General features: G+C 49.0%; 2 protein-coding genes across 4 annotated transcripts; both read right to left on the reverse strand.

Moving 5' to 3' along the window:
* Positions 1-6,356: 6,356 nt before the first annotated feature.
* On the reverse strand, positions 6,357-11,369 carry EPHX3 (epoxide hydrolase 3). Its single transcript, XM_049875833.1, has 7 exons — positions 10,080-11,369; positions 9,885-9,970; positions 9,311-9,468; positions 9,062-9,190; positions 7,909-8,012; positions 7,685-7,821; positions 6,357-7,592 (listed from the first exon to the last, which is right to left on the reverse strand). The coding sequence occupies exons 1-7, from the start codon at positions 10,320-10,322 to the stop codon at positions 7,367-7,369; spliced, it is 1,083 nt and encodes a 360-aa protein (XP_049731790.1). The 5' UTR covers positions 10,323-11,369; the 3' UTR covers positions 6,357-7,366.
* A 6,571-nt stretch (positions 11,370-17,940) lies between these two features.
* On the reverse strand, positions 17,941-113,982 carry BRD4 (bromodomain containing 4). Of its 3 annotated transcripts, XM_049877213.1 has the most exons (21): positions 113,737-113,982; positions 67,599-67,690; positions 49,939-50,257; positions 46,616-46,753; positions 45,247-45,382; positions 42,794-43,083; positions 41,983-42,345; positions 41,127-41,255; positions 35,757-35,966; positions 35,115-35,314; positions 34,420-34,715; positions 33,599-33,709; positions 25,701-25,753; positions 25,254-25,614; positions 24,105-24,698; positions 21,902-22,014; positions 21,653-21,815; positions 21,444-21,574; positions 21,127-21,332; positions 20,780-21,008; positions 17,941-20,542 (listed from the first exon to the last, which is right to left on the reverse strand). In XM_049877213.1, the coding sequence occupies exons 3-21, from the start codon at positions 50,221-50,223 to the stop codon at positions 20,474-20,476; spliced, it is 4,077 nt and encodes a 1,358-aa protein (XP_049733170.1). In that variant the 5' UTR covers positions 50,224-50,257; positions 67,599-67,690; positions 113,737-113,982; the 3' UTR covers positions 17,941-20,473. The 3 variants fall into 3 exon arrangements, with proteins under 3 accessions (XP_049733170.1, XP_049733171.1, XP_049733172.1); XM_049877214.1 differs by lacking the exons at positions 17,941-20,542; positions 20,780-21,008; positions 21,127-21,332; positions 21,444-21,574 and having other exon boundaries at positions 21,731-21,815; positions 25,109-25,614; XM_049877215.1 differs by lacking the exons at positions 17,941-20,542; positions 20,780-21,008; positions 21,127-21,332; ... (4 more) ...; positions 25,254-25,614; positions 25,701-25,753 and adding an exon at positions 27,254-29,913.
* Positions 113,983-144,179: the final 30,197 nt, after the last annotated feature.

Here is a 144,179-nt window from a genome sequence, read left to right on the forward strand (position 1 = left end):
GAGAGGGCCTCAGACCCTGGATGGCCAGTCGGACCCCAGACGGCCACTTAGGGCTTCTTTCCTGTGCTGACTCTGGAATCCCACATATCCTAAAAGCTGAGAGCTGTTTTCCCGGGAACCTGAGACAGACTGGACCAGGCTGGGGCTAGGGAACTTGACCTTACAACACCTGAAGCTATGACAATGGGGGAGGGTCCTGGAGCTTCCCTAGGTGCCAGAGAGGAGTCTAGACATCCGCCTGCATGCCCACGAGGGTACTCCCTGGGTGAGGTAGTCAGGATCGAGGCAGGAAGGCTGCTGCCCTTAAGCCAGGAATATTGTCTTCAGTGCCCTCTGTGATAGTTAAAATTGTGTGTCAACTTGGTTAGGCCATGATTCTCAGGGGTTTGGCAGTTATGATACAGTCTGGCAGTTGTATGATGATGTGATCACTTCCATGATGGGATCTGGTGTGAGTAGCCAATTAGTTGAAAGTGAGGTTCCTTGGGAGTGTGGCCTGCAACCAGTGTAAGTGAACTTTCTGGCAAGGCTCGTAGGATTTTGCTTGCTCTGGATCCTGCAGCTGGCTCCTGTTCATCTGACCTCTGGTTCTCGGGACTTGAGCTAGCAGCTTACCTGAAGTCTTGCCTGCCGATCTTGGGATTCATGGATTTTCGAAGCCTGTTAGCAAGAGCCCTGATGTCTGACTTGCCGATCTTAGGTTCAACAGCCCCTGTAGCTATAGGAATCAGGAGAAGCCTCTATGCTCAACCACAGACTTGGTTCGTTCCAGCCTCTACAACCCCATGAGCTATTTCCTTGATATAAATATCTGCATATGTATATTTGTATACTTTGCTGGTTTTACTTCTCTAGAGAACCCAGCCTAAGACATTTGGTACCCAGAGTGGCTGTAGAGAAACAAAATTGTAAGAATGAGTTTTCTAAACTGGCTCTCAAATCCGGTTAGTCTTAAAGATATTGATGACTCCGCTTCCAGTAGTAAAGAGGGCACTGCTAATCCGTGGTGTGAGGGGGCAATACAAATATGCAAAATATCACCACCAGTAGATCAGGTATTGATGAGGGGCGAGGCTCTGGGTGATGGCATGTTTGATACCTTTCTACAATTTTGTCATAATGAGAAGTATAAGGAAGCTGGTTGGCGGGTCCTACTTTTGCTAGACAAAGTGGTGAAAGAAAGAGATGAGCTCAGGGCTTCAGAGTCAAAGCTCAAGTGATGCATAAAAGACCTCAAAGTTTCCACTTGTACCTTGAAAGAAAGCCTCATTTCTTGTAGTAACAGAGCTGATATTGCTGGAAATCAAACCCAGAGTTTTATCGTAAGAGTGACCGAATTACAATGCCAGCTAGATTCCCACCCTCAAGTGGTATCTGAAATTAAAGTGAGAGCATTGATTGGGAAGAAATGGGATCCTAAAACTTGGGATGGGGACATGTTTTTGTTGTTAGGTGCCATTGAGTCAATTCCAACTCATAGTGACCCTATGTACAACAGAATGAAACATTGCCCGGTCCTGTGCCATCCTCACAATCATTGTTATGCTCGAGCCCATTGTTGCAGCCACTATGTCAGTCCATCTCATTGAGGGTCTTCCTCTTTTTCCCTGACCCTCTATTTTACCAAGCATGATGTCCTCCTCCAGGGACCGATCCCTGTTGATAACATGTCTAAAGTATGTGAGGCATAATCTCACTCTCCTTGCTTCTAATGAGCATTCTGATTGTACTTCTTCCAAGACAGATTTGTTCGTTCTTTTGGCAGTCCACAGTATATTCAATATTCTTCACCAACACCAAAATTTAAAGGCATCAATTCTTCAGTCTTCCTTATTCATTGTCCAGCTTTGGCATGCATATGAGGCGACTGAAAACACCATGGCTTGGGCCAGGCGCACCTTAGTCTTCAAGGTGACATCTTTGCTTTTTAACACTTTAAAGAGGTCTGTTGCAGCCGATTTGCTCAATGCAATGTGTCTTTTGATTTCTTGACCGCTGCTTCCATGGGCATTGACTGTGGATCCAAGTAAAATAAAATTGTTGACAACTTCAATCTTTTCTGTTTATCATGATGTTGCTCATTGGTCCAGTTGTGAGGATTTTTGTTTTCTTTATGTTGAGGTGTAATCCATACTGAAGGCTGTGGTCTTTGATCTTCATCAGTAAGTGCTTCAAGTCCTCTTCACTCCCAGCAAACAAGGTTGTGTCATCTGCATAATGTAGGCTGTTAATAACTCCAATCCTGATGCCACTTTCCTCTCCAAATAGCCCAGCTTCTTAGATTATTTGCTCAGCATATAGATTGAGTAAGTATGGTGAAAGGATACAATCCTGATGCACACCTTTCCTAACTTTAAACCACACAGTATCCCCTTGCTGTGTTCGAACAACTGCCTCTTGATCTATGTACAGGTTCTGCACGACCACAATTAAGTGTTCTGAAATTCCCATTTTGTGTAGTGTTATCCATAATTTGTTATGATCCACACAGTCGAATGCCTTAGCATAGTGAATAAAACACAGGTAAACATCTTTCTGGTATTCTCTGCTTTCAGCCAAGATCCGTCTGACCTTAGCAATGATATCCCTTGTTCCACATCCTCTTTCTGAATCCAGCTTGAATTTCTGACAGTTCCCTGCCAATATACTGCTGTAGGTGCTTTTTAGTGACATTCAGTTAAATTTTACTCAGGTATGATATTCTTCGATAATTTCTGCATTTGGTTGGATCACCTTTCTTGGAAATAGAAATAAGTATGGATCTCTTCCAGCCAGTTGGCCAGGTAGCTGTAGTCCAAATCTCTTGGCATAGACAAGAGAGCACTTCCAGCACTGCATCTGTGTTTTGAAACATCTCAATTGGTATTCTGTCCATTCCTGGCACCTTGTTTTTTGCCAGTGCCTTCAGTGCAGCTTGGACTTCTCTTCCTTCAGTGACCATCAGTTCTTGATCATATGCTACCTCCTGAAATGGCTGAATGTTGACCAATTCTTTTTGGTATAGTGACTCTGTGTATTCCCTCCATCTTCTTTTGATGCTTCCTGCATCATTTAATATTTTCCCCATAGAATCCTTCAATATTGCAACTTGAGACTTGAAATTTTTCTTCAGTTCTTTCAGCTTGAGGAATGCTGAGCTTGTTGTTCCCTTTTGTTTTTCTAACTCCAGGTCTGAGCACAAGGGATGGGGACATTTAGGCAGATAATCAGGAAGCTGGGGACCTTGAGCCCCTAAATTCCATCAAATCACTCCTGCCAACAGAAGCAGCCCTCTCACTCCCATCTGAAGAGATTACTCCATCCTTGTCTGCTAAACCACCCTCTCCTGTAAAACCATTAGCCCCTCCACCCCCATCTGATGAGATTAACCCAGCTGAGTCTAAAGAGCCTTTGTTGGAGTCATTGCCTGGGGCATCATCTGAGGCAGCTGCCTTACAAGACTATGCTTAATGTTCTCAAAACCTATCCCCACCACCCATTTTGGCTTCTAGACCTATAACTAGACTTAAGTCCCAGCAAGCCCCAAAAGGTGAAGAACAAGGTATGACCCAGGAGGAGGTACACTACACTCCAGGAGAACTGCTTGACTTTTCTAATATGTACAAACAGAAACCTGGGGAATATATGTGAGCATGGCTACTAAGGATGTAGGATAATGGTGAAAGAAACATAAAATTGGATCAGCCTAGTTTATTGATATGGGCCCACTGAGCACACATTCTTCTTTCAGTGTTTCAGCTGGAGAGATAAGGAAAGGATCTAATAGTTTATTTGGGTGGGTCACTGAAGCATGAATTATACGGTGGCCTAGACTAAATCAAATTGAAGTACCAGACTTGTCTTGGTATACTGTAGAAGAAGGTATCTAAAGGTTTAGGGAAACTGGCCTGTTAGAGTGGATTTATCAGGTTAGGCCCACAGACCCACACATGGAATGCCCAGAGGACACACCTTTTGCCACAATGGTGAACAAATTTGTGAAGGGAGCTCCAGCATCCTTGAAGACTGCTGTGATTGCTGTTTTATATAAGTCAGATTTGACAGTGGGAAGTGCCCTAACTGATTTAAGACACCTAACTACAATGGGGCTGATTGAACCCTGTGGTGGTTTTGGCCAAGTAGCGGCATTCCGTTGGCAAAAACAAGGTGGGCATGGTAACCGTAATGGACAATGAGTCAAGACAGTAATCAGAATAGTCTGACTTGTATGGACTTATGGTGTTGTCTACCTAGTCGTCTTGCCCGTAGGAGTGAAAAAGATAGAAAATCTATGAAATTTTTACTTGATCTGTACAAATGGAAGAATGTGAGGTCAAGTGAATAGCAGTCTAACTTGAATTACCAAAATAGAGAGTCACAACCCTCAATTCCCAGACTTTAGTGAGTTTAAAGACCCACAACCCTTTGAATGAAGGGGGGACCAGGTCCCCTTGAAGGACTGTGCTACATTGCCAAAAATTTGTACAGTTAATCTTTCTCCCAGCCTTGCCCTAAGAGATCTATGGGCTTTTATGAGAGTAACCTTTCATTGGAGAAAAGGAAATAACCAGACTTTCCTGGGATTACTGGACAGTGGCTCTGAACTGACACTAATTCCAGGAGACTCAAAATGTCACTGTGGCCTACCAGAGTAGGGGCATATGGAGGTCAGGCTATTAATGGAGTCTTAGCTCATGTCTGTTTCACAGTAGGTTCATTGGGTCCCCGAACTCACTCTGTAGTGATTTACCCAGTTCCAGAATGCATAATTGGGATATATTAGCAACTGGCAGAATGCCCACATTGGATCCCTGACAAGTGGAATAAGGGCTATAATGGTAGGAAAAGCCAAGTGGAAGCCATTAGTACTGCCCCTACCAAGGAAAATAGTAAGCCAAAAGCAATACTGATTTCCTGGAGGGATTGCAGAGATTACTGTCGCCATCAAGGACTTGAAGCATGCAGGGGTGGTGATTCCCACCACATCCCCATTCAACTCGCCTATTTGGCCTATGCCAAAAACAGATGGATCTTGGCGAATGACAGTAGATTATCAAAAACTTAACCAGGTGGTGACTCCAATTGCAGCTGCTGTTCCAGACATGGTTTCATCACTTGAGCAAATTAATCCATCTCCTGGTACCTGACATGCAGCTGTTGACCTGGCTAATGCCCTTTCTCCATAGCTGTTTCGAAGGACCACCTGAAGCAGTTTGCCTTCACCTGGCAAAGCCAATAATACACATTTATTTTCCTACCTCCAGCCTTATACCATAATTTCATCTGCAGGGACTTGATTGCCTTTCCCTTCCACAAGATGTCACACTGGTCCATTACATTGATGACACTATGCTGATTGGACCTAATAAGGAAGAAGTATCATTGACTCTGGACTTATTGGTAAAACACTTGGTTGCCACCTGTTGCCACCAAGTAGATTCCAACTCATAGCAGCCCTACTGGACAGAGTAGAACTGTTCCATAAGGTTTCTAAAGAGCATCTGGTGGATTTGAAATGCCGACCTTTTGGTTAGCAGCCAAGCTCTTAAGCCACTGCACCATTTGTGCACTAGAGGGTGAGAAATTAATTCAACAAAAATTCAGGCCCTCCCGCCTCTGAAATTTCTAGGGCTTCAGTTGTGTGGGGCATGTGGAGATATTCCTACTAAAGTCAAGGATAAGTTACCACATTTCGGCCTGCAACGGAAAAGAAGGCACAATGTCTAGTGGGCCTCTTTGGATTTTGAACACAACATATCCCTCATCTGGGTGTGCTACTCCAGCCTATCTATCTAGTGACTTGAAAAGCTGCTAGTTTTGATTGGGGCCCAGACCAAGAGAAGACTCTGCAACAGGTTCAGGCTGCTGTGCAAGTGGCTCTGCCACTTGGACCATATCATCCAGCTGATGAAATGATGCTTGAAGTGTCCATGGCAGATAGAGGTGCTTTTTGGAGTCTATGGCAGGCCTGTACTGGTGAATCACAAAGCAGAGTCTTAGGATTTTGGAGCAAAGCCCTGCCATCCTCTGCAGATATCTACTCTCCTTTTGAGAAACAGCTTTTGGCTTGTTACTGGGCCTTAGTAGAGACTGAAAGCTTAACCATGGCTACATGAATCAGGAGAAGCCTCTATTTTGATCCACAGACCTGGGATGTTCCAGTCTCTACAACCGTGTGAGTCATTTCCTTGATATAAATCTCTCTCTATATATGTTTATATGCTTTACTGGTTTTGCCTCTCTAGGGGACGCAGCCTAAGACACCATCCAACATAACTTTCTTGCCTGATGGACGTGTGACTATTGAGCACTTGAAATATGGTTGGTGAGACTACAGAACTGAATTTTTAATTTTATTTCATTTTAATTAACTTACATTGAAATTGAAGTAGCCTGATGTGACCAGCAGTTACTGTATTGGAGAGTGCAGCATTCAGCTGCAGACCCAGGAGATGGGAGCCAGGCACAGGAAGGTCCAAGTTTATGGTTTATGAGGCCATGGGGGGCCGACTTTGTCAAGGAGAATGGTAGGGATCCAAGAAGGGAGATGTGGGACATCCAGTTCTGGCATTCAGCTCCATGGAGGAGATGTACCTGATTCCTAGGGTCAAAGTGCTTGCTCACATTTGCTGGTGAGTAAGCATATGGGCAGGTGTGCACGAGTGAGTGCACAGATGCACTTGAGTACAACTCAAGAGCTCCAAGCCTGTGTGTGATCCAGGAGTCCGCTCATTCATGTATGTTGCGTGGACTCCTAGTGTATGCATACACACAGCAGTTGTGTGTTCCTTAGTGTCCACAAGCATGTATGTTGTACAAACTCTCGGGTGCACACATGCACATGGCAGGTGTGTGTTCCTGAGTATCTGTGTGCATGTATGTTCTATAGATTCTAGGGTGCGTATACACACATGCTGCGAGTGTGTGTTCCCGAGTGTCTGTGTGCATGTACATTGAGTGGGGGGACTGCCAGACACATGCACACATGCAGCAGGTGTGTGTTCCTGAGCATTCATGCACATGTACGTGTGTGGACTCCCAGGCACGCTTATACACGAAGCAAGTGTATGCTTCCGAATCTCTGTATGTATGTACATTGTGTGGACTCCCAGGTGCATGCACAAAATGGATGTGTTCTTGGCTATCTACATGCATGCACGCTGTGTGGACTCCCAAGTACACACACAGCACCTGTGCGTTCCTGGGTGTTCGTGTGCATGTATCTTGTGTGGACTCCCAGGCATGTGTATATTGCAGTGTATGTTCCTGTGTGTCTGTGTGCATGAACTCCCAGGCACATGCACACAAGCATGCCACAGGTGTGTACTCCTGAGTGTCTGTGTGCTATGTGTCTAGGCAGGCCAGTGAGTGAGGTGAGCGAGGGCTGCTAGTCCAGCAGGTCTTGTAGGAAGGCCCACATGTACTGGTTCATCTCTTCAGGGTTGCTCTGTGGGACCCAGTGCCCCACACCTGGCAGGATGTGGGCCTCCAGCCGGCCAGGCACAAAACGGCTACCAATGGCGCCCACCAGTCCCGGCTCCAAGTAGGTGTCCTTCTCCCCCCACAGCAGCAGTGTGCGCGTGGACAGCTCCTGGGGCTCCAGGGGGAAGTTTCTGTAGCCAAAACAGACAGACAGGCAGAGGGTGGCTGTCTCCCTATCACACCCCACAAAACTCCTTAACTTCTTCCCTGGGACGGGTCTTACCTGAAGATGTTCCGGTAGTAGTTGAGGGGCCCCACGAGGCCACTGGGCTGCGTGAAGCTGTACAGGAAGGCCTCAAGATCATTGGGGGTCACATGTGGGATGCCCGTCTTGTGGTGGGTGAGCGTAGTCTTCAGGATCTGGGCACACAGCAAGATTGGCTTCAGTTTCCTGCCCACACAGACCCAACTGACTACCCCATCCCCCGGGCCTTCACCCCACAGCACCTGGAAGTCAGACATGGAGAGCAACTTCTCGGGCAGCCAGGGAAGCTGGAATAGGAACACGTAGTGGGAACGGAAGAGCTGGCTGATGTGGCGTAGGGAGTAGTCTGGTGGGGGAGAGGGCAAGGCAGGTGTGAGGCCTGGGCCTGAGGTAGTCCCACACCCCTGCACCCCACACACACCCAGGCCCAGTGCACAGGCATGCCAACACCCAGGGATGCCACTACTGCCTGAGCCTGCAGGGACACTCGACATCCCTCCCCGCCCCCAGCGCAGACCCGTGCACCCCCCTGGCCAAGTGGTACCCACGGAATATGGGGCCTCCCTCTGCAACAGAAGTGCCTCCCAGCCCCCCTCCCACAACCCCAGGGGTCTTCCCCTGCCCAGGCTGGATGTGTTTCCCCTGCTGCATTCACGAACATTTATTGAGCGTCTACTGGGTGCCAGGCCCTGTTACAGACAGGAACACAGCAGAGAAAAGGACAAAACTCCCCACTCTTGGGCAGCTGGAGTCTAGAGGGGGAGAGAGATAAGAAACAACAAGAAGAAACAGAGATGGAGACTAGGGAGGGAGGTGGAGATACAAACAGAGACAGAAGGGGTAACAAAATACACTTAGAAATAAAGAGAGCAGAGAGAGAAAGATACACAGAGAGTAAAAGAAACAGAGACAGAGATAGAAAAAGAGACAGAGACCAAGAGATGGAGACAGATGAACAAAGGGAGTAAGAGAAACATACTTAGAGATACAGATGGCGATGAGGAGAAACAGAGAGAGAGAGATGCACACAGAGACAGAGAGAGGCAAAGAGAGAGAAATAAAATCATGTGATGGGATGGACACTGGGTAGCCAGACATATGCTATTAGAGTGCTCAGTTATCTATGTCATCAGAAGAAAGCCATTTCACCTCTCCGTGCCTCAGTTTGCCCAACACTTTCAACCGCGCAGGAGGCCCTCACCAGAGCAACGGATACCTTTAAGTGTTCAAAAAGTGTGGGTGACTCTGATGGGCTGTCACTGATTTCAGATTGGGAGCACCCAGCTCCTGTGTGCTGACTAGTTGGTGGAGAAGCACAGGCACAGGCACAGACACACACAGACACACACACACCCTTCACATAGGCACATTTGGACACCTGGACTCCCCACACACCTTGGTACACAGACATGGGTGCAGCACTGGCCACCACCAGCCGCTCCACCAGTGCCGGGTAGTAGATGGAGAAATTCCAGGCCAGGATTGCGCCCCAGTCGTGGCCCACGAGCACGCACTTGGAGTAACCTGGGAGCCAGAGGAACTGGTTTAACTGAGGAGCAGGTAGGGCTGGGGCAGGAGCCCTGAGTGCAGGAAGCAGGGGAGTGCGCAGGATGGGGGCGTGTCCGCTGGTCTGTCACCACGCACCCAGACCCAAGATGACATCCTGGATGTCCACCATCAGCAGGTCGGTGGTGTACCAGTCCACATCTTGTGGAGAATCCGAGGGCCAGTAGCCACGCAGGTCCACAGCTACGACATGGAAGCGGCTCTGGAACTCCCGGAGCTGGTAGCGCCAGGAGAACCTGCAGGACGGGTGGGGCAGGGAGGGAGGTTGAGTCAGGGCCTCTGGGGGTGCACCACCGCCCTGGGCCCAGCGGGGGCCTTTGGCAACCCCACCTCCCGGCACTGGACTTCCCAGAAAGAAAGAAAGGGAACCACTGGCAAGGCCGCACCCCGGATGCAGTGTGGCCTCGCCTCGATACTCCTTTGTCTCATCCCCGGGGGCCTTCTGTCCCGGTGTGCCCTGGCTCAGATCCTTGTCCTGTGTGACCCCTTCCCTGTGCGTCCGTCTCAGCAGCTCCCTGTCCCGTGCGCCCCACCAGAGTCCTTTTTGCTGTGCACCCCCTGCCCTTGTGCCCGCCTCCTGGGTACCCTGGAGTCCAAGCTCAATGCCCTGGCACCTCCCTCTCCCCTCCCTCGCCCTCAGCCCCCGACGTACCAGTTTTCTGGGAAGCCGTGCAGGAAGAGCATGAGGGGCCCGTTGCCTCGTCCGGAGGAGACATAGTGCAGGCGCAGGCCCGAGCTCTGCGGGAGGGCACGGGGTGAGCATGAGCCCCTTGCTCTAGGTCGCCAGGGCTTCCCTACACCCACGGCGCGACGTCCCCCACGGCCCGACGGCCCTCTGCGCGCTCACCTTGAGGGTCAGGAAGTCGTGCTCACCCAGCGAAGGGTCGCTCAGGCAGGCGGGAACGACACACCGGGGGCGCCCACGGCAGCCGCGCCGCGGCCGGCACAGCACGTGTGTCAGCGCGATGCAGCCGTACACAGCCGCGGTTACCAACGCAGCGGAGAACACCAGGCACCACATCAAGGCTCGCAGCAACTTCAGCGTGAGGCGCGACGGCGTCAAAAGCGCAGTGACCACCAGCTCGGGCATATCGCCGCGCCCAGGGACCACCGTGGCGCCGCCGTCGGGACTCCCGGCCGCGAGCGGGGAGGCGGGGTCGGGGCTGCGGAACCCCTCGCCCTTGCTCTGGGGCCCCTCCGTGCCGCGAGGCTTGCGGGACGCACCGAGGGACGAGAGGGCGGCTCAGGCCGAACCGCCGGCGCGTGCTTCTTACTTAAGTGCTAGGTACACACCTGGGCGCGACGGGCGCAGGGAACAGGGCTAGGGCGCTGGAGCCCTGCTGGCCCGCCAGGAAAGCGGGATGGGGGCGGGGCCTGCGGGGTGAAGGCGGGCCTAGTGGACCTGGCTGCAGCGGCTGGGGAGGGGCTTCGGAGGGATGAGGGGGCAGGACAGTGGGCGGGCGCAGGAAAGGTGGGCCAGTGCGTACCAGGTAGGGGGCTCGAGCAGTAGTAGAAGGGGCCCAGAAGGCAGGGCGGGTTAGAAAGTGGCGAAGCCTAGAACGGTGAGGCGGGGCCTAGTGAGCTGCTGGACCAAAACAGTAGGTGGGGTCCAACACTGCGGGGCGGGAAATAAGAAAGGGCGGAGCCTAGCAGGGCTTTCTTAGCAGGTGGGTGGCTGGGGGAGGTTCTCGGCCTGGACAAACGGGCACCGGGTGAAATGGGCGGAACCTGATGCGGAGGGCGGGGCCTAGGCCTAGAAAGGTGCGCACAACCTGGCCAAGGAGCATTGCGGAGGTAGTGGCTTAGGCAAGATGGGGGCGGGACTAACGGGACGGGGCGGGGCCCGGCGCCCGCGATGGCGGTAGGGCGGGACCCGGAAGCGGAAGGTCAAGGACAGGTAGAGCCACAGCTGAGGCTAGGAGGGGGGACGGGCGGTCGCCGCGGGCCGGCAGACCTCGGGAAGCCCGGAGACCTACCCTCGGGGGGTGCCCGCCCCGCAGCGCGCGACCCTCCCCTCGGCCCGGCTCCCGAGGGCACCGCAGCACCTTCACCAGCCCTGGTTCCAACGGCTGATACGTCGGCCTCGGCCCGGCGCCCGGCTCTGTATGGCCTGGCTGTCCCGCCGGCCCACCCTTGGACAGCTGTGATTGGGCAGCCGCGGACAGTTCCTGTGCAGGCGACAGGTCCTGACCCAGGACCAATCGGTAGATGCTGGGGGCGGGGCGGCTACAGGGACGGCCAATGGGGGCTGGAATGTGACTGGGGGCGGAGCCTGTGGGGGCGGGGCCCAGGTAACAAGCCCATCCCTGCTACTGGGAGGCAGGGTTTCTCTCGGTTGCAACATTCCATTCCAAGGTCCGTGGTTTAATGAGTGACATCTTCTAATCATTTTGGGGACACCCATCATTTAACCCGCATAGCAACCCTATGAAGTGTAGGTACTATTATTACACCCTGAGACTGGAGATTAAGTCATTTGCGCAAAGGCTTGCTGCTGGATAAACTGCAATTCACAAGGATTTACATCTGCCCGCCTCTCCTCGCCGCCCTGGCAGCGAGGACGCTTTTAGCTGTCTTTTGGTGGTGACTTAACCTATTGCGATTCCGACTCATAGCGACCTATAGGACAGAGTAGAACTGCCCCATAGAGTTTCCAAGGAGCGCCTGGTGGATTCGAACTGACGACCGCTTGGTTAGCAACTGTAGTACTTAACCAATATGCCACCAGGGTTTCCGGTGGTGACCTACCAACCCAGTGCCCTCCAGTCGATTCCGACTCATACACCTACGTGTCTCTAAATGTCCTCCCGCCATTTTTTAACTGTGGTAAATATATAACAAAATATTTGACAATTCAAGAATTTTTACATGTACAATTAAGTGGCATTAATTGCATTCATGCTGTTGTGCAACCATCACCAGTAAACTTTTCCAAATGATTCCACCACCATTAACAGAAATTCATTGACCACTAAGCAATGATGCCCCCTAAACCCCTCCCTCCCACCTGTTGTTAGGTGCCATCAGTTCCAAATTATAGCGACCCCAGGTACAACAGAACAATGCCCTGTCCTGTGCCATCCTCACAATCGTTGCTATGTTTGAACCCATTGTTGCAGCCGCTGTGTCAATCCATCTTATTGAAGGTCTTCCTCTTTTTGCTCATCCTCTATTTTACCAAGCATGATGTCCTTTTCCAGGGACTGGTCCCTCCTGATAACATGTCCAAAGTACATTAGACAAGTGTCGACATACTTGCTTCTAAGGAGCATTCTGGCTGTACTTCTTCCAGGACAGATTCATTAATCCTTCTGGCAGTACATGGTATATATCCAATATTCTTCCCCAACACCGTAATTCAAAGGTGTCAATTTTTCTTTGGTCTTCCATACAAAAGGCTGTGGTCTTTGATCTTGATCAGTAAGTGCTTTAAGTCCTCTTCACTCTCAGCAAGCAAGGTTGTGTTATCTGCATAGTGCAGGTTGTTAATTAATCTTCCTCAAATCCTGATGCTGCATTCTTCTTCATATAGTCCAGCTTCTTAGATTATTTGCTCAGCATACAAATTGAGTAAATACGGTGAAAGGATATAACCCTGATGCACACCTTTCCTGATTTTAAACCATGCAGTTCTGTTTGAATGTCTGCCTCTTGGTCTATGTACAGGTTCTGCATGAGCAAAATTAAGTGTTCTGGAATTTCCATTTTTGCAATGTTATCCATGATTTGTTATGACCCACAGAGCCAAATGTCTTTGCAAAGTCAATAAAACATAGTAAACATCTTTCTGACATTCTCTGCTTTCAGCCAGGATCCATCTGACATCAGCAATCATATTCCTCGTTCCACATTCTCTTCTGAATCCAGCTTGAATTTCTGGCAGTTCCCTGTCAATATACTGGTGCAACCATTTTTTAATGATCTTCAGCAAAATTTTGTTTACATGTGATATTAATGATACTGTTCAATAATTTCCATATCTGTTGGACCACCTTTCTCTGGAATGGGCACAAATATGGATCTCTTCCAGTTGGTTGGCCAGGTAGCTGTCTTCCAAATTTCTAGGCATAGATGAGTGAGCACCTCCAGCGCTGCATCCATTTGTTGAAATGTCTCAATTGATAGTCCGTAAATTTCTGAGCCTTGTTTTTCACCAGTCTTCAATGCAGCTTGGACTTCTTCCTTCAGTACCCTTGGTTCTTGATCATATGTTACCTCCTGAAATGGGTGAACATAGACCAATTCTTTTTGGTACAGTGACTCTGTGTATTCCTTCCATCTTCTTTTGATGCATCCTGCATCATTCAATATTTTGCTCATAGAATCCTTCTCAATTGCAACTCAAGGCTTTAATTTTTTCTTTGGTTCTCTTGGTTTGAGAAATGCCAAGTGTGTTCTTACCTTCTGGTTTTCTAAGTTCAGGTCTTTGCACATTTCATTATAATATTGTACTTTGTCTTCTCAAGCCACCCTTTGAAATCTTCTGCTCAGCTCTTTTAGTTCATCATTTTTCATTTGCTTTAGCTACTGTACATTCAAGAGCAAGTTTCTTAGTCTCTTCTGACATCCATTTTGGTCTTTTCTTACTTTCAAGTCTTTTTAATGATCTTTTTTCTTTCTCAGTGTATGTTGTCCTTGATGTCATCCCACAACTAGTCTGGTTTTCAGTCATTAGTGTTCAATGCATTAAATCTATTCTTGAGATGGACTTGGCTGAAAGTAGAGAATGCCAGAAGGATGTTTACCTGTGTTTTATTGATTACTTAGTCACTTTGAGGGCTAAGGTATGCCTGACCCAAGCCATGGTATTTTCAGTCGTCTCATATGCATGCAAAAGCTGGACAATGAATAAGTAAGATCAAAGAAGAATTGACACCTTTCAATTATGGTGCTGGGGAAGAATATTGGATATACCGTGTACTGCGAGAAGGATGAACAAATCTGTCCTGGAAGAAGTACAGCCAGAATGCTCCTCAGAAGCAAGGATGTCGGCACTTGTCTAATGTATTTTGAACATGTTATCAGGAGGGACCCGTCCCTGGAGAAGGGCATCATGCTTGGTAAAATAGAGGGTGAGCAAAAAAGAGGAAGACCCTGAATGAGATGGACTGACAGAGTGGCTGCAACAATGGACTCAAACATAGCAATGATTGTGAGGATGGCACAGGACAGGGCATTGTTTTGTTCTGTTGTACCTGGGGTGGCTATGAGTTGGAACCAACTAGATGGCACTTAACAAGTCCTGTGTTTCCCATCTAGTGAAGTCCACATGTATAGTTGCCATTTATGTTGTTCAAAAAAGGTATCTGCAATGAATAATTCATTGGTCTTGCAAAATTCTATCATGGGACTTCTGGCATCGTTTCTATCACCAAAGCCGTATCTTCCAACTACGGATCCTTCTTCATTTCCAACTTTCACATTCCAATCAGCAGTAATTATATCTTGATTGAATGTTTGATCAATTTCAGACTGCAGAAGTTAGTATAAATCTTCAGTTTCTTCATCTTTGGCATTAGTGACTGGTGTGTAAATTTGAATAATAGTATTAACTGGTCTTCCTTGTAGGCATATGGATATTATCCTATCACTGACAGCATTGTACTTCAGGATGGATTTCGAAATGTTCTTTTTGACAATGAATGCAATGCCGTTCCTCTTCAATTTGTCATTCCTGGCATAGTAGACCATATGATTGTCCGATTCAAAATGGCCAACACGAATCCATTTCAGCTCACTAATGCCTAGGATATTTATCTTCATGCGTTCCATTTTTGATAACTTCCAATTCTCCTAGATTCATACTTTGTACATTCTGCGTTCCAATTAACAGATGTTTGCAGCTGTTTCTTCTTATTTTGAGTCTTGCCACATCAGCAGATGAAGGTCCTGAAAGCTTTATTCCACCCACGTCATTAAGGTCAGTTGACTCTACGTTGGGGAGGCTTCTCTTCTTCAGTCATATTTTGAGTGCCCTCCAACCTGACGGGCTCATTTTCTGGCACTATTTCAAACAATGTTCCTCTGCTATTCACAAGGTTTTCACTGGCCAGTTGTTTTTAGAAGTACAGCACCAGGTCCTTTTTCCTAGTGTGTCCTAGTCTGGAAGCTCTACCTAAACCTGTCCACATGGGTGACCCTGCTGGTATTTGAAATACCAGTGGCACAGCTTTAGCATCACAGCAACACTTGAGCCACCACAGCATGACAAACTGACAGACGAGTGGTGGCCTCCCACTCTCCCACATAGCGACCCTGTATGACAAAGTAGAACTACCCCATAGAGTTTCCAAGGAGTGCTTGGTGGATTCCAACTGCTAATCTTTTGGTGAGCAGCCGTGGCACTTAACCACTACGCCACCAGCGTTTCCTCCCACTCTTAGTAACCACTAATAAGCTTTTGTCTCTATACATCAGCCTGTTTCATATAAGTGGGATCATACAATATTTGTCCTTTTGTACCTGACTTCTTTCACTCAGCGTAACGTCTTCAAGCTCCATCCATACTGTCCCATGTATCAGGACTTCTTTTGTCCCACGGCTGAGTAGTATTCTATTGTATATATGTACCACATTTTGTTTTTCCATTCATCTGTTGATGGACATTCTGTTGTTTGTGCCTTTTGGCTATTGTGAAAAGTGCCACAATGAATACTGGCATACAAGTTTCTGTTTGTGTTCCTGCTTTTATGCCTTCTCGGTATTCTAGGATTGGAATTGCTAGATCATACAGTAATTCTATGTTTTTCGAGCAACCACCAAATTTTTCCACAGCAGCTGCACCATTTTACAATCCCACCAGCAGTGGATAAGGATTTGAATTTCTTCACATTCTCACCAGTATCCATTATTTTCCCTTTTCTTTTTCATAGCCATTCCAGTGTGTGAAGTGATATCTCATTGTGGCTTTGATATGCATCTCCCAAATGACTTAATTATGTTGAGCATCTTTTCATGTGCTTGTTGGCCATTTGGTGAAATGTCTATTGAAGTCCTTTGGCCATTTTTCAGATCTTTTGTCTTTTTGTTGTTTGGTTGTAGGAGTTCTTTATACATTCTAGATATTAAACCCTTGCCAGATATATGGTTCTCATTTTTTTTCCCGATCTATATATTGTATCCTTTTTGTTGATAAAGCCCTTTGATGCAGTTTTTAATTTTGATGTAGTCTATTTTATCATTTGCTGCTTGTGCTTTTGGTGTCACATCTAAGGTTCCATTGTTGAAAACTAGATCCTGAAACACTACCCGTTTTCTTCCAAGAGTTTCATAGTTTTAGATCTCATGTTTAGGTCCTTGGTCCATTTTGAATGAATTCTTTTATACGGTGTGAGGTAGGGGTCCAGCTTTTTTTTCTTTTACATGTGGAGATCCAGTTGTTCCAGACCATTTGTTGAAAAAACTCTTTTCCCCATTGAATACACTTGTCGAAAATCAATTGACCATAGATGTACGGGTTTCTAAATGTGCTTTTGTGGCTACTTCTTGACTCACCAATTTGGAGCATGATCCATTGACTTCTTGCTGCAATATTATCTTGCCCACATCACCAATACTGGACAACACTGGGCCATTTTTATCTTTTCTGTTGGTTTGCTCTAACTGTGAATACTTCACTCATCACTATTTTTGTCACCTCCCTCCACCACCTGTTGTTATCCACGCTTTTGTCAAGGCTGTGGTAGGATCCTGATGAAGTTCTGTGGATGGCTTCTTAAATGTATGTTGTTCTGCCTCTGTAAACAATGCATATGAGTTAAACTCACTTCCACAATTGCATATATTGTACCTGCTGCCGTGGAGTTGATTCGAACGCCACGTGTGTCAGAGTAAGCCTCTGCTCCATAGGTTTTCAGTGGCTGATTTTTGGGAAGTAGATCATCAGACTTTCTTCCAAGGCACCTCTGGGAGGACAGAACCTCCAACCTTTCAGTGAGAGCAGCTGAGCATGCTCACCGTTTGCACCGAGAGGCTACCCTATACTGCACAAACACTTGTTCTCCCTGGACTTACTATGCACTTTTTAATTGTGGCAAAAATATATGTAACATTCGCCAATTCAACAATTTTTACATATACAATTTGGTGACATTAGTAGTTATGTTCATCAGGTGCAACCATCAACACTATCTTATTCCACCACCATTAATATAAACTCAGTGCCCCCTAAGCAAAGACTCCCTCCTTCCCCTGGCAACCACGAATAAAGTCTCTATGCATTTGCCTATTCTGTGTTTAAGTGGGATCACATAACATTTGTTCTTGTGTGTCTATTTCACTTGGCGTAATGTTTCTAAGACTCATCCATGTTGTACCATGTATCAGGACTTCAATTCACTTTATGGACTAGAAGTATTCCATTATATGTATGTACTACATTTTATTTACCCATTCATCTGTTGATGGGTACTTGTTTCCACCTTTAGGCTTTTGAACTGGTGTTGCAGTGAACATTAGTGTGCACGTATCTGTTTGTGTTCCTGCTTTCTTCTGGGTATATTGCCCACTTGATAATTCAGGGATTCCTCCTAAATCCTCTAATCTGGCTGCCTGCTGGTGGGTGTCTGAGAACCCTTTCTTCTTGCTCTGCTACACAATCCTGGTCCCCCACCCTGTCCCCCTCTCCCAGCTTTACCTTCAAACAAAAAGACAGGAGAAGCCACAGGAGGATAACTTTATATTCAGTACAAATGTTTATTTTTGCAATGAGAACTGCACAAAAAGAAAAAAAAAAGGAAAAAAAGAAAAGAGAACCTTTAGTATATAAGTGAAAAGTCTACGAATCCCCTTCTACAAATGTCTAAAGTGTTTAATACAAGTCTCAGGTTCACGGACATAATTATTGGCCAAGCAATCTGTGCACAGTCAGTACAGTGGGGGTTTGTACACACCTTGTTCTCTTTTGTACAGGACTAAGATTTCTAGTGCTGCAGATGGGACTGGGCAACGGCCGGATAAATTAAATAGGTCTTAGTTCTAATTACAACCCAGTTAGAGAGACACCCACTGGTGGGTGTGGAGACGGCTGTGGCTGAGGGAAACCTTTAGCGAGAAGGAACAGACAAAACCATTTCTCCAGCAAACAGATGGACCCAGCCAGGGGAAGTTTCTAAACAAAACAAGGGACACAAAAGTAGGTGAGATGAGATGGAAGGAACCCCAAAGAAGCAAGACGTAAGTCACACCTGAACCAGCACAGTGGGATATGAGGCGGTGTCGGGTGGGGAAAGGGCCAGGGCAGTGAAGATGTGGGGGGCCCTGGGCTGGAGGCCTCAACTATACCCTTGGCCATGAGGTCTGGCAGGTTAATCAACAGTGCTAGAAACATTCTCCTCCGTACTTGCATTTGACATCCCCGTGGCCAGGGAGGGTATACTTGTGGGCCCAAAGGTGGAACTGGCAGGGGGCCACCTGGTGGCTCTCTGGGGCAGGGGTGTGTGGTGAGTGTGCATGTGGGTGTGGGGCCGAGATCCTGTTGGGGGGGGGCATCTAAAAGTATCTGGTCAACCCTGAGCTTAAATGAAAGAAGTCTGGGGGAGGCGGGCAGGGTAAGGAGGTGGCCCATATCTTCTGGTGAATGGGGGACCAGGATGGAGGAAGGCAGAGGGAAGAATACTGTCTGGGGTTTGGCCAGGATCTGCCAGAGCTTGTCACCTGCCTGGGCCCAGGTCCCTGGAAGACCAGGGTATATGGGCCTGGCCCTGACTTCCTGTCACAGATTCTGTGGGGGTGGTAGGCTGCTCTGAGGCCCTGAGCAGCTCCTGCTGGAGATGCTAGGGACAGAGGTGGTCTGGGACCAGGCCCTGGCCTAGGCAACAGGTGGTTCACAAAGAAACGTCCGGGAGACGCCAACATTAAAAAAGAGAGATGTGTTTATTCCATGATCAGTACAGGCCAGATGCATATTCACTGTATTAAAGTCAGACCAGTCAGGGACTCCAGAGTTTGGCCAACACTGAGGCACCAGCGTCGTGGTGTAGAGTGGGATCTCATGGCACGCAAAATTCGCTGAGGGCTCCAAGTGTAAAATTAAAAAAAAAAAGGGGGGGGGGCAAGGGCAGTCACTGGGGCGGGCGGGGGTTCAGTCTGTGGCTCCAGCCCCACTGCCTATCTTGGCCCCCGGCCCTGCCTTTCCCAATAAAAAACAACGCAAACAGATTTGACTTAAAAAACAAAAGAAGCCAACGAAGGCAGAAGGAAAAGAACAAAACAACAACAAAAAAACCAAAAGGAAAAGAAAATGCAGCTTTCTGGTTTTATAATTAAAAAATAGACTAATAAAAGTTTGAAACTGAGTAAAATATAAGCAATTTTTTTTGTTTTGTGTGTTTTGTTTTTTGTGGAGTTTTTTTTTTTTTTTTTTTACACCAAGTTTGGTGGAGTCACCAACAAACTTCGAACAAATATATGCCAACTATGTTCACTATACAACACGTCCACGGTCACATACTACCCACAATGCGTGGGGCCACTGCGCGGAGGGACGGCCACGCCATTTCAGAGATAAGCAGTGCCATTGTGTCTGGAGGAGGAGAGAATTAAAAATAAAATAGAATCCAACAAAAAATATATATATAGGGGGAAAAAAAAACAGAAACAGAAATACAGGTGGGAAGGAACTGACTTTGGTTGGTGGCCTTGCTCCCCAGGCGGGCAAGCGGCCCCACGCTCCGGTAGCCGTGGACACGCGGCTCCACGGCACGATTCCCTTTTGCACAAGCAAACACTTACAGAGAGCGGCTCTTGGTTAAAGGCTCGTAGGGGAGGGGGGTCTCTGTTCAAGGCAAAGTCAGTGCTGGCAGGGGTGGGCGGCACCCAGTACCCCCAGCTTGCAGGCCTGCCCTGGGCTCCCAGGTAGTGTGGCGGAGTGGGAGGGACTCCTGCAGGCAAGGCGTCCTGGTGTCCCATTCTCGAGGACAGAAGACGGTTGCAGTGGTGGCAACGGTGTCATGTGCACACGATGCGGACGTTTGGCGAGGAGGCTGTGGCCCGGGGTCCAGCAGCTCGTGCTCGTGAGAGGCGTGCTCTGCGTGTGTCCGCGTGTCCGGCAGCGGTAAGGCAGACAGACCCTGTGGCCCTCACTACCCTCAGGCCTGCCCGGGCAAAGCATGCAGGAGGGCCAGGCCAGGAGACGCCCTGCCGCCGCCGCCACCTCGCCACGCTGCTGCTGCCGCCGCCACCCCTAACACTACGAGAGTCGACGTTTTGCCAGAAAATCAGTCAGATGTCACCTAGGTGTTCTCAGAAAAGATTTTCTTCAAATATTGACAATAGATCACTCTGGAAATTCATGTCAATGGTAGCTGCCATCTGTGGGAGAGGAGGAAGGGAGTGAGATGTGGGGTCCTGTTCTTGCAACTGCTCCAAAACTACCTCTTCCCATGGCCCCCGTACCCTGGAATCTCCCTGAGCTGGGGGCCACCTCCACGGGAGCTGCTTGAGCCACCTGAGGACTCAGAGGCTGGCATGATGCAAACACACCTGCAGGGACACCTGCTCACCTGCCCCTCTCTGAAGCCGAGGTCCCCATCTGGGCCTCCCACTCACCGCTTCCCGGCGCCTCCGCTCCTGCTCGCGCTTCCGGGCTAGTTCCCGCTGCTGGTCCAGCATGGACTGGGGCTGGGAGCTCTGGGCCTGGGGGGCAGCGGCGGCCACAGCAGCTGCCTGCTGCTGCTGCTGCTGTTCCTGCCGCTGCTGTTGCTGCTGTTCCTGGCGCCGGCGCGCCTCCTCATGGGCACGTCGGGCCTGCTCCAGTGCGTCTTCATCCTCACGGCTCCTGGGCAAGGAAGTGGGGGGCCTGGTCAGGTGGCCCATGCCACGACCTTGTGCTCTGTGCCCCTGTGCCTGACGACCCAATGATCCCATGACCCCGTGTCCCATGACCCCATCACCACCTCATGCGCTCCTGCCGTAGTCGCTCCTTCTCTTTCTCAGCGTGCTCGGCCTGCGCCTTCAGGGCCTTCTCTCGTTCTTCCTTCTCCCGTGCAGCGCGGCGGAACTGCTCGAAACTGTCGCTCGAAGACTTGGCTGTGGAGGACGGGGTAGTCGGATGCTTCTGTACCAGGCTTGCCCAGGAACCCATGTTCTTAATTTTCAGGTCCTGCGGGCAGAGAGGGCTATGGTCACAGCGGCTGGGTGGCCAGCGAGGCATGAGGGGACTTGCTGTGGGAGGTTCAGGGGCTCAGGGCACATTTATAGCCCCCATACCTACCTTTTTGGGAGCAACTGGCGTCTTGGGCTCCTGTTTCTGCTTGTCCTTGTCAGAGGCCCCCGGCGGGGGTGCATTTTGCTCAGGGGGCCGGGCCACGGGCCTCCCAGTGTCCACGGGCTTCAGCTCTGGCCCTGGAACACAGGGAGCCCATGGGCCAGAGTGTCTTCCTGGGGGGCAGGGCGGGGCGGAAGGCCGGAGTGGACACTCACGCTGGGGCAGGTGGCCAGGTGCCTTGATGTTCTCCGGGTGTTTGGGGGGCTCCGGCCGCAGCGCGGGACTGAAGGGCTCACTGCGGACGATCGGAGAGTGCATCTTCTCCTCCTTCACCACCACCAGGGGCTGGGACTGGACCACAGAGGTGGCGCGCAGCTCCTGGGGGCACGGGCCGGCAGTGAGGTGGGCGGGCAGCCCCGGCCCACAGGCAGCCCCGGATGCAGCAGCCCCGCCCTGCCTGTTACCTGCTTCTTAGGTTGGACGTTCTGCTGGGGCGGGGACTGGTGGGTGAGGGTCTGGAACGGTGGCATCTGGGGGGAATGTATCATAAGCGGGGAGGGGGCTTCGCGGAGGTGACCTAGGAGAGGGCACAGGGAGCAAGTCAGCACAGCAGGTGAGAAGGTACCAGGAGAGAATTGGAACTAGAGAGGACAGATGGTCCCCAAGCTCTGGGGCAGCTATCTGCCTGGCTGGTTCTGACCCAATATTCAGAGGCTCCTGAACCCAGGAAGGGCTGTCGCCCCCACACCGGGAGGGAGCGCCACTCAGAAGGCCTACTGCCCAAGGCCCTGGTCTATGGTGGGGCCTGAGCATAAGCCCTCCGGATGTTTCTATGGTGAGTTAAATACCAGTTGTGCAAATTAGTCCACCAAGGGGTGCAGGAGTCATTGCTGAGGCAGCCTCTGCCTCTGGGTCCTGCTCCCTGACCTGCGTGCCTGTCTGAGAGTGGGCCTGAAACATCTTCGTCACTGCTGGGCTGGTAGAATGAGTCCTGGTGAGCTCATAGCTCTTTTGGGAAGTGGGCACACTTGCCTGCCCACCTGTATCCCCACTGCAACCACCAGAGGCCAGGAGGGCCAGGCCACCCCAGGGCCGAGAATAGTGAGAATCACACCTAACACCTCAGCTCCCTGACAAGGAGCCCAGGCAGGGTTAATAGGGGCTGCATTAGTAGATGCCGCACTAGTGGGTGCCACATCCACCCTCAACCTGGACAAGTTCCCCTCGGCAGCCTGATTGCCACCTATGAGGAGTCCTGTTCTTGCCACCATGCAGAGCTGCTGAATCTGGACTATGTGGTGGCCTCTCTGGTGACCACCCCCCACGACCTAGTCCCTAGCCAGTATGCCAGGACAGATGCCCTGAGTCTCTACAGGCCTGGCGTGGAGCCCGATGGGAGGGTGGCTGGGCCCTGCTTACCCTTCCCTTCCACAGCCAGGACCCCCCGGATACCAGAGGCCTAGCACCTGCTCGCACTAACTTGGTTCAACGGCCCCAGCCCTGTTCCCAGCCGTGAAGCTGGAAGTCTCCTTCTCCAAACTGCCTGGGTCTCAGGTCTGAGGTCTGCAGGATGCACCTGCCTGTTGTCCCTTCCTCGCCAGCACTAAGGAATGAGGCCGGCAACTCAAGAGTGGCCCTGCAAGCCCAGGTACCTGGTCGCTGAGCCTCCTTGGGGCTGGAACACTAGCCTTTGGCCCCAGCCTCCAGTTGGGGTCCACCCTCACTATGGAGGGTCTGTGACCCACGTGAAGCCCAGAGGCTCTGAGGAGGGCTGGGCCAGGGGCACATCTCAGTGCTGATGTTTCCTAAGGACCCCTCACCACTCATGGGCCCCCAAGACACCTGGCCTCGCCTGAGGGTGGCGACAGGGAGCTACACAGCTGCTGTAGTCAATGTCAATGGCATCCTGGAGAGGTCACACAGCTGTTCTCTGCTCTCACATGCAGCGGACCGCCCGGCAGTGGCTGCTCCCTCTGGGGCAGAAGCCATCACAGTCCTACCCCGTGGCTGGCTGACATGCAGGGCGCACAACCCAATGCCCCCATAAGGCAGGCCACACAGACCACCCTGCAGCAGTCTGGAACCTCAGCCTGACCCCTGCCTATCGCCACATCACAAGGTCATGGTGAACCACTTTGGTTACAGCCACTTAAAACAAGCACTGGAAGGGTGAAAAGGCAATGGCCTCCTGACACCCAGGGCAGGAATGGGCCCATCTGGACCCTGAGCTTCACACCTCGTTCTCCTGTAAGGCCCCACTCTATCAGAGGGTCCTCGCCATCTGAGGGTAGCCGCCACGCCAGGTCAGCCTGCTTCCACCTGGACCTCACGCCCTACTGTTTGCCAAACTAGCTCCTGCTGGTCCTTTGGTTGCCTCCTCCAGGAATCTCCTGATGCCCAGAGGTAGACCAGGCGCTATCCCAGTCCCCATCACAGCATGGTCCCACTGGTTGAAGCACTCTGAATGTGAGTTCCACAGGAAAAGCCAGGGGAGCCTCGTTCATGCTCTGCCCGTGGCTCTAAGGCTAACTGAATGCAGGACAGATACCCTGCAGGAGCACCAACACCCACCTCCAGCCACCCAGTGCCTCCAGGTTCAGTTCTGGGTCACCCCAGCCTTAAGTTCTCCCTTGGGGCTCCCAGCCCCTCCAGGGCGGGGCCACTTACCTGTGGAGTAGGGGTCCGATTTGTGGTGCCGGGGCGAGGGGTGGTGCTGGATGACCTGTTGCGGCTTGGCGGGAGGCGGTGGGGGTGGCTGCTGGCCCGGGGCTGGGTGGGGGGGCTGCTGGCCAGGGGGTGGTGGGGGCTGCTGGATGTGGGCAGGGAACTGGAGAGGCTGCAGGTGCACAGGCCGCGGAGGCGGCGGATGCTGCTGCGGCTGGGGGGGTGGCTGCGGCTGGGGTGGCTGTGGTGGGGGTGGTGGCGGGGGCTGCAGCTGCTGCTGCACGGCTGGGTGGGATGGGGGTGGCAGGGGTGGCGGAGGCTGGGACTGCACCTTCACGGAAGGGAGTAGCGGGGTGGATGACTGCACCTTCTGCAGCTGCTGCAGGTACAGCTGCATCTGCATGGAGGTGAGGGGTGGGGTAGGTGGCTCCTCCTCCTCCAGCAGCACCTGGGGGGGCTGGGCCATGGGTGGCTGTGGGAGAATGGCTGGCTGGGCCAGGGTGGGTGCGACAGCTGGGGGCCGGGCCGGCTTGGGGGGCAGGGCAGCGGCACGGTTGCTGGGCCGCGAGGGCTGCTGGGGCAGTGCGTTGTGCAAAGCTGAAGGGAAAGAAGACAGTGGCCTTGAGGCCTGCACCCCTCCCACCTGTTGGGACTCCAGTGGCCTCCCATCGGCTGCCCTCCAGCCCACAAGCACCACCCCCACCCACCCCTACCTAATCACTAAATTCAGAATAAAGACAAGACCCCCTTACCTCCATTCCCCTCCCCCTCAACCTTCAAGCTCACTCAGACAGACCCTCCCCAGCCCCCAGAGAGACTCTATCATGAGCCTCTCAAGCACACATTCTCCCTGCTCAGGGTGAGGGAGTCTACCCCCATGACTGGGAGCTGTAGGAGGCAAAGGGCCATTCCCCATCAAACGCTATGCCTGGTCTGGCAAGAGAACTCAGTAACCACATTCTGCATGACATCAAGTGGCTGCCCAGAGGACTAGAAGCTGTACGCACCAAGCTTCGTAATGAGCATGTTCTGGGGGGTTCTCGTCCAGCATCCAGTTACCCCAAGAAGCCACTAGGCCCATTGTAGAGACAAGGAAACTGAGGCTGGCCACCTGGAGCCCACGGTTGGTGCCCTTCCCAATCCTGGGCTCACCTGGGGGGGAGACCACGGCGTGCTGGTTGAGGTGTGGTGGAGTGCTGTGCTCGGGCGGCGGGGGCAGGTGGGGTGGCAGCTCGGGTGGCGGCAGGTGCAGAATGGGCTGGGTGAAGTGACCGAGGGGGTCAAAGACACTGCCTGGGAGCGGGGGCTCCAGCACGGGCACCTGGGCAGCGATGAAGGGCGGGGTTGAGGCCTTGAGCGCTGGGGCTGCCTGCTGTGGCATGGTGGGTGGGGGCGGCGGGGGCGGCGGCTGCTGTTGAGGCGGAGGCGGCGGTGGAGGCTGCTGGGATGGCGGCGGGGGCTGCTGGGGCACGGGAGCAGGGGCCTGCTGCATCTGGTGGTGGTGGTGGTGGTGCTGCAGACAGACAGACATACAAGGCTGACGTTAGGCAGGCCTGGCCCACCTAGACCATACTTGGGAACCTACAGGAGCCTACATACCTTTTTCTGCTCCCGCCCGGGGTGCCCCTTTTTCTTCAACTTTGGAGCCAACTCTGTGGAGAAAAAGAGAGGGCGTGAGACTTGGGGCGGGAGGGTGTGTGCTGGCTGGTGGGATGTCGGGGGAGGGGGAAAACGTGGGGGTGGGGGGAAGACACAGAGGGCAAGCTCAGGAGCAGGGCCAGAGGCACTGGGAGGGTGGTAGTTGGGCTTGGCCCAGGGTCCCTGGGGAAGACGTGTGGGGTGTCAGCTACCCTTCTACCTGCTGCTTTCCCTGGTGGGGGCCACACCCCTACCAAGCCACACACCATCGGCTCCACTACAAGGGCAGCCCTTGGGACCCCCAGAGGCTGAGATGGGAGACCCTACTGGATCTGCCTAAATCGCTTGTTAGTCAGTAAGGCCTGAGTGCTTTGGTGCCAACGGGTTTTGTTCTGGAACCACCTGGATGCTCAACATGATCACATCTATTTGCATGAGCAAACCAAGGCTCAGGGAAGTTAACGGATCCTCCTGGGGTCACACAGCTCAACAGCAGCAATGCTGGGGCTACCACCTGCACTGTCCCTGGGGCCTACTCCTTCCCATTATTCGAGGAGCAGCAGAGTCAGGCCAGCTGGGGCTGAGGTGCCACGTGGTACCAGCCTAGGGCCCTGGGACAGGGGAGGCCACACTCGCCAGCTGTGCTTACGAGCAGGGGCATCTGAGATGAAGGAAGGAAGGGAACCGCCAGCACCCAGGTCCCTCCCTTGGGATGACTAGAGCTCACAGGGCAGGTGCTCCCAGCCCTGGCGAGCAGAGGAGGTGCTCGTAGCTTCCCTCCTCCAGGGGGCTGGCCCCAGGGAAGGGACCGCCCCAGGACCATGCTGCAGGGACAGGCAGCCTGTGCCCTGGCTCCTGAGGCTGTGATAGTGTGGAAATATCCAGGTGAGCCGCCTATGAGAGGACTGCTCAGATGCCAATGTGCTGATTCTCCCCACACCCCCCGAGGCCTATGCTTAGGAGCTTGGACAGCTGTACCCCTCGCCAAACACCAAAGTAAGGAGAGGCACTCAAAAGTGGCAAGGTCACCAGGCGCACCCATGCCAACCTTGGGCAGCAGGTGGCCTATAGGCCCTCAGGCTTTGTCTTGTTCCCCGAGCTCCCCTCTGGCATACCAGCTCCTCTGCTGGTGGTGGAGGACCCAGGCTTTGCCTGAGGTGAGACGACCCCAGATTGAAGCTGCTGTGGGGCACCCCACCACAAGGCACAGAGTGCCACTAAAGGGACGGCGGCCCTGCGAGAGCTGACCAACCGCACCAGAGATGAGACACCAAAAGATCTCAGCAGCCATGGACACACGTCTTCAAATGAGGAGTGGCAACAAGGACAGAGGGGACTCCGGCTGGAGGCTCAACCCCTGGTGGGACACTGGAGAGGCAGGACCCAGGGCTCAGGGCTTTGGGGAACAGTCAAACATGGGCAAGAGGAGACTCTCGTGGGCAGCATGTGCAGGAGGGGATGGTCTGTGTGGCCCTGCAGGGTCGGGGCAATAATTGGCGGGGGGGGGGGGGCGGTGGCGGGATTGTACGCAGTCCCGGTGCCTCACAGCAGGCAAATGCCGGGCAGGGGGAGGCCAGGGGCAGCTACTAACATGGTGGGCACGGCTTTGGGGGACAGAGGCCGGGCCCATGAGTGAAGTCTGGCCAGGACAAGCCTTAATGGGTGGCCAGACAACCACCATCCGGTGGGAAGGCGGGGGGTAGGGAGACATCTGGAGGGATACCTTAGTAGGGCCGTGAGTGGAGGGCCCATGAAGACTGGGGATGAAGCAAGTGGGGCCTGTGGGGTCCAGGTGCTCATGGGCTCCAGGGCAGGGCCGCGCCTAGTGTCAGGGTTCCCAGTGAGAAGAAAGGACAGGAAGTGCACGGCTCCACAACAGCGTCACGCCATGCCACGCCAACCCCAACCCCCCACAAAACTCTCTAGAACGGGGTACATAAAGATGGCCTCAAGCACGATGTGATCTTTATTCCACGACAATCGCGAACTCAACACAATTTCAGCTTTACATAGGATGGTAATTGTACAAAGATTTAAAAAGTTTCTGTAAAATTTGATTAAAACACTGATTTCCCCCTGTCCCCAGCCCCCCTAAGTGAAAAAGACAGAACAGAGAGATGAAGGCAGGGGGGCAGAGGAGGGGGAAGAGAAGAAGACAGATGGGAGAGCAAAGTAGAAGGGGAAAGCGGGGGAGGATGTAGGGGTGAAGGAAGTGGGGCAGAAGAGGAGGGAGGACAGAGCAGACAGCCCAGAAAGGGAAAGGGGAGGGGGGAGAGGTGAAGGCAGGGGGGCAGAGGGGTGAAAATGGAGGGAGAGGACAGGGGGTGAGGATAGAGGGGTGAGGACAGAGCACGACGAGGGCGTGTGTGTGTTGGGGGAGATGGAGGAGCCAGGGTGGGGCCTGATCTGAACTACCTGGGAGAGTCTTGGTGCCTGGAACCCGAGGATCAGGTGACCTGGTCCCCGGAAGTGGCTGCCCCCTTCCCGCACCTCCTTGGGATTCACAGACCAGCTGGCACGTTGACACCCTCCCCACTGCCCCCCAGAAGAGGTGGCAGGGCCTGTCTCCTCTGCCACTGCTCCGGGAGTACCTGACGCAGGTGCCAGCCCAAGTCTGAAGAGCTTTCAACTTATCAGGCCCACAGCTGTCTGTGGGCAGACGAGGACGGGCCTGAATGGCCAGGGAGAAGAACCTGCAAGGCCCTGCTGGAGTTAGAGCCCGTGTGCTGTGCATGTGTGTGTGGGGGACCAGGACCCAAGCCCAACACTGGGAAAACAGTGGAATATTCCCAGAAAGACAACGCTGGCAGCCTGGACGGCCCTGTGGGAATCTCTGGGCAGCAGCCCCAGTCCTGGCCACACCGTACTGTGAAGAGCCAGGCACAGGCCAAAGGGTACCTCGAAATAGCCTGTCTGGCCAACAAAGCTCGCCTGGGAGCTTGTCCAAGGTCAAGGTGAAGGTCAAGGCAGGGCTAGGCAGTGACAGGCTGGAGGGGAGGCAGGAAGCCTGCCCTCTGGGCAATGCCCTCTTAGCAGCCCTCAGCCCCAGGAGGCGGCAGCCTTTGAGAAGGGCCACGCATGTGCACACAGACCCCACGTAAGAAGGAAACGCCCCCCAACACAGATGTACTCCTCAGGGTATTGTGTGCGTCACGCAGTTTTCTGCCGCGATACTGGATTTGTGACCAAAAATGGGCTGACATTTATTTTTAGAGCAAAATCACCCATTCAAAGCCTCTCGGAAGAAGTGGCCATCTTGCCCTGTCCACCCCGATGTGTGTCACCATTCCAGACCGGTGACGATCCAGCTGGCAACACCCTCAGCCAAGCCTTGGGGCAGATCCCAGGGTGCTGACGCCTGCCCGAAGGTCCAGGGCACAATAGTGGGGGACAGACCCCAAACCCGGCAGTCTGAGGTTTGTCGGCTGCACACTGATGCCCCCAGTGCCCACCCCATGGCCCACCTGGCAGCCCCTGCCCCAATGCCAGGGTAGAGGAGAAATAGACCCCTTCTAAGCCTGGAGACCCCTCCCTATGTGACCTGGGAAGAGGTCAAAGAAGAGGGGCATGCAGCTTAAGTTTCCGGAAATGCACTGGACAAGGAAGACGGGAGAGGCCTCCAGGAGCCGATGGCCGGGGACCCCTGTTGCTGAGTTAGCCCAGCAGGGCATAGAAGGAAGCCCCTGGGGGCCAGCGGGCCTCATCTGGGAAAGCTCTAGAGTGTTCTTCCTTGGGCTGGATGAAAGCTCTCCTTGGCTAATATCACTGCAAGTCCTGGAGGAAGCAGAGGATCCAGAGTCCCAGGAAAGAGAAAAGGTGAAGAGAACACACTTTGCGCCTGGGCAGCACCCCATGTGTGCAGGGGGGACAAGGCCACCCCTGGAAGCTGCCCCCACCCTGAGGCCCCACAGTGGGCCGGGCGCTACAGTCAGCAGTCTTGACCCTGGAGGGCCCAGGGGACCCGTGGCAGCCCTCCCGGAGGGGGACAGGCATGTGCCGCTGGGCGTGACTTAGCCCCCCCCCGGGGACAGGCCCAAGGCTCTGAGGGTGCGTGACTTGGTGGAGTCCTGTCCCTTTCACGGAAGAAAATGGACTTAAGCTATAGCTCGCTGGGAAGGAATCTGGAACTGAAGACCGATTTATTAAGAGTCCGTGTCCAATGATTAGGCAGGACCTACATAGAGGGAGAGAGAAACCAGTGTGAGAGAGATGGTGTGGAATGTTCCGCTCAGTCAGTCACAAGAACCAAGAGCTGCGGCTGGCCGGCCTCCTGTGCCCGTGGGACATGAGAGAACAGGGGGCGGAGCACACCCATTTCCCCCAGAAAGCTTGCCGTGTGTGGACTTCTCTGTAACCGCCCTGTGCCTGTTTGTGATTCCTGACAGAACAACGGCTTCTGTAACGAGTTCCATATGCTCCCTGCACAGCGTAATGCTGGCATTTCCTTTTATCAAAATTCCTCTGAATTCCTAGAGGCACCCCTGCCCCTGCCTCCTCACTCTCCTTCCTGGACAACCAGCTCTGTGTGCACCCTGCTGGGACTTGCCTCCTGCACTCTCTGCAGCCCCGGGGAGGGGGTGCAGGCCCTTCCACTGGGGCCCATGCTGGGTGGAGCAAGCCAAGCCCTGACAGAGAGGAGGCTCTGAGGAAGGGAAAGACCTAGTGGCCCAGTCTCCGCACTCCTCCAGGCCTAAGAATCAAGAACACGAGCTGTAACGGCAGGAGCCAGTCACACGTGCCATTGAGAAGGAAAGGAAGAAGTACAAGTCGAGGAAAACTGCTTTCTGTTTGTGGGCGTCACACAGTGGCCGCCCCTGCAATGAAGCAGACACTTGGTCTAGAGTCACCAACGAGACCACCGCGTTGGCCCTCTTCTGAGGGCAAGGTGCCCCCAGGCCAGTCTCCTCTTCTGGCTACATTCCCAGAAGCTGGCCCTGGCCCCCAAAAGCCCCAGAAACCCATCAGTGTGCGTGTGTGTGTGGACGGTACTCAGTCCCCCAGGTCTCTTCCTCCCCCTCTTCCCCAGGGCCACTCCCCGCCCATGGAGCAGCAAGCAGGGCTGGGAACAGGCTCCTCAGACCCTGGTGGGAGGCTGAGGCGGCCTGTCTGGTGAGAACACCCGTGGCCTCTGTCTGCACTTTCAAGCCCAGATCTTTCCAAAACATCAAGCATTCCTTTTTCCCCTGGAGCTATTAAAAGACACCCACGCACTCCCAGTCCTGGGAAAAGGAAACCAGGAGACGAAAATAGCTAAGTGTGAGCTGCTGCAACAGCACAGCAGGCCAGTCCCAGAACCTCGCAACCTTCTGGATCCACGTTCCTGCCCCAGGTACCTGGAGCTCTCAAGAGGGGCTCAGGCTGTGCCTCCTGCCTAGCATTTCAGCAACAGGATGAGGTCAGAGCTGGAGAGAAGGCTCCTGGGACATCCCTGATCCTAGCCCCAGTGACAGCCACCAGCCTCCATACTGCGGGCCGGCTATCTGACTCCTCCCTCTCCATTCAGATAACGAGCCCTCAAGCTGACCCAGGAATTAGTGGAATCTAAGCTCAGTGGAGGACCACTGCTCAGAGAATGAGGTGGAGCAGGGACAAGGGAAAGAGGGGTGCATGGAGGACCTGCAGCTTCCCTGCCCAGGTCTCCCCTAGTGCCTCTGTTCAGCTCCCTATGGTGATCCACGTCTGGGGCTGAGTCGGCAGAACTGATCCTCATGCAAGTGACAGAAACGGGTGTATCCAGAACTCCCAGCTGTCCAAATGGAAGTGGACGTGTGGGAACAAGGAGAAAGACCAGAGGAGCAACCTTCCACAGTCCCTTGCCCGCCCACTTGCCCAGGCAGGGCTGCCTGTAACTGCCACAGAAACCAAGACTGCTAGCTCCTAGACCCAGCACCCATGTCCGTCCATCTGTCCTCCTCCTGCTTACCCAGGGGAGCAAGTACAGAAGGCCACAGCTGGCTGGCACAGGGCCTAGGCACGTGTGCTGGGATTGCTAGCCATCTGAGTGGCACGGCACAAACACACGTGTGCAGCCCCCCACGAGCACTGGCCACATGGATGCTGAGCTCAACAGAGAATGTGGCTGAGGGAGCGGGAGGACAAAGGAAGCCAGGCCAGTGCTGGGTGGGGAGGGGCCAGTGCTGGATGGGGAGGGGCTGGCTGAGGAGCCCAGCGGTGAGAGCCTGGGAGCTGGCGGCGCAGAGACTGTAAATCCTGCCTCCTTCCCGCCAGGACAGCTGTTCCCAGGACTCTCGGATTACTTGTTGCACAATCTTGTTCCGTTCTTTAAAAGGAAAAAAAAGTGGAAAAAAATGAAGGCAAAAAAAATCTCATCAGCATACTGCTGCTGGCAATATGTCATGGCCACCCCATGGCAGATGGGCAGGTTGGGGGTGGCAGGCCTTGCTCCCGGAATTCTTGCCTGAGCATGTGCACTGCACCTTGGAGGGGCTCAGGGCCCCCGTGATGGGCCGCAGTGCTCGTCATCAGGGCTCTGGGCAGTACCAGCTTTGAGTCCCCAAAGAAAAATGTTTAGGGAACCCTGGCAGAAGCGGTCTATACAAAACACAAGAGGTGCGACCAGAGACAGCCAGCCATGATTGTGCTGGCCCTGACAAGGAGAATGTTAATGGAGCCCAAGAATACAGTCATTCACCTTGGTGAGGGCTGAGGGTGTAGGCCAGCTCCCAAGGAATGAGCGGATGGCACCCCCTGCTGGCCATGGACAGAGCAGCCACACTGGACCCGGTGAGGGTGAGGGTGGCGGTCTGTGGTCCCGAGTGGGCAGTCTCTGCACACAGCAGGTGTTCAACAAATACAGGATAAACACAGTCTCATCAATATCAATTTCCTGGAACCTATCACCCATGAGGTCACCCAGGGAGGGAGACCTTACTGCAGAGGGAGGAGTGGAGAGAGGGCATACCTCCTACATCCCCCCATGCACATGCTTTCCTCCCCACACATACCCTCCCCGTGTACACCACCCCCACCCAGCATCGTGCTGCAGGAAGTGACTCCAACCCCCATGCCACACTCACATTAAGGTATTTACACCAACTGCTGAGGCGGGTTTATCGCTTACTTCCACCGGAATACTGGAATGGGTCCCGTCAGGAGCCCCATCCCCACTCTGGGTCCTCACACCCTACCTGCTTGTGTTGCCTGCTTCCAGGCAGTCTGACCTGAGTGCGCTCATAAGCGGATCAAGCACCCCAAGCACAGACCATCAACTCCCCCTCCAGCCCCCCCCACCCCCACCCCAGGACAGGACAGGTCCCTGGGCTTCTTCTCTACCCTTAATTGGGCAGTTTGAGTGTCTGAGTACCTCCCAAGTGTAACAAGAAAGGTGCGGGTCTGGAGAACAGACCCTTGCGAGGCTTCCAGAATCTCACTCTGCCCATGCCCCCAACCTTAGCTGCTGCTCACGAAAGGGCCACGATGGGGCAGAGGCCATCGGAGGGACTATGAGAGGTGCAGAGCACTAGTGTCCACATGTGCGCAGAGTGAGAAGCAGCTGAGAGTGCAGCACACCTTGGGGTGGATCAGGCCTGCCTGTGTCCACGCCACACAATTGCAGCTTGGGGACACCATAGGAACACTCAACACCCACTGGTGCAAACGGCAGGTGGGGCACACCACAGGCAATGCCAACACCTGGGCCTGCTCACCGGCAGCTCGCCCAGACCCTCACCTTCCCTCCCGTAAGCCCCCTTTGCCCTTTGGGAAGGGTAAGGACAACTGCTGGAGAGGGGGCAAGACTGCCACCGCCCCAGTTAGAAGATTAACACTGTAGGCGGGTGGACACATGGAGGGTATGGCAGGTCAAGGGGAGAAGGTGCTTCACACACGAGCCACCTGACCTGTCTCGGAGTCCTCGCTGTCGGAGGAGCTGGACTCGCTGGTGCTCTCTGACTCTGAGGACGAGAAGCCCTTCATCTTGGAGGAGCCGGCGATCACGTCCACCTTCTCTGCTGCAATTCAAGCACAGGGCTGCTGATGGAGGGCCCTCGGTCACAGCCCACCCCAGCTGTCTGGAGGAAGCTGGCTCCCCGGACCCCATTCAGCCCCACTCTTCCCAGGGGTAAGCTCCTAGATAGCCACACACTACCCCCAAAATGTGGCCTATGGAGAAATTCCAGGCCTGCCAATCTCCCTGGAGGGCATGTCGAGACCCCAGAGACAGGGCAGAGAGACATTTCCTAACACTGGTTCTTCCGTGTGGGGCCTGGGCTCTCAGCAACAATTCTGGCTGTGGGGCAGAGGGCTCACAGGGCGTGAATCTGAGACAATGCAAGGCAGAAAAGTATGGGTGGTCCTCCCAGCGCCATCTGGGCTGCACCATACCCGCCCATACTAGGGTAGGCCCAAGAATAGCAGTCAGCCTGAGTTGGGACAGAAGCCGTGTGCTGGGAACCCTGACAGGGAGCTGAGGCATTTATGACGACAACAGGATGTCTGAAGACCTCTGTCACCAGGGGTGGGGAAGGAAAAGCCACACACAGCCGATCCCACTAGAGCAGGCCAGCAGCCACCCTCAGTGGTAAGGCCTAGAAGACATGGACAGCCCAGGGCTGATGCCACCACCCTCAGGGAGTTTCCAGGTTGAAGGCATGGATAACATCATCTGGAAACACTGGAGGCCCACGGGACCATGCCAGGGAGGGAAACTGGGCCCACGCACCTTGGGGCTTCCTCTTCTTGCGCAGGCAAGAGGTGACATAGCGTTCCAGCTCGCGCAGCGTGGACGGCTTCAGGGTCTCAAAGTCGATCTCGATCTCGTCAGGGTTGGAGTTCTTGAGTGAGGGCTCGCGTGACTGGATGATGTGCACCACGCGGCCCAGCTTCTCACCGGGCAGCTTGTTGATGTCAAGGCTCAGCTGCCGCTTCTCCTCGTATGACATGGGCTTGCAGCGGTCCTCCTCCTCTGATTCATACGCTGGTGGTGGCTTGCTCTTCATGGGCACCAGCTCCTTCTTGCTGCAGGGGAACGACACAGGCATCATCAGGACGAGCCCCAAAGCCCCAGGATGTCTGCATGCCCCCACCAATGTGGCTTCAGAAAACTGGGGCACCAACAGTGGGGGCCCAGGGATCACCTGGTGTAGATGAGCAGGCCACCTGAATGGGGGTGGGGGGAGGGGTGGAGAGGGAATGGCCGACTCCACCGTGGCCCAGGTGGTGGGCTCTGAACCCCTTAGACCACAGGAACCACTTCCCTGGCCCTGGCCATGGGTACCATGCTCCGGTTCTTTGCCAAACACTGTGAACTCCAAAATGCTCCTGGGGGAAGTGGCAGTGAGGGCGACTAGGCCTTCGTGTGACCGAGTGGCCCCCAGGGAGGGAGCCCCTGCCACACCACCAGTGGGAGTCACAGACCTGGTGGTGGTGTTGCTGCTGTTGTTCTTCTTGGTCTTCTTCGGAGGGAGTTCCTTGGCTTTGCTCTTCTTCGTCTCCTCCACTTCCTCTTTCTTTTTGTGCTTCTCTTTCTTCTTTTCCTTCTTATCTTTCTCCTTCTTCTTTGGCTTGTTCTGCTGGGGCTGTGAAAGGGCTGCAAGCTGCTCGTGCACGGCCTTGAGCTGTGGGAAGACCTGCAAGCTCAGCTCCTCTGGCACCCGGCACATGGGTAGGGGGGGCACAGGACATGGCCGGGGGATATAGGGGGGCCCCTGGCTCAGTGCTCAGCCCAAGGTGCTCACACCCGCCCACACCCCACGCTCCAGAGGTGCCAACAAGGCGTCAAACCCAAAGGCCACCCTGGCCCAGGAAGAAGGTCCTGCAGGGGCTGAGCAGGAAGGCAGGCAAGAGGCCTCAGGACAGACGGACACTCTGGCTCTACTCCCTCCTTTAGGGACCTGAGAAAACCCTCTTTCGCTCAGAGAATATCACCTCACTGCAACAGTGTACCCACGTATGAGGTCAACACCACACTCACCCATCGGAGGGGACCAGGCCACAGGGCGGGTGGGAATGCAGTGCTGAGGAGAGATTGCCCTGACCTGGGGCCCGAGGCGGCCTCACCTGCTCCTGGAGCTCGGCCAGGCGCTGGGCTCGCTCCTCCTCGGAGTCGTCGGTGGAGCTGTCACTGTCTGAGGAGCTATCGCTGCTGCTGTCGCTGGATGAGGGCGGGGCTACCACCTTAGTTGGAGGAGGCACAGCTGGAGAGGACACGGCCACCACAGGCTCCTCGGGCTCATCTGGCATCTTGGCAAAGCGCATCTCGAACACGTCCTGCAGGGAAGAGTTGTGCACATGAAGACCACGGCTTAGCATCACCATGCCTGGGTTAACTGAGACAGAAAGCTCCCCTCGGAGCTCATCGTGAAGGGGAAGGTGCTCTTGAAGTGGCTGTGGACTTATTCCCTAGTAACAACTCCAGGTAAGTGCAGAGGGCACCGCACAAGCACCCACTGAGGTCCTGGGTGATTGGCCCAGACAGCCCCCTCAGGGCCTTCCCCACCCACATTAACGTGAGGGAGTACCTCCGGCACAGTAGCCAGCTGAGCAGGAGACAGGAGCAGAGGGATCTGTTCGTGTGCGTGGACCTGAGTGTACATGGAGGTGCCTGGCACAATACCCTCAGCCCAGCTGAGAAGGCCGAGCCCACGGGGGAATGCATGTCTGCACGTGACTCCTCAGGTCATGAGCATCTCCCAGGCAAGACAGTGAGAAGGGCAGGGCAGCGATGTGGGGGCTGGGAAATGCTTGGGAGTGAAACTGCCTTGGAAAGGACAAGTGCTGGGACCCCACCCAGGGAGATGCTAGGGTCCCTCCGATGCTGACCCAGGTATAATATGGAAATGGGTGGGGTCTAAGAACATCAACCTAGCAAAGATTCTGGCTGGGGGACAATGGTGGAGAAAACGGGCGGGCTCTCCCCAAGACTGTGGGAACCCAGGAGAGCCTCGATTAAGTTAATTCAGCATGATGACACACAGAGGAATGCTTGCCCAGAGCGCTTCTGAGAGCATTCACCATGGTGTAGAGCCACAGCCCCGTCTTCACAGGTGTCTGACAAGGTTTCCCCTCCCCTACTCCTTCTCCAGGCCCCCCAGCATGCAGCCCCAAGGTGGCAACACAGCGCCAACCAGGACTTCATCTCAGCAGTGGCTTTGGTGATTAAGTTCTAGAGAAGAAAGATGTTTAGTGTGGTCAGGTCAGTCCCTGAGCACACCCGGGACGAGAGACCACCAGTGGCCCAGGCTCCAGGGGATGAGGTCGCAGTGGATGGGGCTAACACCAGTGGCAGAACCTAGCTGTGGGCTGAAGAGCAATTGAGCTGAGGCAGCCTCTAGGGTGCCAAGAGGCCCTGCCGCCAAGAAGCAAGGGCAGGTTGGGGGAGACTCTTGCCTGACAAGGTCTCAGAACTCCAGGAAGGGAGGAGGCTGGAGATGCCCGAGGCCGCTGGAAGGTGAGCCCCTCCTCTTGGGCCAGAGGGCAGGCCACCAGGAAGAGGACTACCTCCCCTCCCCCACAGAGAATACACAGGGGGCCAGCCCAGCTTTCCTGGGGCCCAGGGCCAAACAGCAACGCGCAGAAGAAAAACAAAAAAACCAAACCCGTGCTGTCTGAGTCCATTCTGACTCATAGAGACCCTATAGGACAGAGTAGAACTGACCCAAAGGGTTTCCAAGGAGCGGCTAGTGAATTAGAACTACGGTAAGCAGCCAAGCTCTTAATGACTGTGCCACCAGGGCTCCACACAAAATGGGGCCTAACAAAGTCTGGGGCAGCACACACCCTCAGGAGGCAGGGTGGGGAGGGTCAGGCCTGCAGAGGTCAGATGCTGCCTTCCTGGCCTTGCCCAGCTGAGGGGTCGTCTTTGGCTCTGCAGGCTGGAGAACTCTCTGGAAATGATGTCCAGACCCCGTGGCCGTGAGTCCAGGGCTGCTGCAGGAAAACCTTCCTTGAGTCTGAGGCAGATAAGCATCTCCTAAGTGCCTTGTTGCTCCCAGAGTGATGTGTCCCCTACCATCCAGAGGGGACAGAACAAGGAGACCACCAGCACTGACTCGACCCTAAATAGTCCTCCTCTCGCAGGGTGGCTGAGAAGGCAGCACGGTGGAGGGTTACAAAGGAGAGGGGAGGTGGCACAGGGACCAAGCACTCAGTCTAGCTGTAGGTGGAGAAAGGGCCTGTAGAGGGTGCCGCAGGCTCCAGGACAGGGAAGACAGGGACAGCCAACACGAGAAGCACAAAAGGGCCAGCTTCTAGAGGACAGAGACAGTGGCAATAAGTAGATACCAGCACCTGCAGGGGATGTGAAGGACTCAAGCCGTTCCCTCTACAGTGAGCCCTACAGCCAGCAGATGACATCAGCAACCTCACTGGCAGGTCAGCCTCCACCATGTGTCCTGCAACCGCTACCCATAAGTCTGGGTTACATAGTGCTCCTCAGCAAAACCAAATGGTCGCAGGGCAAGAGCCTGTTCTTGCTAAAATGCTGACCAGAGTCACCCACCTTAGGATGCATCAGACTCACAGGGGAGAGATGCTCAAGGCTGGGAGGCCATGGTGCCCAAAGACCTCAACGCCCCCCAGAGAACGGGTCACTTAGCCGGTTCCCCTTCAGCACCCCCAGACTGCTCCAGGGCTTGGCCATACCCAGGGTGCAGAGCTGGGGGTGCTGCGAGGGGCCAGCTGTTGGGGACACAGCTATAAGCAGAAGAGGCATATGGACACACATGCACAGACATACGACACACACACACAGACACAAACCGTAAAAGTTCCCTGCCTTGGGATCAAATACAGGATCCCAGTGTACTTTTCAGTTTTGTTTCCGTGCTATAAAAACAACTGTGAACCACCTGGAATTTACACTGCTTTCTTGAAGAGTGGGTTCCAATCTCTAACACATTTTCTAAATGGGTCCTTGATTCACCACAGAGCAGAGTGCGGGGAGGGGAGGCCACCAGCAGTCTCGGCCCCCGAGGAGACCTCAAACCTGAGGCTTCGTGATCATGGCGGTGGCTGCAGGTATTCTAAATACCCAGAGTTGAGAAGCTGGAGAAAGGAAACGAAGTGGGTCTCCTTCCATGTAACCTTCCAGGTGAGCCTCAGTCCTTGGGCACAGCAGATCCCAACGCTACTCAAGAGACCCGCACAGGGGCTGGGGCTTTGCAACCCCATCCAGCCCTGAAGCAAGCTGGCTATCTACACCACAGTGATGCTGGACACCTCACAGGGAAAGAAAACGAATTCCACAACTACAGTGGCTTTCCTGATAAGAAGTTCCTGGATAGTATAAACAGTGAATGCCCTTAACTGATAACTTAAAGGATGGAGGATCAAGTCCAACCAGAGGCACCTCAGAAGAAAGACCTGGTGATCTACTTCCAAAAAACCAGTCACTGAAAATTCTATGGAGCACAGCTCTGCTCTGACATATTCGGGGTGGCCACGAGTAGGAACTTGATGGCAAGCAGGTTTCCCCTGCCCCACAAGAAGCCCTGCAGGAGTCCCCTCCAAACCAGCTCTGTCACTGGGGCAGATATACTCCATCCCTTATGGGACAGAAGGTGATGCTGCTTTCTACAATGTGGCATGGCCCAGTCACCTCCTGGACCCTCCTACCTGGCACTGCCCCTACCTGACCCAGTCCTCATGTCTGCTCCAGCCTGGCCTCTAGAGTCAATGCCTAGAAACAAAACCCTTCGGCCAAGAGACTGAGGTGGCCACCCTCGGAGAGGCCCTGCCACATTTAAAACTCACGCTGGGCAGGACTGCTGCACCCCCACAGGAAGAAAAGCGCAAAAAAGCCTAAAAACAAACAAACAAAATCTAGAAAACTCTGTCAGGAAGTGAAGGCTATGGGATAAAAAGGTGACTACAGGGTTTCAAGAGACAGCTAGAAGATATTAGAGAATGTTTCTTTTTTAAATAAAACAGCTCAAAAGAGCAATCTTGGTTGCTGGCACAGAACTTGTTTTGGTTGGCTGTTTTCAGGACAGCAAATAAAGGGAACGGGTGGAAATCCCCATCCCTCCACCTCAGGTGTGGCTCTGAGGGCATCGCTGCCACCTGGTGGCCCTTTATGAAAATTGCAGTAAAATGATGACAAAAGAACAGGAAGTGGAGCTAGATGATGATGGGCAGTTTTGTGAAGGCAGGCACCCAACCAAAAAACCCACTGCTGTCGAGTTGATTCCAATTCATAGCGACTCTATAAGAGTAGAACTGCCCAATAGAGTCTCCAAGGAGCACCTAGCAGATTCGAACGGCCGACCCCTTGGTTAGCAGCCATAGCACGTAACCCCTACGCCACCAAGGTTTCTGAAGGCAGGCACAGGCAGCATCAAACTGAAAGCACCCTCTCCAGCCCACCCAAAAAAAAATCCCAGAGAAAATGAAACTAAACCGAGCAGTACAAATAAGCCGTTCCAGCCTGAGTGGGCACTCAACAATGACGATGCCCGCAGGAACAAGAGCCTGCTGACCTCACACTGAAGAGCACTGCTCCTCACCCTGAGCTGATGGACACATCCTCTGGAGAACCAGACCGGCCACACCCTAGCTCAGGGACAGGAGGAGAAGGTGCTAAGGCTGCCAAGCCTGGATATTGTGGAGGCAGCAGCCAGAATACTAGGTGGCCTCTGGTAGGCTAGGAGTATCCCCAGAGTGGCCAAAGGCTTCACGTGTCCCCTTTCTGTCCTGGAGGCCCTTCATGTGTTATGGTCAAAGCCGGGGTGGGGTTGGAGCAGCCTGGACCAGCCAGGGTGCTTGTGCCTCAGGGGGCAAGGCCCAGCCCACAGCCTTAGAAAGGCTTTTATTATTGGGCATGTATATGTTTAAAGAATTAAATAAAAAGAGACAAAGAATTATAAAAATACCAGATGACTGACCAGTCTCCAAAATTTTTAACCCTCAACCTTACCACCCAAAGAGAACCACTTCTGAAGTCTTGGTGTATGATTTTCAATTTTTTATATAAAGAAAAGGGGAACTAGTTGATGTGTTTGTTTTGTAACCCCCCACCCCACGAGCACTTCAACAGAATGTCTAGCAATAAAGGACTTAGGGGCTCCAGGGGAGAAACACCCCAGTAGGGCTCACAGCCACTGTGACCAAGGGCCCACCTGGCAGGCAGACCCTTCCACCAACCTGAGACAAGCCTGTTTTGAAGAAAGGGTCTGATAACAACACACTCCTCCAGCCAAAGGCAAATGACTGGGGCCTCAGGGAGACACCTCGACACAGCAACACACATACCCAAGACCAGCAGTGGGACAAACTCACCTGCACACCCCCAGCTTCTGGCACTGGCTAGTTGATAATTCCACTTTATCCCAAGTTAAGCCCACTCTTCCAAAACATGGCATTTTGCCAAGGCAAGTGGCAAAAACCAAGCCTGCCAAGGCATCCCTGGTTGGCCCCCACCCCGAGCCTCACCTGGAGTTTCCGTGCCATGGCCACAACCTCATGGTCGGGAGGGTTGTACTTGTAGCAATTGGAGAACATCAATCGGACGTCAGCACCAAATTCCTGAGCATCACGGTACTCACGAGCCTCCAGTTTAGACTGGGAAGACAGGACCGGGCCTGTTAGCCGTGCATGCCTGTTTTGGGGGTGGCAGCAGCAGTGAGAGCTGCCTGGTGGGGAACAAACAGGCTTCTCGGGTCACCCAAGTTCTCCATATCAGGTGGAAAAGCTCACACAACAGGGAGCCTCAGGGCCAGGCACTAGTGCCCTGAGCTCAACCACCCGCGTAGGAGGTGGTGCCAAGGCCAGCATTGCAACAGCATCAGGCCCTGTTCTGATCTGGGCAAACCCAAGACACGGTACTGGTCAAAGGGACATACCCCATCGGCCGTGACATGAAATGTCACGGAAGATCTCAGATGACACTAAGTTTTTATTCAAGCCGCCAGCTCCATGTGTCTGGTTACTAGGATGTGGTGACAGCCCTGGTTGTTGCTTCCCAAAGTGGGGAGAGCGCGAGGGCCATCTCCTTGACACAGGGCAATGGGCAAGACCACCAGCTTCTGCTCTCCTGGGGCATCCACTGCATACAAGGTGCTGGGGCGGTGGGCCTGATCAGGGAGGGCTCACCTCACCTTGCCATGAGCACCTCCCCCGCCCCGCCCACTAGCAGGGGGCGCTGGGCTCCTTTGGGCAGGTGGAGAAGCCTAGGAAACTGCTCTTAGGGCAGTTTCCATCTACCTGGGTCAGGCCCCCTCCTAGCCTGGGGGAGGCCCCACCTTGATTGTGCACATGTCCATGGGGTGCTTAGGTGGGAAGGACCCACCTTGATTGTGCTCATGTCCATGGGGTGCTTGATGATGTCACAGTAGTCATGCAGACCCAGTGCCTCCACATCCACGGGCTTGTAGAAGGGCCAGGCATAGGCTGCATGCTTCTTGGCGAACATCTCCTTGAGGATGCCGCTGCAACACTTGAGCTGCTCTGAGACCTTGCTGCTTTTGTCAGGCGCCGGGTGCTGCTGTGAGTCAGGGACGTCCTTCTTTGGGGGCTTCACGGGCCGCCCACTCTCCCGCCGTGGGCCCAGCTTCGTGGCCTTAGGCTCCGGAGGCAGTGAGGGAGGCTCATGGATGGGGTCAATGGTGGTGGGGGTGGTGGTGTCTGCTTTCCTTTTCACCCCCTTCTTTGTCTGCAGAGAGCATAAGTACACCAGGGTCAGCAGGCAGTGGTTGCAGACTGCTCTCCGGGGTGTCCCCCACTGGTGACTGGGGTCTTCTCTCTACCCTGCTCTGCAGCTGGCACGGTGGCAGGGACAGCACAGCTGGCTGCAGAAGATGCCCCTGGAGCCACAAGGGCCTTTGAAAGCCGCTGGTCCAGCCCTGTTACTCAGCTTGCTGAGCACCCTAGATGCTGTTCAGGAGGCAACTACGGACACTGTGCTTTGTGTCAGAAACGGGAGAAACCGCCGGAGGCAGCATACTTGTGGCCTTGTGGCCAGCTGGGTGACTGCCCGCAGGCTGTGCTGATGTAAACACAGTGAAGTCCATGAAACACTCACTCATCCCCAGGGCCCCCAAAGGCTCCGCACAGCCTGACTTGGCCCCCATCCCCTCCTGCAAGGCAGGGACAGTGCTCACCTTCACGGGCTGTGGGGTGGCCGCGATGATGGGCGGGTGGCTCTGCATGGGCTGGGGGGCTGGCGTAGGTGCGGGAGGTGGCTGAGGTGGCACTGGTGGGGGCGCCTGCAGGGGTTGGGGTGGCACCACTGTCATGACAGGCGTCTGGACGATGAGATCTGGGGTGACGGTAGGGAAGGTGTGGGGTGCGGCCTGCACGGGTGGCGGGTTCTGCTGAGGGGTCTGAGTCTGCGGAGGTGTCGATGCTGGCGCCGTGTTTGGTACCGTGGAGACGCCAGGCTTTGCCATCCCTGAGGACAGAGAAAAGGAGGGCGATCGGGAGCCGCCTCTGGCCAGGTGGCCGGCCTCACAAGGGCATGCCCCTATGCTAGCTAACATCCAGAGACACAGGGACCTCAGCAGCTCTCGTGCTGCACACCTGACCTGACCCCTGGCCCCAGGAAGCAGGGCTCACTCCATTTGTGTCTGCTTCCAGGGTGTCCTACCATAATGCCTGGCTTGGGCAGAAACCCTCAGCATGCACAGAAGCCTAACCAAGGGTGCAGGGCACCAGCTGGATGCTGGCACCAGGGCTGAGGCTGAGAGTGGAGGAAGTGCCCCCTGGGAGCCATTCTTATTCCAGAAGCACCACCTGGGAGTGAGCATCTGGTCGGAGCTAGTAGTGGCAGTCTTCACCAAGGCTTCTGGAAGCTGGCGGGACCCAACCTGGGCCTCAAGGGACGTCGGGTGGTTGCCTTGGTGACTGGTGCAAGAAGCTTCCCCACAGCCGACAGGCGAGCCTGACCATCAGTGGCTACTGGATGTGCCCATCCAGCTCCAAACCTGGGCACTACTGTTGACCACAGCTGTGCCATGAGTGGGTGGATGCTTGCCAGCACACATGGAACTGGGGCCAGGCCTGAACCAATGGTCCCATGGCCTGCATACTCATGTGTCTTGATGCTCAGTGTTCTACAAAAGCAACTGCTCCTATAGACCCCCTGGCACCTCAAAGAGCAAGGGGCGAGTGCTTTGCCAGGTCACCTTCCACTGGGCACTGCTCCCCGACTTCGAGCAGAGGAGCTGCCCCATGGCCTGTGTATGACGAGACCTCTGGTCCCAGGGAAGGGACTCAACTCTCTGCTAAAACAAAAGCCTCGGCCAGGTGGATGATGAGGACTGTTTCTCAAAGTGTGAAACAGCCAGGGGCTACCAGATGACACTTGCTCCTTGGCCACCCATGATGTTTCCCTGGGCTGTCTGGTTTTCCAGCCTGTAGCCCTGCCCTCAACCCCTGGCTTCAGAACAGATTCTGAGCCCAGCACAGAGCTGAAGTAAAGAGAAAGGTGCTCTTTGGGTGAGCAAACAAGCCAAGCTCTCGTCCCCTCATGCAAACATCACCCCTCTGCCGTGTGGATCAGGAGCTGCAGAAGGCAGCTCCTAAGGACTTTCTGCACCAGAACCATTTTATTTCATGATCTACTGCTGCCAGCTGGCCTTGGGAACCCTGTGTCAAGGAGGCGGGGTAGGGGAAAGGGGGAGGTCGGAGACAGGCTTCAGGGGGAGGAGCAGCCACAAGCACGCATGGCTCTGATGCAAGTTTGTGCAGGTATTTCAAATGAGTGGACCCTGAATTGCTAGGATTGGATGGAATGTTGGCTAAAATTACTTTTGGTTGGATTAATGTCTTTTTCCTACAATGGAAAAGCAAAGACCATCTGGTGGGATGAAGAATTCAAATAACTTAAGAAGTGCTTTGAAATAGGTCTACTTCCTTTCTAACCAAAGTCCATGTCCATCAAACCAAAAAACCAAACCTGTTGCCATTGAGTTGATTCTGACTCATAGCTACATTATAGCACAGAGTATAACTGCCTAATTGGGTTTCCAAGGAGTGGCTGGAGGATTTGAACTACCAACCTTTTGATTAGCAGCCAAGCTCTTAACCACTGTGCCACCTGGGCTCCTAAGTCTACCACCCCGCCACCAAAAGCCAAACAAAACAAAACAAATGAACAAAACACCCCAGTCAATTCCAACTCATGTTGACTCCACGAGTGTCAGAGTAGAACTGTGCTCCACAGGGTTTTCAATGGCTGATTTTTCAGTAGTGGATCTCCAGGCCTTACTTCCAAGGCACCTCTGGGTGGACTCAAACCTCCAACCTTTTGGTTAGCATCCGAGTATGTTCACTGTTTGCACCACCTACGGACTCCCCCTCCTCAAAGAAAGGGCCCCACTATTTCTACTTGGGGAAGGAAGGTCCCACAGTCAGTGACCCGATGGGGCAGGTTCACCACTAAACCAATCCACCGTGTCCAAATAGTACCCCAGCAACCTGTATACACTGTGGCCGCCTCCCCACCACTCCCACACCCCAATCAAATTTGGGAATGGCACAAAGGTCAGAGAGAACACAGCCAATCTCTGTGCCATTTCCTGCTGCCTGGGGTAGGGACACTGGCAGTGCCAACCTGCTTCTTTCCTTCCGCGTCCTCGTCCTTTCGCCTGGACGATCATGATCTCGGTTTCTTCGGTGGGCAATTCATTGATTTTTTGCAAGAAGAGCTTCTCCAGAGCTTCAGCCATTAAGACGATGTCATCTCCAGGCTAGGTGGGGGAAACATGGGGGTGAGTCGGACAGCCCTTCCCAACTCTCCAGACTGAGCGAGAGTACCCAACCCATTGCAACCCCCTGCCCCAAAGCGCCAGGCATTATCTCCAGGAGGGTTCTTCCCAATCCAAGCCCCCGATGTCACAAATACTCCCCTTCCTACAGGTGCCAAGCCAGCACCTGGTCCCCCTGCCTCCCTCTTGAGTCTTTTCTGCTCTGGCCATCTGAGAAACCATCCTAATGCCTCACGCATCTGACAAGCTCATCAATTCCTGACAGGGCCTCCCTTCATTTCTGGTCTGCCCCGACACTTTAGATCTACTCGAATCATGCAGGCCCTCATGCCACAGAGACCTCACTAGGCTCCATTCCCAGCGGGTCCCATGGCAGCGCAGTGGGTCTCCCTACTCTGCTGTTGCGCCGTGATGCGCTGCCCCATGTGACTCTAAGCTGGAAGGGACCTCGCTCGTGCAAGTGCCGCGTGAGCCTCAGAGTACGAGCGGAGGCTTTTTAGAAAACACAGGAAGCTTCAAGAAACTCACCTACCCATCTCTTCTGGGCCATTCTACCACTACACCAGCAGAGGTCAAAAGCTGAGTTCTGTCTGGGGTCTGCCTCCAGAGCCGCTCTATTTGGGAGGGTGGGTTTTAATCACGACTGTGGTTTCACTGCGAACAAAGGACCAGCCTCATGGCACAGCTGAGCCCCAGGATATGGCCATGGGGCTGAGGAACAGCCTTTGGGTCTGTGCGTAAAAGGTCGAGGGGACACTCGAATCCAAGGCTGGGACCTGTGAGCAGCCATGCCTGGGTGTCTGGGAGACTGTAGCCCACGAAGCCCTTGGTCCTGCAGCCCCTGCGCCGTCACTCGGCTTCTGCTCGAGCCACCTCTGCACAACTACCTCCTAGCAGCCCCCTCCCTGACAGTTTACGTCACCCACGTGGACACTGTAATGAGCCGTTGCCACCATCCTCACACCTTCTCCACCAGACAAGCTCAAGGACCCGAATGCGAAGGGCACTGGAAGCCTCAGTTTCAGGTTAACAAGGCCAGCTTGACTAACTGGCCCTCTTCCCCGCAAACGACATACACACACAGTCACAGGCACCATCACAGCCTAGGACCTTCGCCTGCAACTGCTTCTTCCTGCAGACTCAACCCCACTGGCTCCACACTCCTGCCCCACACCTGCCCCTGCCCCACCCCCCACATGCCCGTGCCAAGCTCACCTTGTTGTAGATGTAACAGTTTGTAAACATTGTGTTGAAGTCCTGAATACATTCCTGAGCATTCCAGTAATAGTTGTTTTCCAAGCGCTTCTTTATTGTCCCCATGTCCATGGGTGTCTTGATGATCTTGTAGTAATCCTGGTGGGGGGGTGGGGGGTGGACAGAGAGAGCCATGTGCCAGGGTCCCCTCGGCCGCACACATGGGCCAGGTGGCCTGCACCACCAGGCCACCCCACAGGCCAGAGTGCTACCGCATCCTTGGTCAGGGCCCCTGAGGGAGACCCCAAAGCTGAAGTGACTACGCACGAGTCCCGAGTGCTAGGGGTCCTTGGAGGGGATGTGCTCAGATCCCCAGTGGGAAAGGGGTAGGTCTGCCAACTGCCCTGTTTGGAACAAGTCTTTACTGAGATTTATGGCTTTCCTTTTTTTTTTTTTTTGATGTTGAAATAGCCTTTCATTTTAAGGTAATAATGCACAAAACATACAGTCTTTAAAAAAAAAAAAAAAAAAAATCAGTTCTTAGCTGGTAAAACCACCCTTGGCAAATCCTATTTACCACCCCCTCTTTAAAATTTTACACATCCATAAAATCCCAATTCCGTGAGGCCAGGGTTTGAGCCGCCACCCAGTTCCTGCTTTCTGCCTCACTACGGTGCCACCAGCAGAACCCTCTTCGCTCAGTTTGGTTCCCTGACTTCCTTTCTCACTTGAATGCAGCCCATGTCTGGGTGACTAGTGTCCAGAGTAGGACTTTCTCATGTGGCTGGAGTGACAGCAAAGGTGGCTGAAGGTAAGACTGGCTGCCCCGCACCCCCCACTCCTGCCATGTTGGGAGCTGGGTGTGATGGGAGAAAAGAACCATGGGAGCAGCAGGTGTGTCCAGGGAGGGCAGACCTGAGCTGGGTCCATGGGGGTGGGGAGAGGACGGGGGTGGCTGTCAGGATTTGGGGAGCTGAGGGCCAGCCAAGACCAGGAGGCCACATCTGCCTCTGAATGTCCAGTAGGGGGCGAGCCTCCCAGTTTGGATGACACCCTTACTAATCCCAGGGAAACGCTCTCTCAGGAGGTCAGAGATCACGAAGAAACACGGGTCACTGAGGTGAACTGCACAACATGGGCTCCCCTAAAACACTCTCCTTGGTAAGAAAAACCACAAGCCACACAGGGGATGCAACCATGCCGCTTTAAAAGGGAAATCCCGCTGATGTGAGCGGGAGGACATGCAAACTGTAGTTCCATCAGAAGTCCCAAGAGAGGAGGAAGTCTAAAGAACGAAAGCCCTTGGCAACAGTGCACCTCCACGCTGCTGAACAATGACTGGCTCAGTGCCACAGGGGGAATCCCGAGAGCCCCCAACCCTCGGGAGACCCCGCAGACCCAGCCGCCAAACCTCGGACCTGACCCAGTAAGATCCAAACACAAGAAGCTAATAATAGTAGGTACGGACCTAGCCCTTGAAATCAGGCTCTGAACTATCTCCACAACTTTTCTGTGAACCTAAACCTGTTCTAAAACCAAGTTTCTTTAGAAAGAATCATATGAGGAATTTAGGGATGGGTAAAATCCCTGGTGGCGTAATGGTTAAGTGCTACGGCTACTAACCAAAGGGTTGGCAGTTCGAATCTGCCAGGCGCTCCTTGGAACCTCTATGGGGCAGTTCTACTCTGTCCTATAGGGTCGCTATGAGTCGGAATCGACTCGACGGCACTGGGTTTGGTTTTGGTTGGTTTATAGCACCACATGTGTTTCCAGATCAGACCCTGGAAGGCCAGGCACCCAGGGGCCTGTACACAGAGGATGGCAGCTCCCAAGGCTGGTGTGGCCAGCCCTACCTACACAGAAACACCAAGAGCTGCATTCTCCAATTATTCTATGCAGGTTTTATTCTATGACCAGAAGTCTCTTAAAAGGGAGTGAGGTATTGAACGGTGTCTGCCAGACTGAGGCGGCCACGGTGTGCCAAATGGCTCAAGGGCAGCTGGACCATAGAGAGGACAGTGCAGGAGGAGGAAGACAGGCGGAAGTCTTCAGTGGGGAGGGGACTGACCGGTGGGCCACCCTAGGGAAAAGTCCAGTAGGGACAGAGGCCAAACACAGGTCAATGCCTGGAAGGCAGCAGAAAGGAGATGAAGAAAGCACTTGTTCTTGGAGGCCCTAATATCACCTCACAGAGAAGCCCTGAGAACCAGGTTGCAGTGAGCGGGGGTTGGGGGGCCCCCTGGTCTAGCCCCGCCCCCAACTCTCTGCCAGATCAGAATTGATGGCAGATCAGTGCCACCAATGAGAGGATCAGCCTCCTCTTCCTCCCTCCGGAGAGGGGTTGCTAAGGACAGACAGCAAGTCACAGGGATGGGGTAGGGGGGAGACTCAGACACTCTTGCCCAAGTAGGGTGGTTCTGACTCCTGCCTCCATTTCACAACACTCACCTCAAACCTCAAACCACTTGCCCTCAGGCCACCCACCTTGCACTGTTGTGCTGGCTTGCATTGGCCCCTCAACCACTCGGCTCTGCCCTCTTGGGGTCTCTGAGCCCCAGCTTCCCCTTTCTCCACGGGCTCTGTCCCCTCCTTGTTCCCGCCCTGCTGCTCTGCCCAGCTACTTGTTTTGGTTAATGCAAGAGGAGCTGCAGACCCTGGACTTGGGTGGACCTCCCATCCAGTCTGCAGCACCTGGCTCCTGGACAGCTATCACAGACACAGGGGAGCTGCGGGTGGAGGCGACAGGTCCCAGAGGCTGATAACACCTACATGTGCACTCATGGCTCCCTCAGCCCCAGCTCTGACTAAAGCCAACAACCACTACACGTCCATCCCCTGCCCTATTTTAGAGGGAGCCATGTGGGGCCCGGCAAACAGCAGAGGACAAGGTTTCCTTGGGGAAGAGAAAAAATCAAAGCATTTATCCTGTCTGCTCCCCGAGGTTCAGTTGGAGATACAAGTTGTGCTTCCAGAACCACCTGCTGGGATGGGGGCAAATGGAAATCTCTCAAGGGAAGGAGAGAGGAGTGCCTGAGAAACGGGAATGCCCGGCAATATCTGTCCAGCCATGCCTGAGGAGAAAGAGCCCAAAGCCGCCAAGGGCTCCAACTCCAGCCCACTGCAGAACCAGACAGGAATCTGAGCGTTCCTTCGCCCCTTGTTTTAGACTCTACACCGTTTGTTTTGTATCCTTATATCTGAGGAATCAGTTACTGTTTATGACTGACTCACCAGGGTGCTAGAGGCACTCAAGGCCAGATGCTGGACTTTCCTAAGGACTCCCACTCTGTCCCTATGGGTGCCCTCCCCAGCAAGGACGTAGGAGGCCTGACCCCACTACTCACAGGGAGGTTGAGCTTGACGGCGTCCACGGGCTGCTGGAAAGGCCACGCGAACTGGTGTCTCCATAGTGTCTTGAGCACCACTTTGAGCAGGTATTGCAGCTGGTTGGTCTGCCTCTTGGGCTTGTTGGGGTTGGAGGTCTCAGGGGGCGGGGGGTTGGCGCTGGCTGAGGCGGTTGGCTGGGGCTGGGCCTGGGCCTGCGGCGTGGACATCTGGGTAGTTTCTAGTCCATCCCCCATCACGGGCAGATTCCTCAATCTTGTCCCAGGGCCGCTCTCCACAGACATGCTACCGATCCCATCACATTCTCCACCGGGCACTCTGCAGTGAGAGAAGGCCTCATAAGAGTGAGTGGCAGGTGTGCCTCATGGCCTGGTCCAACCACAGCCGTTACGGTGGGGATGGAGTGAGCCCCACTGTGCTCTAGGCAGTGACTGCCCTGCTGCTTCCTCCCTCAGAGGGCTTCCTGCCGCCTGCCTCAGACTTGTCACCCAGCAGAGAGGGACCACGTCCACGTGGCAAAGGACATGATTGCAGGTGCTATGCTGTAGGAGGAACAAGGAGCCCTGGATCGCAAACTGCACTCCATCCTCCCACCTGCGAACGCTACTTGTGTGTGTGTGAGAACTGCCCCCACATACCGCGCTTATATTACCATTCCTGCTTGCATTTGTGCGTCTAGGCCACAGAGCCTTCAGTGACCATGGGCTGGGCCAGGCATGGAGGGAGGTGGGCCAGGCATGGAGGGATGGTGGGCCAGGTGGCGGCTGATCCGGCCACCTCTGATGCTGTGTGGGTTCAGAGGGCACCCCAATGACTGAACTTTTCTTGGCAGCTGAAAACCAACTGTGCACATTTGCTATTTGTAAAAACCCAACAAGGAAACTGCTTTATAACCAGCTGGTCAAAGCCTGTCTGCATGCACCTGCCGGTCAGGGGCAAATATGTCTTATCATTATGTGGTCCCAGCAGCACACAGTCCACTCTCAGCAGCAAACTAAGGGCACCTGGCCAGTAGCAAGGAGAGTGCCTGCTTGGCATGCCCAGGCCACTTGCTCCATCTGTGCACTGCCTGCTGTGTCACTGCCCTACTGGCAAGAATGAGGTACAATCGGTTGGTGTTAAACCCATCCCAGCAGTAGGGAGATGCAATGAGCTGGGGCTACCCGCCCTTACCAAGCACCCTTAGGAACAAACGCAGGAGTTCAGTGGTGAAAACCCTTCTGGCCAAGGAGTCAGGGAAGGATGGGAGAAGTGTGCAATTTCAGGATTCAGGACTTGGAGGGGCAGGGAGGCCTCACTGGGACAACCTGACTGGCTCACGTGGTTTGACCCCGGAAGGTGCTCACTAAGGACACAGCACAGGCCCAGGCCCCAGGAGCACGCTCTCGCCCACCCGTGGGAAACATGGCAGACCCCCCGACCTGTCTTTTTCAGACTCCGGGTGGCTCAAGAGGCAGCTCTGAGCCAACACAAGATTCCCCATCGCCTCAGCCCAAGGGTAATTGAAACCAAGGGTTCCACAAAGATGTCTGTAAATAGACTCTGCCATATTACCATCTTATGCCTCAGTGGGCGTCTGCAGTCCGGGGCTGTGGCAGCTGGACCTCCTGCTCTTGCCCTGCACGCCTGGCCTCTGACCCTGAGGGCTAGAGGGTGAGCTGAGAGCTGACAAGAAGCCAGAGAAGCCACCAATGCCACAGGGACAGCTGTGTCCACCATGGTGCTTCGCTGGCTGCAGAGGCAGCTACCGCCTGGCTAGGGAAGGCATGGGAGTACAGCTCTCATGAAGAGGCTGCCACAGGAGAGCCAGAAAGGGGGTTGGGGGGACACTGGACAGGGAGGGCCCAGGTGTGAGAAGCCCCAAGGCTGCACAGGCAGGACTCTGAAGGGGGCATGGTGCAAATCCAGCACAGAGAAATTGGCTGATTAGCAACCACAGCAATGAGCACATTGTGCTGTGGGTCTCACAGACGACATCTGAGAAAAATCTTGGCTTGCTTTAAAAAGAAGGGTTGCTCTTCCCTACTGGCAGCATTGGTGGTTCAGTGGCAGAATTCTCTCTTTCCATGTGGGAGACTCCGGGTTCGATTCGCAGCCAACGTACCTCATGAGCAGCCACCACCCCTCTATCGGTAGAGGCTTGTGTGTTGCTATGATGTTGAACCAGTGTGAATGGTAAAATGAGTTGTTTATGTGGCTTTCTGCTTTGGTTCTTTGGAAAAACAGTTCGGGAGGTTTTCTCCCCAAGATCTCAAGAGCTAAGGTTGCCCTTGTCCTCCCAGACTGTTCTCTACCCCAGAAGGTCTATTATTTTCGTTCAGGTTGATTGACACTTCGAGTGAGCCGTAAAAAACTTCATGGTTTGATACTTTCTGTCTAGCCCTGGGCTACAGTCTGCTCTGTGACTGGTCTATTTTACATACCTTGCGGGGACTGTCCAACTTGCTTTGCAAATTGGTGGCTTGAAAATCTACCCAATAGGACTGAGTCACTTGTGGGGACTGGTGGGTTTGTGGTCCTGCTGGAAGGGCCATGTCTTGAAATCGACAAGGAGTTTGCTTTATAAGCAGTGAACTGCACAGAGGTTTTTAGAGGCAAGAGGAAAGAAGACAGAAGCAGCAGAGACAGGTGTGGCGAGGGAAATCCTAAAAGAGCTGTACTTCTTAAAAGGACTGCAATGGGTCAACGGCTATAACACTGAAGATGGCGAGAAGCCCGGAAAAAGCCCTGTCACGGAGCCAGAAGTGAAAGGCCCAGAAAAGGCCCTGCAGCAAAGCTGGGGGTGACAGGCCTGGAAAGGGCCCTGCAGCAGTCCGTGGTGATGGCAGAAAGCTGCTACCAGGAAAGCAGCTAAGAGAACTGAACAAGCTGCTACACTGGCTATGAGCCGGGCCAGTCAGCCATGGAGACTGATGGCTGGGAGAGTGAAGGCAGAGGCCATGCATGGCTGAGAGGCGGAGTGCACAGCTGAGAGAAGGGCCTGCCTGCTTGCCTGCATGGCCATGAGGAGCTGAGAGAGCTGTCCTGCACTGAACTAGGAAGGGATGTACTCTCTGCTTCAGGGCAGCCTTGCAAACCTTGTCTATGTGCTTCCAGATCCTGTTCCTAAATCCTAAACTGTTCCTGTTACTTCCAGGTTGATTCTGAGTTGTAGTATGGTAACTTTCTTAATATGACTTAACTGTAAACAGGGGCTGTGAGTTCTGTGTGACAATCTTAATGAATTCCCTAACCTAGCAGAGAAGTAGTGTCATGAGGTAAATGACTAGTGTCAAAAATGGTGAAAAAAAAAAAAAAAGTTGCAGAGTGGAAATGTGTCTGACTTCCACTTTGTAGGAAACAGCTTCGTGCTGATTCTGATTCTTATCCCTCGGGAATCTAGGCAATTCCTTACAGTGCAACACAACCGGTTTCAACAAAGCTCCCAGGCTACAATGGACTAGGAAGAAAGGCCCTATGGCTCACAGATCATGCGATGGTGCAGGACTGTGCAGCATTTTGTTCCATTGTGCATGGGGTGACCATGAGTTGGGGCCAACTTCACAGCAGATGACAACATTCTTTCCCCTCCTTTCCACCAAACAGATGCAAGATTTAAGAGTGCCTTTTACCTATTCAGAGATGGGATGCAAAGCCAACAGCAGAAGACAACGCTGTGGAAGGGACATGCTCATGCCAGCTGGAATGAAGACCCAGAGGCGCTGAGGACAGGGTGTGTTCTCAGTGATGCTGGTTAGATGTCTAGAGGGGTCTCATGTCCACTGCTACACAAGTGCATAGGGAGGCCTCCCACCCCAGGCACAAGTCTGGTATTCATACCCTGCACCCTCCAGGTCCTCGAAACTTGGACAGAGAGGACAAACTACAGGCAGCCACCCTGATGCCAGCCCCACCTGCACCACCTGGCTCAGGAGGAATTTTCACAGAAGGGATTGAGGGCAGCTGCCACAAATGTGACATGGTGTTCAAGACGGGAAGAGAGACCTGAAGTGGGGAGGCCAGCCAGGTGGAGGCCCGTGGAAGGCACCCCAGGAGAAAAATGTGGTGGGCAGGAGTTCAGGGCAAGATGGGGCATCAAAAGACACTGTTGGTGTATAATCAGCCTGTGGTAAATGCAGGGCAGCAAGGCAGGGACACTGTGGGAGACAGGAGGGATGTTAGGTGTGCTGGGACACCAATGCCCATGGTGACCAGCAAGAAGGAGAGAAAAGGGCTTCTCCAAGCTCAGACATTTAGTGGCAAAAGGGTGGGACTTGGAGAGGCAGGTCTATGGCTCCCTCAAGACAGAGCTGGTAAAGGGGTTGCTGGCCGGTTTGAGGTGGATGGACAGCCTTTCGTCACTTGGAGTGATTTCCCCCTTTCCTTTTCTTCTCATTCCCTTCCCAGCACTGACAAGAAAGTCCCAGTTGGGTGCCAGTGGAAAGGCTGTGCTCCGAGGTATTCACAGAATGTGATCTGTGAGAATTTAACCACATTGCTTTGTTCTCATGGGATTTAATGGTACTCATTTCCATCATCGAGTTCACTTGAAATACCTGAGTTTCCTTTAAAAACAAATGTATGGCTTTTGGTGATGGGAAAGTGGCACTGAGTGTGGAAGTAGTGAGCATAGCACAACCACAGTAAAGATGAGTGGTTGAGCACAAACAGAAGGGTATAAATACAATTAAAGTGAACGCTGACAAATGGTGATAAATTTAAATACTTCAATGAACCATTTGTGTGGAAAATGTAAAAAAAAATCCATTGGGGGATATATAATTTTGCTGTAACAGTGATAAAATATGTGCATGGTTAGATAGGTGCATATGCATATATATGCACAGGAAGGCATGTATGAATATGCTTACTAGACACAACCAGACACCTCATGGGACTGGTTTACTAGAATTGAGGGCTTAGGACCATAGTCTTGTGGGGCAACTCAGTCAATTGGCATAATATAGTCCATAAAGTCAATGTTCTACGTCCTCATTTGTTGAGTAGCATCTAGGGTCTTAAAAGCTTGAGAGTGGCCATCTAAGATACAACTGTTAGTACCTACTTGTCTGGAGCAAAACAGAAAGAAGGAACCCAAAGATGTAAAAAAGAAACTAGTCTTCAGAACTAACAGTCTACACAAACAATGGCCTCACCTACCTTGAGACCAGAAGAACTAGATGGTGCCTGGCTATCACTACCAACTGTTCAGACCAGGGACTCAATAGATGGTCCTGAATAGAGTGGAGAAAATTTCAGAACAAAACTCAAATTCCTTAAAAAAGAAAAAAGCTAGGCTTACTGGACCAGGAGAAACTAGATGAACGCCTGAGGTTATCACCCTAGGATACCCTTTAAATTTCCAACTCAAACCACTCCCGGAGGATACGTTCAGTCAAATGACAGATTGGCTTATAAAATAAAAAAGAATCACACATGAGTACTGTGTTCCTCTAAATAAACGGTAAACATTTTCCCTAGACCAAAGGTGAGAAGGTAAGGGGGGGACAGGGAAGCTAGATTATGGGAAACAGGACAACCAGGATAGAAACAATGAGAAAGCTGATATAGTGTGAAAAATGTATCCAATGTCACTGAACAGTATGTACTGAACCCACCGCTGTCGAGTCGCTTCTGACTCATAGCGACCCTATAGGACAGAGTAGAACTGCCCCATAGAGCTTTCCAAGGAACGCCTGGTGGATTTGAACTAGCGACCTTTTGGTTAGCAGACGTAATGCTTAACCACTATGCCACCAGAGTTGCAGAGGTGCAGTGGTTAAGAGCCACAGCGAGTTACCATTGCTAACCAAGAGGTTGGCAGTTCAAATCCAGCAGCCACTCCTTGGAAACTCTATGCAGCAGTTCTGCCCTGTCCTATAGGGTTGCTACGAGTTGGAGTTGACTCAACGGCAACAATATGTATAGAAACTGTTAAACGAGAACCTAATTTACTGCGTAAACTTTCACACAAAATACAACATTAAAAAAAGTATGGGAAATAAGATGGAAAATTTTGTGGGTGGGGGGACCCACAAAACCCACCACTAACTAAACCAAGAGAGACAGGACAGGGGTGAGATTAGAGTCCTGAGGGTGGTGGGCCAGCCATGGACTGGGGCGTGTGGCCTGCGGAGTGCCGCCTGGAGAAGGCTGCAAGGACACCAAAGGGGCACTGGAACGTGAGAGGAAACACAGGAGGGCCAAGAAAGGGAGAGCAGGGTGGGGAGTCCACCCAGCCCCAACAGCAGGCTGGGACCTGGGAGTCTGTGAGAACCTGTCAGAGGAGAAGGCGTAGGGGTGGGGGAGGAGCTGCAGGAAGAAAGGAGCCCACTCTCACACTTTCCACAGTACCCAGGTAGAGGTGATCACTGGGCAACTACAGAAGCTGGGGATGGGAATGCAGCCAAGACAGGAGAGGGGACAGAGGGATAAGTGATGCGGACAAGTGCCAGTTCTTCAGTGAGGTGATCAAAACATGAGTTCCCGGCCAGATGTGCCTGACTGTCTGTCTGGAGGATCAGCACCAATGAGAAGGGACTGTAGTGGCAGAATGGATGTGTCCAAGGAGCAGAAAGGGCTGAGAGGGAGGGGGCCTGGCCACACAGGGAGGTGAATGTGAGCCAGAGGGAGGGCAGCAGCAAGGGGCCAAGAGTTGTATGGGCTGGTCTCCAACATCAGGCTTTTAGAAAGAAGCTTGGGAGCACAGGCAGATGTGGAGGTGGGGGTGGGGTGGGCCACCGGGCCACCCTCCCCCGCCAGCCGATCTCCCAGCCTTGCCCCAGCCAGGCTCCCTCGGCCCTTCCTGGGGGGAGAAGCACTGGGCCAGGGCCGCGACAGCACTGTCCTGCCTAGAGGAAGCAGCCCCAGTAAGTTTTCTATTAAGTCATGATGTTCTGGAAGTCTCCGAGGCAAGATGAAGCCAAGGTGCCAGTGTTCTTTGGGCCCCTTGGAACAGCTGAGCTAGGCTGGGTTGCACGCTTTCTCTCCAAGTGGGCAAGTGGCAAAGCACATTCTCAGCTAGCCCACTACTACTTCACCTTCACACCAGGTCCAGACAGGCCCCAGAGCCAAGGACAGTGACCTTTTCTGTTCACAAGATGGAGGTTTTTCTGAAGAAAACTTACTTCTCTAACTCTGCCTGCCTCATTACTATGCCTTTAACAGTCACCGAACCATGGCCAGATGCCCTGTCCCGCCACCAGCTCACATTCACATAGATGATGACTGTGAGATGTACCTAGTCTCACCCCATTTCAGAGAGGAGGAAACAGAGGCACAGAGCTCAGCGACTACCTGACCATTGGCCTAGAAGTGAAGGAGCCAGGACTGTACCCAGTCAGCGGCCCAAGCCTGCCTGACTCCTTGGTGGTTTCAGTGGGCCTGTGAGTGAGGATGCCCCCACCACCCAGTGCTCTGAACACAGTACCCTTCCAGGGCTCAGGGAGAGTGTCTGAACAGGTTGGCTTCTATCCATAACTCAAGTGACAAACGAAGTTCAAGATCCCCACACTCGGAGCTACTGAGGTTAATTCCATTAGAGGTAGTCAGTTCAATGGTTTAAAATCAGAAAAAGTGTGCATCAGGGTTGTATCCTTTCGCCATATTTATTTATTCAATCTGTATGCTGAGCAAATATTCCAAGAAGCTGGACTATATGAAGAAGGACTCAGCATCGGGATTGCAAAAGACTCATTAACAACCTGTGATATGCAGACGACACAACATTGTTTGCTGAAAGCGAAGAGGTCTTGCGACATTTACCGATGAAGATCAAAGACTACGGCCTTCAGTATGGATTACACCTCAACATAAAGAAAACAAAATTCCTCACAACTGGACCGATAAACAACATCTTAATAAAAGGAGAAAGGACTGAAGTTGTCAAGGATTTCATTTCACCTGGATGCACAATCAACACCCATGGAAACATCAGTCAAGAAATCAAATAACATATTGCATTTGGAAAATCTGCTGCAGAAGACCTCTTTAAAGTGTTAAAAAGCAAAGATGTCACCAAGAGGACTAAGCTGTGCCTGACCCAAGCCACGGGATTTACGATTGCCTCGTGCATGCAGAAGCTGGACAACGAGTAAGGATGACCAAAGAAGTACTGATGCATCTGAACTGTGGTCTGGTGAAGAATATTGAACATACCAATATTCTGCCAAAAGAAAAAACAAATCTGTCTTGGAAGAAGTACACCCAGAATGCTCCTTAGAAGGGAGGATGGTGACACTTTGTCTTACTTACTTTGGACATGTTATCAAGAGGGACCAGTCCCTGGAGAAGAACACCATGCTAGGTAGAGGGTCAGCAAAAAAGAAGAAGACCCTTAACGAGATGAACTGATACAGAAGCTCCAACAATGGGATCAAGCATAGCAAAGACTGTGAGGCAGCGTTTTGTGGTTGTACACAGGGTTGCTATGAGTGGGGACCAACCGGATGGCACCTAACAACAACAAGAAATCAGTTTAAATTCAAAGGCACAAGTGACATATGTTCGATAGATGAGGTGGACTCGGGGGCCAGGAGTTCCTTTTAGAAGACAGCTGGAGACGACCGAAGGCAGAAGACATCCATGCTCGTGATGTGGAGGGTTGCCAGGCAATGATGGCTGAACCAAAGGAATCCATGCCATGTCCAGAACCTCCAGTTGGCCTGCCTGACTAGACTGCCCAGCCAGCCGCTCTGTGAGGTCAGCGTGCCTTGAGGCCACATCCTGAACCAACCATGCTGTGGAACCCAGGCAACCTACACCTACTGGCTCAGCCCTCCATGTCTGCAGGAAAGAGAGAGCCTCAGGAAGCCTCCAGAAGCCACTCATCTCTCAGAGACAGGAAATCTCTCAGAGATGGTAACATGAAGGAAGGCAACAGAATGTCTAGTCAAAAGTCTGCTTCGGACTCCGGACAAGAGGCGCCTGGTGAGAAGCTCCACCCAAGAGCCAGAGGACTTTTTCTGAGGCCATGCTCCCTGTGTGAGTTCTCCCCAGAGGCGGCTCCACTCCCCAGGCCAGGCCTTTACCTCTCTTACCTCCTCACACACAAACCCTGTGCTCCAAATATCCGGTTCTGTGCCCCAAAGGCTGCCTGGCCCCGTCCCCCGCAAGCACCTCCCTGTGGAGGTTGGATCTCTCCCAGCCTTGCCTGCACACACACCTGGGAGCCGCGCCATCTTCACCCCATTCCCGCACTCCCTGCGACTCCTACACTGGAGGCGCTCTGACAATGCTGACTCCTACACCCACCTGCAGACGAAAGGAAGAACTGACAGCCTAAAGTTCTGGGGCAGAGTAGACAGGAAACGCCACTCAAAGTCGTAAGTCTAAGTGATGCAAAGAGGCTGCCCCTCTCAGGTTTCGTACTGAGACAGGAATGCCAGGAGACAGGAAGAGAATCTTACCTTCTGTTTCCAACCCAAAGCTGGCTGCCTGATTCGGAATCTACTCCCAGTAGGAGTCCTACACCATGCTTCCAGTAGAAAGGAATAGGGAACAGATGAGGAGATACTAGAGCTGAGCATCGTGGTTCCCAAACTGAGTGCTGAGGAGCCCTGGCTATCCCAACGAGCTTGGTGGGGCGCTGCGGGAACTCTGAGCACGGGCCGTCCACAGCTTTCACGTCAACCTGCACCATGTTCATTCTGACAATGTCACATCTTGCCAAGCCTGGTGTGCAGCAGTCGCTGTAATAAGAGCACAACGATGCAAAAAGCCACACGGAACAGGAATCATGGTGCTCGGGTGCCCAGGTTTGAGCTTGCAGCACCCAACACGGACACAAACCCACCAGCAAGGAAGCATGGTTATTTAAGGATGAACTAAGAATACTTTTCCTTTCAGTATCTGTGTTTTATTTTCTCAGTCACACAGCTGTTGGGATATTAATATTTAATGAGTTGCCGGGCCCTAACACACTATTATACAAAACTGTTAAGTATTTCTTTTGGCCTAGGAACATCATGAAAAACTTGAGACACTAAGGGGGCTATGGACCAGGAAAGTCTGGGAACTTCTAGGTTAATGGAAATAAAACAGAAAGATGTTTCCTGCTCACATCCCCAGACCCTCTGAGGAAGCCCCCCGACGTGCTTCACTATCATCCCAGCTCCTCTGAGGGGTCTCAGAGGAGGTCAGACAGCACATACAGATGTTGTTGTTAGAACGCTGTTGAGTCTGTTCCGACTCATAGCGACCCTATGCACAACAGAACAAAACACTGCCCTGTCCTGCGCCATCATTACAATCGTTGTTATGCTTGAGCTCACTGTTGCAGCCACTGTGTCAATCCACCTCATTGAGGGTCTCCCTCTTTCCCGCTGACCCTGTACTTTGCCAAGCGTGATATCCTTCTCCAGGGACTGATACCTCCTGATAACATGTCCAAAGTATGTAAGACGCAGTCTCACCATCTTTGCTTCTAAGGAGCATTCTAGTTGTACTTCTTCCAAGACAGATTTGTTCGTTCTTTTGGCAGTCCATGGTATATTCAACATTCTTCGCCAACACCACAATTCAAAGGCATCAGTTCTTCGGTCTTCCTTATTTACTGTCCAGCTTTCACATGCACATGATGCGACTGAAAATACCATGGCTTGGGTCAGGCACACCTTAATCTTCAAGATGACATCTTTGCTCTTCGACACTTTAAAGAGGTCCTTTGCAGCAGATTTACCCAATGCAATGCATCTTTTGATTTCTTGACTGCTGCTTCCATGGCTGTTGATTGTGGATCCAAGTAAAATGAAATCCTTGACAACTTCAATCTTTTCTCCGTTTATCATGATGTGGCTCATTGGTCCAGTTGTGAGGATTTTTGTTTTATGTTGAGGTGCAATCCATACTGAAGGCTGTGTGGTCTTTGATCTTCACTAAGTAAGTGCTTCAAGTCCTCTTCACTTTCAGCAAGCAAGGTTGTGTCAGCTGCATAATGTAGGCTGCTAATGAGTCTCCCTCCAATCCTGATGCCCCATTATTCTTCATATACTCCAGCTTCTTGTATTTGCTCAGCATACAGGCTGAACAGGTATGGTGAAAAGATACAACTTTGTCGCACACCTTCCCTGACTTTAAACCAATCAGTATCCCCTTGTTCTATCCGAACAACTGCCTCTTGATCTATGTAAAGGTTCCTCATGAACACGATTAAGTGTTCTGGAATTTCCATTCTTCCCTACATTGTCCATAATTTGTTAATGATCCACACAGTCGAATGCCTTTGCATAGTCAATAAAACACAGGTAAACATCCTTCTGGTATTCTCTGCTTTCAGCCAGGATCCATCTGACATCAGCAATGATGTCCCTGGTTCCACGTCCTCTTCTGAAACCGGCCTGAATTTATGGCAGTTCCCTGTTGATATACTGCTGCAGCCGTTTTTGAAAGATCTTCAGCAAAGTTTTGCTTGCGTGTGATATTAATGGTATTGTTCTATAATTCCCACATTCGGTTGGATCACCCTTCTTGGGAATAGGCATAAATATGCATCTTTTCCAGTCAGTTGGCCAGAAAGCTGTCTTCCATATTTTTTGGCATAGACGAGTGAGCACCTCCGGCGCTGCATCCATTTGTTGAAACATCTCAGTTGATATTCCATCAATTCCTGGAGCCTTGTTTTTCACCAATGCCTTCAGAGGAGCTTGGACTTCTTCCTTCAGTACACCATTGGTTCCTGATCATATGCCACCTCTTGAAATGGTTGAACATCGACTAATTCTTTTTGGTATAATGTCTCTGTGTACACCTTCTATCTTCTTTTGATGCTTCCTGCATTGTTTAATGTTTTCCCCATAGAATCCTTCGCTATTGTGACTCAGGGCTTGAATTTTTTCTTCAGTTCTTTCAGCTTGAGAAACACCGAGCATGTTTTTCCCTTTTGGCTTTCCATCTCCAGCTCTTTGCACATGTCATTATAATACTTTGTTTTCTCGAGACGCCCTTGGAAATCTTCTGTTCAGTTCTTTCACTTCATCAATTATTCCTTTTGCTTTAGCTGCTCAACGTTTGAAAGCACGTTTCAGAGTCTCCTCTGACATCCACCTTGGTCTTTTCTTTCTTTCCTGTCTTTTCAATGACCTCTTGCTTTCTTCGTGGATGATGTCCTTGATGTCATTCCACAACTCGTCTGGTCTTCGGTCACTAGTGTTCAATGCGTCAAATCTATTCTTGAGATGGTCTCTAAATTCAGGTAGGATGTACTCAAGGTCATATTTTGGCTCTTGTGGACTTGCTCTGGTTTTCCTCAGTTCCAGCTTGAACTTGCGTATGAGCAATTGACGGTCTGTTCCACAGCTGGCCCTGGTCTTGTTCTGACTGATGATATTGAGCTTTTCCATCGTCTCTTTCCACAGATGTAGTCAATTTGATTTCTCTGTGTTCCATCTGGCGAGGTCCATGTGTATAGTCGCCGTTTATGTTGGTGAAAGAAGGTATTTGCAATGAAGAAGTCGCTGGTCTTGCAAAATTCTATCATTCGACCTCCGGCATTGTTTCTATTACCAAGGCCGTATTTTCCAAATACTGATCCTTCTTCGTTTCCAACTTTCACGTTCCAATCGCCAGTAATTATCAATGCACCTTGACTGCATTTTTGATCAATTTCACACTGCAGCAGCTGATAAAAATCTTCTATTTCTTCATCTTTGGCCCTAGTGGTTGCTGCGTAAATTTGAATAATAGTCGTATTAACTGGTCTTCCTTGTAGGTGTATGGATATTATCCTATCACTGACAGTGTTGTACTTCAGGATAGATCTTGAAATATTCTTTTTGACGATGAATGCAACACCATTCCTCTTCGAGTTGTCATTCCTAGCATAGTAGACTATACGACTGTCTGATTCAAAATGGCCAACACCAGTGCATTTCACTGCACTAATTTCTAGGATATCGATGTTTTAAAGTTCCATTTCATTTTTGACGATATCCAGTTTTCCTCAATTCATGCTTCATACATTCCAGGTTCTGATTATTAATGGATGTTTGCAGCTGTTTCTTCTCATTTTCAGTTGCGCCAGATCAGCAAACGAAGGTCCCGAAAGCTTTGCTCCATCCACGTCATTAAGGTCGACTCTACTTTGAGGAGGCAGCTCTTTCCCAGTCATCTTTTGAGAGCCTTCTGACCCTGGGGGGCTCATCTCCCAGCACTGTATCAGACAATGTTCCGCTGCTATTCATAAGGTTTTTACTGGCGAATGCTTTTCAGAAGTAGACTGCCGGTTCCTTCTTCCTAGTCTGCCTTAGTCTGGAAGCTCAGCTGAAACCTGTCCTCCATGGGTGACCCTGCTGGTATCTGAATACTGGTGGCATAGGTTCCAGCAGCAAGCAACACGCAAGCCCCCACAGTACGACTAAATGACAGACACGTGGGGGCACTTACAGATAGCACAGCTATAATGCTGGTTGACTTTCAACACAAAGAAACTACTTTATTTCTGCTTCAAAAAGTACTCTTGACCTTATTTACAATCTAGCCAGTTTGTCCAGACGAGTCTAAAAACAGGCACCGAAAAATTTCAAATAAATCAGAAACAAATTCAGAAGATCAATGAGCAAGCTTCTACTTGCAAAGTTGGTGGAAGCCCCCCACCACAGCACCCCCACTGAGTCAGTCCCCCCAGGCGGCCCTCCTCTTTGACAACAGGGCTTTGGGGGCCTCTGTTCACAGGGCTAAGGTCCTTGGTGGCCCAAACGGTTTGCGCTTAACTACTAACCTAAAGGTTGGCCGTTAGAATCCACCCAGTGGTGCCATGAAGAAAGGTCTGGTAATCTGCTTCTATAAATACTACAGCCAAGAAAATCCTATGGAGCAGTTCTACTCTGTAACACACGAGGTCACCATGAGTCGGAATTGACTCGACAGTAATGGGTCTTGGTTTGGGTTCTCAGGGTCGACTCACGGCAAAGGAGCTGGGCCAAGTGACCTGTCCCCAGACCAAGGAGGGAGATTAGCTGGTGGTCACGAAAGGACGAAGAGGAGGGCTTGGTCCTAGGATTCTGAGGACCTGCCTGAGAGGACAAGAGTGAGACCAAACACGCCTGGCCCAAATCAGTGCCATAGCAGGTTCCATGCATCTCAAGAGGCTGAATACAAACCTGGCGTCTGTGGCCAGCCGCATTTTGTACTGAAGCCAGTGACTGCCTCACCCCTTCCCACTCGTAGACCTTCCTCCTCAAGAGAGCTTGCAGAGAGCAGGCTGCAAAGGAGGGCGGGTGAGCAGGAAGGCTATATGACCGCAGCCACACGAGTGGGGGTGGGGCTGGCCACTTACTCAGCACTTGACCTCTATCAGCTTAGTGAACCCTCACAGCAACGCTACAAGGTGGTGTCAGCAACATTTTCGTTAACATCACCGCATGGTGAAGGAAAAATGGGTGGTGACCTGGTCTGCCCTGGTCACCTGGAGCTTTGTGTGCCCTGCACCCCTTCCCCTGCAAAAGCAGCTAAGCACCGTGACCCAGGAGCTGGGTCCCCAGCAAATGTCTACTAGAGGTATTTCCAAAGAATGTCATGCCCGTACACAAATGGGAGCAGAGACAGCCACACAGTCCCCCTGGCCATCTGTTGACAGCTGGAGGAGGCCGTGCCTGGGAGAAACCTAAGGCCATCTCCCTGTTGGCACAGACAGGGTTAGGGGGACAGAGACCAAGCTGTTACCTGTGCTTCTCAACAGTCAGGGCCTGGGGGAATGTGGGCTCAGCCTTATCTCATGCCAGGCCAGATGCTGGTCCATGCCACTGGGCTTAAGCCTTCTTAAAGAGTTGATTATGAGTTTACAGCCGCACGCTCTCCAAACAGACGAGACTAACTGCCCTCTTTTGCATGGCTCCTATACAAACAATCACTGGGGAAATTCAAGATTCTCCCCAGATACAAAGAGATGAGGAGGGGTGACCTGGACTTTAGCAAAACGTGCAACTCCCGTATAGAAGTCGACTTACAGCAAATCTCATCCTACCCTGGGAGCACTATTGCTGAAATATTGGGTACATGGTGACATAACTTACACACCAGAAAGTCCATCTGCCTGGTCCTGGGGCAGTGGCTGATCTGCATTCATGGCGGGTGGCCCTGGTCAGCTGCAATCTGTGCTAGTGGGGAAGCTCAGGTGCATGACTCTCCATCTGACTAGCTCAGGTGACTGGTGAGAACATTGCCACAGCATCAGCAAATAGCACTGCCTGGAGTCTACACAAACCTGCCATCAGAGCCTGATCCTCCTTTGTGAAGCTGGTGCACGCTCCGACCCCACCCCTCCGACTCGGTTCTGCAGCGTGCCTTGAACCACATGACCCAAGGCAGAGACAAGCTGGCCATCCTGCTGGGGGCTGTGTGACACGCTCAAGCTCTCTGTCACCCACCGGAGAGGACACAGGCCCACAGGGACCCTGCAGCCCAGAGGAGCAGGTGCCAGACCCGGGCAGCCCACAATCCTGCCAACCAGAAACCCAGTCCCTTTGCTTCAGGAACCAGACAGCAGGACCACTCGATTAGGGGTACTGAGAACTCTGCAGAAGACGCCAGGTGGTGGCAACAATGAATGCGCTCACCTGCTATCCAAAATGCTGGGGGTTCCAGTTCACCCAGAGGCACCACTCAAGAAAGACCCGGAGATTTACTTTTGAAAAACCAGCCATTGAAAACCCTATGGAGCACAGTCCTACTCTGACACTCATGGGGTTGCCATGAGTTGGAGTTGACTCCATGGCAGTTGGTGGTGGTGACAATTCCACACCATCTTTTCCCTGCAAAAGCTGTCTAGGTATGGTAAAAGGTATCCCTTGTCACCTATGCATTTACATCGCGGCATTGAGGGTTAAATCTGGGTGATGGACTGGTGAATTTAAAACGTGTTCCTGTGATGAGCATACAGTAAAAACAACACAAAACTTTGGTGCAGACGAGATCAAAACTCCTGGGCTAAAACATATTCCAGTAGATGTCAGCAAACCTTTTCTATAAATATTCCTGGCCTTGAGGACTATATAGTCAGTGTCTGCCACAATCACTCAATTCTGCCCCTGTACCTGATGGCAGTGGTAGACAATCCTTGAACAGTGAGTGCAGCTGTGTGTCATTAAAACTCTAATTGACCCACGGGCTGCAGTCTGCAAACCCCAGTGTTCCATATACTTCTGGACTTTTGTGGCAAGGCAAGGGAAAACTACGTGATAAAATGTTTAGTTAAAAGTCAGAATGAGAAGGCATAGAGGCATTAGGTAAAGCTGTGCATTAGGACAGGCACCTGGAAGCACCAGGTGAAGTGGAATGTGGATGACTACTGATTAACACTGAAAAACCAATAACATGGATCTATTTAGCCTATTACTTTTCCAATTTTACCCAGGCCTTTCTTTTGTGGCACCGCTGGGTAGGTTCAAGCAGCCAATCTTTAGATTAACAGCTAACTGCAAACTGCTTGTGCCATCCAGGAACCATGAGGGTGTGTGGCTGTTTTTCTGCCTCTCTCTAACTGCTCTCAAAGCAGCTTTGCCCCAGCCGAGTTCCCCAATGCCCCCATTCATTCAGTGTTTAGAGTCTTGGACGCTGTGATGGATACACAGTGGCGTCACTCATTCAGACTGTGTACTCCCATGGCCCGGGCCCGGGTTGTGCCTCCACAGGTAAGGTGAGGGCAACACTTCCTCCTGGAAGCTGTAACCCCATCTCCTTTACCCATCACCCTCACTTTATACCATTTATTTTCAGGAATTTGTTCTCCAACAGAGCTATCGTGTGGGCCATGGCACCAACATCAACTTAACACAATATACAAAATGCAATTTAACAAGACTGCTGGTGTGCATAGAAAAGTCCTACTTTGAGAGGTACGTCTCAAGATACCCAGAAAGTGATGGGGGCAGCAGCAAGGCTGGTTTGTGTGGGGCTCTGAAAGTGGAGCATGCCCTCTGCCCAGGAGGCCCTGGGGAACAGGAGACTCAGGGGGCAGCAGAGTGGGCATGATGTTTGCCTTGGGAGGACAGAGAACTAAAACCAGGGAAGAGTCTAAGAATGAGAAACTTGGGCTAGTCAAACAGGCTAGTAATAGGGTCCTGGACTGTCCCAGGTATAGACCCAGAAAGAAAACTTTTGAGGATAACGTTATGCGGGTCCTGTGAATGCTTCCCATTTCCAACAAAAGGATGAAACTGTATTCACTATCTTCATCAAGAAAATTTAAAACTAGGAAAAAGACAACTATGGTGTTTCCAGGGCACTGAAGCCCAGGGAAGTCATGTGGTCAGTGCCGACCACCAGGTGTGCCACCAAATGCCCGGCACAGTCAGTCTCCCAGAGGAGCAGGATGCCCCAGGGCAGAGGACAAAGCACATGTACGTCCATGCCGAGTACCATGCTGGTCACTTGTAATAAATGAAACAACACTCAACCAGTGACTGGACCACCAAATGGGAAAGCGACGTGTAGTGTCCTCTGGACACACCCACACTCACTGGGGCGAGAGGGGGTCCCGGGAACAGTGCTGGCACGAGTGTTAGAGACCCATGACCCTGTTGCCTACGCGACAGTTCAGCCACGACCACCAGAGCCCTCATGGGTGGGGAGAAGGCCAAACCAAGCCTTTGATGGCTAAGGAGACCCACCCAGGAGCCCGAAAGTGGCTGTGTGTGACAAACAAGGCCATGGGGCGACTCGGGACTGAGACACAGAGCCTAGTTACCTTGATGAAGAGCTGGCGCTTACGGGGTGTCCTTTTCCTCAGTGACGGTACCCTCTGACCTTCATTGTGAGGCTCAATTTTAAAAGACAGATCTGGAAAAAAGAAGGTTACATATGTCAGCATCCAGGTACACTAAGAAGCAATTTCAGGGAAGGCCACTTTTCTCCTCACCTTGCTGTCAGGTACAGAACCCAGACAATGGGGGAGGGGTACGGGTGCCGTTCAAGGTGGAGGCACAATCACTCTTCTCAAAGAAAAGGGAGCAGAAAGTGACATAAAATCAATGTCAGAGTCAGAAAGACCCCAAGTCCCAGGTTTACAAAACAGGAACTGAAGACTACTGACAGCCCAAAAGACAACCAGTGAGAGATGACAGTGTCTAAATTGCTGAATTTGCCTGCAACTAACAGCCCCAGAGAGCTCCTGGGTGGTGCAAACAGTGAATGCACTTGGCTGCTAACTGAAAGGTTAGAGGCTCAAGTCTACCCAGAGGCTCCTCAGAAGAAAGGCCTGGCAATCTACTTCTGAAAAATTAGCCACTGAAAATCCTATATATAGCACAATTCTACTCTGACACACATGGATCACTGGGAGTTGGGAATCAATTTGACGGCAACTGGACAGCTCCGCCAGTGGGTGGAGGAGGAGGGTCACCACATGGAAGGGCGCTGGTGCCACGCCCCCAGGCCCAAATGCATTGGGTCACCATTTAGGGAATCCAGGACCCAGGCATCAGAATGTAGATTTTAAGTATTTATTATTAAGCACGTGTACAGTAATGACGTCCCAGTGAAAACAAGACCTGCGTCAACTTCAAGTAAGCCGCTGCAGGGAAAAGGGTAAAGGGCACAAAAAGCGAGGACTGCCTCCCCACAGGGCTCGCCTGCCAGCCCCTCTGTGAGCTTAAACGGTTTAAGTTTACTCCGCTACAAATGCGCTGGGCACATCCTAGCTCCCTGTGATCACTCTCCTTGACTCTCTAAGTCCTCCCAGATCGCAGACTGGGTGTGACTCCCCTGATGAAGAAGAAGCTGGTGCTCACCTCCCCTCTCTTGGGCCCCATGTCCTCCCACCAACGCTTCCCATGCCTTGTTCTATCTTGAGAACCCAGGGCCAAGAGCCAAACAGAAGAGGAGCAAAGAGACCTCCTCCCCCACATCCAGGAACACAGATCAGCCCCCATCAGCACACTGGCCCCACAAACCCTGCAGACAAGCCTCACCATTCTACAGACCTCTGGCGGCTACAACAACAAATGTCTGAGCTCCTCAGGCCAGGCACATGGACCGGAGCTGTAGCAGAGTACCCCCTCCAGCAGTCTAACACTTAATGGCGAACAAACTGGGCACCCTGTGAAGTGCCGCAAGAGGTACGGACACTCACAGGCCCCAGGCCTCATCAGGACAGAAGAGGAGAAAGAGATACTAGCAGAAAGCGCACCAAACCCCAGCAGGGCCCGCAGTCTTCAGTGGTACAGAAAGGGAAGAACAGGAGGACTGATGGAGGGTGAGAACGGGGACTGCAGTCAGAAGACGAGGCATGCCACACTAGCACCGTATCTGCACACGCCAACAAACTGAACGTGAGCCACACATGCACTTTTTTATTTTCTACGAGCCACAGTCATGTAAAAGAAACAAGTGAAGTTAATTTTCACAATACATTTTATCAACCCCCCCAACATAGCCAAAATATTGTAATTTTAACACAAAATCACCATAAAAAACCAAGATACCTTATTTTTTTTTTAAATACTAAATCTTCAAAATCCAAGTGGTACTTTGCAATGCTGGTGCAAACCGTTAAGTGTTCAACTACTAACTGAAAGGTTGGCCGTTCAAGTCCACCCAGAGTTGCCTCGGAAGACAGGCCTGGTGATCTGCTTCAGAAAGGTCGCGGTCTTTGAAAACCCTATGGAGTAGTTCTGCTCTGCACGTGCAGGGTCGCCAGGAGTTGGAACAGACTCGAGGGCAACAGTAACACTCTACACTTACAGCTCATCTCAAATCAGGCACTAAGTTTTCATCTGAAATACTTAATTGGTATTTAAATTTCATAAAATTTAATTGCACATATCCAAGTTGTTCCCAACATACTTAAAAGTCCTCCAATAACTGAACTGATCATGAGTTTAAAAATCAAGATTTGGATGAATTAAAATTTAGAACAAAAACACAGCTCTCAGTCTCTGAGCCCTGTCTGGAGTGCTCAGGGGCCAACATGAGGACAGAAGGCTGGACTGGCCAGAGCAGATCTAGAAGGCCTCCAGCAGGGCCCAGCCCATGCTGTGTTTAGGGAGTTTGGCCCCATCAGTCCTGCTCACCACCGTCACCATTCACTGACCCACCTGTGCTTCAACGTGACTTTTTACAAACTGAAATATTAAAAGAAGAACATAATCCCGTGCAACAGGTGAACCTATTTGGAGGGGGCGTGCCAGACAGTTAAAAGACACTCTTAGAGAAACCACGGGAAATCTCAAGACAGGGTAGAATTGTTGTTAACTTTTTCATGTAACAATGGTGGTTTACAGGTTTTACAGAACACCCTGAGTCGTAAAGAGATGTCTGCTCAAGTACATACCGGTGAAGTATAACATCTGCAACTTACTTTCAAAGTATTTAGCCAAAAACCAGTGTGCATTTATACAGAAATAAAGCAAATGTGGCAAAATGTTAAGTGTTGAATTTGCTTTTGTTAGCAGCTCTGAAGAGAAAGCCAGCATGAGATTCAGCCCAGGGAGCATGGCTTCAAGGGAGCGTGACTACAAGTGGCTGTGGCTGGGCTGAGTGGGCTCCAGACCCCGAGGGCAATGCCGTGCCCAGTGAGACTGCAGGGTGCCAAAGGAGGCGCCACCCCTTCCCAGGTTGAAGCCCTAGTTCTCTCTGGAGCCGTGCACTTTGGGGTGGGCCTCCCTGCTTTGGGAACACTGCTGACAGGGCAGGGAGCAGGTTCCACACAGAGGCTTCTGCATGGACAAGAAAAAAGGGTGTGGGGGTGGGAGGTGGGCATGCTGAGTCAACTGGATTCCCTGGGGCTAAGGCCAAGGGAGAAGCCCAGAATTAATCTCAATCCCCAAACTATCTGCCAGGCAGAGAGGAATTTCATGCTGGTTTTATTCTATCCGCCTAGTTCCAAGTGTCCACACGGACAGCTGTGTGTCCAGGAGAATCTGGCTGTGTGTGGAGAATGGAGTGTGGCGCAGGGCACATCCAGGAGTGCTGGCCCAGGGCATGCCAGTGTGGGTCACTAAACCAGAGGAATGTAGAACGGTAAGGTGTCTGCACAAGGTGAATAGTTAATGTGAGAGAGTGGGAAGTGGAAATCATGCTAGAACTGGTAAAAGTGAAGTACACAAAGGTTTTGAAAGCATCAGATACTGAAGGGGAGGAGCCCCTGGGTAGTGCAAATGGTGAACACACTCGGCTACTAACTGCAAGGTTGGAGGTTCGAGTCTACCTAGAGTTGCCTCAAAAATAAGGCCTGGCAATCTATTTCTAAAAATCAGCCGTTGAAAACCCTATGGAGCATCGTTCTACTCTGACAAACCTGGAGTCGCCGTTTCAACTTGAAAGCAACTAATCTCTTTTTTTTTAAATACTGAAGGAGAGTTTGACTGAGGGGAACATACCAAAGGGGAACGCGAGATGAAAGAAGTTTCTCAAGAAGCCTCCTAAGTGCCAGCGAGGACCCTGTTGAAGGAGGAACTGGCATATAGGAGTCAGTGATAAGCGGGGTGATTACGAGTTGCCGCATCAAACACAAGCCCCCTTCCAGGGAACCACTGATACTGCCTTGGGTCCCCCACAGCTAAGGTTTCCCATACCATGTAAGGACCCCTGAAGGCTTCACAGTTTTCTCTTGTTCTCTCTTGGCCGCTGAGCAGCTGGTGCTGGCTGGGACGCCCTGGAGCCAACGCCTGCAGAATGGCGCCGGGACAGTACAACCGGGTGCTTTCCCAGCAGATGGAGGGCCGGGTCAGAGCAGGCTCAGTGAATGGCATGAATGAGCTTGTTCACCGGCTGAGGAGGACACGCAACAGTACCGTCTGCTGAGGGGAGGGAGAGGTCAGTGGGAGCGGCTTCGATATGCAGCCTGCCAAAGGCAGGCGAGGCTCAATGCCCGCGTCCCCTCCCTGCAAGGTGGCTCCAATGGGAGAGGCCTCTCTGAATCAAGCTGCTGAGCAACAGAAAGGCTGCATTCCTTCTACCTCTGGTGGCCCTCGATCAGCTCCCAGGCCCTGTCTAAGCCCTCAACAGTGCCTCCAGTTATCCTAGTAGAAAGCTAGCTTCTCACCTACTCAAAATCATTTCTCCGAGCCAAAAATCACTATAAGAATTGTTCAAATGGATAAAACCAAGAGAATGGAAGTTAGGAAAGATATGACACATGGGTAAGGTGTCCATGCGGGCACTGGGGACCATGGACAGGTCCCTACACTTGTTGACAGGAAAACCTAGGGTGGTAGAAGAGCCTCAGCCAGGGGCAGGCTAGGGAAGGCTTCCTGAGGAAATGACATTTAAATGTAGACCTGAAGGGGAAGAGGAATTCCCATTTTTGTCTTGTGGTAATGGTGGCATTTAGCTTAAACACAGGATCAGTTAAAACTAGTTGCTGTCAAGTCTACTCCTGCAAAGCCCCTGAGTGTTGGAGTAGAACTGTGCTCCACGAGGTTTTTAATAGATGATTTTTGGAAGCAGATCACCAGGCCTTTCTTCTAATGCACCTCTGTGTGAATTCGATCTTCCAACCTTTAAGCTGACAATCAAGCACTTAACTGTTTATATCACTTAATTGTTTTTATTATCATACAGGTAATAAAAACAATGTGACCTTCACGTCAGATGGGGCAGTGGCGTGGCATACACTTGGACACATGGAGGTGTGGGAACAAGGTGCTACTGAATATCGAAACCCAAAGAATGAAGCCCCTAAAGATCTATTTGGGATTAAAAATCAGCTCCTACCAAGTCCCCGCCCTCCCTACCCCAATCTAATGCCATAAAAACCAAGACCAAGTCTGGGGACATGCAGATTATCAGAGGTGTCTCAAAGACAGTCAGTGCTAAACATTTAACATTTAGGACTGTACTATTTCCTATCTCTTCAAAACACAGAACTTACAATGGAATTTTCTATGAGCCTTCACCAATCCTGCTGCTGCGCTGGAACACAAAAATAGAATCTGTTCCCTTAGAGTTCACTGGTTGCCATAGGAATGGCATCAAAATGGATTATACTTTCAGGTGAAGAAAAGCACCATGGGTGCTGAAGATGAAAACCCTCATCGAATCCAGTTCTAACTCAAATCTCTTTAATAAGAAACGGGTGCACGGATACCCAGAACATTACCAAAACAGATATACTACAAGCTGGGGGAGAAAGGGATTTCACCCATTTGTTCAACACAAACATATACACCCCAGCCTCGCATTAAGACCCTCTAGGCTACCCCTGTTGGGGGTCTGCCCTACTGGCCCAGCTACCCAGATGCCTACAGAGCTCACAGCACACCCAACTCCTTCTCGCTCTGGGCCCATCATTTTCATGTTTCTGATCTGTTCCATTTTCAATACTGACCCACAGTTATAAAAATGTAAGCTTTAGGTTGGTACTCAAAAGAACTGAAAGCAGGAACGCAAACAGGTACTAGCATATCGGTGTTGAATACAGCGTTATTCGCAATAGCCACAAGGTGGAAACAGCCTAAAAGTCCATCAAGAGACGAACAGATAAACACAATGTGGCATATACATACAATATGATATTACTCAGTCATCAAAAGAAATGAAGTCCTGATACATGCTACGACATGGATGAACCTTGAAACGTTATGTCGAGTGAAATCAGTCAGTCACAAAGCGACAAATACTGTATGATTCCACCTACATGAAATACAGTGACCAAAATTTATTAGTGGTTACCAGGGGTGAGAGGGAGGGGAAAAAGGGGTACTCACTGCTTAGGGGACACTGGGCTTTTTTTTTTTTGTGCTTTAAGTCAGAGTTTACAAATCAGGTCAGTCTCCCATACAAAAATTTACATACACCTTGCTAAAAAAAAAAACCACCTTGCTACACACTCCTAATTGCTCTCCTTCTAATGAGACAGCACAGTTCCTCCCTCTACTCTCTCTCCTCATGTCCATTCAGGTAGCTTCTGAACCCCTATGCCCTCTCATCTCCCCTCCAGACAGGAGATGCCCACATAGTCTGATATGTCTACTTGATCCAAGAAGCCCACTCCTCACCAGTATCATTTTGTATCTTACAGTCCAGTCCAATCCCTGTCTGAAGAGTTGACTTCTGGAATGGTTCCTGTCTTGGGGTTAACAGAAGGTCTGAGAATCATGGCCTCCAGGGTCCTTCTAGTCTCAGTCAGACCATTAAGTCTGGTCTTTTTATGTGAATTTGGGGTCTGCATCCCACTGCTCTCGTGCTCCCTCAGGTGTTCTCTGTTGTGTTGCCTGTCACGGCAGTCACCGGTTGTGGCTGGGCACCATCCAATTCTTCTGGTCTCAGGCTGATGTAGTCTCTGGTTTATGTAGTCCTTTCTGTCTCTTAGGCTCATAATTACCTTGTGTCTTTGGTGTTCTTCCTTCTTCTTTGCTCCAGGTGGGTTGAGGCCAATTGATGCATCTTAGATGGCAGCCTGCTAGCGTTTAAGACCCCAGAAGCCACCCCCCAAAGTGGGATGCAGAGTGTTTTCTTAATAGATTTTATTATGCCATACGATTTAGATGTCCCCTGAAACCATGGTCCTCAAACCCCCGCCGCCCCTGCTACGCTGGCCTTTGAAGCATTCACTTCATTCAGGAAACTTCCTTGCTTCTGGTTTAGTTCAGTTGTGTTGACGTCTACTGTAACTGTGTATCGTCTTTCCCTTCACCTAAAATAAAACTTATCTACTAAGTAGTGAATTACCCCTCTCCCTCCCTCCCTCATCCCCTCTCATAACCATCAAAGAATATTTTCTTCTCTGTTTAAACTATTTCTCCAGTTCTTATAATAGTTGTCATCATACAATATTTATCCTTTTGCAACTGACTAATTTCACCCAGTACAATGCCTTCCAGATTTCTCCATGTTATGAAATGTTCCATGGATTCATCATTGTTCTTTATCTATGCTTAGTATTCCACTGTGTGAATATACCATAATTTATCCATTCATCCGTTGATGGGCACCTTGGTTGCTTCCAACGTTTTGCTATTGTAAACAGTGCTGCAATGAACATGGGTATGCATGTATCTGTTCGTGTAAAGGCTTTTATTTCTCTAGTATATATTCCAAGGAGTGGGATTGCTGGATTGTATGGTAGTTCTATTTCTAGGTTTTTAAGAAAGCGTCAAAACGACTTCCAAAGTGGTTGTACCATCTTACATTCCTACCAGCAGTGTCTAAGTGTTCCAGTCTCTCCACAACCTCTCCAACATTTATTATTATGTGTTTTTTGGATTAATGCCAACCTTGTTGGGGTGAGATGGAATCTCATTGTAGCTTTGATTTGCATTTCTCTAATGGCTAATGATCGTGATCATTTCCTCACGTATCTGTTGGCAGCCTGAATGTCTTGACACTGGGCTTCTTTAACGGTGACGAGAAAATTTGGAAACAGATAACGGTAATGGTTGAACAACATGATAGACATTAACTAACGTCACTAGCGCACTGCATTGCACCAATCTGCTGCAAAAGAGCTCTTTAAAGTGTTAAAAAGCAAAGATATCACTTTGAGGACTAAGGTGCACTGATCTAAGCCACGGTGTTTTCAATTGCCTCATAAAATGCATGTGAAAGCTGGACAGTGAATAAGGAAGACTGAAGAAGAACTGACACCTTTGAATTATGGTGTTGGTGAAGAATACTGAGTATACCATGGACTGCCAGAAGAATGAACAGATATGTCTTGGAAGAAGTGTAATCGGAATATTTCTTGGAAGCGAGGTTGGTGAGACTTCATCTCACGTACTTTGGACATGTTACTAGGAGGGACCAGTCCCTGGGGAAGGACATCATGATTGGGAAAGTAGAAGGTCAGTGAAAAAGAGGAAGACCCTCAACAAGATGGACTGACACAATGGCTGCAACAATGGGCTCAAGCATAACAAGGATCCTAAGGATGGTGGAGAACCGGGCACGGTGCTTCATTCTCTTGTACACAGGGTCACTGTGAGTTGGAACCAACTCCATGGCACCTAACAACAGTGTCACTGAATTGTACATGTGAAGAATGTTGGGAAGACAAGTGACTTGTTACATACATATTTACCACAATAAAAAAAAAAGCCAGCTTCCTCCCCTAATAGACAAAAGTTCCCTCATGGGGTGGGTTCAATATCTCTAGTGAGCAATTACAGAAATCAGGTGAACAATTCAACTCAAGGTATGATTTGAGAGATTTTAAAACTGTTATTAAAAAAAAAAAAAAAGTCCATTCATTCTAGAGGTAGACGGTATTTCTGGCTGGCCCCAGCAGGCCCTAGATAGAAAGTAGTAGATATGACGGTGCTTCAGACCCCAGGCAAGGCTTGGATGGAGGGGTTAAGGTTAAGTGTTCAGATTACTCCTAAAATAAACTTTGCTCCTGTGATCAGAGTACTGTAATGTGTATCTATCTGGCTTCCCTCTATAAGGAAATGGCTGCTGAGGTGAGGAACAGGCTGAAAACCATTGCTGATCCTGGCTGGCACTGGGGGAAGGACTTGATGTGTCCCAGTCACTTGGGGTCTTCCGGGTTTAGGTAGAAACTTCGTATCTCTACACAAAAGACACGAGGTAATTATGAGCCCAAGAGGCAGAAAGGGCCACATAAACCAGAGACTACATCAGCCTGAGACCAAAAGAACTAGATGGTGCCCAGCTACAACCAATGACTGCCCTGACAGGGAACACAACAGAGAACCCCTGAGGGAGCAGGAAAGCAGTGGGACGCAGACCTCAAGTTCTCATAAGATCAGACTTAATGGTATGACTGAGACTAGAAGGACCCTGGAGGTCATGCTCCCCAGACCTTCTGTTAGCCCAAGACAAGAACCATTCCCAAAGCCAACTCTTCAGACAGCGACTGGACTGGACTATGGGAGGGAAAATGATACTGGTGAAGAATGAGCTTCCTGGATCAAGCAGACACATGAGACTACGTAGGCAGCTCCTGTCTAGAGAGAAGAGAGGGCAGAGGGGGTCAGAAGCTGGCTAAATGGACACAAAAACAGAGAGTGGAGGGAAGGAGTGTGCTGTCTCATTAGAGAGAGAGCAACTAGGAGTATATATCAAGGTGTATATAAGTTTTTGTATGAGAGACTGACTTGATTTCTAAACTTTCACTTAAAGTACAATGAAAAAAAAAAAACTTTGTATCTCTGACTTATTAACTCGATCAACAACCTACTGTGCATCTTGCCACATGGCAGGCTTCTGGAATTCAGTACAAAGACACCTGCCCTCATGGGTTCACATTCTGGCTGGGGGTAGAATGTGGAGGGGGGACAAGGGACCAGCAAGAATGAAAATAACAGCTAAAACTAAGTGATGTACTAAGAGGTGGTAAGTACTGCTGCAGAAAAAAAGCTAAAGGGCAGATGGGATGGAATTGGTTTGGTCCCCACTCCTTGTGACTTCACAAGCAAGGTTCTTGCCACTCCTGTTGTGGTTAGCTGGTATCTAGTCAGCTCTCACTCATGACAACCCCATGCACAACAGAATGAAAACACTGCCCGGTCCTGAGCCATCTTCACGACTGTTGGTCTTGACAGCATCGTCACAGCTACTGTGTATTCTGAGTGCCTTCCAACCTAGGGGGCTCATCTTTCAGCACTGTTGTAGTGTGCTGTTGAGTGGATTCCAATTCATAGTGGCCCTAGAGAGCAGAGCAGAGCTGCCTCTTAGGGTTTCCAAGGCTGTTACCTTTATGGAAGCAGATTGTCACATCTTTCTCCCGCGGAGGGGCTCATGTGTTCAAACGCAGATCTTTTGGTTAACAGCCAAACACGTAACTGCTGTACCACCAGGGTTCCAGCACTATATCAGACGATATTCTGTTGCGATCCATAGGGTTTTCACTGGCTGATTTTCAGAAGCAGATTGTCAGGCCTTTCTTCCTACTCTTAGTTTGGAAGCACCACTGAAATCTGTCCACCATAAGTAACCCTGCCGGTATCTGAAATACTGGTGGCATAGCTTCCAGCATCATGGCAACATGCAAGCTACCACAGTATGACAAACTGACAGATGAGTGGTGGCTGTCATTCCTAATCTCTCTCACTTCCTCCATGTTACACATTAAGTAGAAACAGTCCACTCAAAGAACAAGCTCTCTCCATTGGAACCTCTCATTCATTCGTGTCAGTTACTCCAAAGACGGCTCTCCAGACACATATCTATTTTGAATACTGAGGGACTGAGGGTTACTTAGAACCACGGCTTCCACTTGGGCAACATTATCTTTATAAAACCACCTTTAAAGACAGTAAAAGGAACTGGATTTATATACCTTTTAGAATTAATTTAGAATATGACAGCCCAGCTCATGAAGGTGGTTCCACACTACAACTCTGGGGTTGTGATGCCTTCCTCTTCCGCCCAGATATTGGTTATGCAGAGGATATGCGTCTCTTCTCTGCCAACAGTCAGGTGCCTATAATCAGTCCATCTTGGCTCTACATCCCTGGCAGGTTACAATGACAGCCAGAAGATGGTCATTCCCTATGGCATACTAGTTCTTCTGCCAGACTGTAACAAAAGAAATTTCCCTAAATAAGACTGCAGTGCCAAATGACAGTAACTCAGCAGACCAAAGCCTGAATTTTGAAAATGTGCCCTTTTCCCAAAAGGGCCCAATCTTTAAGAACGTTGGCCAAAAAGAGGCTCCTGTGAAGAGGACAAGCCATTGTGCTCTGACCTGGCTCTTCTCTCTCCCCACAAATTCGCAGAAGTTTCACAGCTTTATGGGTCAAATTTGAAGGTCCCTGGGTGGTGCAAATAGTTTGCACTTGACTACTAACCCAAAGATCGGCGTTTTGAACCTACCCAGTGGCACCATGGAAGAAAAGCCTGGCGACCTACTTCCGTAAGGTCACTGCCATTGAAAACCCTGTAGAGCGCAGCTCTACTCTGATACACATGGGGTCACCATGAGTTGGGGTCAATTTGAAAGCAACTGCTTTTTAAAACTGATGAAAAGTAAAAGAGCTTAATTTCACAGGAACTTCACAGGTGCCACTATGACCCCCCGACACCTATGGCTGTAGACCTGGATGACTTAGCTATACCCCAAAGTGTCCCTCTTTGCTGCTGGCTCAGAAGCCTGGGGCACTGCTTGGCCTGTGACATGTGGACTTCGGGAGAAGATGGCTCGCCCAGGAAGGCACCATGATCAGGTGAGAAAACCTTTACAGATGCTTCTTGGAGAAGACCAACCACCCCAAACTAAATGCATTCAGGGTCTAGGGGTTCACAATTTTGGGCCCACGAGGTTTCTGGCAGAGGGAGGACAGTGGCTCTGCACTCACCATCAGGTCAGGAGGAGGACAAGTGCCAAGTCTAGAAGCGAAGTCCTCTGGGGAAAGGGCTGGTTCAGGCCAGGCCACCATGCCGAGTACAGCCTGGGACGTCCTCACAACTGCCCGCAGGTCAAGGGGGCTGGGGCAGGACCACTCTCAAGAGTGATATTTAGACTGAAACATCAAGGAGTAATAAACTCACTCACTTTTAACCCAACACCACATCAGCTGAGCTCCATATGCCAAATTAAAAGCTGAAGGTAACACAAACCTGGAGCTCAGCAGTTGCATAACTACGCCAGTATAGTTCTTTCAAAGGATTCCTGGTCACTTGGGACTTACACTGCAGCTCGAAACCAGAGGCTCCTGGTAGGACCCCAAAAGTCAGCACTGCCTGCCACTCTTCTGCCACCCTGGTCTTGGTTCCTACACTCCCAGAAGGCAGACTCATATCTGTCCTGGGCACGTGATGGGCACCAGAGAGGAGCAGCTGAAGGCACATGAGAGGGAGGCCACAGCTGGCACCCCGATGGCAGGCACTCCCCAGAAGAGCAAGAGTCACAACTTGAACTGCCATGCAGAGGGCACCAGCTGTCATGACCTGCACAGGTACTACCTGTCCCAGTCTCCGGGATACAACCTCATCATCAGCGAGAGGCCCCCAGCTAACCCGAAGACGTAGGTGCACCCATACTTACTTCGCTTCTTAGGGCAAGGAGTCCCTGGGTGGTGCAAACAGTTAAGTGCTTGGCTGCTAACCAAAAGGTTGGAGGTTCGAACCCACTCAGGGGCTCCTCAGAAAAAAGGCCTGGCGATCTACTTTCAATCAGCCATTGAATATTCCATGGAGCACAGTTCTACTTTGACGCACATGGGGTCACCAGGAGTCGGGGTCAATTCGACAGCAATTGGAAGATCTCAAGCTAAAGATGCTGGTAACTCATTTCAGGAAGTTCCCCAGATCAAAAATCCAGGCACAAACATAAACAAGAAACCTTTTACCAAGCATACACAAAAAAGTCTACAACATACCCAGTAGTTATGTCTCTTCACAAGACTGGGCAGCTTTTGGATCCTCAACTCAGCAGTTGAGCCAGAGTGGGAAATGGGCACAAACGCTGGCTTACAGAGCCATCCAATGCGTGGCACAGGGATACCTTAAAAAATACCGACACCCAGGCCTGTCCCCCAGAGATCTCAATTAAAAGGGCCCAGGTGGAGGGCCCAAGCACTGGGCCTACTAAGAGCTCCCAGGTGGTTCTACACTCGAGTCAAGATGGAACCAGTGCACAATCAAGAACAATCCAGAAATGGTACAACACAAGGACATACTGGGAGTCTAGAAGTTTCCACACAAGTCACCAACAGCAGTTTTCCCATGATCTCAAATCAAGCACTTCTGGTTTGAGTAAAATACAAATGTAGGCATCAGGGCAGAATGTTCTCCTCCCCTGGTGTTCCTGCAGCTATGGTGGACAGAGGGGTGGCTACACTTCTGGCAGGAAGGTTTGTACATGCAGTTCACCAGGATGAGGAAGAAGCTGACCAGCCCACACATACCTGGCAGACAGACAACGGTGCTCAGCTGCACTCTCTGCAGCGAGGTGGAGAACACCCTCATGGAGCAGACTGCCTCCTTCCCGCCAGGAAGCCAAGGGCGCAAGAAGGGAAGGGCGGGGCAATGTGTGATCTGCTGAGGCCTGAAAGAACCTGCCCAGAGTAGACATTGTGGCAGACATCCCCTTTCTCTCTGTTTTCTGCAGTAAAGTCTCCTTAGTGCACCACAGCTGGCAGCCCAGGACAGGCATGTGTGCTCCAGAGACCCACAGAGCCAGCTCCTGGACCTCCTCTGCAGGTTCCCAGGGAAGAATGCTGTCAGTGATGGGTACGTGCCAGGGCTAAGCTGAAACGAGAGTGGGGCTCACGGCCTGGCTTATGGGGCCCTGTGTGGGAAGCAGCAGTGCCATAGTCCAGGACAGGGATGGTGGGCAGGCTGTGCCAAGGTCCATGCCTGATAAAGTCCTCTGGAAAGGGGCCAGATAAAACCAGTCTTCAGGTAGGATGGCTTTCTCTCCAGTTGACGGCAACACTCAACGCCACGATACCACTTTGTGCTTTTTAGAATTTCCAAGTCAGCTACCAGCTAGAGGTTCCTCGAAGGGGACACGGCATGAAGCTGCACCTGGTGGGCCTGCCCAGCCTAGAAAGCCAGTGTGCAAAGGAAGCCACACTGTTTCCCACTCCACCTCCCACAGCCTGGAGCTCCCAGAGGGCAGGGGCCTGGCCTTCCTGTGTCCTGCACATGACAGAGCTCCAGGCCTCTACCAGGCTCCCCAACCCTCTCACAGGGATGCTCACTGTTGCTGGCACCCGGCCATCCTAGTGCTCTGGAGCTCTTCCCTGGAACACACCAGGCCTGTGCTGCCCAGACCCTGCCCTCCACTGCATCCCATCTCTCTCCCAGGAGCCCTCCCTTTCAAGAAAACATCCCATCTCAAGTTGGCCTCGGGTGGCCTTCCCAAGTGTTCCTGTGGACAGTTCTTGGCTGGCCACAACCACAGGGCCTCCCACACTGTGATCCCCAGTTTATACTTGTGTAGATAGCACGGAGTCAGTGCTCAGCAGGTCAAAAGGCTTCAATAAAAGTTTGAAGACAGCCTGACATTAGTCAGATGGCCAGGCCCACCAGGCCCAGGCCTGGGACAGCCCTCACCCCAGAGACAGCCCGTGTGGTCAGTCGAGGCTGTGGCGCCTTGAGAAATGAGTGGCTGGGAGCTCAGGGTGGGTGGTGGCGGTCCCACCCTGAACACATCTGCTGACCTTACCGCCGAGTCTTGAGTTTTGAAAATCCAGAAGCATAAAGGAAGACATGTCGACTTACTCCAAGTACTCTGCAAGCCAGCATCAGAAAGAAGGGGACTGCTAGAGGCCTCACCAACCAAGACCCCAGTGTGTTCTCACTCTTGCTCTCCCAGTACAAGGTCCCTTATGGGGAGGGTGGTCCCCGAGGGCAGGGACCCTGTGACACACACACTCCAGAGCCAGAAGATCTTGGTCCAGCTCTGTGTGTGTGACCCCAGGCAGGCACTCCAATCCAAAGCCTCCTCCTATGGGCAATTTGTAACACCTACCTCATAGTTTTGTGAAGACTAAGCAAAATATATGTAAAAGCAGTCAACACAGCACCCAACAAATGCTCACTCAACTACCAGCCCGTTACTCTCCCACACACATCGGGTGATTGCAGGATGTGAAATGGCAGCAGCCCTCAGCTACGTTCCTATCATCTGGATACAAGACGGCCAAACAGCCAAGTCCAGCATCTCCTTCGCTGCGATGCTTTCCATCTCAGAAAGGCCAAGAAGAGTCCCGCCGCCCAGGCCGTGGAGATTGGGAAGACCCCAAAGTGCTCCTTCCACAGGTCCAAACAGACTTGAGGGCTTTTATCTTTTCTGTTGCTGAGAAAACATCAGCTGGTGCAAACAGTTAAGTGCCAGACCGTTCATCGAAAGGCTGGAGATTCGAGTGTACCCAGAGCTGTCTCAGAAGAAAGGCCTGGTTACAGCCAATGACAACTGTAGAGCAGTTCTACTCTGACACACATGGGGCTGCCATGAGTTGGAGGCAACCTGGTGGCAACTGAGTTTGGCATTTTTACCTTAAGGGGCCAGCAATCTACAGATAAGACCCAGAGAAGCATTCAGGGCCCTTGTCTCTGCCCTCACATCATTTTAAAATCACTTGGGGGCAGGGGGCGGGGGACTTCAGTTGCTTTTCAGGTCTTCTACTCATCAAAGCCCAACAGGTCAATGAGTATCTTCCCTTGTTTTGTTCACCGGACAAGTATAAGACACTTCATATTCACACAGATAATAGGGCATGCAAACATTTCATCTGCTGTTGGATCTGCCACCGTGCAGGCTCAGGTCTGGGGAGAGGCTCCACCTGGGACAAAGGGATGAGATGTGGGCCCTACCTGGGATGAAGGGACCAGAGACATGGGCTCCGCTTAGGGGAGCCCTCACTTTCCTCCACATGAGTGCATCAAAAGGGATGATGTAAGAGGCAGAAAGCAGCTGGCTCGCTTGGAAATCTCGAAGGCATAATAGTGACAGCAGCACAAAAGGGAGGACCCACCCATGAAGCAATCAAGCTGGACCCTGGAGGGGCAGGCTACAGGCAGAAGAGGTGCTCCTGGGTGGGGCCCCACTCCAGCCCTTGGCATCTTCTGCAATCTCATTTGAGAGGCAAGCTGAACAGGAAGTCCATTACAGCCAGCGGTGTCCCAGCTGGGAGAGTCACTAGGAGCCAGGACATGCCAGCAGCCTGACACTGGGTTCCGCAGCAACCAACAATCACCAGAAAAGGTCCTCTGTGCTCCCCTACACACGACTCCCCGAGCGCAGCCCCCTACCCCAGCGGGCGCCATAAATCACAGCCCGAGCCTTACATTCATCACGGTTAAGCAACGGTGTGCTGCTGGCTCTGCCAAGGACACAAACAGGGCAGAAGTCCACAGATGAAAACAGAGATTGCAAGAGCTGCTGGAATATTTGGACTGTTTCTGCCCGCATCTTGGCATAGTAGGAACAGGACCGTGGTTAACTTGGAGACAGCTTACAAGAAAAGAACTCCAAACGCCTGCCTTGCTCTGTGTATGAGCTGCTTGCGGTCACATCCTTTTTCTCCCCTCCCTGCCCCAAAAGGGCATGAGAGCCACTTCCCCACAGCTTACCAGCCACTTGGGAGCTGAGCTGAAATCAACCATCCACTTCCTCCAACTAGGAAATCAGCGTATCGAAGAAAGTGCCAAACCACTCATCTCTATAAACATACCATCCACCCCACTCTGCCCCAGGCCTCAAGAAAGACGGTGGGCCCCACACTAGAGACCTCCATGCAGCCCAGCCTAGTTCCTGGGATCTAGTGCTTGGGTAACTGCTGGCATGTCCCATGTCACCTTTGGGTTGTGCCCTGGACACTCTAACCCTAGCCCCCTTCTGCTGGCACAGAGTGGCTCAGCAACCAGTACCACCATACTCACAGATGTGGACACTTGGGGCACACATATGTTTAGGATGTGGCCCAGCTCAAGTAGAGGATCCTGCCCTGTGCCACCTATGTGTGACCCACATGTCTGTCTTCTATGGCAAGAGACCCCATTGCTCCACTAGAAGCTGATCATATGTATGAAGGGCAGAGCCGCCCTCCAAGTATTTTTTAAAAAGAATCCTCCCCTAATTCAGAGTTAATGGCTCCTAGAGAGGTCTGCAATTTTAACAGAAAATCACACGATTCTTTTGCAGTAACATATGTGCTCACTTGGCAGTCATCAACTCAGAGTCCCCTGGCAGGGGTAGGGGGAATGGGATGAAGGAAGGACATGGCGATAGGGTCTACGCTATAGCCAATTCCAGCTAAGGAGCAGAGCCATCAAACTAGCAGACGTCTATCCTGTGGTTCCCCAGCAATAAGTGTCCAAGCCTCAAATGGCCTCCCATCATGGACATATGCAGAAACAGGTGCAGAGACATGGACATACGTCTATGGCACCCAGGTGACGCCAGGGCACTATGGTCCCTTGCCACCACACACCCCAGGAGGCTGTGTAACCAGTGGCCCCCTAACCAGTGGCCCCTTCTGCCGCTCTCAGCAGAGCAGACCCAACATTTCAACACTATATATCCTACAGCAGGCGACCACAGGGGCATCCCACCCACCAGGCCTTTGAAGGCTCACAAGCAAAAACCATGACTCGGTTTTGACTCCTGATAGAGCTTGTGAGCACATGAAGTGGTTTTTACCTTCTGCTGTGCAGAAGCAGCACTTGGGGGCAGGGGTAGGAGTGGGAGAGCATCATCTATAGACAGAAAAATGACATGCACACAAGTAAATATAGTTGGTTAAGAAAAAAAAAAAGTCTGGCAGGGAAAAAATATTTTCAAAACACATCTGACAAAGGACTTGTACCCAGCAATATACAAAGAGCTCTCAAAACTCAATAATTTTTAAAAACTCAATTTTTAAAAATGTGCATAGAATCTGAACAGACACTTCACCAAAGAATAGCGATGTATGGCCAACAAGCACATGAAAGATGCTCTGTGTCACTTGTCAGTGGAAATGCAAAAAAGCCACATTGAAATACCACTGCCAACCTATTAGAACGCCCCCCCCCATTAAAAAAAAAAAAAAGACAATACCAAGTGCTGGTGAAGATGCAGGACAACTGTAACTCTCATCTACTGCTGACAGGAATGGGAAATGGCACAGCTACTTTAAAAACAGTTTGGCAGTCTCCTATAAAGTTAAATATATGCCTGCCCTGAAGACCCACTTAAAAATATTCTTGTAGGTATTTAATCAAAAGAAAACTTATGTCACACAAAGACCTGTTTGAGAACCAGAAATAGCCCCTGTGCCCTTCAACTGGGAAGTGGTTAAACAAACCAACAAACCGTGGTCCACCCATTCAAAGGAACACCACCCAGCAATGAAAAGAAACTACTGAAATACTCAACCTCGGGACAGGGTCCCAAATACACTGATAGGTGAGACTTACCAGACTCAAAAGGCTACAGACTGTATGACTCCATTCACAAGACATTCTAGAAAAGGTACAATTGTAGGGACTGAAAACAGACTAGCAGCTGCCAGGAGTTGGTAGTGAGAGGAGGGGCTGACTACCAAGAGGAGGCACAAGGGAATTCTGGGCGATGATGGAAATATTCTGTCTTGACTGCGATGGTGCCATCTGTCATCTCTTCCACATGTGAATTTGTACACATAAAAAATGTTGAAATGGCCAATGTTTTGTTATATATATTTTTACCACAATAAAAAAGAGTGAATTTTACTGCCTGTAAATTTATGAAAATAAGTAAAACTGACCAACCTGACCCCATCTGCAGCTCACTCACTCAGCCCTGCATCGATGACTCTCTGGGGCCGGGGGATACTGCTGCTCATGTGGATAGGGCAGACATAGACTGGCTGTGCAGCCTGGGTCTGAACCCCTAGCCCACTGGGCACTTTAAGCAACATTAGGCTCATTTCCTCATCTGTAAAATGGAGAGGGTGTACAGGACCCACCCCCCAGAGCTCTTCTAAGGGTGAGTTGGCTACAAAGGGCAGGGGCTCAGGCTCGTTGATGATGCTTTATCACAGCTGCTGCTGTTAGCTGCCGTCAAGTCGGCTCAGGCTCACATCGACCCCATGTACAACAGAAGGAAACGCTGCCCGGTCTTACGCCATTTTCATATTGCCCGGTCTTGTGCCATTTTCATGATCATTGATATGCTCTAGTCCATTATTGTGGTCACTGTGTGTTCTGAGTGCCTTCTAACCTAAGAGACTCATTTTCCAGCACTATACTGGACAGTATTCTGTTGTGATCCATAGGGTTTTCATTGGCTAATTTTCGGAAACAGATTGCCAGACCTTTCTTCCTATTGTCTTCATCTGGAAGCACCACTGACACGATAGGCAACCTTGCTGGTACCTGAAATACCAGTGGCATAGCTTCCAGCATCACAGCAATATGCAAGTCACCACTGTGTGACAAACTGACAGACGGGTGTTGGTCAGTCACAGCTACTGGGGAAGAAAAACCTAAACTATTCAACTTTCTGAAATGATCCTTACGTATCCATTTACCTTGGGTAGATGGGAGCATCTCCAAGACAGCAACTACTATTGTTTACTCAACAACTGTTAAACTGCTTTTCTGTAAGGAAGGCCCCAGGTTCAAGGGAAAGAATCAGCCCTGTGACATGCAGTCTATACTTAAGGCAGCAAAGCAGCAAAATGACCACCTTAGAAACCAAAAAACCAAACCCACTGCTACTGAGCCGATTCTGATTCAGGGTGACCCCATGTGTTACAGGGTAGAACTGTGCTCCACAGGGTTTTCTTGGCTGTAATCTTTACAAAAGCAGATCTCCAGGCCTTTCTTCCACAGCACCACTGGGTGGGTTCAAACTGCTAGCTAACCTTTAGATTAGCAGTCGAGTGCAAACTGTTTACACCACCCACGGACCATTTTAGAGGGGAAATAATAAATTCTCCAGGACTGTGTGACCACTGCCCACCCTGCACATCCTTAAATGAGGAAGGGGCTCCCAGCTCCAGGTATCCCAGAAAGTGTTTAATCTATATGACAGTTAGCTCCTCTCTGCAGAAAACTAACTTGTGCTGATAGAGCAAAGCTACTGTTTAGAATAACTCTCCATACTGATGCTTCCTAGAGGACCTTGGCCTAATTTTTAAGTTTTGAGTAAATCTCAAACTAGTAAAGATATTTACCCTGCAGGAACAGGTTAGGGAGGAGGCAACAAAATGCTGGAGAATCAAATGAACTCCCTACTGACTCCCGCACGGAACCACTCCGGGTTCAAAAGAAAAGGCAGCATTAAACCAGAACAATTTTGCTTTGTCTACTGACATTTGATTAAAATGCTGCAGCCAAGAGAAAGCAACAGAGCAGTAACCACACAGATTGCCCTGACTAGTTCACAGGAGACGTACAATTGGGGTTGCCCACACCACTGGCGGTGTGTGTCTGCCGGGATATTGTGTGTGCAGACCCTGCCATCACCTGTAACTTCGATGTGACAGCCAGTACCCCATCATCAAGGCCACGGCTTGTATAACCATTCCCCAGATGTTTCCCATTTGGGACGTTTCCAGTTTCCCAAGTGCAGACACTGCATGGGCTACAAGAAAGCTCGACAAGCACTGGATGCATGTTATTCTATGCCCAGCTTGAAAGGCGGGTGGCGCAGGCCCTGGATCAGGATGCAAATAAGCACTCAAGGAAAGAGCGGCTGGGAGAGGCCTACAGAGAGGGCACTGTCCCTGCAGTAGGACGACTCCAGGAGCAGACACCAAGAGTACACACCCTGCCTGTCCCAGGAGGCCTCCCTCTGACTCCTGATGCTGATGGTTTATGATGGAGGGGTGGGTGTATCACACAAAAACACCTATCCACCCTTCATCGCCACTTGAATATGCTGGCCAGACATCTTTAATGGAACTGCAAAAGGCCAGCCTCCCCCCTCCTCCCACAAGTCACTTGGACAGAAGGCACCCAGTACATCACACAACCAGACCCGGCGTGATGTCTGCCCCTTGGGACGCACACCAGTGTCTGCACACATGGTCACTGGTGGCTACGACACAAGCTTTTCAGCCCAAGCCTCCTACCGTGGTGCTGGTCTGGGTAAGCAGTGTCCTGATGCAGCCTTGTAACTGCACCCAGGGACCCAGGAAGAAGCTGAGACACACTAAGCTCTAAACCAGAGCTAAATAAGGTGTCTGTGGAAGCCTGTAGGAGTACTAAAGGCACCCACGTGATCGGACGGTTGGTGTGAGAACACATCAGACACCCCAGGGTATCTGGGAAGCTCTGCCTGGGGCCAAGCTTTCTCCAGACCACCAATTCCCTGCCTGGGACCCACAGAGCAGCTAACCCAGCCTGGCCCTAGGGCCTGAAGGGCTGGTGGGCTAGGGTCCAGCAACGACTTCCAGCTCAGTCCCAGCAGTTCCCAAGTGCCCAGGTTCATCAGAAGTGGAGTTGGATGCAGAATGGGCTACGTACAGGAGTGGTAAGGACTTCCGTTTTGTAGCTGAGGAAGTTGAAGCCAGAAGAAATCAGGACTTTACCAAGGCCCCACAGCCCATAGGGATTCCGAGCCTGCACAACTCTTAAAATCCCGGGTCTTTCCATGTTTCCATGGCCATGAGGAAGAAAGTCATCCCTCTCTAGAGACTTTCTCTGTCTCCATCACACCAAGGACAAAGCATGCACAGTAGGGGTATGGGAAGGGGGGTGGGTTGGTGTTTGTCCTGGTCTGTCAGGGGAGGACAGACTTGGTGGCAGCACCTGAGTGGTGGTCTTCCCCTCTGTTATGCTAAAAAATTTACTTTCATCGTGAGCTTATCAAAAAATCAGGCAATTCGCCTACAGACTGGGAAAAAGTTTTTGGCTACGACAAATCTGACCGGCATCTCACCTCTAACATCTGCATGATACTGCAAAAATTCAACAACAAAAAGACAAATAACCCTATTAAAAAATGGGCAAAGGATATGAACAGGCACTTCACCAAAGAAGACATTCAGGCAGCTAACACATATATAAGGAAATTCTCATGATCATTAGCCACCAGAGAAATGTAAATCAAAACTACAATGAGATACCATCTCACTCCAACAAGGCTGGCATTAATCCAAAAAAACACAAAATAATAAATGTTGGAGAAGTTACGGAGGGACTGGAACACTTAGACACTGCTGGTGGGAATGTAAAATGGTACAACCACTTTGGAAATTGATTTGGCGCTTCCTTAGAAAGCTAGAAATAGAACTACCATATGATCTAGCAATCCCACTCCTTGGAATATATCCCAGAGAAATAAGAGCCCTCACATGAACAGATATATGCACATCCATGTTCACTGCAGCACTGTTTACAATAGCAAAAAGAGGGAAGCAAATAAGGTGCCCAGCAATGGATGAATGTATAAATACATTATGGTATAATCACATAAGGGAATACTACGCAACAATTAAGAACAATGAATTCATGAAACATAACATGAAGGAATCTGGAAAGCATTATGCTGAGTGAAATTAGTCAGTTGCGAAAGGACAAATATTGCATGAGACCACTATTACAAGAACTCAACATTTTGATGGTTACAGGGTGGGGAGGGAAGGAGAGGCGTATTTACTGATTAGATAGAAGACAAAAACTACTTTAGGTGAAGGGAAAGACCATACACAATACAGGGGAGGTCGGCACAACTCGGCTAAACCAAAAGCAAAGAAGTTTCCTGAATACAATCAAATGCTTCGAAGGCTAGAGTAGCAGGGACGACAGTCTGGGGACCGTGGTTTCAGGGAACATCTAGGGCAACTGTTATAACAAAATGTATTAAGAAAACATTCTGCATCCCACTTTGGTGAGTGGCATATGGGGTCTTAAATGCTAGCAAGCAGCCATCTAAGATTCATCGGTTGGTCTCAATCCACCTGGAGCAAAGGAGAATGAAGAACACCAAAGGCACAAGGGTAAATACACACCCAAGGGACAGAAAGCGCCACATAAACCAGAGACTACATCAGCCTGAGACCAGAAGAACTAGATGGTGCCCGGCTACAACTGATGACTGCCCTGACAGGGTACACAACAGAGAATCCCTGATGGGGCAGAACAGTGGGATGCAGACCTTAAATTCTCCTAAAAAGACCAGACCTAATGGCCTGAGACTGGAGATACCCCAGAGGTCATGGCCCCCAGACCCTCTGTTAGCCCAAGACTGGAACCATTCCCAAAGCCAACTCTTCAGACAGGGATTGGACCGGACTATACGACACAAAATGATACTAGTGAGGAGTGAGCTTCCTGAGTCAAGTAAACACATGAGACTACATGGGCAGCTCCTGCCTGGAGGTGAGATGAGGAGGCAGAGGGGGAAAGGAGCTGCTTGAACGGACACAGGGAATACAGGTTGGAGAGGAGGAGTGTGCTGTCACATTAAGGGGAGGGCAGCTAGGGTTACCTAGCGAGGTGTGTATAAGTTTTTGTATGAGAGACTGACTTGAACTGTAAACTTTTACTTAAAACACTCTTAAAAAAAAAAACCCTCAGGCAATCTGAAGATTAAAGCAGGCAATCTGAAGATTAAAGCAGTGGAGATGTGCTAGAACAGACAATCCAATCACAATACGAGCAAAGGATGTGAATAAACATTTCACCTAAGAGGATATACAAATGGCCAACAAGCCCAGGAAAAGATGCTCAATGTCATTAGTCATTGCTGCTCTGTTGTTAGTTGCCATTAAGTTGATTTCAACTCAAGCTGACCCCAAGTGTGCAGAGTAGAACTGTTCCGTAGGGTTTTCAAGAAGGTGACCTTTAGAAGCCTGTCTTCCGAGGTGTCTCTAGGTGGGTTCAAACTGCCAACCTTTCAGTTAGTAGTTTAGTGCTTAACTGTCTGCGCCACCCTGGGACTCCCATTAGTCATTAGGGAAATGCAAATCAAAACCACAATGAAGTACCACCTCACCCCCATTAGAATGGCAATGATAAAAAAAAAAGGGGGGGGCAGAAAATAACAGGTGTTGGTGTGGCTGTAGAGAAACTGGGACCTTCATCCATTAGCTGGTTCCTCAAAATGTTGAACACAGAGCTATCGTATGACCCAGTAATTCTCAAAAATACCTCAAAAAGTGAGAACAGGAACACAAACAGAAACCTATACACCCATGTTCATTGTAGCACTTTTGACAATAGCCAGAAGGTGGAACAGCCTAAAAGGCCATCAACAGATGAACAGATAAACAAAATGTGGTCCATCCATACAATGGTACATTACTCAGCCATAAAGAAAAATGATGTTCTGATACATGCCACAGCATGGATGAACCCCAAAAACATGTTGAGTGAAAGAAGACAGTCACAGAAGGACATATATTATAAGATCCCACTTATAGGAAACAGGCAAATGTACAGAGACTAAAGCTTATTAGAGGTTAGAGGGATGGGAGGGAGAGCGAAATGAAGAATCACAGCTTAGTGGGCACTGAGTTTCTGTTAACGGTGGTGGAATAATCTGGAGGATAGTGGTGGTGGTTGCACAACACAATGAACATATCACTGAACTGTACAAGTAAAAATTGTTAAACTGGCTAATATTTTGTTGTGTACATTTTCGCCGTACACACACACACAAAGTAGAGGTATTATCCAGATACAATAAAAATGCACGAAAGCAGGACAGGGATGGCTCAGGGTGGGATGAACTGATAGCTGCACTGGGGAAGGGTGAAGGCTCCTGCACTGCAGGACTCTGGGTGCCTCAGAACTCTAAGAAGTCTCCCTGCAGTGGAGGAAGAGCCAGACTCTCCCTCTCTTTCAGGGTTAAAAGGTTCTGACACTCGGCACCTGGCTGACCTCCAGGCAGTTAACCTCTTCCAGTACAAGTTCTCACGTCTTCCAAGTGTTCAGTTTGGTGCCTGGCACACAATAAGGGCTCAATATTAAGTATCTACTGGGCAAGTTAAGGGACACACACACACAGTCTGTATGTATCTATGTTGTCCTGCGCCATCAAGTTGACTGCAACTCACAGCAAACCTATAGGACAGAGTAGAACTGCCCCATGGCGTTTCCTTGGCTGAAATCTTTATGGGGGCAGATTATCAGTTCTTTGAACCACTGCACCACCAGAGCTCCTTTCTGTATCTAAATCTATGTATATGTCGTTAGTTTCCATCAAGTCGGCTCCACCTCCTGACCACCTTATGTGTAACAGAACAAAACGTTGCCCGGTCGGTCCTGTGCTATCTTTGGTCTTGTGGTATGTTCGAGTCCATTGTTGCGGCTGTGTCAATCCATCTCACTGAGGGTTCCCTCATTTTCACTGACCCTCTACTTTACCAACCATGATGTCCTTTTCTAGTAACTGGTCTTTTCTGATGATACATCTGAAGTAAGCAAGCCAGAGTCTCAGACAGTACTTTGTGATCCATTGGGTTTTAATTGGCTGATTTTCAGAAGCAGATAGCCAGGCCTTCTTCCTAGTCTGCCTTAGTCTGGAAGCTCTGCTAAAACCTGTCTACCATGGGTGACTCTGCTGGTATTTGAAACACTGGAGGCGTAGCTTCCAGCATTACAGCAACATATAAGCCTTCAAAGGACAACAAACTGACAGATGGGTGGTGGTTTTCCCAGTTAGTCCAGCAGAATGAAGACAAGTCAGGAACAACCATGGAAAATGTTCAAAGTGGGTTGGGGTGAGAAGCTAGGGCTATGAGGGTAACTGGTAGGATGAGATTCTGCGACGCGAGGAAGGGTTAGTGGACTAGTCCATTTTTGCTCAGTCTATTATTTTCTGTTAGGGTGCCCTACCCCGGCTGGACACTGTGGTGCTATTGCTGAATCACCCTCTTGTCCCCTGCTCTTTCCCATGTGCCCAGTAAACTCCCACTGCCCCCATCAGCCTCAGCGTGCAGGCAGGACACCTGGGTAGTGAGAGGTCCAACGTAGGTGCCTGCCTCCAAGGTCTGAGCTCTGGAGTCCATTAGTAGTGAAATGGTGAACATGCTCAGCTGCTAACTGAAAGGTTGGAGATTAAAGTCTACCCAGAGGTACCTCAGAAGAAAGGCCTGGCAATCTACTTCTGAAAAAGTAGCCACTGAAACCTTATGGAGCACAGTTTTATTCCAACACACATGAACTTGTGTCTTCACCTGATTCCTCAACTCAAAAATGAGGAGAAGCCTCTACCTGGGCTGGTGTAAGGGTTAGGGGAAACGCTCCACACTTTAAGTGCTCAGTAAACCCTCAATGTTTGCTGCAACGTTAATAAAAATGAATGTTCCAATTTAGTAATAACTTCAAAATAACTACATTTCACAAATCTGTAAGATGAAACTGACTTGACAGCAATGGGTTTGGTTTTTGGTTAGAGTCACGGAGTAGAAAACAAGAAGGCTGTGTCTGTCCTGTCTATGGTCCCAGGGATGGGAGATCTGCCAGAAGAGCCTTGCTTACCCTCTCACCACTGTCTACCGGCACCCAGATGGTCCTTGCACCATTTTGCCACCAAAATCCCATGTGGGGACAGACTGAGGAAACAGGTCAAATTTGCAATGTCAGCTATAGAAGCCTCAGGAGCCACCCTGCCTGAACCATCCTGTCTTCAAGTCATCTCAACCTCCAGTAGCCTCGACTCAAGGGAGACCCACAGCAGCACTTCCCATAGCCAGAGATCAGTCTACAGCCCCTGGTGGAGGTTTCTGTTCCCACTTCACACACACAACCATCAATGGGTGGCGCAAGCTGTCCCTGTCCCCCATCTGCTGGCTCCCAGAAGGGGTTGAGGGAAGCTATGTGGAACAAATGAAATGACAGATGGCAGATAAAGCGGGTTCCAAAGAGGGGTGGAGAACTTTTTAGGCACCAAGAACAAGAGAGCAAAGACAGGAGAGCACCTGGAGTTTACTTCTGGATGGAGAGTTTGGGAAAGAAAACCGTTCCCCGTGTTCCTGCCCCAGACCTGCTTGACTTTCTCAGACCTGGGACCTGCCTGGGACCCCATTTCAACCTCCCGGGGATGGGAAGACTCCCTACTTCCAAACAACAGGTCCTGTCCTTGACATTTCTTCTCACTTGAGAAGAGGCCCCTGCCTCTTCTCTCCCACAACCCCTGGTGACCTCCCTACCCTCCTTGCAATGGCCCCCTAGTCTGGCCCAGACCCGCCCCTGCGTTCCAGACCTGCACAGCCACCTGCCTACACGGCTTTTCCACCAGGATGGCCCACACTGGCCACAGCGACCCTGTCCTCTCAAAAGCCTACCAGTGCAGGTGGGTTGACAGCATTATGTAAATGTGCAGGACCTACACTGGGCAATACAACTACCCTGGCACATTTGACACTCTCCTGCTGTGTGGACTACTGGCCCATGCAGGATAACCCGGATGAAGGACATCTCCATTGTTGCACAAGCCCTACTGGCTAGTGCTGCTTTAGAAACTGGGTTTAAAAAAACATTATCAATGAGTTAATTTCGACTCATGGCAATCCCATGTGGTAGTAAAATTGAGCTCCATAGGTTCTGCTTGGATGTAATCTTCACAGAAGTAGACTTCCTGGCCTTTGTTCTGTGGTGCTGCTGGGTGGGTTCAAATCACCAACCTTTAGGTCACCAGCCAAGTGCAAACTATTTGGCCAATGAGGGACCCAGGGAAATTGGGTAGATCCCTGTGAAACAGGTAAGGCCCAAACTGGGCCCTGAAAGATGGGGTTAAGGGGTCTGGAAGGAAGGAAAGAAAGAAACAAGAATGTGGTCTGTCACAGGGCCTGGGAGTCTGAGTGTCATCCCTCCCATGCAGTGGGCCGTGAGAGCAGGAGGGTAAGAGACTGGCTCTATCTTGACCAGGTGTTTTGAGACCAGCTTACAGACAGCTTGATTCAGCCTAGAGCTGGTTTAGCCACTTCGAGTATTTTCTCTGGGCTGGATATTTCTCACAGCCTCTCAGAATCAAACTCCTATTTCACCAATTTGTCATTTTAGGAAATCAAAGAAAAGTTTTGAAAGTTCAGTGGAAAATGGCTCCTACAGGACACAGCTGAGTGAATAACTAACTGCTTGTTCTAGCAGAAGATGCTGCCTGCACAGGAGAATCCAGAGTTGGGCTGTGATTATACCTGGGACACAGCCACGACAACCATCCCTCCGCGCCCCAGAATCCCCACCATGCACTCGGAACACAGCCCCAGGCTACTTACCAGGGAGGGGAGCGTGAGCACTGGCTGCCTCAGGAGGGAGATCCCCTTCACACGCGAGTCCCCATCCCTAAGTGGGACATAAGCACCCAGGAGCTGGACTCAATCTGCACCCCAATCCACAGTGCTTCTCAACGCAGGCGCCATAATCCCTGGGGGTCATCCTAGTCCCACCCTTAAGGCTTACTCAGCTGACTCACGCTCACTTCCTCAGACCCCACTTCTGTACACAGACTTTCACTGGAGATGAAAGGGAAAAATGAAAGTGGAACCTAATCAAGGTTGCTGAAGCCCTGGTAGAACGGGCTTCAAGCTGAGGTTAAATCTGGAGCACGTCACTGTCCCCACAAGACTCCAAAGAAGACAGCACTGCTTTTGCGGACTAGCTGCCCAGGTGAAGAGAGCTTCCCAGCCAGAGTGGTGCTCCCAGCTTATAGACCTGCCCACCCTCTGCCCAAGCTCAGCCATCCCCTTGTGGCCCTGCCCTAAGCACACAGCAGAAGGTCTCTCTCTTGCGGCGCCTGACCTGTGCTCATCACACACCAACCCAACCATCGCTGAGTGCCCTGTGAGCAAACACTGCACAGGCGGATTCACTCCCCCCACCCAGTTTTTGTTTTATTAAAGATTTTTTTTATGGTGGTAAAATACACAAAATTAACCATTTTAAAATATGAAATTCAGTGGCATCTTATACATTCACTATGTTATCCAACCACTGTCACTATGCAGTTCCAGAACATTTTCATCATCCCTAAAGGAAACCTGGTAGCGCAGTGGTTAAGTGTTCGGCTGCTAACTGGAAGGCTGGCTGTTTGAGCCCACCACTAGCTCCGTGGGAAAAAGACGTGGCAGGCGGATTCCGTAAACATTTACAGTTTTAGAAACCCTACAGGGCAGTTCTACTGTGTCCTACAGTTATCACTATGAGTCAGAACCCACTCCACAGCAACAGGTTTGGTTTTTTGTTTTTTAAAGGAAACACTGTATCTATTAAACAGTCACTCCCCATCCCCCTCTTGCCCCAGCCCCTGACAAACACTACCCTGCTTTCTGTTTCTAAGGATGTGCCTGTTGTGGATGTTTAACATAAATGGAATCATACAATGTGGGGCCTTTTGTGCCTGTCTTCTTTGGATGGTGCAGTTTGCACTCAACTATTAATCTAAAGATTGGCAGTTCGAACCCACCCAACAGCTTTATGGAAAAAAGGCCTGGCAACCTGCTTCTGTAAAGATTACAGTCAAGAAAACCCTATGGAGTGGTTCTACTGTGTAAAACATGGAGTCACCATGAGCCGGAACTGACTTGATGACAATGGGTTTGGGTTTTTTTTTTTTTTCTTTTACTCAACATGTTTTCAAGGTTCATCCATGTTGTAACATGTATCAGTACATCATTCTTTTTTATGGCTGAGTAATATTCCACTGCATGGATGGATCAGACTGTGTTTATCCATCCATCAGGTGATAAACACTTGGGTTGTTTCCACCTTTTGGCTACAGTGAAGAGTGCTGCTATGAACATTTGTGCTTTTGTCTGAACACTTGTTTTCAGTTATTCTGAGCATATACCCTGGAGTGGAATTGCTGGGTCATATGGTAATTCTATGTTTAACTTTTTGAGGAACCGTCAAATGGTTTTCCCTGAAGGTATTTTAAAATAGCCCTAATCCCATGTAGCCGGAGCACATATTCTTCCAGACCTTTTTCTATACCTAATTATTACATATGTTTATCGACTGGTTTTTAAAGGCTCTCACAAGCTTCTGACACTGTGGTTGAGAGGGTGCAGGCTCTGGAGCCAGATGCTGGCATCTATTAGCTTTGTGATCTTGCAGCCCTGCCCAAGTAAGTTCTCTGGGCGTTAGACTTCTTATCCGTAAAATGGGGATGACATCAGTACCCAGTTCCAGTTCATAAGGTTGTTTTCTGAGGACTAAAGGAATGTACTCCGTTGTTACCTGCTCACGGTGACCCCGTGCACAATGGAACTAAATGTTGCCTGGTCCTGTGATATCCCTATGGTTGGTTGCGGATCAGACCATGGGAATACATACTGCCTTAGAAATATAGCACCTGGTACCCCGTGAGTGCTGTATTGAGTGAGGCAGCCACTCAAATATTGCTACAACAAGTGATTACCATGCATGAAGTGTCATGTGCAGGCTCCCAGCCTGGGATAGGAGACACGGGGGCACTGTAGCTCCTCCACACAACATTAATGCTGTCACAGGGATCAGATGTTTAGCTTCACCAATGTCAGAACTTGCATGCAAGAATTAAGAGAGAAAAACAAGGGTCTCCTTGCCAAGTGTGATTCAGAAAATGTAGCTCTATACCTCACAAGGAACGATTCATAGGCAACTATTTCCTAAAAGCCTTGAACATTTTGACAGAAGTCACTGATAACGGATAAGAGCTGCCTTGAGGGGAAGGATGCGAGGTGGAGGCCCTGGAGACAGGAAGAGGAGCCACAGGCCTGGGGCCACGCGCTCTCACAGGTAGAAGGAAGGATGCTCACACAGGCTCCCAGAGCAGAGGGAAGGAAGCAAGCCTAAGGTGACCCATGAGATGACAGGCAAGCTGTGGGCAGCACGTGGGCACTGCAGAGACACGCTCCAACACAAGTCTCGTTCAAAACTGCACTCCTGGGATTACAACAATATGTGTGTTATTATCCCGACACAGATGAACATGAAAGTGGTATCATTTCCTGTCAGCTAAGGGGGCAGTGGTGGTTCCATGCAGGAGACCTAGGTTCAATTCCCAGCTAATGCACCTCATGTGCAGCCACCACCTGTCTGTCAATGGAGGCTTGGGTGTTGCTGTGATGATGAAGAGGCTTTCAGTGGAGCTTCCAGACTAAGACAGTCTAGGAATAAAGTCCTAGCAATCGACTTCCAAAAATTAGCCACTGAAAGCCCTATGGATCACAACGGTCCTACCCACAGCTGAGCGTGGGGATGGCACAGGACATGTCAGCATTTCATTCTGTTGTGCGTGGGGTCGCCATGACTTGATGGCAACTCACAACAACAATCCGTCAGCTCGGATGTTTCCAAGTGTCGAAAGGAAAACAAATGAAGAGCCCCTAAAACACACATACAATTATTTAGCAGCTTTTTATAACCGAAAGCACTTCAGAGCCAAGTGAATTTTTATGAAGATTATAAATGAAAACAACCTACACACAAATAGCACCACCTTTCACGTACAATCTTGTTTCTCCTAATTACAGAAGAGAAAGGGAAACTACTTAAGCAACGGAAGTCATGCCTGTACAGCAAGACTGCAATTCAACCAAGCAGAGAAATGGGATTAATTAAAGCCAATGCCAACAGTGAATGAATGGGAGGAACTATCCATTAGTGCATGCAAATTTAATCATCTTCAATCCTTAGAGATTAAAAACCCATTGCCGGGAAAAGACAGTCTCTTTAACAAATGGTTCTGGCGTAACAGGATATCCATCTGCAAAAATATGAAACAAGACCCATACCTCACACCATGTACAAAGACCAACTCAAAATGGATCAAAGACCTAAACATAAAATCGAAATATCATGGAAGAAAAAGTGCTAGGAGCCCTAATATGTGGCATAAACAGAATACAAACTATAACTAACAATGCACAAACACATGAGAAACTAGATAACTGGGAGCTCCTGAAAATCACCCTGGTGGTGTAGTGGTTAAGAGCTACGGCTGCTAACCAAATGGATGGCAGTTCGAATCCACCAGGCACTCCTTGGAAACTCTATGAGGCAATTCTTCTCTGTCATATAGGGTCACTATGAGTTGGAATCCACTCAGCAACGGGTTTGGTTTTTATGCTCACCAAAGAACATCACCAAAAGAGTAAAAACACAACCTACAGACTGGGAAAAAAAACTTTGGCTTTGACATACTTGATGAGAGTCTAATCTCTAAAATCTACAAAAATACTGCAACACCTCAACAACAAAAAGACCAATAACCCAATTAAAAAATGGGCAAAGGATATGAACAGACACTTCACGGAAGAAGACATTCAGGTAGCTAACAGATACATGAGGAAATGCTCACGATCATTAGCCATTAAAGAAATGCAAATCAAAGCTACGATGAAACACCATCTCACCCCAACAAGGCTAGCACTAATAAAATAAAAAATAAATAATAATAATGAATGTTGGAGAGGTTGCGGGAGACTGGAACACTTTTGCACTGCTGGTGGGAACGTTAAAATGGTACAACCACTTTGGAAACTGATTTGGTGCTTCCTTAAAAAGCTAGGAATGGAGGTACTATGAGACCCAGCAATCCCACTCCTTGGAATATATCCTAGAGAAATAAAAGCCGTCACATAAACAGACATATGCACACCCATGTTCACTGCAGCACTGTTCACAATAGCAAAAAGAGGAAAACAACCTAAGCACCCATCAACAGATGAATGGATAAACAAATTATGATACATACAAAAAATGGAATATGATAGAGAACAATGATGAATTTTTGAAACATCTCACAGCATGGATGAACCTGGAAGGCATCACACTGAGTGAAATTAGTCAGTTGCTAAAGGACAAATATTGTACAAGACCACTATTATGAGAACTCAAGAAATGGTTTAAGCACAAAAGAAAACATTATCTGATGGTCACGAGGGTGGGGAGGAAGGGAGAGGGGAATTCACTAACTAGACAGCAGACAAGAATCCTCTTACGTGAAGGGAAGGACAACACGAAATACAGGGCAAGTCAGTGCAACTGGACTAAACCAAAAGCTAAGAAGTTCCCTGAACACAACCAAACACTTCAAGGGACAGAGTAGCAGGGGCTGGGGTCTGGGGACCATGGTTTTGGGGGACATCTAGGTCAAGTGGCACAACAAAGTTAATTAAGAAAACGTTCTGCATCCCACTTAGGTGAGTGGTGTCTCAGGTCTTAAAAGCTTGCCAGTGGCCACCTAAGGATGTATCAATTGGTCCCAAGCAACTTGGAGCAAAGGAAAATGAAGAACACCAAAGACACAAGGAAAATATTAGCCCGAGACACAAAAGTGCCACATAAACCAGGGACTCCATCGGCCTGAGACCAGAAGAACTAGATGGTGCCCAGCTATCATCAACAACTGCCCTTACAAGAAACACAACAGAGAATCCCTGACAGAGCAGGAGAAAAGTGTGAAGCAGAACTCATATTCACATAAAAAGACCAGACTGAATGGTCTGAGGCTGGCGGAACCCCCGAAGCCATGGCCCTCACATGCTCTGTTAACCCAGAATTAAAATAAATCCCGAAACCCACACTTCAGACAAAGTAAGACTGGACTATAAAATAAATAATACTCGTGAAGACTGTGATTCTTAGTCCAAGCAGACACATGAGACCAAATGGGCAGCTCCTGTCTGGAGGCAGGATGAGGAAGCAAGAAGGGACAGAAGCTGGTTGGAGGGACACGGGAAACCCAGGATAAAAAGGGGGACTGTGCTGTCACATTATAGGGATTGCAACTAGTGTCACAGGACAATATGTGTATAAATTTTTATGTGAGAAATTAACTTCAGCTATAAACTTTCATCTAAAGGACAATAAAAAGAATATAATTAAAAAAAAAAGAAAAAAACTCATTGCCATCAAGTAGAGAGTTTAGGGAGAGGTGAAGGAGTTTGAGTGAGCCCTGGTGGTGCAGTGGTTAAGCACTTGGCTGCTAACCAGAAGGTCAGCAGTTTGAACCAACCAGTCACTCCGTGGGAGAAATATGTGGCCATCTACTCCCGTAAAGATTACAGCCTTGGGAACCCTGTAGGGTAGTTCTACTCTGTCTTACAGGATCACTATGGGTCAGAATCGACTTAACAGCAGTGGGTTTGGTTTTGGGTAAAGAAATTTGTAACAGGCACTATTTTTATAAGTAATAAGTTCTTTTCCATCCTCTGACTCAACTCTGCCCCAATTACAGAAGTATGAATTATGCCAGTTTATGGCACTGTATTTCCTATTCCTTCTGCCAGACAGGGCTGTGGGGAGGGGAGGACAGAGGGTAGCACAGTGTAGCACAGCAACATCCTTAAACAAAAGCGGGTCATGAAGAGCAGCACCTTCTCATGAACCCATCAGTCTCAGCCCACAGGTGGGGGGATCCTTGAGCATGGATGGTTCTAGGTCCCCCACACCTGGCACCACCGAGTGGTCAGTCTGGCTTGCAGCCCACTGGGTAACCTTCTGCAGCCAGGGCTCCAGGCCAACTCCAGATCCAGAAGGTGATGTTTCACGTAACAGCCACTTCAGCAAAGTGCCCCAGAACAAAGGCCTTTCTTCATCTGTAGCCCTGCATGAACACATCCTGGCACCTGTCCTCCCCAGAGGACAACAGTACAAGCTGCAAGGGTGGGCTTATGGGGGTGCTGGGTAGGTGCACACTGCCACTGATAGAAAAGCCACCAGGGGACTTGCGTAAACTGTTTGCACCACTGTATTAACAATAACTGACACAAGGCTGATGTCCAAAATGCATAGATAATGCACATCCCTGCTTTCCCACTTCTCCATCTCTGACACCAGCCACCCACATGGTGCTTCTCAGATCCTAACCACCTAGAGTTGGGTCTTTACAAAACAACTGCTGCACACCCCTCTTCTGTCTGCCTGCCACCCAAACCTGGGTCTTCACAAGAGGATTCTGTCTTAAACAACTGCCAAACGAGCAGGCACCAGGCCCTGCTGGCCCTCACTGTCCCCAGTAGGCTTGATAATTCACTAGAATGACTCACAAAACTCTGGTACAAAGGCCTATACTCACTACAACCTTTTTAATAAAAGCCCAGAGAATACACATGAAGAGATGCACAGGCGAAGCCTGGGAGGAGTTTTCAGCATGGAGCTTGTCTCCATGCCAGTACTCCCACGTGCATCATCAATCCGGAAGCTCAATAGGAAGCTCTAGGTTTAGGGTCCTTTAAACAGTTACTGAGGCCTCAATATATATGGCACGACTGGGGCCTCAATGCATAGTTAGTGATCGACTGCATCACTGAATATGCATGACTCATTCCATCAGGCCCTCCCCTGCCATTAGTTCTCCAAGTGTGGTCCTTGGGCTCTCACCTCATTTGCACGTTTAAGTGTTGCCAGGTTGTTTTAGATAAACTAAGACACCTTGTGGTGCAGTGGTTAAGCGCTCTGCTAACCTAAAGGTCAGTAGTTCAAACCCACCAGCTGCTCCAAGGGAGAAAGATGTGGCAGTCTGCTTCCATAAAGATTTACAGCCTTGGAAACCCTATGGGGCATTTCTACTCTGCCCTACATGGTCACTATGAGTTGGAATCAACTCAGTGGCAATGGGTTTGGTTTTGGTTTTTGGAAGACACCATGGATTGCTGGGGAATTCCATGGGCTATTTTCAAAAACCAGAGACAAAAGGCCAAGTTGAGTACTTTGTCCCACAGCCACCCAGGGACCTCCCAAAATCACCAAGATCCTTTGGATGAACAAATTTATAAATTTCTTATTCTTGACATTCATTTTCTGCACATGCTCCTTAGATGGGCTTTGGGGTCCGGAGAACATCCCCCTCTTCCACACGTGCACCTATCTGGAAACAAGAACCTCAGCACCCAGCACATTCCAGAGGCCTCTGGCTTCCTCCATAGGAAAAGCTGCCACTCTCCTGAGAGCAGGACTGATCTCAGCATTGGTCATTGAACTCTCAAGTATTTTGGGCCCCTCAACCCACTGCTGTCAAGTTGATTTGGGCCCCTTAAGAGAACTGGATATTTCCAATAGTGACAATAGCAGGAAAACGATTAAGAGTCATGCTTAACACTTGTTTTTGATTATGCAAATCTGAGCAGGCTTTTTGTCATACTAGAGGAATGCCAAGCAGCAGACTTTACAAGAATTTATGTACAGAAACGGCTTAGCAAATTACAAAAGTACAACGGTAGTTTTTGCAGGCACAGACAATACACGAACCAGTCTACAGAAATGCTCTCCATCACAATTTCACTCGCTCAAATGACTGAAATTTATACACTAGGCCCCTTATCCAAGACTTTTCTCGCCCTTCCATGATGCTCCCTGCTCATGGCAATCTCACCTTTGGGCTCCATCACTAGTGGCTTGAAGCCTCCCACTGGCTTTCTTCCACCAGACCCCTCACTGAAGCTCCCTGGGTACCCAGGACTTGATAAGATCAGCTAAAGTTTTCATTTCATCCTCCACCAAGGATTTGGGGTATACTCACCCTTATCCATCTTCACTCTACTTACATCATATTCTTTCCTTGAATAATTCATCTAAACTGTTTTCAACTCCTGGTTTTCCACCTAGTGTGGATAATTAGCTTCCCTTCCAGTCATCCAAAATTGTTTGCTTCAGGTTAGGGAGCACCCTCTAGTTCTAGTATAAGAGACTTTAGTCAACAAAGTCTCCCATCTAACATGCCTCAGAAAAAGGAGCAAGATACTGCTTGAACTACATCGCTAAGCAAGAGGGGAGGTGCCATGGTGAGGTCTGCTGGCCAGCACCCCCATTCGGCACATGGTAAGGCTGACAGGGGACCCAGGCCAGAGTCGTATGCCATCAGTTTCTGAGAGCAATAGTGTGGAAGACCCACTCATCCCTAATGCCACTGTGTGACCTTCTGGGCTTAACTGTGCCTGAGACCCCTCCAGACTTCCACGTTACATCAGCCAATAAATGCCCTCCTGTTTTAACTAGTTCCATTATTTGTAACAGAGACTTAACTACTACAGCCATTTCCTGAAAAACAGGACCATCTTAATAAAAAGGGTGAGAATAAAGGACAAACAGCTTGCCCACCTGTCTGTCAGTCTGTTGTCCTGTGGTGGCTTGCATGTTGCTAAGATGCTGGAAGTTATGCCCCATGATGGAGAGGTTTCAGTGGAGCTTCCAGACTAAGACTAGGAAGAAAGCCCTGGTGATCTACTTCCAAAAATTCGCCAATGAAAACCCCATGAATCACAGATTATCCAACGGACTCAAACACGACAATGATCATGAAAATGGTGCAGGACAGGGAAACACTTCACTGACTCCACAGCAGCAAGACGTTTACCTTACCTACTTTATACACTTGCTTTCACCTACTGCCTGTTACCACTTGGCTTCACAACTACATGCCTCATCGACTTCCCCCACCCCACCCCCTACAGAGCTTAGAACACTGGCTGTGTAGCAGGGAGTCAAGAAACCAAAGATCTCAGCACTTCAGTTGCTACTAGAAAGCATGCCACTCTTGGGTAACTGAAAGAACACATTGCAAGACCGTTAAAAATAAAAAAAGTAACATCTAAATCAATGTTATTCATACTTTTCTAACCATGACTCACAGTAAGAAAAATGTTTTATAAGGTACACACTACACATATACCGGTATACCAAACAAAAGCTTTATGAAATGTTCTTAAAATGTGTGACATTTTCTACTATTTTCTAGTCACTGACTGCAACTTACCAAATTCATTTCATGACCCATGGTTTGAAAAACATGGATGTAAAGAAAGGCTCTCTTATGATTCAGATTCTGGCCTCAGCTCTCTGGAGCCCAAACCCACTTTATATTAGGCTGCTAGTTAAGGGGCAGTCTGGGTTGGCACCCCAACACCTGCCTGCAGGGCCCAAGGTCATGGAGTCACCACCCTATGCTGCCAGGCTCAGCCCCTCCTGTAGCTCTTATACAATTTCAAGCCTTACATAAAGCCCAGGACATATTTTCTAGTAGCAACCGAACAAACTGTTTAGATCTTTAGTTTCTTTTTTCCCTGCCACCCAGTACATACTGTAAGTTCTTTGGGTGTGGGGTGGAGAAGCTACTGAAGCAGTGTGGTGAAGGCCAAGTCTAAGGAACGGAGTGGAAACTGTCTCAAGGGTATAATCCCCACATTTATCTGACTCTCTTCCCTTTTATACCCTCATCTTTAAAACAAAACCAACCAACCTCAAAGGCCATCCTTCCTGCAAATGTGAACTTGTTATTGCCTCATGTAGGACAGCTGGGGACATGAGCCATACACAGGACACAGGAATTACTGATCTGTGTTTCTGGAAATTGTGTAACATGCAGTCCCACACCTCTCCTGACATTGGCTCCGCAGGGTGCCAATGTCTCTGGACATCACAGCAGTGAGAAGCAAATAGGGAATTTCAGCCTTGACTGGGAATTGAAGACAGGGTGGTGACCACACACAGCAGGAGGGTCTGGGCAGGTTCTCACAGTCCAGCAGGCTGGAGGAAGGCAAGCGCTTGGCCTCCACCATTCCCACTGTGGCATGTGAATGCCACGCAGACAGCAGACTTCCTCCCCTGGGCTAATCCAAAAAAAAAAAAATCCAATGTGAACCCCTAAATGCTCTGCCATGTTAATCCTATTTTACAAATGAGGAAACTGAGGCTTAGGGAGATGTAATGTGCCTGAGGTCAACACCAGACGGGGTGGGCTGGGACTGAATCCTGGTATTTGGGTCTTCTCTGGTCTACTTACCAAGAAAAAGGCCACAGAATAGCCCATACCTAAAGACAAACAAGGGAACCCTGGTGGTGCAGTGGTTAAATGCTTGGCTGCTAACTGGAAGGTTGGTGGTTCAAACCCACCAGCTGCTCTGCAGGAGAAAAATGAGGCAGGCTGCTTCTGTAAAGATTTACAGTCCTGGAAACCCTATGGGGCAGTTCTACACTGTCCTATAGGGTTGCTATGAGTTGGAATTGACAGCGCGTGACGACGAGGGCAAACTAGGTCCCTGGCTGGCTCAGTAGTTTGCAACTGGCTGCTAACCTAAAGGCTGGTGGTTCTAACCTACCCAGAGGCACCACAGAAGAAAGGCCTGGTGACCTGCTTCCATAAAGACTACAGCCAAGAAAACCCCATGGAAAAATTATACTCTCTAACACACGGGGTCACCGTGAGTCGCAATCAACTCAACAGTAATGGTTTTTTTTTTTTTTTTTTTTTTGGTTAAGTGCAAACTAGGAGGCAGTGGTGGTTCAGTGGTAGAATTCTCACCTTCCATGCAGGAGACCTGGCTTCAACTCCCAGCCAATGTGTGGGAAGTGAAGTTATGTGTGCAGCTATGATGCTGAACAGGTTTCAGTAGAGCTTCTAGACTAAGACGAACTAGGAAGAAAGGCCTGGTAATCAACTTCCAAAATCAGTCAGTGAAAACCCTATGGATCTCAACAGTCCAATTCCATTGTACATGAGATCAGCATGAGCTGGGGGTCAACTGTAAGGCAGTTAACAATATTTGTAAGTACACCACAGATCAATAAGAGCAAATGGTAACTTATTCAAGTACTTTTGACGTTTATTGCTCAAAGTATAACACCAATCTCTGAAAGAAACATCCGCCCCAATTGTATTTATCACAAACAAAAGGCATCACACATGGAACTTAGTCCTGAGGGCCCCAACGAATGGTGACTGGCATCTACTGGTTTGCCTCAGTCAAAAGGCCAGAAGTCCATTAGTGGGACTGTGGCCATGGCTGTGGCCCAGGAAATGAACCTCAGCCCTATGGCCAGGAACCCCATTTCCCTGGCTCATTCCACTACCTGGCTTACCCTACACCAACCAAGCCCTTCTTATGGCACAAACTTTCCTGGAAACCCAGAATCCCCTCACCAAGCCCAGATACCAACAGAATCTGAATCAGGGCAGTGGAAGGTGGTAAAGGCATGAAGGCTGCTGTGCTCGTGCTCAGAAAACTTTAGGTCATCAGCTCCTTTGAGCTCCCTTGCCATTGCCTTTGTCCAGACATCCACGTTTTAGTAAAACTGATTAGTTACATTTCAGGCCCAAGGATACAAGGGGCCATCTTTCCCAGGATCATGTTCCCAGACCCTGCAGCAAACATCCTGGGGTGGACACCTCCAGAGACGACCGCATTTCCACAAGTCTCTTTATTACCTCTCTTATCCTCACAACCAGATCCAAGCAAATGCAATTCCCTCCTAAAATCCCCTTCTATGCCAGGTTCCAGTCACAGCTTACTGACAGGAAGCACAGCAAACGGGTCTGGAAGACGCCTGGTTGAATGTACTGATGCACCTGGAAACTGTTATGTCCACCTGCTGTTCCTGCCTAGCCACTCACCAGCTGTATTCTCATGCCTGGCTTCCGCCTCCCACTTCTACTCCCCATCCTGGGCAATGACAGCCAATAGCAAGCCTGAGAGGTCACCATCCCATTTTACCCTCTTCAAAACATGGACCCATCATCTGACCTTCTGCTTGTCATACAGTGGTGGCTTGTGTGTTGCTATGGTGCTAGAAGCTATGCCACTGCAATTTTAAATACCAGCAGGGTCATCCATGATGGACACGTTTCAGCGAAGCTTCCAGGCTAAGAAAGACTAAGAAGAAAGGCCTGGCAATCTACTTCCAAAAAATCAGTCAATGAAAATCTTAAGGATCATAACAGAATATCTTCCAATTAAGTGCTAGAAGATTAGTGATAGGCGCTTAAAATACACAGTGGCCGCAACAACGTACTCACACATACCAACCACCTTGAAGATAGCATAGGACGAGGTTTAACATTTTGGTGTCTTGTACATGGGGTTGCCATGAGTTGAAGCTGACTTGACAGCAACTAACAACAAAAGATGGGCAAGAGGAGCCCCAGGAAGGTGAAAGGTCAAAGGTCACAAAGGATTCAAACGTGGGTCCCACTGCAGAATATACGGGATGCTACACTGGGATCAATCTTTGGGAAAGGACAGAAAAACTGAGTCAGAACTGCATGCGGAGAGGCTGCTCAAGCTTTCCCAGTCACCTTCCCCAGAACATTCAGATAACAAACAGCTCCTATCAGGGGTCAAGAATTCCAAGCAGCAAAGTCCAACTCTGGGCAATTGAGGGTAGAAAGGTCAAAGAGCAAGACCCCAGAGATACTTCTCAGAAGTTCCTAGAACACACACAAGACACATGTTGGTTTTACACCATTATCATTTGTGAATGAATTTTAAAAACCTCACCCTTACAAACAAGACTTTGTCAAGCTCTGACCGCAGAAATGGAAATTATGCAATCATTCTAGAAAATTTCTATCAAGTTTTCAAAAGTACATACCCTCTGATCTAACAAGCCACTTTATAGATATTTTAAAAAAAAAAAAAGCCTGAACCAAAAAAAAGTAGCAGAATTAAGTTACGGTATATTTTTATGACAGGATATTAGGTAGTCATTTAAAATAAATTTGGAAATGCTCACAGCATAACATTTTTCCAAAAAGAATCTAATTTTGTTACTTGTGCAGAAAAAAAGACTGGAACAAAATAAACGTGGGATTAAGAGGCAATCATTTTTAATAATTAACATTTTATTAAATGTGTTTTTTAAAATAATTCTATTTTTTCAAATTCTTTCAAAGGAGCACACACTATTTTGATTAAAGAAAAAATTCTTACCATGTCATTTTCAAATGGTGCAGACCAGTACTGGTCCCTCTCAGGTACTGGTCCTGAATGGGACAGATGGCTGCTGTGCCCTAACCCTGATACTGACTCTCCATCCACTTCAGAATGGAATATGTACCATGATTTATGCCAGGACACGTGGAGAAAATTTAATCAAGGTTTGTAACCTGTTTTGTAGGAGCCCTGGTGGCGCAGTGGTTAAGCGCTGGGCTGCTAACCAAAAGGATGGTTGTTTGAACTGACCCAGTGACTCCACAGGAGAAAGGTCTGGCAATCTGCTTCTGTAAAGATTACAGCCTAGGAAACCCTATGGGGCGGTTCTACTCTGTCACATGCAGTTGCCAGGAGTCGGAATCCACTCAGCAGCACACAAGAAGCCTTTTTAGACTTAAAAAAAAAAAAAAAAAAAAAAGCCTTTGGAAAAAATCACTCTTCACAATTAACAGCAATACAAGTTTGGGGAGCATCTTCCAGACTCTTTCCTAGGCCCAAAGAGCACTTCAAACTGTTCTGTAAGCATGCACAATTTTTTTTTTTTAAACCAAAAGGGGATCATACCCCACACGCAGATGGTACTACCACACTTCCACTTCCTCGTTCTTCGTGACTGCACCATGTTCCCCAGGCTTCTCTCTTAACTCATCTGTGAAAGCCCTAGGACATCAATGCTGCTCAAAAGTCAAGGTGCATCCTCAAAGACTGAGCACAGAGCTAACTGTATGACCCAGCAATTCCACTCTAAGGTATCTACCCAAGGGAAATGAGACATACGCCCACACAAAAATGTGAGCATGGATGTTGGTAACAGCATGAAACTCATAATAGCCAAAAAATGGAAAAAACCCAAAAACCACCAAAGGATCAATGGTTAGACACAATGTGGCAAATCCATACAACAGAATAGAATGCAGTCATAAAAAGAGTAAAGTACTAGTTAGAGCTACAACAGGAACTTGAAAACATGCTGAGTGAAAGCAGCTAGTCACACAAGACCACATATTGCATGATGCCTGAAACATCCAGAATAGACGTATCTATAGAGGCAGAAAGTAGATTTGTGGTTGCCAGGGGCTGAGGAAATGCAGCATGACTGCTAATGGATACCAGGTTTCTTTGTGGGGTGACGAAAATGTTCTAAAATTGACTACGATGATGGCTGCCTAATTCTGTAAATACATTAAAAACCACTGAATTGTATGCTTTAAATAGATGAATTGTGAATTACCTCTCAATAAAGCAGTTACAAAGAAACTTAAAACACGTCACATTTGATAAGATTTTACAATAGTAATTATACACAACTGGTATTCAACAAATGTTTGTGGTATGAAGCCCTGAATATACCAAGAACACATGCACCCCCCCCCCAAAAGTCATTCTGCAAAAACTTCGTCTTGCCTGGTACGTAGTAGTCACTCAGGGTATAAGTATGAAGACCACTTGGCAATCACACGTGTGAAAAGAGAATGTTAAAAAAAAAGAACTTACTGCTAAAAAGTCATCAACTTTTTATTGATCATGTGAAACCCCACCCGAATGTTTATTACCACTTCATTTTCCACTCAAAAATATTTTCCCCAGGCAGGCTTGAGCTCTAACCGAAATCCAGGGACATTTCATTGTGGGAAATGCATGCAAGACAGTGTGGGAACAGCAGTCACATGCCTTGCTGCTGGGACTACGAATAAGTTCACTGCAATTTCTCGGACCTTAGCTCTGGTGGTGCAGTGGCTAAGAACTCAGTTGCTAACTGGAAGGTCAGCAGTTCAAACCCACCAGCTGCTCCACGGAGAAAGATATGGCAGTCTGCTTCCATAAAGATTTAGAGCCTTGGAAACCCTATGGGGCAGCTCTACCCTGTCCTACGGGGTTGCTGTGAGTTGGAATCGACTCACTGGCAACAGGCTTGGTTTGGGTAATATTGTTTTAGACAATATTTATATTCCATCTGAGTCCCTCGACCAATTATGTCAAACACTCACGATATTTTACTAATCTAAGATGGATTATCTGCATGTGGTATTACAGGGACATGGAGTAACCAGGTGGTGCAAACAGTGAATGCACTCAGCTGCTGAACAAAAGGTTTGGCAGTTCAAGTCCACCCAGAGGTGCTCTGGAAGAAAGGCCCAGCAATATACTTCTGAAAAAAATCAGCCATTGAAAACCCTGTGGAGTTCAGTTCTACGCTGACACACATACTCAATCACAACTGAACTGGCTTGGGTTCATAATAGGCATGCCAATCTCTCGCTCAATTATTTCTCCAGTTTATTCATTCAACAAAAATTTACGGTGCTCTTAAAAAACAGGCAAAGCAAACAAAACAAAACCCTGCCCTCATGAAACTTACGTTCCAATAAAAAAAAAAAAATCATATTAATGAAATTTTATTTTTACAAACTCATGTCTCGTCATACGTTACTTTTGGCTGGCTCTTGTAAAGGAAATGTCAGCCTTTAGCAAGGGATCCCCACAATTCTCACTTTCCAAATTTTCAGCCTTTTCTAAGTACTAAAAAGCACAAAGATTTATGAAACAGTAGCAGTTCCCAATGACAAGCTTTTTTTTTTTTTAAACAGGTTTGCAAGGAACATAAAGACAAACACAGTCTACTTTGGATGTTTATTAAAAATCAGAAATGGGAGCGCTTTACATCCACACAGATCTTGACAGATGACAGCCGGCTGTCAAAAAATTTAACAACCCAGTGTCTTCAAATCACTGAGATGCCAAATGGTTTTTCCTTAAAAAAAAAAAAAAAAAAAAAGATGACTCCAATCTTCCTCTAGAATCTGTAAATCGCAAGTCATTAAATAACCAGAATTGTGTAACATGAAAATATTGTACACACCCCCCAAAGTAAAAGTGCAATTTAGTACAAAGATCACAACAACATGCTTGAAAAAGTAACTTTTGGAAACAAAGTCTAAATTCCTTTAAGCAATTCGATAATTTAGTGGAAATTTTACCAAGTGGCCAATGATTCCTTTGCAATTCTTAGCTATTTTTTTTTCCTCCCTTCCATCCCAGCTAGGAAAGCTAGAGATTATCAGTCCCCCAGAACAGCCTAACTATTCTTACAAGGCAGCCACATCCACTGCTCATTGGTGGGCAAAATTCCTTAACTCCATTCTGCTGCGGTGGAATTCTAGCAAGATACAGAGAGGTGGGCTCGTCTTCCCAGCTAACGCTAACAACACTATCTTAAGATCATTTACTCCACAGCTTGAGCCCTTAGATACTATGTTACCCACCCAGGTAAGGTGTATGGTGGATAACAGAGTAGCGATGCGGGTTGTCCCCTCCGAATTTGGTCAATGCAAACCATCTGGTTTATCTTCCCCGGTCGAAGTTTGGGAGGAGAGGAAGGTTGTTATCTACAAGGCCTTAGTGAAAGGTAACCCCATCCAAATTAAACCGAAAGGAATGTTTTATGAAATCACTGGCAAGGTCATAAAACAGACTGTGCCATCCAAAACCTTCTTGAAAACACGTTCATAAATTCTTGGGAGGACCGCTTTCTTACAACTTCAAGGAACCTGACAGCCCCATTCATAAAAATCTCCCAAACCACTCTTCCAACACCAAAGGGAGAGCCACTTGACTTAGAGGTACACGACGACTTGGTCTTTGTAACGAAGGGCTGGGGGAATCCTCCTCTCCACTGAGGAAAGACATTTAGATTCTTAGAAGGCAGACACTCCAAGAGGTTACTCTTGCACTCAACCCACGCGCAGCCCAGAAAGGAATTCAAGACCACGACCCACGACCCCACCAGGCTGCAGGAAACACACACGAATAAACAAGTAAACAAATAATACTTGTAAAGACAAAGCGTGGTCCCGAGTGAGAGAGAGAGAGAGCAGCCGCTCGGCAGAGGCACATGACTCATGCCCGGGCAGAAGTATTTACACCGTCCACTACACCACAGTGGGATTTCCCGGCTCCATCCAAGGCCGGACCTCGGGGCATAGCACTTGGGTGAAGTTCTGCTATTTCCGTTTGGGGCAGAGTGGAGGGGGGAGTCATTTTATTTCGCTGAATCACAACTCCTCCCATCCCCACCCGAAACCACCACGCACAGAGCACCGCAAATAAGCCAGGCCGTTGGAAAGACTCCGGTGAGCACGGGCCGAGCAAAACAAAGCACCCTACAAGGGGCTGCTGCAAGGCTAGGGTGGGCGGTGGGATACGCGAGCCAGGCTGCCCTCCAGGGCCCCACTCCCGTCCCCTCGGGGCCTGTCCCCGGGCAGCCACGCGGCCGCAGCGCCCTCCCTCCGGCCGGGGGGCGAGCCCTGCTCTCCGCAGAGCTCCCAGACCGGCTGGACTGCAGGCAGATGGGGGCGGGGGCGCATAGCCCCGGACCGGGCAGGAGGACCCGGGGCGGCCGGAGGGCGCACGCCAGGCCCGGCCCACGTGAGCGACCAGACCAGAGCCGGGGCCGCCCCGGGGACAGTGACTGGGACAGCGGGCGCCCTCGGGCGCCCGCGGCCACCACGCCGGCCGGCACTCACCGGGCCGGGCGCGCCGCGCCGATGGCCCAGCGGCGGCCGCTTCCTCCTCCTCCTCACTTGACAAAATGGCGGCGGCAGGAAGTGCCGGGCGCCTCGGCCCGCCCCCCACCCGCCCCCGGCCTGCCCGCCTGCGCCCCCCGCCCGCAGCCCCGCGCGCCGGCCAGAGCCGCGGCCGCGCCAGAACGGCGGGCGCCCCGCGAGCGCGCGGCCGCCAACGGCGCGGGGTCCGGGTGATGGGCGGGGGAGGCCGAGGCCGAGCCCGCGCGGCCCTGCCGCGCCGATGGCGTAGTGCCGCGCACCGGCCCGTTACGCAATGCGGGTTACGCGCCGCGCCGGCCCCGCGCCCCGCGCGCTTCCGGCGCCGCCGCCGCCCGCCGCCGCCGCGAAGGGCACCGGAGCTCACCTGAGACGCTAGGCCACACGCCGTCTCCGCCGGCCGGCCAGCCGGCCGGCGCTCCGCCTCAGGACCCCGCGCGGCGCCGGGGCCGGCCCGCCGCGCTTGCCGCTCCGCCGCGCTCACAGGCCCCGCTCGCCCGCGGGCACCGCCGGCAACTGCCGCCGCCACCTCTTCGGCTCCTCGGCTTCGGGAGAGCAGAACAAACAGCCCTGCCGCTGCCGCCGCCGCCGCCGCCGCCGCCGCCAGCGCGCTGACGTCACCGCGCACGCTGCGCGCGCGGCCTCGTGCCGCCGCCGCCCGACGTAAGCGCCCCTGCCCCTCCTCGCCCCGCCCCGCTCGCCGGGAAAGGAGCTCGCCCAGAGAGAACCCGCTGCGGTGGCGGAGGTGAGTCGGGGTGCGCAGCGCAGCGTCGGCCGGGGGACACAGGAGACCGAGGAGGAGGGTCTCTCAGACCGAGAGAGGGGAACCGCATACCGAGGAGGAGGCCGAGGGAGGAACTGAGGCGGGCACCAGGGATGGGGGGAGGGGAAGCCCAGTCTGAGGGGAGTCGCGAGACGACCCGGAAGACCTAGGAGGCCGAGTGGGGGAACTGAGGCGGGCGCGCGGGATCGGGCGAGAGGGGAGCCGCGAGGGGACTCCGAAGACCGAAGGGGGAAACTGAGGCAGAACGCCGCAAGGCAAAAGGGAGACCGAGGGGAGACCCCGCTGACCGAGGAGGGGAATCCGAAGACCGATGGAGGAAACCCCTCACTTCGAGGGGGACACCGAGGCGGGCACGCGGGACTGGTCTGCGGGGGCCTTTTACCGAGGAGGGGAATCTCAGACCGAGGGAGGCCCCCACAGACCTGACCCCTTAGAGAAAGGGTGGGAGGAGTGGGGACCCAGCAGACCAGTGGAAGGGCTGCAAGGGGACTTCACAGACCGAGGGTGGGGACTCGACAAAAAGATCCGAAGGCTGAAGGGAACATCCAAAAATTTAGGAAGGGTCTGGTGATAGACCTCAAAGAGAAGGGGGATGGTGAGGGAGGACACCCTAAAACTGATGGAAGAGGCTGAGGAGAGCCTCAGTCTGAGGATGGCCATCCCCCTTGGTGGGAGGGCTGAGTGGTGCTGAAAGGAGGTTTGAGTGGGGTGGTGCTGGACCTTAGGGCCAAAGGGCTGAGATGGGGGTCGGGGGAGCAGGGAGAAGGTAACTAGAGGGTCAGAGATCAGCAGGGCTCAGGTGACATCTTTCTAGGCTGGCCTCCAGGATCTGAAGACAGGAAGGTCCTGGTCTCTACAATTTCCCCTGCTACCGTGTCTTCTCATTCTCAAGACCCAATCCACAAGTTAGTCTTTCTTGTGTGCCCTCATTAAATGTATGACTAGGAAAACCACCCAGCCTCTTCTGGGGCTCCCAAAGCATCGCACCTGGGTGCAACAGATTTTAAATATTAGGTATTTTTGTGTTCCAGTGGAGAGGAGATTAGGCTTAGGTTGTTTGCAGCTTAAAACGATAATTCTGTAAAAGTTTTCCTCTCCCTTTTGTTCTTAAGGAGCCCTGGTAGCGCAGTGGTTAAAGTGCTCAGCTGCTAACTGGAAGGTTGGTAGTTCGAACCCACCAGCCGCTCTTTGTGCGAAAGATGTGGCAGTCGGCTCCCGTAAAGATTTACAGCCTTGGAAACCCCGTGGGACAGTTCTACTCTGCCCTATAGGGTCACTATGATTTGGAATTGACTAGACACCAGTGGGTTTTTTGCCCTTATCTTCACTCTCTGAACATGTTTAGTCTTGTGGATTGAATTGTGTCCCTGAAAAATGTGTGTCAACTTGGTTAGGCCATGATTCCCAGTATTGTGTGGTTGTCCTCCATTTTGTGATTAAATTTTATGTTAAAGAGGATTAGGGTGTGTCTTAGTCATCTAGTGCTGCCATAACAGAAATACCACAAGTGGATGGCTTTTACAAAGAGAAATTTATTTTCTCACAGTCTAGTAGGTTAAAAGTCCAAATTCAGGATGATGGCTTCAGGGAAAGGCTTTCTCTCTCTGTCAGCTCTGGGGGAAGGTCCTTATCCTCAATCTTCTCCTGGTTGAGGAGCTTCTCAGGCCCAGGAACCCTGGGTCCAAAGGACATGCCCTGTTCCTGGTGCTGCTTTCTTGGTGGTATGAGGCTCCCAACTCTCTGCCTGCTTCTCTTTCTTTTTATTTCTTGAGAGATAAGAGGTGGTGCAGGCCACACCCCAGGGAAACTCCCTTTACCTTGGATCTGGGAGGTGATCTGAGTGAGGGTGGTGTTACAGTTCCACCTTAACCCTTTTAACATAAAATTACAATCACAAAATGGAGGACAACTACTCAATACTGGAAAGCATGGTCTAACCAAGTTGATAGGCACATTTTTGAGGGGACATAATTCAATCCATGACAGGGTGGGATTATAAAAGCCTTACTAAGGTCACATCCTGATCCAACATAAAGGGAATTTCCCTGGAGTGTGGCCTGCATCACCTTTTATCTTACAAGAGCTAAAAGAAAGGGACACGGGCAGAGAATGGGGACTTCATAAAACCAAGAAAGGAGCACTTGGAGCAGAGCGCATCCTTTGGACCAGGAGTTACTGCGTGGAGAACCTCCTAGTCCAGCGGAAGACTGATGACAAGGACCTTCCTCCAGAGCTGACAGAGAGAAACCCTTCCCCTGGAGCTGATACCCTCAATTTGGACTTGTAGCCTACTCGACTGTAAGAAAGTCAATTTATATTTGTAAAGGCCCTCCACTTGTAGTATTTCTGTTAATGCAGCACTAGATAACTAAGACAATTTGGTACCAAGAAAGTGGGGTGCTGCTCTAACAGATACCTAAAATGTGGAAGTGGTTTTGAAACTGAATGGATAGAAGACATAGAAGGAAGTGAGAACTGTTAACACTGGAGATGGCACAGATGGTCAGAAACAGCAGCAGAGGACCTGCAGCAGCAGGAGACCAGCTCCAGACGGCACTGGAACTGATCCATGGAGCAAGAGAGCTGAGTGCCTGTGCACAGGAGGCTCCCTGGTGGAGTGGGGTGCCTCCATGCACTTACCAGTGGAGCTACTGAGCTTTGGAATACATCCCAGCGGTGCAGATGTGGATGTGAGGCCCAAGGGCCTAGAGGCCAAGGAACGCAGGAAGCCAAGCTGCCTTAGTCTCAAAAGGTATGGCCATGACCCTGGGGTTTCAAAGGGTAGAGCCATGGCCTCTGGGGTTTCTAAGGGCGGAGACTCCACTCAGGTGGACTAGAATGGTGTGCCTAGAGCTGAGGGAACAGAGTTGCCGTTCCAGTGGGCCTGGAAGGCAGAGCTGAAGCCCAGAGGGACCTCCACTCAGAAACCAGAGAATGTGGCCAATACCTAAAGTCTGGAGGGCAGGGCTATTTTGTAAATGGTTTCAGAGAACATAGGATTATTTTCAAGCCTTGAGGGCTAATGTAATGTGTTCTGCTGACTTGTTTGGTGCCTGTTATGCCTTCTTTCCCTCCAGTTTCTCCTATTGGTAATGGAAATGCCTACCATGTGCCTTTCCACCATTGTACTTTGGAATCAGATAACTTATATTTTAGATTTCATAGATGAAGAGAAATTTTTGGATTTTGGATTTGGAGTTGATTTAAGACGTTTGCTATGATATGACAGGGTGAATGTGTCTTACGTGTAGCAAGGCCATGAATTTTTGGAGGCCAAAGGGTGGAATGTCATGGATTGAATTGTGTCCCCCCCAAAATATCTGTCAGCCTGGTTAGGCCATGATTCCCAGTATTGAGTGATTGTCCCCATTTTGTGATTGTGATTTTATGTTAAAGAGGATTAGGGTGAGATTGTAACACCCTTTCTAAGGTCACATCCCTGATGCAGTGTAAAGGGAGTTTCCCTGGGGTGTGGCCTGAACCATCTTTTATCTTACAAGAGATAAAAGGAAAGGAAAGCAAGCAGAGAGAAGGGACCTCATACCACCAAGAAAGAAGCACCAGGAGCAGAGCATGTCCTGTGGACCTGGGGTTCCTGCACCTGAGAAGCTCCTAGTCCAGGGGAAGATTGATGACAAGGACCTTCCTCCAGAGCTGATAGAAAGGGAAAGCCTTCCCCTGAAGCTGATGTCCTGAATTTGGGCTTCTAGCCTACTAGACTGTGAGAAAATAAATTTCTCTCTGTTAAAGCCATCCACTTGTGGTATTTCTGTTACAGCAGCACTAGATGACTGAGCCAAGTCTCATCTTTTAAAAATAGCCAACTCAGTTTTTCTAAAAATTCTAGGTAGTAAAACATTTTCCTGACAACCCCATATTTCAGAATATATGGATGCAATAGAATACCCTGAAGTCCCTGGGTAGTGCAAACAGTAAACTTACTTTGTTGCTAATTGGAAGGTTGGAGGTTCGAGTACACCCAGAGACACCTTGATGACCTAATTTAAAAACTCAGCCATTGGGGAGAAAGAAGATACCAGAGTTTCCTGACTATCCTGTTTACTCTTCACCAAAACCAAATCCATTGCCATGGAGTCAATTCTGACTCATAGCAACCTTATAGGACAGAGTAAAACTGCCCCATAGAGTTTCCAAGGCTGTCATCTTTACAGAAGCCAACTGCCATGTCTTTCTCTTGGGGAGCGGCTGGTGGGTTCGAACTGCCAACCTTTTGGTTAGCAGCTGAGCACTTAACCATTGTGCCAGCAGGGCTCCTCTTCACCAAAGGCAATCATAAATTATGGCTCCTGGGCAAACTCAAATTTTATCCTTTACTGTAACAAAGCATGAGATAACAGGTTATTGGTTGCAAGAATTAAAGGAGGTAATTGTAACTGGTTAATTAATAAGCTTCCCTTTAGCTCTGTATTTCATCATGCTCAGGGATTATTTACTTCCTGTCTTACTACGGAATATTGAAACCTGTGAAATCTCCTCGCTCCTAATTTTGAATGCTTGGCAATCTGTGGAAGATGATCAGAAATGAAAAGAAAGAATAGGAAGGTACAAAGGGCAATTGAATGTGGAATAATAACTTTTTTTTTTTTTTAAGGAAACCAGAATGCGTCCACTTTAAGCAGCTCTTCCCCATAACTGTCTTGTCTTGTTAAATTATCCATTTCGTTTATCCTTGTTGGCAATAAGTGTTTTTGGAAGTAATTTGGCGCTGCCAGTTTGCAAGTCACACAATAAAATCTGTCATTTTGCTCTAGAGTCAGACTTCATTTTAGACAAAAACTGTAATATCTAGCTAGATTTAAGGGACCCAGTTGAATGACTTTTGGCTACTGCCAGAAGTCATATCCAGCCTTAAGGGACTCTGCAAGCTCTAAAGGTAGTTCCAAAAGCTGTCTCCAAAACCCTTGGAACAGAACATTTTATTCTTTCTGTCTTCTACAGTGCCTAGCCTAACTTCTCCCAGAGAACTCAAACTCAAAATGTTTATATGGTTGAATCGGTTTAGTAAAAATAGTCTGTTACTTAATGGTTCACATTTTGAATAAACTCTACTATTTCTTGACATTACTGTATGTGCAATACCAAACCACAGAAGAGCTTAATAAAAAATTAAGAAATGAAACATGAACTATGTAATATAATTGTCATGAGTGGCTTTAAAGGAGTCCCTGGGTAGTACAAATGGTTAAGCTTCAGCCTTCCTCCAGCCTTCCAGCTGGAGGTTTGAGTCCACCCAGACGTAGCCTTGGAAGAAAGACCTGGTGACCAACTTCCAAAGAATCAGCTGTTGAAAACCCTATGAAGCACAGTTCTACTGTGACACACATGGGATGTCGCCATGAGTCAGAATCAACTCCATGACAACTGGTTCTTTACTGGCGGCCTGGTTTCAAATACGTATTGTTCATTTTTAATAAGGTAAGACATGGAACCATGTTGACTGAACAGTAGAAAGAATTATAGAGGAGAAAGTCTGCCTTTTCCCCTCCCCTTCTAGAATAATCACTGTTATTGTTTTGATGTGAACACTGTGATATCACATCAGCGTGATAGTTCAACCTGTGCCGTCTTATATAGCAGCCACTGACCACATGTGGTTGAGCACTTGAAATGTTACTGGTCCCGATTGAGACATGTAAGTATAAAATACCATGTTAACTGCTGTCAAGTCCACTTTAACTCATGGCAACCCCGTATGTGTCAGACTAGAACTGTGCACCATAGGGTTTTCAGTGGCTGATTTTTCAAAAATAGATGGCAACGCCTTTCTTCCGAGGCGCCTCTGAGTGAAGTCAAACCTCCAGCCTGTTGGTTAGTAGCCTAGCGCTTCAACTGTTTGCACCACTTAAGGACTCCTGAGTGTAAAACACACACCAGATTTCAGAGACTTAGTATGGAAAAAGAAAAAAAGTAAACTATCTCATCGATGTTTTAAACAATTTATCTTATTTTGTTGTCGTTGAGAATATATACCGTAAAAGCATATACCAATTCAAGTATGTACATGTAGAATTCAGTGACATTGATTACATTCTGCCAGCTGTATAATCTTTTTAGTTGCTGTTGTCAACTTGATCCCATACAGATGGATTTTAAAAGAGCGTAATGCTCAGAGCCGACTTTACTAGTTAAGCTAAACTATTGTTCAGTTTTAAGAAGACTACAAGGGATATATTTGGTTTAAAGCTTAAAGATTATCTTTAGGGCAGTAGTTTTAGTTCATCCAGCCTCCATGGCTCCAGAAGCTCTGGATTCCATGAGAATTTGAAATTCTGTTGGGTAGTTTCCACTTTTGATCAGGATTTTTCTATAGGATTCTTATAACAGTCTTACACAATTCTATGTCATCAATTTTTGTGTTGATCAAATATTGAAATGGTAGTATTTTGAATCTACAGGGTTAACGATATTGTTATATTTACTTTCACCCATTTCTCTTTCTTAACGTGGTTACTAGAAAATTACATATGTACTTGCAGCCAATGTCACAGAACAATATGTGTATAAATTTTTGGATGAAAAATTAATTAGAACTGTAAGCTTTCACCTAAAGCACAATAAAAAATTTTTTTTCAAAAAAATAAAAAATTACATATGTGGTTCACATTAATTTTATTTCTGTTAGACAGTGCCGGTCTAGACTTTTATTTATTCTCTGATTCAACGTTCTTGCTGTTAGGTGCCGTCAAGTTGAACCCAACTCATAGTAATACCGTATGATGGAGTTGAACTGCCCCATAGGGTTTTATTGGCTGTGATCTTCATGGAAGCAGGTTACCAGGTCTTTCTCCCGTGGAGCTGCTGGATGGTTCAAACCTGTTAGCGGTCAAGTGTTTAACCTTTTCGCCACCAGGGCTTCTAATGTTTCAATATGTATCTACGTATAGAATATGTGTTGTTACAACAAGAGGGATCATTCTGTGCCTATTATTTAGTAGCATGTTTTTCATTTCATACATCTTACTGTTGTTAGGTGCCGTCGAGTTGGTTCTGACTCATAGTGACCCTATGTACCGCAGATGAAACACTGCCCAATCCTGTGCCATGCTCACAATCGTTGTTATGCTTGAGCCCATTGTTGCAGCCACTGTGTCAGTCCATCCCATTGAGGGTCGTCCTCTTTTCCCCTGATCTTGTACTTTACCAAGCATAATGTCCTTTTCCAGGGACTGATCCCTCCCGACAACATGTCCAAACTATGTAAGATGCAGTCTCACCATCCTTGCTTCTAAGGAGCATTCTGGTTGTACTTAACAAGATAGATTTGTTCATTCTTTTGGCAGTCCATGGTATATTCAATATTCTTCACCACCACCATAATTCAAAGGCATCAATTCTTCATTCTTCCTTATTCATTGTCCAGCTTTCCCATGCATATAATGCGATTGAAAATACCATGGCTTGGGTCAGGCATACCTTAGTCTTCAGGGTGACATCTTTGCTTTTCAACGCTTTAAAGAGGTCTTTTGCAGCAGATTTGCCCAACCCAATGCGTCTTTTGATTTCTTGGCTTCTGCTTCCGTGGGTGTTGATTGTGGATCCAACTAAAATGAAATCCTTGACAACTTCAATGTTTTCTCCGTTTATCATGATTTTGCTTATTGGTCCAGTTGTGAGGATTTTTGTTTTATGTTGAGGTATAATCCAGACTGAAAGCTATGGTCTTTGATGTTCATCAGTAAGTGCTTCAAGTCCTCTTCACTTTCAGCAAGCAAGGTCCTGTCATCTACATAACGCAAGTTTTTTTTTTTTTTTAATTTTTGTTGTGCTTTAAGTGAAAGTTTACAAATCAGGTCAGTCTCTTATACAGAAATTTGCCATACACTCCTAATTGCTCTCCCCCCAATGAGACAGCACGCTCCCTCGCTCCACTTTCTCTTTTCGTGTCCATTCCGCCAGCTTCTAACCCCCTCTGCCCTCTCATATCCCCTCCAGATAGGAGATGCTAACACAGTCTCAAGTGTCTACTTGATCCAAGAAGCTCATTCTTCACCAGCGTCTTTTTCTGTCCCATCATCCAGTCCAATCCCTGTCTGAAGCGTTAGCTTTGGGAATGGTTCCTGTCCTCGGCTTACAGAAGGTCTGGGGGCCGTGAATACCAGGGTCTTTCTAGTCTCAGTAGGACTGTTAAGTCTGGTCTTTTTACAAGAATTTGAGGTCTGCATCCCACTGTTCTCCTGCTCCCTCAGGGATTCTCTGTTGTGTTCCCTGTCAGGGCAGTCATTGGTTGTAGCCAGGCACCATCTAGTTCTGGTCTCAGGCTGATGTAATCTCAGGTTTATGTGGCCCTTTCTGTCTCTTGGGCTCATAATTACCTTGTGTCCTTGGTGTTCTTCATTCTCCTTCGCTCCAGGTGGACATAATGCAGGTTTTTGATGAGTCTTCCTCCAATCCTGATGCCACTTTCTTTTTCATATAGTCCAGCTTCTCAGATTATTTGCTCAGCATACAGATTGAATAGGAATTGTGAAAGAATATAATCCTGATCCACACCTTTCCTGACTTTGAACCATGCAGTATCCCCTCGTTCTGTCTGAACAACTGCCTCTTGATCTATGTACAGGTTCCTCATGAGCACAATTAAGTGTTTTGGAATTCCCATTCTGTGCAGTGGTATCCATAATTTGTTATGATCAACACAGTTGAATGCCTTTGCATAGACAGTAAAACACAGGTAAACATCCTTCTGGTATTCTCTGCTTTCAGCCAGGATCCATCTGACATCAGCAATGATATCTCTCATTCCACATCCTCTTCTGAATCCGCCTGAATTTCTGGCAGTTCCCTGTTGATATACTGCTGCAGCCACTTTTGAATGATCTTCAGCAAAATTTTGCTTGCGTGTGATATTGATGATGTTGTTCGGTAATTTTTACATTCGGTTGGATCACCTTTCTTGGGGATAGGCATAAATATGAATCTCTTCCAGTCGGTTGGCCAGGTAGCTGTCTTCCAGATTTCTTGGCATAGACAAGTGAGCACTTCCAGCGTTGCATCCATTTGTTCAAATATCTCAATTGATATTCCATCAATTCCTGGAGCCTTGTTTCTCGACAGTGCCTTCAATGCAGCTTGGGCTTCTTCCTTCATCACCATTGGTTCCTTATCATATGCTACCGATCTTGGAGGTCGTTAATGTGAACACTTGGGGAGCTGCCTTCTTCACCATAGAATTCCATAACGTATACAGTGTGTTACCTGGTGTCTTAGTCATCTAGTGCTGCTATAACGGAAATACTACAAGTGGATGGCTTTAACGAAGAGCAATTTATTCTCTCAAAGTCCAGTAAGCTAGGATTCCAAATTCAGGGCATCAGCTCCTGGGGAAAGCCTTCTCTCTCTGTCAGCTCTGGAGGAAGGTCCTTGTCATCAGTCTTCCCCTGGACTAGGAGTTTCTCCGTGCAAGAACCCCAGGTCCAAAGGATGTGCTGTACTCCTGGTGCTTCTTTCTTGGTGGTATGAAGTCCCCACTCTCTGCTTGCTTCCCTTTCCTTTTATCTCTTGTAAGATAAAAGGTGGTCCAGGCCATACCCCAGGGAAACTCCTGTGGCGTTGGGTCAGGGATGTGACCTGAGCAAGGATGTTACATCCCACCCTAATCCTCTTTAACCACAGGCAGAGATTATGATTTATAACACATAGTAACTCACAGAATGGAGGACAACCACACAATATTGGGAATCATGGCCTAACCAAGTTGATACATATTCTGGGGGGGGGGACTCAGTTTAATCTATGACATTCCACACTTTGACCCCAAAAATTCATGTCCTTGTTACATGTAAGACACATTCACCTCATCATATCATAGCAAATGTCTTAAATCAACTCTAAGTCCAAAATCCAAAAATTCCCCTTCATCTGGGAAATCTAGAATACAAGTTATCTGCTTTCAACATACAATGGTGTAACAGCCTCAAGGTACATATTTCCATTACAAACAGGAGAAATTGGAGGGAAGGAAGGCATAACAGGCACCACAGAAGTAAGAATAGCACATTTCATTAGCCTTCAAGGCTTTGAAAATAATCCTATGTTCTCTGAGACAATTCACACAGTACCCCTGCCCTCTAGACTCTAGGTATTGGCTACACTCTCCAGATTCTGAGTGGAGGCCCCTTAGTTCTGGGCTTCATCTCCGCCTTCCATGCCCACTGGGACGGCAGTTCTGCTCCCTCGGCTTTAGACACACCATTCTCCTAGTCCATCTGAGTAGCAACTCCACCCATAGAAACATCAGAGGCAATGGCTCTACCCTTTGAAACCCCAGAGGTCCTAGCCATACCTTTTGAGCCTGAGGCAGCTCGGCTTCCTGTGTTCCTTCTCTCTTCAGCTTCTGATTCCTGGTTCCTTGGCCTCTCATCCCTCAGGCCTCATGCCCGCATCTGCCCTGCTGGGGCAAGTGTTCCAAAGCTCTGTAGCTCTACCAACAAGTGCCTGGAAGCATCCCACTCTGCCAGTAAACTTGGGCTGTGAGGCGCTCAGCTCTCTCCCTCGGTGGGTCAGCAAGCCTACCTCCACCGATAAGTGCCCAGAGGCACCCTACTTCGCCAGGAAGCCTCCTGTGCGCAGGCACTCAGCTCTCTTGCTCTGTGGTTCAGCTCCAGTGCTGTCTGGTGCTGATCTCCGGGTTCTGCTGCTGCCGCTTCTCTGCTGCTACCAGTCCTTTCATAGTTCCAAAACTGCTTCCACATTTTGGGTATCTGTTAGAGCAACAGCCCACTCTCTTAGTACCAAATTCTGTCTTAGTCATTTAGTGTTGCTATAACAGAAATACCAGAAGTGGATGGCTTTAACAAAGAGAAATTTATTTTCTCACAGCCTAGGAGGCTAGAAGTCCAAATTCAGAACATCAGCCCCAGGGAAAGACCTTCTGTCTCTGTCAGCTCTGGAGGAAGGTCTTTGTCATCGGTCTTCCCCTGGACTAGTTGCTTCTCGCAGGAACCAGGGGTTGAAAGGACACGCTCTGCTCCCAGTACTTCTTTCTCAGTGGTACCAGGTCCCCAACTCTCTGCTTGCTTCCCTTTCCTTTTATGTCTTTTAAGAAAGAAGGTGGTGCAAGCCACACCCCAGGGAAACTCCCTTTACACTGGATCACGGATGTGACAGGAGCAAGGGTGTTACATCCCACCTTAATCCTCTTTAACCACAGGCAGAGATTATAACACAGGAAAATCACAAAATGGAGGAAAACCACACAATACTGGGAATCATGGCCTAACCAAGTTGACAAATATTTTGGGGGGACACAATTCAAGCCATGACATTTGGTATGTGTATATCATAATTTATTTAATCATTCTCCTATTAAAAATAAAAAATGTTGCTGACAACTCAGTTTGAACTCGTGGCAACCCCATGTGTGCCAGAGTAGAATTGTGCTCCATAGGGTTTTCTTTTCTTTTTCTGTGTAATATGTTTTTTGAATCCTATTGTGAAAGTATACATGACAGTATATATGTCATCTCAACAATTTTGATGTGTACAATTCAGTGACGTTGTTCAAGTTGTGCAACCATCCTCCCTATCCTTTTACAAATCGTTTCGCCACTATTAACATTAACTCAGTGCCCCTTAAGCAAAAACTCACTCCCCTCCTTCCCATCCCTGGTAATCACTTATCTTTGGTTTCTATAAACAAAGCAAATACATTAGCTTATTTCATATTAGTGAGATCATCCAGTGTTTGTTCTTTTGCAGCTGACTAATTTTGCTCAATATGGTGTTTTCAAGATTTATCCATATACTGGCATTCCAGAGTTTTCAATGACTGAATTTTCAGAAGTAGATCACCAGTCTTTCTTCTAAGACACCCCTGAGTGGACTCAAACCTCTAACCTTTCAATTAGCAGCCAAACACGTTCTCTGACTGCATTACCCAAAGACTCCATTCTCCTAATTAAAAAAAAAAAAGAGTGGCAGGGGCAAAATGGCAGAATAGCCAGATGCTTCCCGCAATCTGTCTTACAATAAGGACCCGAAAAATCAAGTGAAATGATTATATTTATGAGAAGCTAGGAGCCCTAAACATCAAAGGCAAAGTTAAAAAACGATCTGAGCAGCAGGGGGAGGAAGAGACAGTTCTGAAGGGGAGAGGAGTTACCAGACCTGAATCGCCGGGATCCCTCAGGCACCATTCCCAGGAGTGGCTGCAACAGGCCAGTAGTAGCATTCAGCTACAGTTTCCTCAGGGAGAAGCAGCCAGCAGCACAGCCTACTCACACCTCTGGAACCAGAGAAGAACAGCGCTCTCAGCAAAAGCTAAGTACTTCCATACATTTTACCATGCCTCTCGCCCCCAAGCCGGCTTCAGTGGCTGTTAATTTCCCTGGGTCTGAGATAGGCCCATTTGAACCCGCTGAGCCATGCTCCCACCCTTGGAGAAGGAATAAATTCACATCAGGAGGAAAAGATAATTTGCCAGCTCCACTAACCGGGGGAGCTCAGGATAGAAGTGGCTCCTGTCCAGGCATAAACGGTCCATAGACTTTGAATACCTTTTCCCCCTGCATGGACCTGTGTGGGCGTATTTCAGAATAGGCCCTTGCTGGCAGACTGCAACTGATTAAACTGTGCGGTGGAGAAGTGAGTGTTTGATATTTGACACTGCCTTGCCTATTAAGCAGAGTACTCATCTATGCACATCAGGGGCCTAAGGACTGGTGGCTTCATTCAGGTCACCCAGGCACCCACGACGGGTCCAAAGATGTACGTTCCAGCCCTTACAACCAAAAGCATTTGGTGCCCATGGTACGTCTGCAAAGCCCACCCACCTGTACGCACTAGGGAACAGGGACGTGCTTTCTTCAGAGAGATTTGGAGGACAGATCTCAGGCTCCTGCCTTGTTAAGAGCGTAACCCCCTGCTACAATCAGATACCAGTACTTACACCAAACATCCCTGCACCTCTAAGACTGAACAACAGAGACTGTAATCACACACTTGATGACCAGCTGCCTACACACCTGAGCTGAATCCACCCAAGAAAAGTGAATACTCATAAGCTCATATACCTGATGACAGTTCTAGTCATTTCAGCAAATCAAAATAAAACAGAGCAAGAAACTAGGATACAGTAAGCAAACATAAAATAAACTAATAACTTATAGATGGCTCGGAAACAACAGTCAGCATCAAACCACGTGAAGAAACACCATGATTGGTTCAACAAGCTCTCAACACAGAATCAAAGGATCTTCTGGATGAAGGTACCTTCCTGGACTTACTGGATGCAGAATACAAAAGATTTATATACAGATCTCTTCAAGACATCAGAAAGGAGATCAGGCAATATGCAGAACAAGTCCAGGAACACACAGATAAAACAGTTGAAGAAATTAAAAAGGTTGTTCAAGAACAAGGAAAAATTTAATGAGCTGCAAGAATCCATACAGAGACAGCAATCAGAAATTCAGAAGATTAATAATAAAATTACAGAATTAGACAACTCAATAGAGAGAGGAGCAGAATTGAGCAAGTGGAAGGCAGAATTGGTGAGATTGAAGACAAAGCACTTGGCACCAATATATATGAAGAAAAATCAGATAAAAGAGTTAATAAGTGAAAAAACTTTAAGAACCACGTAGGACTGTATCAAGAGAAATAACGTACGAGTGATTGGAGTACCAGAACAGGGAGGGATAACAGAAAATATAGAGAGAATTGTTGAAGATTTGTTGGCAGAAAACTTCCCCAATATCATGAAAGATGAGAAGATATCCGAGATGCTCGTTGAACTCCAAATGAGATAGATTTTAAAAGAAAGTCACCAAGACATATTATAATCAAACTAGCCAAAACCAAAGATACCGAGAGAATTTTAAGAGCAGCTAGAGATAAACTAAAAGTCACCTACAAAGGAAAGTCAATAAGAAGCTCGGCAGAAACCATGCAGGCAAGAAAACAATAGGATGACTTATATAAAACATTGGAGGAAAAAAATTGCCAACCAGGAATCATATATCCAGCAAAACTGTCTCTCAAATATGAAGGTGAAATTAGGACATTTCCAGATAAACAAAAGTTTAGGGAATTTGTGAAAACCAAACCAAAACTGTAAGAAATACTAAAGGAAGTTCTCAGGTTAGAAAATCAATAATATCCGGTATCAACCCAAGACTAGAACACTGGACAGAGCAATCAGATGTTAACTTAGGGAAACCGCAAAAATAAATCAAGATTAAAAAACGCTCAAAACAGGGATATAGCAATGTCATTACGTAAAAGAAGACAACATTAAAATAATAAAGAGGGACTAAGAAAGGTAGTCATAGTTCTTTCATATGGAGAGGAAGACGAGGCGATATAAAGAAATAAAAGTTAGGTTTAAACTTAGAAAAATAGGAGTAAATATTAAAGTAACCACAAGGGAGACTAACTACCATACACATACAAGTAAAATACAAAAAAAAATATAGTAGAAACAATCCACAACAACGAATAAGAGGAAAAGACAATATAAAAAGATAAGCTACTCAGCACAAAAAATTAAGTGGGAAAAAGAAACTGTCAACAACACACACACAAAAAAAAAAACATCAAAATGACAGCACTAAACTCTTACCTATCCATAATTACGCTGAATGTAAATGGACTAAATGCACCGATAAAGAAACAGAGAGAGTCACAGAATGGATTAAAAAACACAATCTGCCTATATGCTGCCTACAAAAGACACACCTTAGAGACACAAACTACAAGGATGGAAAAAAAATATATCAATCAAAAAAGAAGCAATATTAATTTCTGACAAAATAGACTTTAAAGTTAAATCCACCACAAAGGATAAGGAAGGACACTATATAATGATTAAAGGGACAATATATCGGGAGGCTATAACCATGTTAAATATCTCTGCACCCAATGGCAGGGCTGCAAGATACATAAAACAAGCTGTAACAGTATTGAAAAATGAGATAGACAGCTCCACAATAATAGTAGGAGACTTAAACACACCACTTCCAGTGAAGGACAGGACATCTGGAAAGCGGCTCAATAAAGACATGGAAGACCTAAATGCCACAATCAACCAACTTGACCTTACAGACATATGCAGAACACCCCACCCAACAGCAGCCAAGTATACTTTCTTTTCCAATGCACATGGAACATTGCCTAGAATAGACCACATATTAGACTATAAAGCAAGCCTTAGCAGAATCCAAAACATCAAAATAATAGAAAGCATCTTCTCTGACCATAAGGTCATAAAAGTAGAAATCAGTAACAGAAAAAGCAGGGAAAAGAAATCAAGCACTTGGAAACAACAATATCCTGCTCAAAAAAGACTGGGTTATAGAAGACATGAAGGATGGAGTAAAGAAATTTATAGAATCCAATGAGAATAAAAAAACTTCGTAGCAGAACCTTTGGGACACAGTGAAAGCAGTGCTCAGAGGTCAATTTATTCAATAAATGTACACATACAAAAAGAAGAAAGGGGCGGGGCCAAGATGGCTGACTAGGTAGATGCTACCGTGGATCCCTCTTGCAACAAAGACTCGGAAAAACAAGTGAATTGATCACATACATAACAATCTATGAACCCTGAACAACAAACAGATTTAGAGACGGAAAACGAACAAATACGGGGAAGCAGCGACTGTTTCCGGAGCCTGGAGCCAGTGTCCCAGTCAGGTAACCTTGGCGCCAGGCTTTTTGGCCCAGGGGAGCTGAACTCATAAATCTTCCGACGGCGCAAACAAGGGGCGCAGCCCTCTCCCCCTGAACTGAACCCGGGAGGGGGCCCAGCCGGTCCGCATGGGCGGCGTGGCGACATGGCTGGTGGGAGAAGTCCCCGGGAGGCAGTGACTGATTTTGGAGCCGGGAGTGCAGCGTCCCAGCCAGGGAACCTTGGCGCCGGGCATTTGATTGGGTACTGTCATGGCGCAAGCACGGGGCGCAGGTCTATTCCCCTGAACTAACCCCGGGAGGGGGCCCAGCCGGTCTGTGGAGGCGGCGCGGTGACGCGGCTGGCGGGACGAGAAGTCCCCGGGAGGCAGCGACTGATTTTGGAGCCGGGAGTGCAACGTCCCAGCAGGGGAATCTTGACGCTGGGCTTTGGACTGGCAGCGGAGGATCTGACCACGGCTTCAGCGGGCCAGACCCTCGGGGGCAATCTCCACACAGCCAGCACACATAGGCGACACGCCCCTCGGGAATCTCATAAAAGTCATTCCAAGCAAGACAAGCAACTCTGGCTATATTCTGAGGTGCTACTCTCCTATCTCTCTGATCCCTCCCCCACCCTCCCCAGGCAGCTTCATTAACATTGGAATTTCCTGAGCCAGAGGGAGAATGGCTCCGGTTCCGTGGTGGCTTTGCTTCCCCCCTCCTTTTTTTTTCTTTTGGTCTCTTCCCAACCCATTCTTCCGGCCTGAGAGAAGGAACCACAAAAAACCCAGGGAGCAAAAATCCATCCCTAATTGGACTAAAAACACAGAACCAGCTACAGCCAAGGATATATGATCCAAATCTCGGACTTTCATCCTTACAGGGAACAAGGTGGCGGTTATAATCCAAAGGCAGTTCTGATAGGGATCTGACTGCATTTTTTTTTTCAGCGGATTTTCTGGAAAAACAAGTTTCCCAGTGATGGCTCGGAGACAGCAGTCGATATCAAACCACATAAAGAAGCAGACCATGACAGCTTCTACAACCCCCCAGACAAAAGAATCAAAATCTTTCCCAAATGAAGATACAATCCTGGAATTATCAGATACAGAATATAAAAAACTAATTTACAGAATGCTTTAAGACATCAGAAACGAAATAAGGCAAACTGCAGAAAAAGCCAAGGAACACACTGATAAAACAGTTGAAGAACTCAAAAAGATTACTGAAGAACATAGTGGAAAAATTAATAAGTTCCAAGAATCCATAAAGAGACAGCATGTAGAAATCCAAAAGATTAACAATAAAATTACAGAATTAGACAACGCAATAGGAAGTCAGAGGAGCAGACTCGAGCAATTAGAATGCAGACTGGGAAATCTGGAGGACCAGGGAATTAACACCAACATAGCTGGAAAATAATCAGATAAAAGAATTTAAAAAAAAAGAAGAAACCCTAAGAATCATGTGGGACTCTATCAAGAAGGATAACTTGCGAGTGATTGGAGTCCCAGAACAGGGAGGGAGGACAGAAAACACAGAGAAAATAGTTGAAGATCTCCTGACAGAAAACTTCCCTGACATCATGAAAGACGAAAGGATATCTATCCAAGATGCTCATCGAACCCCATTTAAGATTGATCCAAAAAGAAAAACACCAAGACATATTATCATCAAACTTGCCAAAACCAAAGGTAAACAGAAAATTTTAAAAGCAGCCAGGGAGAAAAGAAAGGTCTCCTTCAAGGGAGAATCAATAAGTTCAGACTACTCAGCAGAAACCATGCAGGCAAGAAGGGAATGGGATGACATATACAGAGCACTGAAGCAGAAAAACTGCCAGCCAAGGATCATATATCCAGAAAAACTCTCTCTGAAATATGAAGGCGAAATTAAGATATTTACAGATAAATACAAGTTTAGAGAATTTGCAAAAACCAAACCAAAGCTACAAGAAATACTAAAGGAAATTGTTTGGTCAGAAAACCAATAATATCAGATACCAGCACAACACAAGGTCACAAAACAGAACATCCTGATATCAACTCAAATAGGGAAATCACAAAAACAAATTAAGATTAATTAAAAAAAAATGCTCATAACAGGGAATCACTGAAGTCAATATGTAAAAGATCACAATAATCAAAAAGAGGGACTAAATACAGGTGGCATAGAACTGCCATATGGAGAGTGATACAAGGCGATATAGAACAATACAAGTTAGGTTTTTAAGCTCAATAAAAGTTAATAAAAAAAAATAAGAAGAAAGGGCCAAAATCAAAGAATTATCCCTACAACTTGAACAAATAGAGCAACAAAAGAATCCCTTAGGCACTAGAAGAAAGGAAATAATAAAAATTAGGGCAGAACTAAATAAAACAAAAACAATTGAAAGAGTTAACAAGACCAAAAGCTGGTTCTTTGAAAAAATTAACAAAATTGATAAACCATTGGTCAAACTGATGAAAACAAAAAAACAGGAGAGGAAGCGAATAACTCGAATATGAAATGAGATGGACAATATTACAAAAGACCAAACTGAAATTAAAAGAATCATATCCAATTACTATGAAAAATTATACTCTAACAAATTTGAAAACCTAGGAGAAGTGGATGAATTCCTAGAAACACTCTACCTACCTAAACTAACACAAACAGTAAGAACAACTAAATAAACCCATAACAGAAGGGACTGAAAAAGTAATCACAAAACTCCCAACAAAAGGAAGCCCTGGCCCGGACGGCTTCACCGCAGAGTTCTACCAAGCTTTCAGAGAAGAGTTAACACCACTACTGCTAAAGGTATTTCAGAACATAGAAAACGACAGAATACTCCCAAACTCATTCTGTGAAGCCAGCATATCCCTGATACCAAAACCAGGTAAAGACACCACAAAAAAATTACAGACCTATATCGCTCATGAACTTAGATGCAAAAAAATCCTCAACAAAATTCTAGCCAATAGAATTCAACAACATATCAAAAAAAATAATTCACCATGACCAAGTGCGATTCATACCAGGTATGCAGGGTTGGTTCAACACTAGAAAAACAATGTAATCCATCATATAAATGAAACAAAAGACAAGAACCACATGATTTTATCAATTGATGCAGAAAAGGCATTTGACAGAGTCCAACACCCATTCATGATAAACACTCTCAGCAAAGTAGGAATAGAAGGAAAATTCCTCAACATAATAAAGGGCATTTATACAAAGCCAATAGCCAACATCATCCTAAATGGAGAGAGTTTGAAAGCATTCCCCTTCAGATCAGGAACCAGACAAGGATGCCCTTTATCACTACTCTTATTCAACATTGTGCCGGAGGTCCTAGCTAGGGCAATTAGGTTACATAAAGAAATAAAGGGCATCCAGATTGGTAAGGAAGAAGTAAAAGTATCTCTATTTCCAGATAACATGGTCGTATACACACAAAACCCTAAAGAATCCTCAGAAAAACTACCGAAACTAATAAAAGAGTTCAGCTGGGAATCAGGATACAAGATAAACATACAAAAATCAGTTGCATTCCTCTACACCAATGCAGAGGAAATCACCAAATCAATACCATTTACAGTAGCCTCCAGGAAGATAAAATACTTAGGAATAAATCTTAACCAGAGATGTAAAAGACCTATACATAGAAAACTACAAGAGACTATTGCAAGAAACCAAAAGAGACCTACACAAGTGGAAAAACATACCTTGATCCTGGATAGGAAGACTTAACATTGTAAAAATGTCCATTCTACCAAAAGGACTCCATAGATACAATTCAATTCCGATCCAAATTCCACCGACATTTTTTAATGAGATGGAGAAACAAATCACCAACTTCATATGAAAGGGAAAGAGGAGAAGTAAAGCATTACTGAAAAAGAAGAACAAAGTGGGAGGCCTCACTCTACCTGATTTTAGAACCTATTGTACCACCACAGTATTTAAAACAGCCTGGTACTGGTACAACAGATACATAGACCACTGGAACAGAATTGAGAATCCAGACATAAATCCATCCACATATGAGCGGCTGATATTTGACAAAGGCTCAAATTCAGTTAAATGGGGAAAAGACAGTCTTTTTAACACATGGTGCTGGTATACCTGGATATCCATCTGCAAAAAAAAAAATGAAACAAGACCATACCTCACACCATGCACAAAAACAAACTCGAAATGGATGAAAGATCTAAATATAAAATCTAAAACGATAAAGATTATGGAAGGAAAAATAGGGAACGCTAGGAGCCCTAATACATGGCATAAACAGTATACAAAACATTACTAACAATGCAGAAGAGAAACCAGACAATTGCAGGCTTCTACAAATCAAGCACCTATGCTCATCCAAAGACTTCACCAAAAGAGTAAAAAAGATCACCTACAACCTGGAAAATAGTTTTTAGATATGACATTTCTGATCAGCATTTGATGTCTAAAATCTACATGATACTGCAAAAACTCAACCACAAAAAGACAAATAACCCAATTAAAAAATGGGCAAAGGATATGAACAGACACTTAACTAAAGAAGACATTCAGGTAGCTAACAGATCCATGAGGAAATGCTCACGATCATTAGCCATTAGAGAAATGCAAATCAAAACTACAATAAGATTCCATCTCCAAGAAGGCTGGCATTAATCCAAAAAACACAAAATAATAAATGTTGGAGAGGTTGTGGAGAGACTGGAACACTTATACACTGCTGGTGGGAATGTAAAATGGTACAACTACTTTGGAAATGATTTGTCAAAAGCTAGAAATAGAACTACCATACAATCCAGCAATCCCACTCCTTGGAATATATCCTAGAGAAATAAGAGCCTTTACAGGAACAGATATATGCAAACCCATGTTCATTGCAGTGCTGTTTACAATAGCAAAGAGTTGGAAGCAACCAAGGTGCCCATCAACGGATGAATGGATAAATAAATAATGGTATATTCACAGAATGGAATACTACACATCAATAAAGAACAGTGATGAATCTGAAACATTCATAACATGGAGGAATCTGGAAGGCATTATGCTGAGTGAAATTAGTTGCAAAAGGACAAATATGGTATAAGTCCACTATTATAAGAACTCGAGAAATAGTTTAAACAGAGAAGAGAATATTCTTTGATGGTCACGAGAGGGGGGAGGGAGGGACGGAAGGAGAGGGTATTCACTAATTACATAGTAGATAAGAACTATTTTAGGTGAAGGGAAAGACTACACACAATACAAGTGAGGTCAGCACACCTGGGCTAAACCAAAAGCAAAGAAGTTTCCTGAATAAACTGAACACTTCGAAGGCCAGCGTAGCAAGGGCAGGGTTTGGGGACCATGGTTTCAGGGGACATCTAAGTCAATTGGCATAATAAAATCTATTAAGAAAACATTCTGCATCCCACTTTGGAGAGTGGCGTCTGGCATCTTTAATGCTACCAAGCAGTCATCTAAGATGCATCAATTGGTCTCAACCCACCTGGAGCAAAGGAGGATGAAGAACACCAAAGACACAAGGTTTGTATGAGCCCCAGAGGCAGAAAGGGCCACATAAAGCAGAGACTACATTAGCCTGAGACCAGAAGAACTAGGTGTTGGCCAGCTACAGCCGAGGACTACCCTTAGAAGGAACACAACAGAGAACCCGTGAGGGAGCAGGAGAGCAGTGGAATGCAGACCCCAGGTCCCCAGGCCTTCTATTAGCCCAAGGCAGGAACCATTCCCAAAGCCAACTCTCCAGATAGGGATTGGACTGAACTATGGTAAAGGAAATGATACAGGTTAAGAATGAGCTTCTTGGATCAAATAGGCACATGAGACTGTTGGCATCTCCTGTCTGAAGGGGAGGTAAGAGGGTAAAAAAATAAGCCCAGTACCATCGTGTAGAGGGGGTCAAAAGCTGGCCGAATGGACATGAAAAGAGAAAGGAGGGAAGGAGTGTGCTGTCTTATTAGGAGGAGAACAATTAGGAGTATATAGCAAGGTGTTTATAAATTTTTGCATGAGAGTCCAACTTGATTTGTAAACTTTCACTTAAAGCACAATTAAAAAAAAAAACAATCGAGTCGATTCCGACTCAGTGACATTTGTAGGACCAAGTAGAGCTGCCTCATAGGATTATTCTAATGTGTACATTTAGTTCATTTTTAGTGTTTCCTTCATAATAATCGTATTACAATGAACATTCTTATACATTTTCCTTTTTCCCCCAGCTCTCACCAGTATTTTCCAGGTTTAAAAAAAAGTGGAAAATTATAGTGTTTTCTTAAAAAACAAGGGTAAATTTATATATCGGCTTTGGAGAAGCTACTTGATTGTAGCATGAATCCTTGCTCACTCTACAATGGGAACTTGCCCACGAAGTTGCACCCTAGAATTTATAGTTCTAGAGACAGCGAATGGTGTCCGTGTACACAGAGTTTCGAACCCAGATCTCCCGAATCTATAGAGACTGCCTGCATCTCTTCTCTAGCCCAGGGATGCGCAAACTTTTTCTGTAAGCCAGATAGTAAATATTTAAGGCTTTGTGGCCCTTAGGGTCTCTAACTCTGCCACTATAGAGCAAAAGCAGCCCTCAGGCAATATGTAAATGAATGGGCATGGCTGTGTTCCAATAAAACTTTATTTATGGGCACTAAAATTTGAATTTTATATCAATTCCATGAGTGACTATATTTTTTAATCAAACGATCCATTATTGGAATATTTTCTTTTATAGTTCTTAGCTGGGCATTCCACCACACCATTGTTAATGGCATCTATGATGTCATGAGGGTGGTGGCCATCAACATGGCAGCCCACAGACCGGACAGACCACACTGTTGTTAGATGCCGTGGAGTCAATTCCAACTCATACCGATCCCATGTGACAGAGTAGATCTGCCCCGTAGGGTTTTCTAGGCTGTAATCTTTATGGGAGCAGATCACCAGGTCTTTCTCCTGTGGAGCCTCTCGGTGAGTTCAAACCGCCAACCTTCAGTTAGCAGCTGAGCGCTTAACCATGATGCCATCCAGGGACTCCTTGGGCAGTCCCTGTGATCTCTTCAATTGTTACAGAATTTTCTGAAGGTGGGTGCTGCATCTGTCAGGCAACATTGATAATGTCATGAAAAGTGATTATTTCCACTGTGCTTAATATTTTCCTGCTTCTTCCTGTCTCTGGGTGGGTCCCTGAGGGCTTTGATGGTCAGCAAAGACGCAGAAGGTACCCTGTCAGTCTGGGCTGTCTGTTCCGAATGGTCAGCTTCACCATAATCCTTAGACTTCCGGTCAGTGCTGGCCTTGGCAGTGTCATCACCAACGTTTTTGGAGCTGGACCCAGGCTGCTGATCTTGAGGGCCAGGGCAAATGTGGCACCGACTTCCCCACCAGTGCACCTCAGATGCACAAGTTGGGTTTGAATTTGGGCAGCATGGCTGCCGGGGGTGCCTGGTATTGGATGAACCCAAATGCAACACAACCGAAGAAAGCTGCACCTAGGTCTCCTCTGAGCTGAAAGCATTCCTTTTTTTTTTTTCCCCCTCAATCATTTAAAAATGTAAAAACCATTCCCGTTCAAAAACAGATGGTGGGCCGGACAAGAGTAGTTTGCTGATTTCCTGCTCTAGACTCCTAAGTCTAGTGGAACAAAAAATTCTTTACTGTTGCACAGAAGCTGTTCCCCTTGCTACTTTTTCACTCATCAAGAACAGAGCTGTGCTTCTCAGTAAAAGCACTACAGTTCTGTCAGCCAGAGTCAGGTGCAAGATGGCCTTGAGGGTCATTTTAGTCTCTGCTACTTCATTAATTTGTTTTCTTGCTGTGTTTTTGCTTAGTTTAGAAGTGCTTACCAAACCCCATTCACTCGGTCACACTTGAATTAGATTGTTGGAAGGGGTATTGTATAGGCTACAATTGCAATGAAAAAGGGAACTTAGTTTCCTAGGGCTGTGGTAACAAAGTATCATAGGTTGGGGGCATATACAAACAAATTTATTGTCTCAGTTCTGGAGGTTGGTAGTCCAAATTCAGGGTGTCTGCAGGACCATGTTTTCTGTAGGCTCTAGGGGAAGATCCTTGTTTCTCCTGGCTGTGGTAGTCCCAGGCATTCCTTGGCTTGCAGCTACCGCATAAATTTATCGTCACATGACCTCTTTCCTCTGTTTCTCTGTCCTCTTCCTAAAAAGGACCCAAAAGGTTGGTGGTTTGAGTCCACCCAGTGGCACCTCAGAATAAAGGCCTGGTGATCTGCTTCTGAGAAAATCAACCTTTGAAAGCCCTGTGTTGCACAGTTCTACTCTGACACACTTGGGGTCACCACGAGTTGGAATCGACTCTGTGGCAACTGATAGTATTCCAGTATGACCTCATGTTAACTGATAACATCTTCATACATCCTGTATCTAAACAAGGCATGTTCACATGTACCAAGGGTTAGGACTTCAACCTAGTTTTTTTTTTCGGGGGGGGGGCACAATTCAGTCCATAAGAAAAAGTGATTTTAAAAGCTTCAAAATGGGAAGAAAGTAGAAATGTTGCACATTGGATAACAGCGTTCAGTGGGAAGGAGTCTGGGAGTCAAAGAAGGAATAATAGTGGGAGGTCTCCTACAACGCTGGTCAGTTGGTTCAGCCACTTTAGAAAACAGTTTGGTCTTCTCTGGTGAAGTTGAAAGCTCTCTGTAACCATAAAACTTGTTAGCTGTTGTCAAGTCAGCACCCGGCTCATGGCGGCCCCATAAACTGTGGAACAAAATGCACCGTCCTGTACCATCCCTGTGATCAGTTATGGATCCAACCATTGTGATCCATGGGGTTTCATGGACTGATTTTCGGGACTAGATCTCCAGGCCTTTCTTCCTAGTCCATCTTAGTCTGGAAGCTCCGCTGAAACCTGTTCATCCTAGCAAAGCCCAAGCCTCCAACGACAGACGGGTGCTGGCTGTGCATGAGGTGTGTTGGCCAGGAGCCAACCAACCTCAGGTCTCCCACTCGGACGGCGAGCATTCTACTACTGAACCACTGCTGCACCCCTCTGTATCCTGTGGCCCAGCAATTCCAATCCCACAAAACTGTTGCATGTAAGTACCAGGATACACACTTAAGAGGTTCAGAAAAGCACTGTTCGTAATAGCCCATGCTGGAAATACTCCAGATGCCCATGAAAAGTCTGACAGGTGAATTGAAATGTAATGAAAGTGAACAAACCCCAGCCACATATAACAGGTATGATTTTTACAAACTCAATGTGTAGGCAAAGCCACAAGGCAGATAGTATACATGGTTTGATCCATTTTTATGTAGACTCCCAATACAAACAAAAGTGAACTGAATTTTTTAAGGAAGCAAAATTACAAACCACCACCCGTCTGTCATCATGTCATACATTGGTGGCTTGCATGTTGCTGTGATGCTGGGATCTATGCCACCAGTATTTCAAATACCAGCAGGGTCAGCCATGGTTGACAGGTTTTCAGCAGAGCTTCCAGACTAAGCTAGACTAGAAAGAAAAGTGTGGTCATCTTTTTCTGAATTAGCCAATGAAAACCCTATGGATCACAACAGAACAGTGTCCAGTACCAGTGCTGGAAGATGAGCCCCCCAATGTTGGAAGACAGTAATGGACTCAGGCATGCCAGGGATCATGAGAGTGGTGCAGGACTGTTTGTTGTACATGGGGTTGCTGTCATGGATTGAATTATGTCCTCCCAAAATATCTGTCAACTTGGCTAGGTCAGGGTTCCCAGGATTGTGTGATTATCTACCATTTTGTCCTCTGATGTGATTTTCCTATGTGTTGTAAATCCTATCACTATGATGTAATGAGATGGATTACTGACAGTTATATTGAGATCTACAAGATTAGATAGTGTCTGAAGCCAGTCTGTTTTGAGATATAAAAGAAGCCAGCAGAGAGACATGGGGACCTCATACCACCAAGAAAGCAGTACTGAGAGCAGAGCGTGTCCTTTGGACCTGAGGTTCCTGTGCTGAGATGCTCCCAGACCAAGGGAAAACATGCATCACAAGGACCTTGCTCCAGAGCCAACAGAGAGAAAAAACCTTCCCCTGGAGCCAGTGCCCTGAATTCAGACTTCTAGCCTACTGGACTGTGAGAAAATAAACTTCTCTTTGTTAAAGCCGTCCCCTGGTGGTTTTTCTGTTATAGCAGCACTAGATGATGAAGACAGTTGCCATGAGAGCCAACTCAGTGGTCACTAACAAAAACAAATATATATATGTAATTAATTTATAATTAATAAATAATTACCTGCAGCAAGTATGGGCTGGGCCTAGGGACTTCCTTCTAACAACTAGAAAGACTATGACTTCCATCTTGTCAGACTATGGATTGCCTTCTCAGCTTGCACTTCAATGAAGTAAGCTACTGTGTAGGATTGGGTCCACATGGCAAGGAGGTGAGGGTGCTTCTGGCTGAAGCCCTCTTTGCAACAGCTGTGGGGGACATGATTCTGCCAAGAACCACATGAGACATCTTGGGAGCAGATCCCTTCCCATTTGAACCTTTAGATGAGACTGCAGCCTTGTCATCCCAGCTAAGGACCAGGCTAAGCTGCACCCAGACTACTGACCCACATAAACTCTGAGATAATAAATGTGTGTTATGTTTGCTAGCAAGCAGCCATCTAAGATGCATCAATTGGTCCCAACCCACCTGGATCAAAGGAGAATGAAGAACACCAAGGACACAAGGTAATTACAAGCCCAAGAGACAGAAAGGGCCACATGAACCAGAGACTACATCATCCTGGGACCAGAAGAACTAGATGGTGCCCGGCTACAACCGATGACTGCCCTGACAGGGAACACAACAGAGAACCCCTGAGGGAGCAGGAGAGCAGTGGGATGCAGACCCCAAATTCTCATAAGACCAGACTTAATGGTCTGACTGAGACTGGAAGGACCCCGGTGGTCATGGCCCCAGACCTTCTGTTGGCCCAGGACAGGAACCATTCCCAAAGCCAACTCTTCAGACATGGACTGGGCTGGACAATGGGTTGGAGAGAGATGCTGGTGAGGAGTGAGCTTCTTGGATCAGGTGGACACTTGAGACTATGTTGGCATCTCCTGCCTGGAGGGTAGATGAGAGGGTAGAGGGGGTTCGAAGCTGATGAAATGGACACGAAAGGAGAGAGTGGAGGGAGACAGCGGGCTGTCTCATTAGGGGGAGAGTAATTGGGAGTATGTAGCAAGGTGTATATAATATTTTTATGTGAGAGACTGACTTGATTTGTAAACTTTCACTTAAAGCACAATAAAAATTATATTAAAAAAATGTTACGTTAAGCCACTAACTTTTGGAGGAGGTGTTGCAGTTTAGCGGTAGAATTCTCACCTTCCATGTGGGAGACCTGGGTTCGATTCCCAGCCGTTGTACCTCATGAGCAATATCTTAGGCTGGGTTCTCTAGAGAAACAAAACCAATAAAGCATGTAAATATATATAAAACCAAAACTCATTGCCATCAAGTTGATTCCAACTCATAGCAACCCTATAGGACAGGACTGTACGATAGAGTTTCCAAGAAGCGCCTGGTGGATTTGAACTGCTGACTTTTTGGATAGCAGCCATAGCTGTTAACCACTATGCCACCACGGTTTCCTTAATAAGTATATATAGAGAGATTTATACTAAGGAAATGGCTCATGCGGTTATAGGGGCTAGAACGTGGGTCAGACAGGAGGCTTCTCCCGATTCACTAGCTACAGGGGCTGGTGAATCCAAGATCACTATGTCAGACAGCCGGGCTCTGGCTCACAGGCTGTGAAGACTGATGAATCCAAAGATTGGCAGGGAAGACTGCAGATAAGCTGTTAGCTCAAGTTCCAAGACCCAGAGGTCAGACAAACAGGAGCTAGTTGCAGGATCCAGTGTGAACAAAAGCCCACGAGCCTTACCAGAAAGTCCACTTATATTGGATGCAGGCCACAGCCACAAGGAAACTCCTTTTCAACTGATTGGCTACTCACAGCAGATCCCATCATGAAGTGATCACATCATTATACGACTGCCAAACTATAACTGCCTAACCACTGAGATTCATGTCCCAGCCAAGCTGACACACAACGATACCATCACATTCTACCCTTTGCCAACTTGGCACCTGTACATATCTCCTTAAACCATACCTAATCACTGAATAAAGACAATTATAAAGTCTTTACTTGCACCTAACATGGTAACACAAACACACAACCAAAAATGCACTAGCCCTGTTTACATCTTATAAGTGAAGAAAATGAAAATATTTGATGCACACGTACAAGGCAGAAATACTCATAACAAATACAGTCCTCATTTCTGCAGCTGGTCATAACTGGTATTTAGAATTACCTTCTTCCACCACCCATTCCATATTCCATTTGCCCTTAGCAAAATCCTCAGCTGGTCATGGTTCTTTGCCTGGTTTCATTCCTGAAGCGTCTGGGCCATTAGTAATCATGTCAGGATTGGGTGGCTATAGTTTTCCATTGACTTTAATCAGAGGGCATGGTGGTACTAAAAGATGCCCTAAGAATTCTCGCACATTTCAGATATACTGTGTGTGTGTGTGCTTTAGGTGAAAGATTACAAATCAAGTCAGTCTCCCATACAAAAAGCCATACACACCCCGCCGTGCACTCCCAGCTGCTCTCCCCTTAATGAGACAACACGTTCCTCTGCACCCTGGATTCCCCATGTCCATTCAACCAGCTCCTGTCCCCCTCTTCCTTCTCATCTCTTCACCAGACAGGAGTCGCCCACAGTCTCCCATGTCTACTTGAGCCACGAAGTTCACTCCTTACCAGCATCACGGTCTGTCTTATAGTCCAGGCCAATCCCTGTCTGTAGAGTTGGTTTCGGGAATGGTTCCAATCTTGGACTATCAAAGGGTCTGGGGACCATGACCGTCAGGGTCTCTTCTGTCTCAGACCATTAAGCCTAGTCTTTTTATGGGAATTTAAGATCTGCATCCCACTGACTGCTCTCCTGCTCCATCAGGGATTCTCTGTTGTGTTCCCTGTCAGGGCAGTGATCTATGGTAGCAGGGCACCATCTAGTTCTTCTGGTCTCAGGCGGATGGAGTCTCTGGTTTATGTGGCCCTTTCTGTCTCTTGGGCTCATATTTACTTTATCTTTGGTGTTCTTCATTCTCCTTTGCTCCAGGTGGGCTGAGACCAGTTTATGCATCTTAGATGGCCACTTGCTAGTGTTTAAGACCTCAGACGCCTCTCACCAAAGTGGAATGCAGAACATTTTCTTAATACATTTTGTTATGCCCATTTACCTAGATGTCACCTGAAACCATGGTCCCCAAAGCCCCATCCCTGCTACTCTGGCCTTCAAAGTATTTGATTGTATTCAGGAAACTGCTTTTGGTTTAGTCCAGTTGTACTGACTATCCCTGTGTTATATGTTGCCCTTCCCTTCACCTAAAAAGTTTTTGTCTACTATCTAGTGAATATCCCTCTCCCCCGCTCCCTGCCCTAGTAACCATCAAAGAATATTTTCTTCTATGTTTAAACTTCATCTAGAGTTCTTATAATAGTGGTCTCATACAATATTTATCCTTTTGCAATTGACTAACTTCACTCAGCATAATGCCTTCCAGATTCCTCCATGTTATGAAATGTTTCACAGATTCATCATTGTTCTTAATCATTGTGTAGTATTTCATTGTGCGAATATACCATTATTTATCCATTCATCCGTTGATGAGCACTTCAGTTTCTTCCATCTTTTTTGCTATTGTAAACAGTGCTGCAGTGAACATGGGTGTGCATATATCTGTTCATGTGAAGGCTCTTACTTCTTTAGGGTATATTTAGGGTTCTGTTTCTAGCTTTTAAGGAAGCGCCAAAGTGATTTCCAGAGTGGCTGTACCATTTTACATTTCCGCCAGCAGTGTCTAAGTGTTCCAGTCTCTCCACAACCTCTCCAATGTTTATTATTTTGTGTTTTTTGGATTAATGCCAGCCTTGCTGGAGTGAGATGGAATCTCATTGATTTGCATTTCTCTGATAGCTAATGTATCTGTTAGCAGCCTGGATGTCTTCTTTGGTGAGGTGCCTGTTCATATCCTTTGCCCATTTTTTAATTGGGTTATTTGTCTTTTTGTTATTGAGTTTTTGCAGCTATCATGTAGATTTTAGAGGTCAGACACTGACTGAAAATGTCATAGCTAAAAACTTTTTACCAATCTGTAGGTAACCTTTTCACTCTTTTGGTGAAGTATTTGGATGGGCATAGGTGTTTGACTTTTAGGAGCTCCCAGTTATCTACTTTCTCTTCTAGTGTCTGTGCATTGTTAGTAATATTTTGTATACTGTTTATGTCATGTATTAGGGCTCCTAGCATTGTCCCTATTTTTTCTTCAATGATCTTTATCATTTTAGATTTTATATTTAGGTCTTTGAT

Source organism: Elephas maximus, chromosome 3 (assembly GCF_024166365.1).
Source record: "Elephas maximus indicus isolate mEleMax1 chromosome 3, mEleMax1 primary haplotype, whole genome shotgun sequence".
Lineage (NCBI taxonomy): Eukaryota > Metazoa > Chordata > Mammalia > Proboscidea > Elephantidae > Elephas > Elephas maximus.

Bases quoted from the DNA above. Each gene is read 5' to 3' on its own strand.
- EPHX3 (XM_049875833.1), bottom strand. From the start codon at position 10,322: ATGCCCGAGCTGGTGGTCACTGCGCTTTTGACGCCGTCGCGCCTCACG. The intron at 9,469-9,884 runs GTACGTCGGGGG...CCCGTCCTGCAG, and splicing joins CACGGCTTCCCAGAAAACTG to GTTCTCCTGGCGCTACCAGC. The intron at 8,013-9,061 runs GTGTGTGGGGAG...CTCCCCCACCAG, and splicing joins ACCCATGTCTGTGTACCAAG to ACTACTCCCTACGCCACATC.
- BRD4 (XM_049877213.1), bottom strand. From the start codon at position 50,223: ATGTCTGTGGAGAGCGGCCCTGGGACAAGATTGAGGAATCTGCCCGTG. The intron at 21,575-21,652 runs GTGAGTGTCCAC...CCTGTGTTCCAG, and splicing joins ACCTGGCCACCTGCCCCAGC to GGCCAGAGCTGAAGCCCGTG. The intron at 21,333-21,443 runs GTAGGTATGGGG...CTCTGCCCGCAG, and splicing joins CGCCAGTTGCTCCCAAAAAG to GACCTGAAAATTAAGAACAT.